Source organism: Staurois parvus, unplaced genomic scaffold (assembly GCF_062004578.1).
Source record: "Staurois parvus isolate SC_StPar_1 unplaced genomic scaffold, SC_StPar_1.0 ptg000454l, whole genome shotgun sequence".
NCBI lineage: Eukaryota > Metazoa > Chordata > Amphibia > Anura > Ranidae > Staurois > Staurois parvus.
Genome location: NW_028318250.1, coordinates 4333927 through 4445870, shown reverse-complemented (window position 1 = coordinate 4445870; position 111944 = coordinate 4333927). Strand labels below are relative to the sequence as shown.

General features: G+C 41.4%; 1 protein-coding gene across 1 annotated transcript; it reads left to right on the top strand.

Moving 5' to 3' along the window:
* The first annotated feature begins 14230 nt into the window (after positions 1–14230).
* Positions 14231–106946, top strand: LOC149452945 (uncharacterized). Its single transcript, XM_089688792.1, has 11 exons — positions 14231–14323; positions 50155–50214; positions 62233–62361; positions 67021–67085; positions 75182–75205; positions 76015–76038; positions 82693–82791; positions 91912–92056; positions 95913–96010; positions 100247–100348; positions 105663–106946. Exons 2-11 carry the CDS (start codon positions 50181–50183, stop codon positions 105933–105935), a joined length of 993 nt encoding a protein of 330 aa, XP_089544918.1. The 5' UTR covers positions 14231–14323; positions 50155–50180; the 3' UTR covers positions 105936–106946.
* The last annotated feature ends 4998 nt before the right edge of the window (positions 106947–111944 follow it).

Sequence of the window (111944 nt, the reverse complement as noted above, 5' to 3'; positions counted from 1 at the left end):
TTGTTGGCTGAGTCCTTGCCATTTTGGCTATTCTTCTATCCATTCAAATAGTAGTTCTTTTGCTTTGTTCCACGTCTTTCAGGTTTTGGTTGCTATTTTAAAGCATTTGCGATCATTTTAGCTGAGCAGCCTATCATTTTCTGCACTTCTTTATATGTTTTCCCCTCTCCAATCAACTTTTTAATCAAGGTACGCTGTTCTTCTGAACAATGTCTGGAACAACCCATTTTCCTCAGAATTTCAGAGAGAAATGCACTGTAACCAGCAAGTACAACATTTGCTGCCTTCCTTCCTTAAATAAGGGCAATAATTGCCACCTGTTTTTCAAAGAATGAATGACCTCACTAATAGAACTCCACCCTGCTATTATTTTGAACATGCCCCTTTATTAGTGTTAGAATTAGTGATTCAATTAGAATTAGTGATTCAATTACACAGAATCGGCAGCATGCATGTCATGACTGTTGGGTCTGTTGGATTTCTATTACTCTACTACACCTGCTAGTAAATTATTTGCCATGTAGAAATATCATTTCTACCAAAAACAGTGATTGCTCAGGTTAGTGATGTCTGACTGATATTATTTTGAACACAACTGTATGTATGTATATACCGGTATATGACATTTTTTTTTTTTTTTTTAAAACAGAGGGAGGGGTGGCTGCATGCCCATGTTATCGGTCCCAAAGGACTGAGCCCTCTTAATACAATCTTAGTCCAAGAAAGTAAGTCTCAGCGCACTGCACTCAACAGTGGTGGGGAATTTTATCTGTATAACGCCTCAAAGCAGTTAGTAAGGAATTCCAAGGTATTTCAGGAAGGGTTTTTCCCAGGAAAAAGCCATCTGTAAGTTGGAAGCAAGGTCTACAGGTAAAGAGATCAGTAATACTTCTGATTTTGTAGTTAAACTTGAAATTAGAAACCAAGCCAAAGACCGTAAGTTCCTTCAACAAATTGGGCAATGAGACAAGGGGGGCCGTGAGGTTGAAAAGGATATAATCCACATAGGCCGCGAACTTGTGCCCACAGTCACATCTCTAATGTCTGGATCTGCGCTAATTGTTTGGAGTAAAGACTCGGGGGGCCAGAGTGGATAATAAGGGAGATAGTGGTCACTCCTGCGCCTCGTGCCTGTCTGTATGGAGAACCTCTGTGAAAGCGTGCCATTAACCTTGACCTGGGCACTGGGTGAGGTGTATATAGATCCAACTCAGCATTTGCAGTCCCAAACCTAACGACCGATACGTGGTCAGAGATTGTGATCTGTTTGATCGTGGCCTCTTGTATCAAATCTATTGCATGATGGTCCATATCAATGCATGTGTACACATCGTGGGCTTTCGAATAATAGCTAAAGTCTCTATCTGATGCCTCAGCACCCTCCAGCTATCAACCAGAAATTGGGCTTGCAAAGCTTTATGGTAATGCTTTAGAAAAGCATATGCATGGATAGGGTGATATTGGAAAATGTCAAGGAGGGGGTCTGGGCTAACATTGAAATTGCCCCCTAAGACTAGTGTACCTTCCCTAAAAGTCACTAGGTGGTCTAGTACCGAGTCCAACAATGCGAGTTACTCAATATTTAGGGCATAAAGCGTGGCAAAGGTGAATTTCTGTTCTGCACTGGTCCCCTTCAGGAGACATATCAATCTTTTGGGTCGGCATAACGTTCCAGTGGCTGAAAAGGGCAGGATTTGTGAATAGCTTTGGCCATACTCCGTCTTCACTACTGGAGAATTACTCAAAAAACAGTGAGTATAAAGGTGAGTAGCAGTGTTAATTCATTGATGAAATGAACACTATTTTAATTGACTAAAATCCGACTAAAACAATTCAGATGACTAAAATATGACTAAAACTAAAATGGCATTTTAGTCAAAAGACTATAACTAAATCGAAATTTGACATCAAAATTAACACTTCTGAGTAGGCAATTTGGTCACTGAGGTTTCAGTAAAGAGCGTTTCCTGCAGAAAAAGCACCTGGGCCCTCAACTGTTTCTCCTCCAACCACAGCTTACTGCACTTATGAGAACAGAGACCATGAACATTATAAGAAATTACCTTAAGCAAAGCCATGTTGAGCGCAAGTAAAATAATCGGCTGGTCAAGCAATACCAACAGGCACATTTCAAGTGTTGCTGTATGGTTGTGTCCTGGGGAAGGATGAAGCAAAGAAAGTGAAACAAAACAAAACATACAGAAAAAAACTATGTTGGACTAAAACCAGAAAGTCAGCCACATTAGACAACTGCAAACCTGGCGTAGAGGTCTCCCCTACAAGAGAGGGACCCCCAGGCCTAGGCATAGCACCCCTCAAGGGACTTACTCCTAAACAGAATAGACCTATATGGGCCGGCATGTAGGTTGCATGAGAGCTTGTGCTCCGCTCACACAAACAAGTAAAGTGAAATATTATAGGGTAGCTAGTTACAAGCTTTCCTGCCCTGCCTTTAGCAGCACTGGGATGGCAGACACAGAAAGGGATGACCCCAATTAAGCACAGAGTAAACAAGGCATCAGAGTTCTGCGAGACAAATCTCGCATTGCTGAACCAGCAATGGACATGTAGAGACTTATGTAGTACAGTTAGCTATGGAAAGGTCTAGCAGACAGAAAACGGGGAATTCAAGATGGAGCCAACAACGATCAGTCTCTTGCAGATGAGGGTCGTTTACAGTCTTGGGACAGACCTTTGGACTGTGCTGGTAGCCAAGACTGCTAAGGGCAAGGGTACTTGAATGTCTTGGATGCAACGCCAGTCTGGGAAGTCAACAGGCTGCAAATCCGGAGAGGATAGGAAGTTAGGAAGATCATCTTTATTCTGCAATGTGACCATCCAGCCATCCTTAGTGACTTTCAGGCTAAAAGGGAAACCCCATTAAGTGAGGCCAACTGCCCAAAGAATAGGCAGCAGAGGGTGAAGAGTCCTAAGCTGCATAAAGGTGCGCCTGGAAAAGTACAGGTAGGAGAGATAAGCCCTGTCAAAGTCAAAATACGGCTTGTTCTGCATCTGTTGCATGATGTGTTTTTAAGTGCATATTTATGTGGCTTGCAAATGATGTCCTAGGACTATCAGGATCATGGGAAGGTGAGTGAAGAGCCCTCTGCGTCCAGTCTATTTCAGTAGGGGCAGAGGCAGGAAGATCCATAAAGATCTGCGGAGAGTTGGGATAATGTTCTTAAGAGACATTGCCTCAGGAAGATCCTGAATGCGGAAATTTGCCTGCCGGCTGCAGTTTTCATAGTCATCCAACTGACAGAGTAGAGCAACAATCCTCTGATCTTGAGCAGTACACTTGTCTTTAAGTAAAGGGATGAAATAAAGGGCCTCCTCAAATTTCTGTTCCAGTGTCTCGAGCTTGTTTCCCAGCTGTGTGGTGTTAGTTTTCAGCTTCTCTATATCTTGCTTGAAAGCCCTCTCAACCCTTCTAGGAAAGCATTCTAAATCTTCTTTAGTGTGAATAGACTATATATGTTGCCTAAAGTCTATATTCCCTATAATTTTCCCACTCCAACTATCTTTTAATATGCCTCCTCTACTCCGCCTTTTCATATTACTACCCTTTGTTCTCAAAATCTCATTTATTTATCCCTCTGCTCCACCCCATAGCCTATACATATCACCCTCACTTCTATCATCTCCCTACTACTGCTCTCATCACCTCCTGCTAATACTTAACTCACCTGCTGACCCAAACAGCAGAACAGGAAGGCATGTGCAATCCTATACATCCCGCTCCCACCTTACTTTACTCACCCTCCTTCTTCTCCTAACCTCTGGAGATATCTCCCTGAACCCTGGTCCTCCAGAATTTCACCCCCACATCAGGCACCCTACTTCCTGCAAGAATAGCCACAATCCACTCAATTTAATCTCAGTCCCCATGCTCCTAAAAACCACCCTCCCTTTTTCATGTGCACTTTGGAATGCCCACCTTGTCTGCAATAAGGTCATTTCCATCCATGACCTTTTTGTCTTCCACTCCCTTAACCTACTAGCAATTACAGAAACCTATCTTCAAGCATCAGATTCTGCTTATCCCGCAGCACTTTCCTATGGAGGCCTCCACTGGACTCACCCAGACCCAGTGGTCAGAAAGGAGGTTAAGTTGGTTTGCTTCTATCCCCACTAAGCACCTTTCGAGTCCTCCCTACCCCTCCCTCTCTATGCTTCTCTTCTTCTGAGACTCACTGCATTGCTCACTGCTGTATTTTCTCCCATTTCTCTGAGGATTGCAGTGATCTATCAGCCTCCTGGACCAGTGTCGTGCTTTCTCGATTCCCAGTTACATCCCAGCTCTTCAACCTAACCTCATCTTTTGCCTTAACACAATGGACACAGTCCACCACTCAATCTGATGGGAATACCTCACAAACACCCTCTTTCCTCTCTCTGATCACAATCTCATCACCTTTACAGTGTCCTCATCTTCAAACACCTATCCCTCCAAGTAGCAAACAATTACCCACAGAAATCTTCACAACTTTAACCCTTCTCTTTTCAACTCTGCAACTGACCGCCTTTATGACAGAATCTCTCCCCTGTCCTGCCCTGACCTGGCCACTACTGTCTACAACATTTCGCTTTCATCCACACAAGACTCACTTGCTCCTCTAACTGCACGAAGTATCAGGCCTCAACCATCACAACCATGGCAGAATGAAAATACCAGAAATCTTAGAAGACATTGTTGTGCACTGGAGCGACCGTGGCGTAAAACCAAATCCCAGCAAGCATTCACCCTATATCAAACTACTTTCCTAAAAAACAATTCCTACCTCCATGCTGCCAAACAAACCTACTTTGTCACTCTTATTAATACCTTGTCATCCAGTCTTCGTCGTCTCTTCTCTACTTTTAACTCTCTACTTTCTCCATCTCCACTTCCACCCAGTTACTCACTCACTGCTCACAAGATTGCCAATCATTTCAAAAACAAGATTGATGCAATTCGTAGGGGCACCTTATACTAAACCTCCGTCAACACTTTCCTCTTTTGACCTTGCTACTACTGAAGATGTCACTAAAGTTTTCTCAGAAGCCCATATCAATACCTGCCCCCTGGATCTTGTCCTCTCACAAGTACCAAGGTCACCCTCTTCTTCTATCCTATGCTCCTTCACTCATATCTTAAATATCTCCCTCTCTACTGGTGCCTTCCCCTCCCCTCTAAAGCATGCACACATCACTCCCATACTTAAAAATACCTCACTGGACCCCACCAACCTGAACAACTTCAGACCCATCTCCCTGCTGCCATTTGCCTCTTAGCACGCTTAGTCTACAATCGTCTGAGCTCCTACCTCACTGACAACAACCTTCTTGACCCTTTACAGTCTGGCTTTTGCTCACTACACTCCACTGAAACTGCACTACTAAAACTCACTAATGATTCACTAACTGCAAAAACCAATGGCCACTAACCAATACTCTTACTACTTGACCTCTCTGCGGCTTTTGATACTGTTGAACATGGGGATAAGGTGCTTTGGGGGGGAAGCCCCAAAGCACCCCCCCATGTTGAGGGCATGTGGGCTGGTATGAGTCAGGATGGAGGGGGGGCTCTCCCCCCCACCTTTCCTGACCTGCCAGGCTGCATGCTCGGAAAAGGGTCTGGTATGATTTTTGGGTGACCCCCATGTAATTTTTTTTTTAAATTTTGGCATGGAGGTTCCCCTCAAAATCCATACCAGACCCAAAGGGCTTGGTATGGATAGGAGGGGGGACGCCATGCCATTTTTTAAGAAAATGTTTAATTGTCGGGCAATGTCAACAATTCTTTTGACATTTCGCTGTCAGCAGGGAACCCCGCTGAGAGCTGAAACATTGAAGAATGTTTCACTATTAAAATACCCCATGACTTGAAAGTATAACTCATGAGGTATTTTAGTAGCTGAGTGGTATCTTACCGCATACTCTGATGCGGTAAGATACAGCTCAGTAAATTGTCCCTGTTCGAAGTACGTGGTCGAACTTTCGGTAGGTTCGAATGTTTGACCGAAGAAATGAACAGGGGGGTGTTCGGCCCATCACTTCTCCTGAGTATTATGCATGGCTCACTCACTTACAGGATCTACTGTAAGCAAGAAAGCTCTACGTAGTGATTTGCCAGTGATGTGACAGCAAAGCAACTGGCAGACCTATTTTAATGGTAAAAGTCGAGTGAACTGCTCCTGAAAGGATGATCTAAGAATTGAATAAGACATACATTTAATAGTTCCTTTGTAGTTTCTTCCAATGGACTTAAATGATAGTAGCATACATGCGGTTAACAATAACCAATTATACGTTTAAAAAAACATTGTAGGTCAGTCAACTGTCACATCAAAGGCTGCTGTGGGGTACTTCCTTATGTTCCATTATTGTTCCAAATTTGGCACTTAGCATTCACATAAACATCCTCTTCCTTCTTAACAAAGGGCGAGTTCATTTGTCATTTTAGGCCTGTAAAGAAAATGTGAACTCTGTAAGCACATGAACATATTCTCTTTAAACAGACTGTAGTCTCTGATGACCATTTTATAATGATTTTCAGGTGACAATCTAATTTCCACTGACCAGGGCTCAAAGTGGAAAAAAATTTAATGGCTCACAGTAATAAAGAGGCAGCTCCAGTTTTACAAAGTAAAAAACTTAATTTTTTTTTTTACCTCGAGTTTAAAGTGTTTTACACACTTGGTATACGTATTTTAAAACATGATTCAGCTTTGTTAGCATATGAAAATATTTTTTTTTATAAAGCAGGGTAAATTTATTCATTTTGAAGATGCCTCGTTCTTTTGTTCAACATTCTAAACAGGCATCTTCATCTGTTGAGGAACATGGGAACTAAGGCAAGTCATAGATGATCTGATTTTCTTTCCTGAAACCACAAGTTGCAGAAAATAGCTTGATTCCCCCTTCAGCACAGTCAATTTTGACAGAGGAATCAATCCCTCTCACAGAACTATTGAGGTGAAGGCTCCCTGCCAGCAGAACATAGTGGTTGTGGCTATAGCCGCTGGCAGTAATTGCATGCAAAAAAAAATCATACAGGCTGGTTGTACTGAAGTTGATTGATGGATCTACTTCAGTAAAACCAGCCTGCCCATAGATGGATCAAATCTTGGCTGGTCTCTGCTTAACCGGCTGAGATTCGATCCATCTATGGCAAGCTTAAGGCTCAGAGCTGCCTCCTTTTTGTACCAAGAAAAATCCCTGATTTTTCTGAACAAAGTAGGATTTACACAATATTGCCAAAAGTATTGGGACACCTGCCTTTACACGCACATGAACTTTAATGGCATCCCAGTCTTAGTCTGTAGGGTTCAATATTGAGTTGGCCTACCTTTAACAGCTTCAACTCTTCTGGGAAAGCTGCCCACAAGGTTTAGGAGTGTGTCTATGGGAATGTTTGACCATTCTTCCAGAAGCGTATTTGTGAGGTCAGGCACTGATGTCAGACGAGAAGGCCTGGCTCGCAGTCTCGGCTCTATTTCACCCCAAAGGTGTTCTGTCTGGTTGAGGTCAGGACCGGAACTCGCTCATCCATGTCTTTATGGACCTTGCTTTGTGCACTGGTGCGCAGTCATGTTGGAACAGGAAGGGGCCATCCCCAAACTGTTCCCACAATGTTGGGAGCATGAAATTGTCCAAAATTAGGTGTGCACCCAAATTTCGGTGGCTGAAATGTTTTGTCCATTGGCTGATATGAAAATAAGCACCAATACAGGTGCTGAAAATAACCCGGCCCCCTCGCAGCTGCCGCTCCGCGGTTCTCAGCCTTACTTGAGAAACCACTGAATGATCCCAGGGCTGGGCATAGAGATAAGTGGAAGAAAGATGGCCTCTACTCATCTCTATGCCCTTGGAGTACTGGAGCGATGTCACTTCCGGTTCCGGCACCAGGCCATTTTTTTTTTTAAAGCACTAGGCCAATGCTTTTTTTTTATCTAATGCTTTATATTGTAGAGGAGAGTTGTGGGTTCATGTTGACCCCATATCTCTCCATAAAGACCTGTCACTAACTATTTCTATCACAGGGGATGCATGTATTCCTTGTGATAGGAATAAAACAGATTCAATTTTTTTTTTTAAAGGGACAAAGTTTAAAGTGACCCCTGTAGCCCCGTGTTTGCATGTAGTGGTGAAAGCATATGTAGGCTATGCCCACATATGTAAACGGTGCAATAATTCTAGCACTAGACCTCCTCTGTAACTTTACACTGGTGACCTGTAGCAATTTTTAAAGCGTCACCCATGGAGATTTTTAGGTACCATAGTTTGATGCCATTCCACGAACGTGCACAATTTTAAAGCATGACATGTTGGGTATCTATTTACTCGCCGTACCATCATCTCTCATATTTTACAAAAAATATGGGGTATATATTGTTGGGTTTTTTAATCATAAAAGTGTATTTTTTTCCAAAACATTTATAGTAATTTTTAAAAACCGTTCATTTCGGTGTCGGTTTTCAGCCAAGTGCATCCTGAATTTTTCACCAGAATTTTCATTTTGGTGCACCATTATCCAAAATGTCTTGGTATGCTGATGCCTAATAAGTTCCCGTCACTGGAACGAAGGGGCCAAGCACAACCCCTGAAAAACAACCCCACACCATAATCCCCCCTCCACCAAACTTTACACTTGGTACAATGCAGTCAAGCAAGTACCATTCTCCTGGCAACCGCCAAACTCAAACATATCCATTGGATTGCCAGAGAAGCATGATTGTCACTCCAGAGAACACGTCTCCACTGCTCTAGAGTCCAGTGTGCTTTACACCACTGTATCTGATGCTTTGCATTGCACTTGCTGATGTACGGATTGGATGCAGCTACTCGGCCATGGAAACCCATTCATTGAAGCTCTCTATGCACTGTTGTTGTGCTAATCTGAAGACCACACAAAGTTTGGAGGTCTTTAACTATTGACTCTGCAGACAGTTGGTGACTTCTGCGCACTGTGGGTTTCAGCATGCGCTGACCCCGCTCTGTCATTTTACGTGGCTTGCCACTTCATGGCTGAGTTATTGTTGTTCCCAGTTGCTTCCACTTTGTTATAATACCACTAACAGTTGACTGCGGAATATTTAGTAACAAGGAAATTTCACTTATGGACTTATTGTACAGGTGGAAACCTATCATGGTACCATGCTGGAATTCAGTGAGCTCCTGAGAGCGACCCTTTCTTTCACAAATGTTTGTAGAAGCAGTCTGCATACCTAGGTGCTTGATTTTATACACCTGTGGCCATGGAGGTGATTGGAACACCCAAATCCAATGATTCTTTTGCCAATATAGTATATAAGTGAAAAAAATGGAGTGGACTTTCTTTTTGCTGCAACCCTTCAAATGGACAGATTAAAAATTCATGTCCAATTGATATGGTTCACCCTGATAACTTGCCAATGAAGGTGTCAGAATTGCAGCTCACCCACCCTTCTCCATATGCTAAACATGAACTGTTACCTTGTCTTTGGTGACCTGGCAGAAGATGGTTGGATTGTGCTTGTGCGTCCATAAGACCTCTACCGCCTATGACTGCCATTAAAATATTAATTCTGAAGCCTAATGGTACTAAAGTATAGAAAGATAACATTTTTAAAGCCTCAAGTAATATGTTTATGGATTTTATATTGACCCTGTCCTATTGTAGTTGCTGTTTTGTACTCTGCTTTTGTACAAATCTGCTGCAGCTTTAGAAGGCAGCACCCACAATGATGATATGATATGCCACAATGATGTCACAGCTTTTAGGTTACGCTCTTAATCTATTGTATTGTTATCACAACACAGGATGATGGCTAGTAAGCCTCGGGGAAATGGTAAAGGGTCTTTTTCCCATAATTCTATAAACAATGGAGTTTCCTGAAATAATGAGTGCTGAAAGCAGACTTACATTTTTTTAGTGAAGCTGTGGAAAAACAATATATACATATATATTTGTTCCCTAAGTAAAACAGCTAGCATACATGTATTTTAGCTGTTTGTCTGGAATTTCACTTTAAAGCAGTATTAAATCCAAAAGCAAAAATTAACTATATTGCAGCATAATAATTCATAGATGTGATGGTTGCATTAGTTTTGTTTTCTCTTTTAAGCTTTCTTTTTTTATATTTTTACCTGGTGACCTGGCCAGTAGGTCTGTTGTTTTTCAACAGAACAAGCTGTTCTGCATTTGTAGCAGTTAGAGGGTCGAGACAATGAAAAGGGTGCTTACAAAGTTCAGCTTTTACTCATTTATGTAAAACCTTTCTCTTAAAGGGAACTGTATTTGCTCATAAAGTGTTAGTTGGAGTTTGGCTTCAATATTTGGTGTATCTAAATCTTTTGGTGCATCTAACATTCCTCTCACCCCAGACTGACAGTGTTGCTATCCAAAGGTGTCTCTGTTGCTCCTTCATCCACAATTTAGGCACTATAATGCAGGAGGTGTGCTACTGACCAGTTCACCAGGTGAAAACAGAGGGAAACAGAATAAAAGAGAAGACTAAGCAGTCAGCGCATCTAATGTTTGTTAAAGCAGTATTAAGCCCCAAACCAAAACTAAAATATACCAATCATTAGATGTGGTGGCTGCATTAGTTTTCTTATTTAGGCTTTTTCCCTCTGTTTTCACCTGGTGATCTGGCCAGTAACACACCTCCTGTATTAGCGAGACACCACGTTGGATGAAGGAGCACAGGACACAGCAGACAGCGGCATTTTCAGTCTGGGCGAAGGGGGGAGTGATAGTGTTAAATGTATTATATTTCAGCTTACCAATCCTTAGATGTCATAGCTGCATTCGTTTTCTTTTTTAAGCTTTAAGGCCAGTAACACACCTCCTGTATTAGAGTGCCCAGAGCAGCATTGTCAGTCTGTGGGGAGAGGAGTGTTAGATGCACTAGCAAATTTAAATACACTAACAAATTGAAGCCAAGCTCCAGGTAACACTTTCTGTACAGTTACAGTCCTTTTGGAATAAAGGTTTTCTATGGATAAATAAAAGCTGATCACTCTCAGCAATCCTGCCAGTGTTAATTGGGTTGTCACTTTCCTGTAACTGATACAGTCTGCAAGAGAGCTTGTTCTTTTGTAAAAAAAAACAGACTTACTAGCTAGATCTTCAGATGAAAATAAAAGAAAATGAATTCAGCAATCACATTCAAGAATTGACAAGCTGCAATATAATGTTTGCTTTTGGGTTTAGTACTACTTTAACCACTTGCCCTGCTTTTTGCGTTACGGCGCTGAGTTGCTTTAACTGACAATTGCGCGGTGATGCAATGCTGCACCCAAATGTAATGTATGTCTATTTTTTTCTACCACAAATAGACAATTTGTATTTTTTGCACTATATAAAAAAATTTGGAGAAAAAAAACTATATTTTTTACTTTTTGCTATTAAACATGTCCAGAAAAAAAATGTAAATTTCAAATTTTGTCATAAATTTAGGCCAAAATGTATTCTGCTACATGTCTTTGCTAAAAAAAAAAAACACAATACATGTAAATCAATTGGTTTATGTGAAAGTTATATCGTTTACAAATATATATATACTGGGATTTTTATTTTTACTAGTAATGGCGGTGAACAGCTACTTATTGCGGGACTGCAGCGGCCATTCTAACACTGAGGGGAACTGACTTGGTGTCACTGACATCCCCAGTGACACCAATACAGTGATCTGTGCTAATAAAAAGCACTGACACAGTACTAATGGCACTGGGCAGGAAGGGGTTAACATGAGGGGCGATCAAAGGGTTAACTGTGTGCTGGGAGTGTTTTAGTAAGTGCTGTGTCCATGTGCTTCACTGTAAGCACACTAATTTTCATGGGTGTGCTCTACACAGCCAAAGCAGTGTGCTGGAGCTGACAAACAGTTCTCCTCCCCGTCAGAGAAGCTCGGCAATCATTGGGCGCCTGTGATTAATCACCGTTCAGGACCCGGTGATTGACAGCCACGGGCACGAATGGCGGCGCGGGACTCAGATCCTGCAGTGCCAGACGTGTCCCCCTGCTTAAGCCAGTACATGTCTGGGCCCGTCTGAAGTTTGCTAGAGAGCATTTGGATGATCCAGAAGAGGATTGGGAGAATGTCATATGGTCAGATGAAACCAAAATAGAACTGTTTGGTAGAAACACAACTCGTCGCATTTGGAGGAGAGAGAATGCTGAGTTGCATCCAAGGAACACCATACCTACTGTGAAGCATGGGGGTGGCAACATCATGCTTTGGGGCTGTTTCTCCGCAAAGGGACCAGGACGACTGATCCATGTACAGGACAGAATGAATGGGGCCATGTATCGTGTGATTTTGAGTGCAAACCTCCTTCCAACAGCAAGGGCATTGAAGATGAAACGTGGCTGGGTCTTCCAACATGACAATGATCCCAAACATACTGCCTGGGCAATGAAGGAGTGGCTTCGTAAGAAGCATTTCAAGGTCCTGGAGTGGCCTAGCCAGTCTCCAGATCTCAACCCCATAGAAAACCTTTGGAGGGAGTTGAAAGTCCGTGTTGCCCAGTGACAGCCCCAAAACATCACTGCTCTAGAGGAGATCTGCATGGAGGAATGGGCCAACATACCAGCAACAGTGTGTGCCAACCTTGTGAAGACTTACAGGAAACGTTTGACCTCTGTCATTGCCAACAAAGGATATATAACAAAGTATTGAGATGAACTTATTGACCAAATGCTTATTTTCCACCATAATTTGCAAATAAATTCTTTCCAAATCAGCCAATGTGATTGTCTGGATTTTTTTTCTCATTTTGTCTCTCATAGTTGAGGTCTACCTATGATGCCAATTACAGGCCTCTCTCATCTTTTTAAGTAGGAGAACTTGCACAATTGGTGGCTGACTAAATACTTTTTTGCCCCACTGTATATACGTGATTTTGCACACCCGTGCCACCCCGTAGCAGTATTTCTTCTATAGGGCGGTCGGGAAGTGGTTTTTAAGCTGCAATGTATTACATTAAAGGATTTGGGTTTAATACCAGTTTAAAGACTGATCAGTTAAACTCAGTTACCTTTTTAGAGCATCTGTTACTTTGAATCAGTCAGATGTGACTCATAGACTAAAGCTGGCCATACACTGTTCAAATTTTGTCCTGTTCCTGATGAACCATTCTGAAATTTGCTTAGTGAACTGTCTTGTCAGCCCTCTTCAATCTGACATCCTTTGATTGAGAAACAAGTTGGGCAGAAAATTGTCAAACAGCGGTTGCATCCAATCATATGCATGCTTGGGTTCAGGTATTCTGACAGCTTCTGGTGCTGACTGTCAGAATACAATAACTCAGCAGGGGAATTTTGTGCTGTATTGCATGGATGGAGGAATCTGATTTACTTTTAATTCAGCCAATAGGCTGGCTGAAAAAATCTAATAGTGTATGGCCAGCTTTACACTACAAGAATGGATCAGTGAAGAATCATTGTGCAGAGGTACTAGTAATCAGAAAGCAGAACCTTGAAATGTAAAAAGTGGAAGTTCTGCTTTAAGGATTGGTCCTCCACTCCCCATTAAGAATTGGCACCTTTGGGGAGAGGGTACCTGAATTTGACAGGTACCCGCTCACATTTCCGCTGCGATTGCCTAGGCGATCGGAAGTGGAAGTTGTCCTCCTGCCCTCCCTCCCCGAAGTCTTCTGGGACACTTGACACATTCAGGAAGTGCAGCGCTACTTGCGCATGCGCAGCGGGCACCCGGATGTGAAGCCACAAGCTATCACAGCCGGCTGCCCACACTGAAGATGTCAGCACCTGTAATACAGGACTGCCGGTGAAACGGGCGGGGGCAACGTGGGATCGTGGGACAGGTGAATGGCTGTTTTTTAAAAGTCAGCAGCTACAATTTTTGTAGCTGCTGACTTTTATTTTTTTAGAGTGGGTGAAACTCCGCTTTAACTTTCATCAATATGATTATTTAAATCATATTGTTCACATTTGTAAATTAAAGAAACTATTGTTAATAAAACTATGTGTTCTCATTCTATACTAGATATCCTTGAATTTAACTGGTCCAGTATACTGACTCAAAAGGTGTCTGGAACTCAAACCAGTAGTATGGCTGCACAGAAATATCACTTAAAATCTTATAAAGGTTAAAATATATAATCTCCTAGCATCCTGCAGGTAGACTATAATCAGGGACATTGTATGTTGTTATAAGAGTAGTTTTTGTCTGGTACTTATACAAGGCAGTTGCACTAGAGCATCCCTAAAGGGTGGAGCTGGGAGGAATTTTCAGAGCAGAGAGGAAAGCTTAGATCAGTTGTGTTGCTGCCTATTGCCTGGTCTCCTGAAGCTGCATTCTTTACAACTGCTACTCCAGACAGCATCGTATCGGTGAGTTTAGCACTGTCCACATACTTGTGTTTCTACAAGCTGGGGAAAGGGCAATGTATTGAAATGGAGTCATATCATATTACATAGAATATTGTCATTTGTTTAAATGCATTGTAGAATTTGGTATAAAAAAAAAATAATTTTTGCAAACAGACCAAATGACCCCTGCTCAATGAATGTTAGTGCACTTCAATGGGAAGGAAAATAGTGGCATTTTCCATAACAACACATTTTAATCTTCTAATTAGAATCTCATTGCTATGAGCAATGCCTTTTTCTGCCCTGGTCTTAAATTGGCATACATTTCTCCTCCCTGTTGATGTGTAAGGGATGTTTTACTGACGGAGAAAGTTTTTCTTTCTAATTACGTGATGGATATTTTCTTTGGAAAACTAATTGTTTTTATTCAAGTAATGTTTATTCAATGCAATGGGGTTGATTTACTAAAACTGGAGAGTGCAAAATCTGGTGCATCTGTCCATGGTAGCCAATCACCTTCTAACTTCAGCTTTGATAAAAAAAAAAAAAACCCAAAAAACTGGAAGCTGATTGGTTTCTATGCAGAGCTGCACCAGGTTTTGCACTCTCCCGTTTTAGTAAATCAACCCCAATATCTTTCTCCTTTAGCCCTGGTTCACATCTGTTCGGCCGTATGGGCCGCAATTTGCGCAGGCACAAGAACCCAATCATATGAATGGATTCTCATGCCCCAGGACAACCAGGGAAGAGTCCCTGCACTACTGTGGAAATTGCAGCCCAAGGTTCCCAGTATGGTTGCAATTTCCAGTGCGGGTGGCGTGCCATTAGAATTACGGGTTCCGTATTCCTCTGTGTGGGTGGTGCGGCTGCAGGCATTTGTGTGGCACCACCCGTACAGATGTGAAAAGGGTTAGTGTACTTTGTGACATTTTGTTATGTGATGAGAGAAGAAAACAATGTGATTTTATTGTTATAATATATTTATTTAGCTGCAGCTACATTTTCTAAACACATCTTGTACTACACTTACCTATTCCTAATTACTTTGGAAAAATGCATTTGTCCTTACTTATTTGATTGGATATCAGAAATAAACACTCATTTGCAAATTTTAAAGCAAACTGCAAATCTGGTGTGAAATTAATACTATTTTTAATTTATTCACTTGCAATATGTGCAAATAAAGGCCCAGATTACACCTGAACGGCAAGGTGCGCATTTTTGACGCCTTTGTCACTTGACAGCCTAGGGAGGCCCTAGTGAATAGGCTACCTTACGTGAAACAAATGTGGCAAAGTAGCCCACAGGGGCGGACTGACCATTTGGAAACTCAGGCACTGCCCGAGTGCACGGGGTCAGTAGGGGGCCCCATAAGATGCCCCTGGTACCTGGGGGCCCCATGAGTTGTCAGTCCGCCCCTGGTAGCCCAAGTACCTTTTTTTTTTTTTTTTTTTACACTGAGCCAAGCGCGTTTTGCGTTCCACGGTTTTCCGCATTTTGTCACACAAGACTGCAACCCATTAACAACTAATGGTACCACAAGCGCGTAGTGTGTTTTTCGTCATTTTTACCATGTTTCCAAAAATGTGGGCAGAAATGTGCAATTCTGCTTGCGTTTTTAGAATACCTAGGTATGAATGGGGCCTAAGGAAATGTTTTTAAAAAATATATGTATACAAGTCATAGCTGCAAAGGAACTCATACAGCATATTGAAGACTTCTGCACATTGTTTTCACCCATGGGAGAGTCTTTGATTAATGTAAAACTCACTGGAATGCTAGTTATTATTATTATTATTATTATTATACAAGATTTATATAGCGCCAACAGTTTGCACAGCACTTTACAAAATGAAGGTAGACATTACAGTTACAATACAATTTGGTACAAGAGGAAACAGAGGGCCCTGCTCGTTAGCGCTTACAATCTAAGAATGCTAAGATTTTACTATATGAATTGCATGCTGTCTTTGCAGGTTGGGTGTGGCTGTAAATCTGCAGTGACACTTTGCCTTGTTAAAAGAAAGTACCTGTCTCCGCAAAAAAGAAAACCTGTATTACCCTAGGTTCATACCTAAACGTTTTCCGCAGCGTTTTGCAGAAACATTTAACATCCATTTAACATGATTTCCTATGGGACACGTTCACGTCTCAGCATTTTCACCTGGTGCGTTTTTTGGAAAGGGTCAGGGACTTTGAACGCAAAAAAGTTGCGTTTTTGGTACTATAGACTTCAATGGAAATGCTGCAGAAAAGCATGAGGTGCATTTTTTATGTGTTTTTGATGCATTTGTGTGGCGTTTTGCTATTTAAATCTGCCTAGCAACAAGAAAAAAACCGCAAAACGCATCAAAAATGCAGGTGCAAAAATGCAACACAAAGCAGAAACGGGTCAAATGCAAACTGCATAGGTGTGAACCTAGAATTAGTCTAGCTTCACATACACTCACCGTTCACTTTCTTAGGTACACCTGTTCATTTGCTTGGTAACACAAATTGCTAATCAGCCAATCACATGGCAGCAACGCATTTAGGCATCTAGATGTGGTGAAGAAAACTTGCTGAAGTTCAAGCCGAGCATCAGAATGGGGAAGGAAGGTAATTTAAGTGACCTGAATGTGCCATGGTTGTTGGTGACAGACGGGCTGGTCTGGGAATGCTGGGATTTCCACGCACAACCATTTCTAGGGTTTTAAAGAGAATGGTCAGAAAAAGAGAAAATATCCAGTAAGCGGCAGTTGTGTGGACAAAAATGCCTTGTTGATGTCAGAGGTCAGAGGGGAACGGGGATGCTGGTTGCTGTGACATTCAGATGGTAGGGTCATAATTTGGTGTAAAGTACATGAAAGCATGGATCCATCCTGCCTCGTATCAATGGTTCAGGCTACTGGTGGTGTAATGGTGTGGGGGATATTTTTTTGGCATTAGCAATGTGTACCTAAGGCTGGCCATACACTATACATTTTTCTGTCCAATATCTGTCCAATTTCCTTCAGATTTACCTTCAGCTATGTAGTGCAAGAGCCTGCCTAATTGGATACAATTGAAAGTGTTGTTAGGTTTGACCTCCTATTATATGGTTTTTGGTAAATCTAAACCAAAAATCTCAAGAAAATTGTATAATGTATGGCCAGTCTAATAAAGTGGCCGGTGAGTGTATGTGCATGTGCACATCACAGCTACAACAGCCCATTCATTTGAACCCATGAGAAGCACAGGGTAAGAAGTCCCCAACCCATTTTCAAAATTGCTCAGAATGGAACCGCATGGTGTTGCGGCACTATGTTGTTTTGCACAGAAAAACACACACGTCTGCGTTTCTGTGCATCTTAACAACCCTTTATGGCAACATTTGAATATTCATCCACTTCAGCTTGCAAAGTTTAAAACAGATGGGCAATCAGTCATGATAAGAAGAAGAGTGTCCTGGTAGAAGATTTTTATTATTTTTATTATTATTATACAGAATTTATAAACTTTATAAGCTTTAAACTGCATGATTTCCTTTAAGTTTCTTACAAACTAATTTTATTGGAAAATGGCTAATATTTAGCATCTTAGGCTACTTTGGTACTGCTCCATTGCAAAAACGTGGTAGAAACACCAGGGGCGGACTGACAACTCATGGGGCCCCCAGGCAATAGGGGATCATGGGGCCCCTGTGTCCTTGCCCAAACTTAAAAAAGCCTATGAAAAAGGTACCAGGGGCATCTCATGGGGCCCCCTACTGACCCTGGGCCCTTGGGCAGTGCCCGAGTTTCCAAATGGTCAGTCCGCCACTGAGAAACACACATGCATTGACCAGCGTGAAGAGTTCCACAGGATGTAATGGTCATGCATTTTTCTTATGCTGTTTATAAACGCAAAAATGGAAGAAAAACTGATCAGTGTGAACTATAACTTTTATATAAATTTAAAATTTATATAAAAATATAAAATTAAATATCTTTTAGTCATCAAAAGTCTGCCTTTTTTTCATTCTCTTCAGGATGTAATGGTCATGCAATTTTTCTTATGCTGTTTATAAACGCAAAAATGGAAGAAAAACTATTCAGTGTGAACTATACATTTTATATAAATTTCAAACTTATATAAAAATATAAAAGTAAATATTATTTTAGTCATCAAACGTCTGCCTTTTTTTTTCATTCTTCTCCACAGGCTTTAATGGTCATGCATTTTTTTTATGCTGTTTATAAACGCAAAAAATGGAAGAAAAACTGATCAGTGTGAACTATAAATTTTTATATAAATTTAAAATTTATATAAAAGTAAATATCTTTTAGTCATCAAAAGTCTGCCTTTTTTTTCATTCTTCTCTATTTTCCCCAAAGAAAATACTTTTTATGGAATACTAAAATAGTGTATTCTTGACCTGGGAAAGCTTCCCTGAAGATTTATTGAGAAAACAACCACTGTATAGAACTTCCTAATTATCAGACTATATCACCTAATGAAGAGTCCTCTGTGGCTTTGAAATTACATGGTTAACTATGGCAAACGTCATTTGTACCCTGCAGCTAGCATTTAACCTTCCATGCTTCTGCGCCTCGGTTTGTAAATAACTTAGTCTTCAGGTTTTAAAGGCCCTTTTTAATTGTATAGAAAAGTAAATTCCTAAAATTTAAATAAATATAAATAAATAAAAGTGACACTATAATGAAAAATACGGCATAATAAATACGAGATTTATGTTTATAAAAGCCATAAATCTGATGCTTGAATAAAGCTGAACTCTGAAATAAGCTAACATCATTTAAATGCATTTGTCATTTGAATTTCTGTGTGCTTTGTGTTTTTCCTTCAGATCTGTGCAGTAATGCAGTGTGACACTTTGCCCCTGTGTAGGAGCTTCCTGTAATAAAGACCGGTCACTGCTGCTCTTTCTCCTTGTGCAGAATGACTGGTCTTGGCTCCACCCTCTCTTGTAGTTCTGCAGACCACCTGTTGTGGGTAGAGCTGCTGGGCCTCTCCTATACCTCTGCTGTCTGCACAGGCTATTTACAGGATGTTACGACTACATTTACAAAGCAATATCTGTGTTTGTAAAAGCATTCGATGTACACGAAGTAGATTTATATCCTTTGTGGCTATTGAGGAATATATTTCAATTAAAGTTTTTGCACCTGGAGTTCAACTTTAAAGTGTGTTGCCTAGCCACGACTGGGTTTATAGCCTTGTGTCCTAGTCCATAAGACCCCTTTACCGGTTCTCATATTTTTTCCCTCCTTTGCTGGCATTCAACTACTCTTGGGGAAACAGGGCCTACCTGTACATAGGGCTTAACCACTTGCTAATCCGCTATAGCCGAATGACAGCTACAGCGCGGTTGTCCAGTTCTGGGAGGACGTCCTATGTCGTCCTCCTAGAACGCGCCCCCAGCAGCACGCACCCGGCGATCTCCGTGATCGATGTGTCCTACAGGCACAGCAGATCACGTGATGAGGTAAAAGGCGAATCACAGCATCATGTGATCAGCTGTGTCCAATGACACAGCAGATCACCGAGTAAATAAAGTTGCCGGTTATCGGTTGCACTTTCCTTACACTGTCACAGAGCAGATCGGCAACTGTCACAGAGCAGATCGGCACTGGTCATCAGGACACTGATGATCGGTGCCCTGATGACCAGTGCCCAGAAGTGCCACCCAGCAGTGCCACATATCAGTGCTGCCCAGCAGTTGCACCCATCAGTGCCCAGCAGTGTTGCCAGTCAATGCCATCATTTAGTGCTGCCAGTCAGCACTGCCCATCAGTGTCGCCCATCAGTGCTGCCTATCAGTGCCCATCATTGCTGCATATCAGTACAGCATCATCAGTGCCTCCTCAGCAATGCCCACCAGTGCTGCCTCATCAGTGCCACCTCATCAGTGCTGCCTATCTGTGCCACCTCATCAGTGCCCATCAGTGCAGCCTCATCAACGCACATCAGTGAAAGAGAAAAATTACATGTTTGCACAATTTTATAATAGAAACAAAGAAAAACTTTCACATTTTTTGCTCTTTTTATGTTTATAGTGCAAAATAAAACACCCAGTGGTGATTAAATACCACCAGAAAAAAGCTCTATTTGTGTGAAAAATATGATAACAATTTCATATGGGTACAGTGTTGCATGACCGCGCAATCATCATTCAAAGTGCCAGAGCACTGAGAGCTGAAAATTGGCCTGGGCATGAAGGGGGTAAAAGAGCCCGGTAGGCAAGTGATTAAAGAAGTACAGCCAAAGCTCTTTTGGCTATACTCCTCCTGTGGATCACAGGAGAGCTGTTCGTTCTGAAACCCGCTGTCAACTGATATCACTCAGCCGGGCCAGGGTGGAGAAAGATCTCTACTTTATAGGCAGGATCCACCCCAGAGTGTGGAGCGACACCTGGCTCAGCCTCTCAGTGAGCAGCTGTGAAGCTGAGCCAGCCGCTCACACCCCCTCCACAGCCCAGAGCTCCAGTGAGTGCTGGGGGGAGGGCAGAGTGGCCATCGATGACTGACAGTCACTGCTCACTGCTCAGAGCGGCTGTGAGAACTCAACATTCATCGATCATATGATCACACTTAGAACCGGCGGGGGACCGATGCTGAATCCACCTAGGTAAATATAAATGGGGGGGGGAGTAAAAAAAAAAATCCACAATACTCTAATATTCACAAATCTAGCACACCGGAATAAGGACTTTTGCTTTATAAAATAAATTATTTTTAGGTTAACGTCTTCAGAGGTGGGCCTTATTCTGTGCTGCCACATATACAAGTTCCGGTTTCGTGCTGTACAGTACTGTGATTGTGCTGTCACTGACAGCTCCAGGTCACATAATAAATGATTGGGAGATGGTAGGTTGGTTCCCGATCATCTGATTGGGTAGCCTCGAAACCGCTTTGGAGATCCTTTTGTCTGGTTACTGTGATTTAGGCCTTTTAGGTGAACTGTGCCCTGTATCCATACAAATCTAGAGGTATCTAAAACTAGATTTCCAGGTACACTTGATTGTTGTGGTTATTATATGCCGATCTGCCTCATTTTTTGGATCTTTCACTTAAAGTGTTACTAAACCAACGACAGTTAAATCAGTCTGTATATGCAGTAAAGCATGCTTGTTATACTCACTGTGGAACCTAAGGGGTTAATCCTCTGCATTGTGTAAAAATACTGTTTGATCCTGACTTCTCTGCTCCTCCTTGTTCAAATGTCCACCTCTTATCTCCTGATAAGACAGAATGAACCATTGCCATTCTGCACAGGCTCACTTTAGTGTGTATTAGCTGTTTGATCCTGACTTTTCTGATCCTCCCCTTCTTCCAGTGCCCCCTTATCTCACGATAAGACATATCGTGTGGAGTCACTCTGCACATGCTCAGTTTGGTGTGTATGCTAGAGAGATTTGGGAGACTGCATGTTATCAGCACTGTCCAGACAGAGGTCAGGGGTTCTGCATCCTCCTAGAGCAGAATGAAAACTCATCCTACAAGCTTTAACCAGTGCTCTGCTGAATAGTCACAAGACTGCTCTAACTGCTAATCAGAAAAGGTAATTAGCAGTTTACACTTACTAAAGTAATTGCACTTCCTTGTACTGTGGGAGACCAGATATAGTGAATGCAGAGTCCTGGGTTTAGTAACACTTTAATTTATACCATTAGCATCATGGAAAATGCGATATAGTTAGCACAGGCTGAAACTGTACCCAGGAGATTGGACCACTAATGATCTATTAAGGAAATCTAAAAATTAGGTGATTCTGCCCACCAACATTCACTTACCGTATTACTTGATGAAGAGATGAAGTGATTCTTCAATAACCTCGAAATAAGAAGAACTGAGAATATAATGACCTATCCTCGTATCATAAATACCAAGTGATGGTGTTACATCTTGAATGGCCAAACATTCTGTTAGAGCCTCTCTATTCCCATTGCTGGCATGCTTCATATAATGTCTTATCTTGTTAGTGTGATACTGAGCCCAGCCAGTCAACTGGGGTAAGGAGGGGCAGAAAGTATAAATCCAGTAAATCCTGTACATTTGTGCATTCTTTATATAAATTTCTGCATGTGTTTTATTTATCTCTAGGCTATGTTAGATCTGTTCAGGAATCAAGTCCACGTAGTGTTCTTCATTAAGGTGCTGAAGCCTCCTAGGAGACTTGTTCATGGCGTGCAAAGTTGTCACTTGTGTGGTGTCCCACTTGTTTGACGTACAATTTACATGAACGTAAGTTAGTGATCCCAGTGGAAGTATTTATGTGAACATTTGAGCTGCTAATAGGTCACGTAGCTTGAGGAAAATTATGCAGAAGATAACAATGGAACATAGGCCCGATGAGGTCCTAGCTTGTTATGTATCCATCAACATCAAGCAAAGCGTTTCATGTGTTTTTTCTTGCTCCACTCCATCCTAAATGATAGGATTTACATATTGCTACTACTTTTAGTGACCTTTGTTGCAAATAAACATCTATCAAAATATATGTAGGACTGGCACATTTATTTATTGGGATACTATTGTACGGCAAGATATGGGATTTTGTCATTGGGAAAAATCATTCCCGATCATTGGTGTTATTGGGCCCCATTGTTTTTGTCAGTGGGAAGAATTGTGCTCCATCATTGGTGTCATTGGATGAAATTGTACCCGATCGTTGGTGTCTTTGGTAGGAACTTTGCCCCTTCATTGGTATCAGTGGGGGAAATTGTGCCCCGTTGTTGGTGTCAGTGGATGAAATATTGCCCCAAGGGGCAGATAAAAGCAAGGCAAGGGCCACAGTTTGGAGACCACTGGTCTTGTGCATCTAACTCTGCTAGCTAGTGCGTTTTCTAACACTACCCTCCCACCAGACTGAGAATGCAGCTGCCCAATGGTGTCTTTGCTGCTCTTCCAGGAAGAGTGGACACACCCTAAGACAGGAAATGCATTAGTGGACAGATCACCAGGTATAAATAAAGGGGGAAAAAGCCTAAACAAGAAAACAAATGCAGCTACCACAAAAAAACTATCATATTTAAGGATTAGCTAGCTGCAAAATACTACATTTTTGTTTTTAGATTTAATGCCACTTTAATCTATGAGCAGCAATAATGTCAATTTTAGGCTTACCATACATTAAGCAAATTTCTTTTCTTCAACTACAGATTGAAGGAAATACAATTTTTCGATTTATGTTGATGGTAGAATCCCTCCCACTGCGCTATTAAATTCTGAGAGGTTTTCCCACTATCAGAATAGAATAATTACTTGCTGACTTTAGTCGGCAGCATTAATCGAATGAAGAAAACCCGACAGGCTGGTTGTACTGAAGTCGATAACCTGCCCAAAGATTTTCGATCCATCTGTGGCCAGTTTTGGTGGTGCTGGGCTTTTACTTACAAATGCGCTAGCAGCACCAGCACCCTTAGTGACAGGTTCTTAAAGTGGCAGTAATAAGAACTGCTTGAGTTAGTAATGTTACCGACATTGGATTGCCTGAATTAGACATAGATAGTTCTTCATGGAACTTCCAGGAACCTCTGGCTATGTTCCTACCTTTGTAAAAACCCTGAATCATCCAAAAAATCCAGCTATTTGAATAGAAAATTGTGTTTTAATTTTTGAGCATTAATAACATGTTTCAGAAACTTTTTTCACTATACATTGTTGCACGAGGTCTTTTTCCATAAGCAAAAGAGAGAATTGTGAAACTAGGTGGCTGGCAAGTTGTAATGCATTATAATACATGATCAGTGTGAATGCCTGGCTGCCATTTCGTAATTTTGAGATGACAGCTCTGGAGCACACACCTTAAAGTGTTACTAACCCAGGAGCCTGCAGTCACTATATCTGGTCTCCCACAGTACACAGAACATGGAAATGCAATTATTTTAGTAAATATAAACTGCTAAATACCTTTTTTCATCAGCAGTATATAGCTGTCTTGTGACTTCTATCAGTGTCCAGCAGGGCACTGGTTAAAGCTTGCAGGAGGAGTTTTCATTCTTCTCTGATTGTCCTATGAGGCTGCATAACCCCTGACCCTCTGTCTGGACAGCACTGATTGGCCCTGTGCTGATCACATGCACCCTCCCAAAGAAAAAAAAAACTCTCTAGCCATACACTAAACGGAGCATGTGAGTGACTCCTAGAGCTCTGTACTATCAGCAGATGAAATGGGGACAGTAGAAGAAGGGGAGGATCAGAGAAGACAGGATCAAACAATCAAACAGCCTTTTTATACAATGTGGAGGATTAACCTTTTAGGTTCCACAGTGAGTATAACAAGCATGTTTTACTGCATATACAGACTGATTTTACTGTTGTGGGTTTAGTAACAATTTAAAAAACAAGTCTACTGTCTCAGCTGTCAAATTTCTATCTAGTTTCTTGTAGAATACTGTGAATATTCATATTCTACTAAAGTGGAACTTCTCTCTCGCAGTCAACATTGACTATTTTTATTCCTTATTATTATTATACATTATTATTTACATAGTGCCAACAGTTTGCGCAGCGCTTTACAAAATGAGGGCAGACAGTACAGTTACAATACAATCTGGTACAAGAGGAAAGATAGGGCCCTGCTTTTTATGCTGCTGGTATTAGTAAATAGATAGGAACGTATATCATATTTACTTGTTTGTGACTTTATTTTTATTTTATATTTCTTCAGTTATTTTCTGGGTTTCCATGCCTTGGCAAATGACATCATGCATCCTAAATGCCTTTGGGAAGGGAAGGAGGGATTTTCTCAGCTAAGCACACCCTCCTGCCTGCATGCATGAGCTAAGGGCAGATTGATTCCTGGTAGTAATTGCTATATAAATCATCTGACCTTACTCTAGATGACCATGGCCAGAAATGGGGTGCTTTTTTAAGTGATTTCTCAGCAAAATAAAGCATAGAGACATGGATGGATGGGTGAGTTTGCTTTGAATATTAAAAATGAATTAAATAGTGTTTTAGCTTTGTGGTGCTCAGGTGCAGTGTAGTTCTGCTTTAAAACATAAGTGTTCACATTCTAGTTAAAGAATAAAGACAGAAATAAAGAAAAAAATCAATAAAAGGCAAGAGCCACATGATAGCAGTATGACCTGTAAACATCAGAGATGTTTTCAACAGTTGTCAGCATATTAATAAGTTATAAGCCTATAAATATGTACCTGTCTACATGCATACACAACAACCTGTAATATACCTAAGGCTACAATTTAATCCTAGAGAAGGTACAAAAAATAAAAGATTATTGTCTTTGTAAAATATTAAAAAGCTTTACAATACTGCATTTATAAAAAAACGCTATACATTTCCTAAATTGCAATTCATTTCAGACAATAGTGCTAATCCACATTAAAGGTGCTTACAAAACATTAGACAGTAGCTGGCTGTGTGTGAATAGTCCACACAGGGAACACATGTACTTCAGAACAATTAGACATGTGCCGTTCGTTTCTTTCCGAAATGACACATTTTTCATTATTCAGAAATTTGGATGTATCCACATTTCTGAATTACAATAATAACAAATCCGAGATAACAAAGCAGAATTTGGATGACGTTCGAATTCAAATCGAATTAGACTCAAATTTAAATCAAGTTCAAATAGAATTCAAAAACAAAAAGAATGGAATAGAACATAAAAGAATAAATTAGAATAAAGTAGAAAATAAATGATCAGAATAGAAAATAATAGAATAAAATCAAATAGTATAATAAATAAAATAGAATATAACTGTCTCCTGAAATTCAAATTTCAAATAGAATAAATTCAAATAGAATAGAAAAGAATAGAATAGAAAAAAACAATAGAATAGAATTCAATAGATTAGAGTAGAATAAGAAGAATACAACTGTCTTCCGAAAATTCGAATTTTGAATGGATTAAAGTCGAATAGAATAGAATAGAAAGTAAGAGAATAGAAAAGAATAGAACAAAATAGATAAAATAATAGAACAGAATTAAATAGAATATTGGACAACAAAAAAGACCTGAGGTATTCCTGGTACATGCCTGCATCCCTAAAATATACATTGCGTGGAAAGAACCCCCAACTGTATGGGACTTTAATGGCATCAATCCATAAGTTAAAAGATTTACATTGATCTTTATTTTGTATCAAACATATAAAATTCCAAGCATAAAAAATTATGTCGGTTGTTTATAAAGATCAATATGCTATTATATCACCATGATATAACATTCCAACATTGCAATTGCACATTGTTGTAAATGCTGCAATGTTAGAATGTTACATGATGGTGATATAATAACACACTGATCTCTATAAACAACCACCTTTACATAATTTTTTATGTTTGTAATTTTATATGTTTGATACAAAAAAAAGATCAATGTAAATCTTTTAACTTAAGGATTGATGCCATTAAAGTCCCATACAATTGCGGTTATTTCCAGTCAAGAATCATATAGAACAAAATCGAAAGAATATAACCGTCTTCCAAAAATGTCATATACAACAATGCGCAACAATTCAAATGCCAGTTAAAATTCGAATGCTGATTCGAATTTTCCAAATACGGTAGAACTGAAATCAAATCGAATTTGAAAACGAAATGAATTCCAAAAATATATTAAATTAATTTAACTAAATTAAGTTATTTAACCACTTGCCTACTGGCTACTTTCACCCTTTTCCTGGCCAGGCCAATTTTTAGCTTTCAGCACTATCACACTTTGATTGATAATTGCACGCTCATGCAACACTGTAGCTATATGAAATTTTTACCATTTTTTGGAGACAGATAGAGCTTTCTTTTGGTGGTATTTGATCACCACTGGGTTTTTTACTTTTTGCTAAACAAATAAAAAAATACTGAAAATCTTGAAAAGAAAGTTTCTCTTAGTTTCTGTGATAATATTTTGCAAATAAGTAATTTTTCACCTTCGCTAATGTGCTCTGATGAGGCTGCACTGATGGGCACTGATGGGCACTGATTAGGCAGCAGTGGTGGACACTGATGAGGAAGCACTGATGAGGCTGCACTGATATACAGAAATGATGGGCACTGATAGGCAGCACTAATGGGCACTGATGGCCAGCACTGATGGAAACTGATAGGCAGCAGCACTAATGGGCATTTACAGGCAGCACTGACAGGCACTCATGGGGCTGCACTGATAATCAGGGCACTGATTATCAGTTCGATCTGCAATCCTGTGACCCATTTTCAGCCGACAGCGAGCTAAAGTCTGCTGTCGGCTGGCGTCACTCAGCCGGTCCACGCTGGGGAAGGATCGTGATGGTCATATGGTCAGGATCCACCCACGAGCCTGGATCGGCACCTGGCTCAGCCTCTCAGCGAGCCGCTGAGAGCCTGGGAGAGCTGCTGAGAGCCTGGGCTAGCCGCTCCCACCCCCTCCACAGCCCAGCGCGCTCTGCTTAGAGAGGCAGGGAGAACTGAGCGATAAGCAGCATCTGATCACTCAGCTCTCACCCTTAGTGAGGGATCGATGCTGCATCCATCTAGGTAAGTACGATTTAAAAAACAAAACACACTTCTCTTTTAAAACAGTCAGATATAATAGATTATATTACTAAATGCTGACAGAGTATGTGGATTTTATTTTGCTAAAGTTGAAAGGAGTAGGAGTGAGGTGGGGGATCCTATTTTACCTGTTCTTAACTATTTTATTAGAGGAAAATCATAATGTATTTTCAGTGGAGATGTACACGATGGAAAAATTTGTTTTGCTTTGGAATAGTTCATTAAGTTAATAATATTGATTATTCATATTCATTTTGTTTTTTTGCCTTAAAATGTGGAAGATTTTTGGTATGTGCGAGTTGTAGAAGGTCAGGCAGATGTCTCGCCACCCAGCATCCTGCATTTGTGGCCTTCCTAAACAGGGGGAAGCATTAAAGTTATACTATTATACTATTTTTATATATTATATTTTACTATTTTTATATATTATATTATATATATATATTATATTTTATATATTATATTATACTATTTTTTGTATATGGGCAAAGCACAGGTTCACTTTGCAAGAAAATACTGCTAAGCATTTACAAAATGGATTGCACATGTCTATTTTTCAGTGCACATTTAGTTTGTGCTACTGCTGCAGTTCTTCCCAAGTGCTTTTTTTCACATTTTTGTTCCTACTTTTTTATATGTGTGTTTTTGTATGAAATAGAGTCTTCCTGCATGTCCTATCCGGACCACCATGATACTGCCATTTAGGAGCCATCCTTCCCAGAGCTATCACTGCTGCCGCTGTCATTCTCATTCTCACAGAGCTGACAGCGGAAAGCGGGACAGCTCTGCATGGAGGGCGGGGCTCCTGGCTTAACAAGCAGGTGATTGGCTGCTTGGATGCAGGGCGGTCCTAGCAGCCAATCACCAGCTTACCCTCTGGCCAAATCTGCTGTGCCTCTCATCCTCCTCCCTGTTTGTGTAAGGTAGGACAGGAAGAGGAGGGCAATGTGAAGAGGGGCCTGAGGACATTAATGGGATCGCTGAAAACTGTAATGGAGGGTCTCAGGGCAGTTAAGGGGGGGGCTGAGGACAGTTAAGGGGGGGCAAAGGACAATTAGGAGGGGGAACTCAGGACAGTTAAGGGGCGGAGCTCAGAGCAGTAATGGAGGGCTCTGAACTGTTAAGGGGTGGAGCACAGAACAGTAATGGGGGCTTAGGACAGTTAAGGGGGAGGCTCAGAACAGTAATAGGGGAAGGCTCAGGACACTTTGGGGGGGGAGCTCAGGACAGTTAAGCAGGGAAACTCAGGACCGTTAAGGGGGACTCAAGACAGTTAATCGGGGGGTGCTTAGGACAGTAATCGGGGAGGCTCAGGACAGTAATGGAGGACTCAGAAGAGTTAAGAGGGGGAACTTAGAATATTAATGGGGGGAAGCTGAGGACAGTAATGGAGGAGACTGAGGACAGTTAAGCGGGAGCCCAGGACAGTTAAGACAGGTGCTCAGGACAGTTAAGGGGGGGACTGAGGACAGTAATGGGGGGACTGAGGACAGTAATAAAGGGCTCAGACCAGTTAAGGGGGAGAGCCTTGGTTGTGCCTTGCTGATCCTTTTATTTGACTACAACTCTCCCCTCTGGTATGAATCAGCCATTATGCTCCTGGTAGCCAGAAAGGCCATTAAATATTTGCCAAGTCTAGGTCAAAAACCAAGGACCTGTCATAGCAAAAAAATATTTTTTTTACCCAGAACAATAACATAATTTTTTTTAAGGCAATGTGCCCAATTGACTTATATGAAGAATGAATTTCAATGGTAGGTTTGCTTTGAAAACGTTAATTACTGTACCTTCAAAACCATGGGGCATCAACAGGGAGATCACATTGCTCTGTGTCACACTCGTCACACGGCTTGTTTTTTTTAAGTTGCAAACAAGGTTTGCAAGAGTCTTCCCATTCCAACTAAGCATCTTTTCATGTCCCTGGAGTATCATTATTATTGTGTGCTTTGCCAACCTGTTGTCACCATGGCAATTTCACTAGGATTGGAGGCTGCTTTTGGAAAAACAAGGGATAGGATCCTCTGGGACATGTTCCCATAGTGAGTAAATAGGCCTGGTAACGTTTTAGCAATTGGAATTAATGAAATATATGGCCTATAATTTAAAATAAATTATAGAAAGAAAATTTGTCGTAATGATTTTTCTCTTTAAAACCCCTATAATCACAACTGCATCTATGAGTGTGTGCCAGACATCAAATATATCACTATAAGCACCACCATATTGTTATTGGGAGGCAGGGGGCAGGCTGTCAGTCACAGCCAGTTACTTCCAGAAATCCACAATTTTCTTCTATTTAATATTTTATTTGGGTTTTGTGGGCAGCTATCATGTGCTAAACATGCTAAACCTTGTATACACTTTGGGCACAGTAGGGCAGATATCACAAGCAGTAATGACTAGTTGCAGACTAGAAGATATGTTTAGATCTTAATATTTTGAAAAGTTAAAAGTTGCATAGGCCCTTTCATTTGGGCACTATAAATCCATCCTAACATTTTGGATTTAATTTTGCTGAGGGATTAGAGTGTCACTGTCATGATGACAAAGTTTTCACCATGCAAGAAAATCTGCAACAGTAACACATACAGCCAGTGGCGAAGCAAGCACATCTGGCACCTAGGGTTGGTAATTTTTTTTTGCACCCTCCCCTCCCAAAAAAAAGGTATGTGGTAATATAGGTTGTGCTTTGTGTGCCACACCAAAACTGTGGGTGTTGTTGAATCTCGTTCCTAGTCCAAGATCTCCTTGCTTGCCCTCTCCTAGTGCAGGATCTTCAGAAATCCGCTGTCCTAGTCCAGGGCCTCATGACACCCCCTTTTCTAGTCTGGGACCTCCAGGCACCCCCTCACCTAATCCAGAGTCTCCTTTGACACCCCCCAATCCAGAGCCTTTGCCACATCAACCCACCTTTCCTAGTCCAAGTCTTCCACTGCACCCCTCTCCAAGTCCAGGGCCTCCTCTGTCACCCCCAAGTTCAAGGCCTCCTCTGCACCCCCCCCCCTGAGCCCAGGGCCTCCTCTGCAACCCCCTCCCCCAAGTTCAGTGCCTCCTCTGCACACCCCCCCCCTCCTAATCCAGGTCCCTTGCCATGCCAACCCCCCTTTTCAAGTCCAGGGCCTCCTCTGCTCCCCCCCAGTCCGTGGCCTGCTCTGCACTCCCCTTCTATTCCATGGCATTCTCTGCACTCTACAGTCCAGAGCCCCCTCTTTACCCCAACTCCTAATCAATGGTCTTTGCCACACCAACCCCCCCCCCCTTTTATAGTCCAGGGCCTTCTTTGACCCCCCCCAGACCAGGACCTCCTCTGCACTCCCCTCCTAGTCCAGGGCCTCCTCTGCAACCCCATCCCCTCATCCAGTTCCTTCTCTGCACCCCCCACCTTTCTAGTCCAGGGCCTTCAGCACACAAACCCCCTTTCCTAAGAAATGCCTTCCAGTTTGAGGCCCCATGAAACTTTTTACTGCGGTTTGCAGCTGGGCTGTCTCTCTCAGAAAAGGCATGGGCTGTTTGGGCACCGAGGAGGACTAGGAGGGAACCTCACAGAGCTGAATCACTTCGCTCCTACTTCTTCCGGGGGTGCCAGCCCCGCCCGCACCGATTACCGAGTTGTAAGCGCCACTGCTTCCCGAGCAAGTCTAAAGGACAAGCGATGCCAGCTGTAAATACTGGAGAAACAAGTAGGAGGGAGACCGCACAGTGCACCATCACTGAATCACTCTGCCCGCCTGCCTTATAGAAAAGCATTCCTGAGTGGCGCTTCAGCTATTGTTGCTAAGCATTATTTGTAGCAGGTGCCGCTTGACCTTTAGACTTGACCGGGCAGTACCCAGTACAGGCGAGGGTGGCACCCCTGGTAGCACCCCACTTAATGCGGTGCCTGGGGCAAGTGCCCCCGCCTCCCCCTACTTTCGGCCCTGCAGACAGCAGTAAATGGGAATTCTAGTCTTCCCCTACTTTACTATTTAAAAAAAGCCCTTTCTGTCTAGTAAAACTACTGTAACCAAGTTTATGCGACTGCTGGTATTTTGCATATTGCATATTATATACAGCCTCCACCTTTCCAGCAAACAGGCATTTGTCCCCGGCTATGTCCTATAATTTAGGTGTTTTGTATCCTGTTGTAATTCAGTGAAATACTCAGCTTTATTTAAAAAAGTAAACACTGGCCCCAGTATTTTATCTGACTGTTGGAGTGAATAGTGGGAACAGATCTCCACAGTTAATTCATGTTTCACCCAGGTTCCTCCAGGAGTTTGACAGATTTGCATTGACTGGTGCCAAAATAGATTGTATTGTGTAACATCTTTACTTATGTACAGGTGTTTTTATGCTGTAGAACTTTTGTGATGGTACTGAGGTAGAGGAGTTCCTATTTATGAGTAGTCTAGATTGTCTTTTCAGTTTGATTATTTAAAAACAGTGCAAAGAGTTAAGCTGGCCATACTGTACATACTGTAGACCCATGGTGCTGAACATGTGGCACTTTGGCACTTACCTAAGCCAGTAAAGGCAAATATTCTATAGTCTGGCCTCTATTTGTTAGTTTGTTTGGTTTATATCTTCCACACTGTCTGTCTAACTCTTCTGTCTTGTTCATGGCTTTCGTCAATTGTTTTTCTTCTAATTTTTTTATAATAGATTATATCAAATGTTCCACAGGCCATTTGTAAGGAGACTTTAGGAAGCACAGATGTAAAAGCATTGGTTTGTGATGAGCCTGTAACAGCAGTGATCCCTAGCAGTTATGATTTGTCTCTAAAGTGATATTTACTGAGAAGACACCAAAATTTACAAACAGCACCAATATTTCTTTTTACTGACAAACAAATCATGAAATTTACTGACAGAGGCACCTTTTTTTACTGACACTTCAAAAAAGTACATAAAATTGCCATTTTAAGTGCAAAACAGTGCAAATATTGATATTTAAGCTACAAACATATTGGCAGTGCTATTAGCAATATGTTTAAGTTATAAGAAAAGTAAAAAACTATATTTCCCCATTTCCTTGAACATCAGGTTAATGTAACCCAGCAGTTTTGCAACCTGCATCCAGCCGGAGAGATTTCCCTTCAAATTCCGTCCCATACACAATTAGCCACCAACACAGAAATTGAGGGGAAAACCAGTAACTTTCAGGATCAATAGAACAGAGGTGCTCTTAATTTCAGTTTGTGATTTGGTGGAATGGTAAACAGGGCAAATAGAGGCTGAATCTCCCCAGCTGGAGAACAGACATCATGAAAAACTGACATAGATGTTACGAAAGAGACATTGTTAAAATAACAATTTGCTAAAGGAGCTTGCAGCAGTTTTCAGTCAGAAAGGTGTCCCATGTGAAGGTTTCTCCTCACCACCTGTTCTAGTGAAAACTACTGCAACAGACCACCTTCTACACTAAGGTAAGGGGGAGTGGGGTTACATATGATAAGGGGAAACCTTTATATCAGTGCACCCCCCACCTTACTGTATTCACTCCCCCCTTATATCAGTGCCCCCTGCCCAGATTGGTCTGGCGCCACTGTCACTGACCTCCTCCCAGGTGCACCGTGCAGGACTGTCAGGTGGTCCTCCCTGGGCTCCAATTGGCTGCTCTGGTTTTATCCTATATTCTCTTCTCTATTGTACACACATCTGACTCCTCCCATGACCCCGACAGTGCTCTCATTCTTGACTCCTCCCCACGCTCCTCCTCAGAGACTGCAGACATGATACAAGACAAGAGATGGTCAGAGATTGTGGACATGATACAAGGGATGTTCAGATATTGCAGATATGATACATTGAGTAGTCAGAGACTGCAAACATGATACAGGAGATGGTTAGAGATTGCAGACATGAAACAAGACATGGTTAGAGACTGCAGACATGATACAGGAGATGGTTAGAGATTTTGGACCTGATACAGAAGATGGTTAAAGATTATGGACAGGATACAGGAGATGGTTAGAGGCTGCCTCCAGGATACAGATGGTTAGAAGCTGCAGACAACATACAGGAGATGGTTAGAGGCTGCAGACATGGTACAGGAGATGGTTAGAGGCTGCGGAAATACTACAGGAGATGGTTAGAGGCTGCGGACATATTACAGGAGATGGTTAGAGGCTGCGGACATACTACAGGAGATGGTTAGAGGCTGCAGACATGGTACAAGAAATGGTTTAAGAATACGGACATGGTACAGGAGATGATTAGAGGCTGCGGACATGGTACAGATGATGGTTAAGGGCTGCAGACATAGTACAGGAGATGGTTGGAAACTGTAGACATGGTACAGGCGATGGTTAGAGGTTGCAGACATGTTACAAGAAATGCTTAGAGGTTGCAGACATGTTACAGATGATATTTGGGGCTGTGGACATTGTACAGATGATGGTTAGGGGCTGCGGACATGGTACAGGAAATGGTTAGAAGCTGCAAACATGGTACAGGAGATGATTCGAGGCTGTGGACATGGTACAGGAGATGGGTAGAAGCTGTGGGCATGGTACAGATGATATTTGGGGCTGTAGACATGGTACAGGAGATGCTTAGAGGCTGCGGACATGGTACAGATGATGGTTAGGTACTGCAGACAAGGTACTGCCTTGAAAAAGTATTAATTTCCCTTTACATTTTTGTCATTTTGTCATATTACAACAAAAAACATAAATGTATTTTGTTGGGATTTTATGTGATAAACCAACACAAAGTGGCACATAATTGTGAAGTGGAAGGAAAATGATAAATGGTTTTCAAAATTTTTGAGAAGCAAATAACTAAAAAGTGTGGTGTACATTTGTATTCAGCCCATTTACTCTGATACCCCTAACTAAAATCTAGTGGAACAAATTGCCTTCAGAAGTCACCTAATTAGTAAATAGAGTTCACCTGTGTGTAATTTAATCTCAGTATAAATACTGGTCCAGGCATTATCAACCAGGATTCCATGGAACCCTAGGGTTCCTCCAGAGGTTGCTAGTGGTTCCTTGAGATGTGGCTAGTTGACCTTCAAACCAATAGTTCCTTCATAATTTCAGGTCCATTGCCACTTGTCAGAATCAGTGGAATACCAATGATCTTTTCAGCTGACTGTAATTGTGGCATTCTAACCCGCACTGTAAGGAGTCATGCCTTCTACTAACCACCAGAGTAAAGTGCATTTTCCTTATGATCCCTAACAGAGTAATCTTAGCAGGGGTTCCTGGATATCTGAAAATTATTTCAAGGGTACCTCCGGTGTAAAAAAGTTGAGAAAGCCTGCTCTAGTCTATGACTGTCTCCTGAAACATATCCCCTCATACAGTATCTTGCCCCTACTCTCTGACCATCTCTTGTAGCATGTCTGCAGTCCCAGACCATCTCTTTTTGCATACCTGTAGTCTCTGGCTATATCCTGTTGCATATCTGCAGTTTCTGACAGCTATCTATTGCATTATATTCACTAAATGTTATGTGCGGTCCTTTGGTGATTTCAGGAGCCCCACTTGTGCCCCCCTATGTCAAGTAAGATGCTATAGATACAATATCTCCCAGAAATGAGTACACCCCTCACATTTTTGTAAATATTTTATTCTATCTTTTCATGTGACAACGTTAATGAAATCACACTTTGCTACAATGTAAAGTAGTCAGTGTACAGCTTGTATAAGTGTAAATTTGCTGTCCCATTAAAATAACTCAACACCCAGCCATTAATGTCTAAACCACTGGCAACAAGAGTGAGTGAACCCCTAAGTTAAAATGTCCAAATTGGGCCCAAAGTGTCAATATTTTGTTTGGCCACCATTATTTTTCAGCACTGCCTTAAACCTCTTGGGCATGGAGTTCATCAGAGCTTCACAGGTTGCCACTGGAGTCCTCTTCCACTCCTCCATGTCGACATCACGGAGCTGGTGGATGTTAGAGACCTTGCGCTCCTCCACCTTCTGTTTGAGGATGCCCCACAGATGCTGAGTAGGGTTTAGGTCTGGAGACATGCTTGGCCAGTCCCTTACCTTTACCCTCAGCTTCTTTAGCAAGGCAGTGGTCTTCTTGGAGGTGTGTTTGGGGTCGTTATCGTGTTGGAATACTGCCCTGCGGCCCAGTCTCCGAAAGGAGGGGATAATGCTCTGCTTCAGTATGTCACAGTACATGTTGGGATTCATGGTTCCCTCAATGAACTGTAGCTCCCCAGTGCTGGCAGCACTCAGAGCCCCAGACCATGACACTCCCACCACCATGCTTGACTGTAGGCAAGACACACTTGTCTTTGTACTCCTTTCCTAGTTGCCGCCACGTACACTTGACACTATCTGAACCAAATAAGTTTATCTTGGTTTCCTCAGACCGCAGGACATGGTTCCAGTAATCCATGTCCTTAGTCTGCTTGTCTTCAGCAAAATGTTTGCAGGCTTTCTTGTGCATCATCTTTAGAAGAGGCTTCCTTCTGGGGCGACAGCCATGCAGACCAATCTGATGTTGTGTGCGGCATATGGTTTGAGCACTGACAGGCTGACCCCCCACCCACCCCTTCAACCTCTGCAGCAATGCTGGCAGCATTCATACGTCTATTTCCCAAAGACAACCTCAGGATATGATGCTGAACACGTGCACTCAGCTTCTTTGGTCAACCATGGTGAGGCCTGTTCTGAGTGGAACCTGTCCTGTTAAACTACTGTATGGTCTTGGCCAACATGCTGCAGCTCAGTTTCAGGGACTTAGCCACCTTCTTATAGCCTAGGCCATCTTTATGTAAAGCAACAATTCTTTTTTTCAGATCCTCAGAGTTCTTTGCCATTCGATGCCATGTTGAACTTTCAGTGACCAGTATGAGAGATTGAGAGCGATAACACCAAATTTAACACACCTGCTCCCCATTCACACCTGACACCTTGTGACACTAAGGAGTTACAAGACACGGGGGAGGGAAAATGGCTAATTGGGCCCAATTTGGACATTTTCACTTAGGGGTGTACCCCCTTTTGTTGTCAGCTGTTTAGACATTAATGGCTGTGTGTTGAGTTATTTTGAAGGGACAGCAAATTGACACTGTTATACAAGCTGTCCATTCACTGCTTTACATTGCAGCAAAGTGAAATTTCTTCAGTGTTGTCACAAAAGATAGAATAAAATATTTCCAAAAATTTGAGGGGTGTACTTACTTCTGGGAGATACTGTAGATGGAGATTTCCAACCTGACCTAAGCATGACTTTGAGTGGTCTTTAATAAATTTGGCCATATACATGTAGGTCTGGTCCTGATATTTAGATCTGTGGTGTCCCACATTAATATTGCCCAAGAACCACATTTGTATCTATGAATGGAGGGGCCACATGTCCAATTCAAAAATATATGGCAACAACCATAAGTACCCAGTGGTAACGTATCTAAACACATACTCTCCTATATCAATCCAGAACAACCTCATGCACATTGGGCAGAAGATCATTTTACCTGGCAGGTAGTGCTAACATCATTTAATCAGTTGCCCCATGCCCACAGTACATTTACTGCGGGTGAGCGCCACTGGCAGGCTGGATCACATACAGGTACGTCATTCAGCCAAAGATGCACAGGGAGCCCCTCCAGTGGACACAGCAGATTGCAGCTCCTGGTACCCAGCCACTTTGGAATTAATTTTATTCATAACAGCTGTGATTCCTATAGTGATGCTGTGAATGAGTTACAGCTATCACATGCTACCTGGGCAAATCACAACACCCTGTAACATGTGATAGCTGTGTGCCAATCGCAGCACACAGTAGTAATCACAGCTGTTATGAGTGTAACCATTGATGACAGTTCAATACATAGCTGTTACAGTGATCATCACTGTAGTAGCAATCAAAGTGTAAACAAAATCCCTGACCCCCCCCCACCACCACCACCACCACCACCACCACCAGAGCATTACAGTGCCACTATGAACTACTCTGATGAAAGTACGTACAAAAAAGAAAAAGATGTTCAAGTAATGGTGGCCAAACTGCCACACCAGTCATATGATGACACTACTGCACTGGTGGCAGTATGTAAAAAAATGTGTGAATTTGTTTTTTAAAACTTAATTTCTTCATTTTCCAAAACAATTGTGACAAAAAATTATAACTTCAAAAAAACTTGCCTTGCCTCTTACTAAATAAATATCTCAGACTGTCTACTTTCCAAAAAGGGGTCATTTGGGGGGTATTTGTACTGTCTTGGCATTTTAGGGCCTCAAGAAATGAGATAGGCCGTCTGTACAGTAGCACTGATCAATTTTCAAATATATATATATCCTACTTTAACCTCTTCACGCCTAAGGGTAAAACTAAATGCCTAAGCACAATTCTGCAACGTTGACATGTGATAGTAAAACCGTCCATATCACCACAACTACTTTGTACATCCTGGTGGATTATACTGCGATTTATTCAGGACAAATTGGGCTTTCATTTGGTGGTAAATGGTAATGGATATCTCCTGATTTTTTTTTTATTAACAAAGGAAAACTGGCCCAAAATAGTAAAAAAAAATCATTTTTTCTTATTTAGCTGTGTGTTTCTTGTTACGACCATAACCTACCACCAAAGAACAACCCAAAATAAATTCTCCAGCTCTTGACGTTTGCAGCGACACCATATACGTGTATGGTATTTGTTGTTTGTACCTGTAGTACAGCCCAGAAACAATAGTGCGCATTATGTTTTTGTCTTTTTTTTTTTTTTTACCTAAAACACACTGACACTGACATTAACACTAACTGACACTGATACCTTAAATCCTGACCTTTGACCTTGAACTTTGATCCTGACCTTGACCTAAACACTAACCCTGGCACTGAACTAGATCAAACCTTGATCAAGGTATTTTTCTTTATTTTTTCTTTTGTTTTTTAATATTTATTTATTTATCTTCTTTTTTTTTTTTTTACAAACTTTTTTTCTCTCTATGCCAGGAGTTAGAGAGATACAATGTATCTCTCATCTCCATTAACAGAGAGAGAGAAAAACAAGGGGGCCAGGCTGCACAGTGACTGATCACTGTGATAGCCAATCAGAGGCTATCACAGCGATCATGTGACCCGGGACCGGGAGTCTGATCGTTAGAATGGGACCCGGTGCTCTCAGTGACACCATGGTCTCAGTGCTGGGAGCGCACCGAGCGGCGCGCTTCCAGCAGAAAGACAGGTACGCAAATATGCAGCGCCACGGAAAAAAGCCCAGTTCTGTGAGGCCGCATATTTGTGTGACGGCAGGAAGGGGTTAAAGACACAATAACTTTCTCACAAGCCAATTAATATACACTTATTGGGATTTTGTTTTACCAGAGACATGTAGCAGAAAATATTTTGACCTAAATTTATGAAGAAATTTGATTTTATTGGATATGGTTTATAACAGTTTTCTACAGTATAAAGCAGAAAATATTAGTTGGGTTTTTTTTCAAAATGTTTTCATTTATATAGTAAAAAATAAAAAAACCTAGTGGTGATCAAATACTACCAAAAGAAAACTCTATTTGTCTGAAAAAATATATATTCATTTCATTGGGGTAAAGTGTCACATGACCAAGCAATTGACAGTTACAGTAGCACCGTGCTGAATAGCAAAAAACATCCTTGGTCCTTAAGGGGATAAAAGCTTCTAGAGATAAAACAGTTAGGCTTGGTTCACATCTGTGTGGGTGGTGCTGCTGCGGATCCGCACGAAAATCCGTGCAGCCGCACAGAGAAATGCAGACCCGTGGGCGGGTGCCCTTACTTCTAAAGGCACACCGCCCGAACTGGAAAATGCAACCGTACTGGGAACCAAGGTTCCCATGTGGGCTGCATTTTTGAAAGAAGCAGGGGCGGACTGACCATTTTGGAACTCGGGCACTGCCCGAGGGCCCTGGGTCAGTAGGAGGCCCTATGAGATGCCCATGGTACCTTTTGATAGGCTTTTTTGGGTGTGGTTTGATTGTGGGCGAGGACACAGGGGCCCCACGATGCCCTATTGCCCTGGGGCCCCATGAGTTGTCAGTCCGCCCCTGGAAAGAAGTGCAGGGACTTCTTCCCTGCATGTCATGGGGCGTGAGAGTCCATTCAAATGAATGGGCTCTCGTGCCTGCGCATCGGGGCTTAAAGTGTTACTAAACTGAGGAGCCTGTATTCATTATATCTGGGCTCCCACAATACACAGAACATGGAAATGCAATTATTTTAGTAAATATAAACAGCTAATTGCCTTTCCTCATTAGCAGTTTGAGCAGTCTTGTGACTTGTATCAGTGTCCAGCTGAGCATTGGTTAAAACTTGTTGGAGGAGTTTTAATTCTCTGATTGTCCTGTGAAGCTGCAGGACCCCTGATCATCTGCCTGGACAGCGCTGATTGACCTGGTGCTGATCACATGCACTCTCCCAAAAGAAAAAAAAAAAACTCTCTAGCAATACACACCAAATTGAGCATGTACAGCTTGCCCCCAAGGCTCTGTTCTACCAGCAGATGAACTGGGGACAGTAGAAGAAGTGGAGGATCAGAGAAGACAGGATCAAACAGCCTTTTTACACAATGCAGATGATTAACCCCTTAGGTTCCACAGTGAGTATAACAAGCATGCTTTACTGTATATACAGACTGATATTACTGTTGTGGGTTTAGTAATACTTTAAGTGTCAGGTGCTGAAACCCAGGGATTGCTCCAGAACTCAGCAACCACTGCCCCTGTATAAACTGTAGCAGGAACCTTGTGGGTCACAAAAGATGGTCCCATGGGCTACATGCACCCCTTAGGCTGTCAGTTGGACAGCCCTATTCTAGGCATCCAAGCAGGTAACAACCGATCAAGAAAAATGGGCATGATCTGTAGATCAGGCTAAAACAAATTTCTTTGCCATTTATCAGCCTCTGTATGGCTAGCCTAACAATGTGCTGTAATGCTGCCGAACAGCCAATTACCTTTGAACTTTTATTAAATTAGAGCAATGAAGATGGTGGTTGCTTGTTTGTTGCTATAAGTTACTGCACTTTGTGTTTTGCCTCACTAAATGAGTCCATTATTTGTGAGCAATGAGATGTTGTTCCTTGTTGGGACCATCAGGAAGGAATGCCGGCACTTTGTGAAACAGTAATGTCTCCTGCAGTGCACAGTGAGGATGTGAACAGGAAGTCAATATAATGCATATGCCGATCTGGAGCCCTATCCTCAGCTACAGGAGTACAGATGGAAATAGCTTCACAGCAGGGACAAAGAAACCTGGGGCGCCACGGCTACGGATGACTGGATATTTATTAATACGGGTTTGTTTTTATGTGATTTCCAGGCAGAACAACTAATCCGTAGTTGAACTCTACACAGATACAATTAAAAAATGAATTTTGTTACAGTTGTGTATGTTTCTATTTAGTAATTAAACACATTTTAAAGTAGATTCTGCATCAACTCAAATCTTTAACATAAAAATGTAATTTTAAAAGTCCTTTTTAATGCTTTTATTACTATTATACCCGATGACCCTGACAGGCACTTTCTCTTATGGTATGACAATTCTCTTATGGTATGACAATGCCCTGTCCCTGATTCCCAATTGCTTTCCTGCTTTGTCACACTATTACAGGGGCTTCTAATGGAGACTCAATGGGCAGGTACACTATATTGCCAAAAGTATTGGGATGCCTGCCTTTACACGCACATAAACGTTAATGGCATCCCAGTCTTAGTCTGTAGGGTTCAATATTGAGTTGGACCACCCTTTGCAGCTATAACAGCTTCAACTCTTCTGGGAAGGATGTCCACAAGGTTTAGGAGTGTGTCTATGGAAATGTTTGACCATTCTTCCAGAAGGGCATTTGTAAGGTTAGGCACTGATGTCGGACGAGAAGGCCTGGCTCGCAGTCTCCACTCTAATTCACCCCAAAGGTGTTCTGTCAGGTTGAGGTCAGGACTGAGTCAAGCTCCTCTATCCCAAACTTGCTCATCCGTATCTTTATGCACCTTGCTTTGTGCACTGGTGCGCAGTCATGTTGGAACAGGAAGGGGCCATCCCCAAACTGTTCCCACAAAGTTGGGAGCATGAAATTGTCTAAAATGTCTTGGTATGCTGATGCCTTAACAATTACGTTCACTGGAACTAAGGGGCCAAGCCCAACCCCTGAAAAACACCCTCACACCATAATCCTCCCTTCACCAAACTTTACACTTAGCACAATGCAGTCAGGCAAGTTTCTTTTCCTGGCAACTGCCAAACCCAGACACGTCCATCAGATTGCAAGACAGAGAAGAGTGATTCGTCACTCCAGAGAACATGTCTCCACTGTTCTAGAGTCTAGTGGCAGCGTGCTTTACACCACTGCATCAGGCGCTTTGCATTGCACTTGGTGATGTAAGGCTTGGATGTAGCTGCTCGGCCATGGAAACTCATTCCATGAAGCTCTCTACACACCGTTGTGCTAATCTGAAGGCCACATGAAGTTTGGAGGTCTTCTGTGCAGATGCGCTGATCTTACTCTGTCATTTTGCGTGGCCTACCACTTCGTGGCTGAGTTGCTGTTGTTCCAAGTTGCTTCAACTTTGTTATAATACCAGTAACAGCTGACTGTGGAATATTTAATAGCATGGAAATGTCACGGATGGACATACTGGACAGGTGGCAACCTATCACGGTACCACACTTGAACTCACTGAGCTCCTGAGAGTGACCCATTCATTCACATATGTTTGTAGAAGCAGTCTGCATGCCCAGGTGCTTGATGTTATACACCTGTGGCCATGGAGGTGATTGGAACACATGAATCCATGATTTGGAGCGGTTTCTCAATACTTTTGGCAATATAGTGTATGTTCCAATGTTGCAACCATCAGGAAGCATGCCGTGAGCAATGAATATTAGCCATTGCTTGAGTGCCTGCATGTAGAGAATTGGCTGCAAAATTTCTAGCAGAGATTAGCAGCTGACAGATGCAACAAAGGATAGAAAAGGTGAAAACAAGTATTTTCCCCCAAAAACATACGGATATAAAATTGTTTATGATACATAGAGGGGAATTTATCAAAACTGGGGCAGACAAAATCTGGAGCACCTGTGCATGGCAACCAATTAGCTTCTATCTTTCATTGTCAAAGCTTAAGTGATAAAGCTAAAGATAGAAGCTGATTGGTTGCCATGCCAGAGCTGCTCAAGATTCTGTCTGCCCCAGTTTTGATGAATTCCACTCACAGCTTTAGTAAACTGAATGACATTCATTTAATGTCTACTGAAACTAGTGTAAATACCTGAATTTGTTTTTATACCAGCCTCCTGCAATCCCCTGCACGCATACTTATAGGGAAAAATGTAGATCTGTAACAATGTCAATCAGCCGTTGTTGCGTGCACTTGTATTGTCATGAAACACCCTGAAGAAAAGAGAGAGCGAGTGACCCCCTTATTGGTATGTTGCTGCTCTTCATTGTGTGATCAACAGGCTGGGGGGGTGTTTTAACTCAGTGTTCTTGTATACAATGGGCTGCTGCATGTGAGAATAAAGTATAACTAAAGGCAAACCATTTTTTAGTTATAGATAGAGAGGAGATGGATTTGACCCCCTGTCAGGTTTATTGCTGTCTGTGACCCCATAAGGGAGATTCACCCTTTCTATTTGTCCTGTGTATCAATATCATTGATTGTGAAAGTAAAATAAAATCCCAAATTTTGGGTTGTCCCAAAAAAAGGAGGGGAAATCTTCCACTGGGGACACTAGTTCTGGTGACAAGGAATTCTCTAAATTTGCAGGGACTTCCTCCCACTTCCTTTTTTGCTATGGGGCAGGATGTGATGGGAAGTCTCCACAAATGGTGAAAAAAATATGATAATGACTGTACAAAATATAAATCCTTTGACAGATATGGGCCTGTAGTGATGGGGTTTGGTCTTGTATCAGTTTGACATCAGTCTGAGAAGCTTCCGAGAGCATGCCAAACTGACTGGCAGGTACATTTAACCGGCCCCTAATGGGTTTTGTATTTTTATAGACTTGTATGGTAATGCAAGACCCATCTGACATGAACAAAAGCCTCTCAGCACAGGTCCTAAAGCAGTTCCCATGTAAATATATTTCAGCTGTGCATTAAGCTGATTCCTTAACATTTTTTACAAAATGGAGTCAAAACAGATCTGGATACTGAGTCTGCATTTGCCCGAGTGGGCAATACTGTTCCTTTAAGTAGGGTGCAGTAGGACATAGCCAAAGGGCTCCCTCCAACTCCTAGGGTAGACCACAGAATGAAGTAGGTAGCGCATAAAGCAAAACACTGATAAAATGGAAATAAACAAATAGCAATGGTTAACAGATTATAAGGTCACAAATGGTATGCTGTAATGATGTAATTGCAACACCAGCAGCAGGAGGGGGAAGAAAAAGCTTGTTGACTTATCAGCTCCCTCTGGGCCACTGGCTTTACAATAGGGATTGGATATACTACAGCAGAAATAGGTATAGACACCCTAATTTGAATAACAATGGCTTAGATGAAAAGAAGTCCCTTTAACTTGAAATAACAACTTGAGTCCTAAGATGTTTAAAGTTCTTGATGTCCTAGATTGTAAGCTCAAAAGGGCAGGGCCCTTGAACCCCTCGTGTATCGCATTGTATTGTTACTGTACTGTTGCATGTTTTGTCCCCCTTTGTAATGTACAGCGCTGAGCGAACTGTTGGCGCTATATAAATACTGTATAATAATAATAATAATAATAATGTGACAGTAGCTGTTGTCTTCTGCTAGCAATAGTGGGGCCCATATACAGTAGTAAGTAATGGTAATTCAATAAAGATAACATATAGGCTGTGGTAAATGCTCAAAGTAAAGAAGCTAGGCATCCACTCATTCACCAATTCCATAGACAGCGTGGTCTCCAAGGAACAGGGTTCTTGCACAAGCTCTTGATTGTTCGCATAGAAGTGCAGAGTTGCCACCTGACAGCCTGTCAGTGCAGCAAGCAGAGATGACTGGCTGAAGACTGGATAGTGACAGTCCTGATGCAGAGAAGCATATGTGATCCCACTGTGGCGATTGGTGTCATCGCTCTGCTGAACTGGTATGCAGAGTCTCGCAGTAGCAGCCAGCGATCTGGCTCTGGAGGAGAACGACAGTCGCCCCTGTGTTCAGCTCAGAATACTGCACCCTCAAATCCAGCCAGTTCTTTGCTGTCGAATATATCTGCTCTGCCAACAACCTTCTGGCTCCCCAGCTCACTGGTAGTTGTAGTTCAATCAGCACTCAGAAATACAATATGTATTGTCTATAGGACCACAGGTCCCAAGATCTTGTGCTGTCAGAAGAACTAAATCCACTCTGCTAACAGGAATTGATGTAGCAGTCCCAGTACTGTGCAGTAGGGTTAAAAGGATTAATCATAGTCTCATCTGTAAATGTCCCTGAAAAGCGTAATGTAGCACCTGGCTACACTCTATTCAGGCCTGTACTCACAATGTCCCTGAATACCTGGATGCCTCCATTTAATATAAGACAAACAATTGCTCAGTGAATTTTCCAGACCAGATCCCCAAACTCTTCCATAGCTCGGACATCGATGAGCACAGGTAGAACTTTCAGCTTGGCTGCCCCAGAAGAGCAGCAGCCCTTCAGGCTTGGAACTTCTCCTTTTGAACAAGAACAGGGCCACCACAGGCTACAAACTTCTCATACACTCCCCCAGCCACCCTCTAGGCACCCTCCACCAGGGATTAGATGAGGCCACACAAACATTCAGGCTGCTTATCTGCCTCCTCTCACCCACTATATTCTGGAATCTTCCAGAAAACAGGGGGAATCAATCAAACCTGCAACCTGCATAGCCCAGAACAACCCAAAGCAATCACTGCTCCACTGACTACAGTGAAGCAAAAAAAAAACTAAATTTACCTAGCTTTACTAGCAACCTATCTAGCAGGGTGTTAGACAGCTGTAGCTCAGGGAGTTTTGCAGGACCATCAGGGGATGTTCTCATGGAAGTCTTTAAAAGCTCTTTGTGGAGGCAGGAAAGCTGTTGCTGCAATTCTCAGGTAAAACAGATAAAGTTTGTGAGAGTATGTCTATAAGTTGGTGGGGGTGCAGGATTAGGGTCTGTGTTGGTTTTTAAGTTAGTTTTAAAAGTTTTTAAGTTGGTCAGAAGCTGGTTAACTGAGGGTGAAAAGTAAATTCTGATGATTCATTCTCATAAGGTAAAGTGATTAACACTGATTATCTCAATACAATGGCTTCTGAATGTGGGTGGAATATATTAGGTAGCAAGTGAATATCGTGTCCCTGAAGTTGATACTGAAAAAATGAAGTTGAAAAAATGGGCATGCATAAGGATTTCAGAGACTTTGACAAGGGTTATATTGTAATGGCTAGACAACTGCTCTTCTGGGATATTCCCAATCTGCAGTGGTCAGGACCAAACAAAGTTATTTATAAATGAAACCACTTTTTTTCAGTGCGCAAATTTCAAAACAAATGCAACAAAACATTTCAATGCTAATGGATAAAAAGTAGAAATAATTTAGAAAATGCAGTGGAGCAAATTATATATATATATATATATAATTATATTGCCAAAAAATTTTGTTCCAATCACCTCCATGGCCACAGGTGTATAAAATCAAGCGCATAGGCATGCAGACTGCTTCTACAAACATTTGTAAAAGAATGGGTTACTTCCATGATGATCCCATGATAGGTTGCCACCTGTGCAATAAGTCCATCCGTGAAATTTCCTTGCCACTAAATATTCTACGGTCAACTGTTAGTGGTATTATAACAAAGTGGAAGTAACTGGGAACAACAGCAACTCAGCCATGAAGTGGTAGGCCACGTAAAATGGCAGAGCGGGGTCAGCGCATGTTGAAGCACACAGTGCGCAGAGCTCGCCAACTGTCTGCAGAATCAATAGCTAAAGACCTCCAAACTTCATGTGGCCTTCAGATTAGCACAACAACAGTGCATAGAGAGCTTCATGGAATGGGTTTCTATGGCCGAGCAGCTGCATCCAAGCCTTACATCACCAAGTGCAATGCAAAGCGCCTGATGCAGTGGTGTAAAGCACCATTGAACTCTAGAGCAGTGGAGACGTGTTCTCTGGAGTGACGAATCACGCTTCTCTGTCTGGCAATCCGATGCCAAGTGTAAAGTTTGGTGGAGGGGGATTACGGTGTGGGGTTTTTCAGGGGTTGAGTTTAGCCCCTTAGTTCCAGTGAAGGGAACTCTTAAGGCGTTAGCATACCAAGACATTTTGGACAATTCTATGCTCCCAACTTTGTGGGAACAGTTTGGGGATGGCCCCTTCCTGTTCCAACATGACTGAGCACCAGTGCACAAAGCAAAGGTTCACAAAGACATGGGTGAGCGAGTGTCGGGTGGAGGAATCTGACTGGCCTACACAGAGTCCTGACCTCAACCCGACAGAACACCTCTGGGATGAATTAGAGCAAAGACAGTGAGCGAGGCCTTCTCATCCACCATCAGTGCCTGATCTTACAAATGCGCTTCTGGAAGCATGGTCAAACATTCCCATAGACACACTCCTAAACCTTGTGGACAGCTTTCCCAGAATAGCTGAAGCTGTTATAGCTACAAAGGGTGGGCCAACTCAATATTGAACCTTATGGATTAAGACTGGGATGCCATTAAAGTTCATGTGCGTATAAAGGCAGGCGTCCCAATACTTTTGGCAATATAATGTATATTATATATTATTTTTGTTTTTTGTTTTTTGTTTTTGTTGTATTTGTAGGGTTCCTTTAAGGGTCCAGCACCTTATGACCTTTATATGCCAATCCCTTGCCTATTAGCTTTGAAAATTAAGAAAACTGAATTTTAAAATACAGCTCCCATTAACTTCAATGAGGTTCACGTTAAAGTTCACAATTTGTGTCTTTTCTTGCTGTGTTTGCCAAACTCATTACCAACAGAATTCTTTGTATTGTTCTTGCATATATTTCTATACCATACATTAGTTAACCATTTGAGCTTCAAAAGGGTTTGCCTCCTTCATGTACAGGGCAATTTTTTTTGCTATTCAGCACTGTGCTACTTTAACTGGCAATTGCTCAGTCATGCAACACTGTACCCAAATGAAATGTATAGATTTTTTTTACAAAAATAGTGCTTTCTTTTGGTGGTATTTGACCACAACTGGGTTTTTTTATTTTTTAAACGAAAAACAACCGGCATTTTTCTAGAAAATATATCCAATAAAGTCAAATTTCTTCATAAATATAGGCCAACATGTATTCTTAAAATTCCTAATAAGTTTATATTAATTGGTTTGTGTGAAAGCTATAGCGTCTACAATCAAAATATACAGTATATATTATATTGTTCAATCCTGATGTACTGATGGCCTATCTCATTTCTTGAGGCCCCTAAAATGCCAGGACAGTACAAATACCCCCCTATTTTGGAAAACAGACAGTCAGATATTTAGTAAGAGGCATGGTGAGTTTTTTTGAGTTATAATTTTTCTGTCACTTTTTTTTGAAAATAAAGAAACTAAATAATTTTTTTTTTCACCATTTCATTTTTTTTACACACTGTCACCACTGCAGTACAGCGTCATTATAAGACTGGTGTGGTGGTGACCAGGGACACTGACTGGTGACAGTATGTATAAAATAAATAAACAGATAATTAAATAATTTTTAATTACATTTTTTTTTCTTTTATAACATTTTAATCTTTTTTGGTGACACTGTACTACTCAGCGGTAAGGAGGTCAGTTGACTTTATTATACACTGCTATTGGTTATACAATTATACAGTGGCCATCCCTATATAAGCAGTAGCTTTAGTTGTCATGAATGGGTTTCCCATTCATAAACAGCTTGCCTTTGGTTGTGATCTGTGACTGGCTACAGCTAATTGCAAGGTACAGGTAGCCAGATACCATGTGATCGCTGTGGGCCAATCATAGATCACAACAGTAAGCAAGCTCTCCATGCTTGTTTACCAATCATAGTGGTCACATGATACCCGGTTACAAACAGGTATGGTATTTGGTCTAGTCTGGATAAGAGCAGTATATGATGGACAAGGACACCTTTGTTATGATGCACTAAGCAGCCTCTTGAGATTATAGCCCTGACATTCATCAAAAGAGATGACATAAGCTATTGCAGGATACCCAACCTTACCTTTTTTCTTCAATACATTTTTATTAATTTTAGGTTTAACAAGCTAAAGGATACATAGTAAAGTAACATATCAACATGTTTGTATAAACCAGTGTTACATTGGAAAATGGTACGGCCCAGACCTTTTACACTGAATATCGGTAGTTCAGTTATAACCTTCTTATAACTTGCATTAGGAAAATATACAGGAAACCATTGCTGAACTATCTTTTGGAAAACAGTAAGACCTATATTTCTCTTGGTACAGATTTCCTTTAAAGTAAAACTAAAGTCATTTTTTTTTTCATTTTGGATAGCATAAGAGAGGGTAACCACTGTCAGGTTTTTTGTTTCACCACGTCCTTCCCAGAGGCACCACCCGCACAGAAGTGAGCCAAGCCTAAGAGTTCAGCTTCATTAATACTCTCTACAGTAGCATTGTGACAAAATAAAATCTACCCTGACCACTTCTTAATTGTGCATCTGTTTGAAGTGAAAATCTGTCTCTTCTTCACTTCTATATCTGTTGCTGAATCATGAAAATTTGTCTGTTTGCTGTCCAGGGTTTAAAAAATATGTGAACCCTTGCCTATTCAGTTTAAAAATGAAATGCAAGGCAAAACATCTGTGCAAATGCAAATACAGTATATATATATAAACATTATACATGCTTTTTTAATCTTTTTTGTAAAAGTGCTCACGTGATCTCTGTTTTCAGCTGTATAGAGAGTTTAGAGTGGTGGTGGTGGTGGAGACCAGGTGTGTGTGTGTGTGGGGGGGGGGGGGGGGGTCAGCAGGAGGCAGAGAAAAAGTAATACACAGTTCTTCGCAATGAAGAGCTGGGCAAGGGGATTTGTCAGCACAAGTCTGACCATTGGAGTACAGGCAGGCTGTGCTCCTAAGCAGAGTGCAAAGAAAAAAATTAAATAGGAAACGGGACTGGCAGGATCACAAGGTATTTCACACAAAGGTAGCAAAACAGAGAGAACAGGATACTTTTTAATACAAGTACATGGTACAGCAGGCACATATGGGAATAAGAAGTGTTGGGGTGACATACACTTTAAGATGCAGATGCCAAAAATATGCAGAAAAACTATTGCATAGATGTCGCTAATTAAGTTACAGCTGCATTTCAATCTAATTGTGTTGCTAAATTGCTTGATAAATGTCCCGAATTATGTACCTAGTTTATGATTATTAAGTAAGAGATCAGACACTAGTAAAGTATGATCCCTGTTTAGTTTGAAAATGAAATCTAGATTTCCAACAATTGCTTTAAAGGGATTACAGAAACACTAGTGTCACATATATATTCTTTTTGCTTTTGTAGGTCAGTTTGTGCGTTTTGCTTAAGAAATGGGAATCAAAAACCATCGGATCACACTTCAAGGTGAGTGGAAAAATTTTCACAAATATATCCATGGGATGGTTTAATGGAGATGAAGAACTGTATATTTCAATTGTTCACCGGTAGAAGATGAATTCTAGCTGGTTACCTTGGGTTATTGTACTATAGCGGTGAGTGTAAATAAGTACATGCTAATTTTAAAACTGCATGGTGCTTATATCAACATGTTCAATGCTATAGAATTCCCTTTAATTTTAGAGATCATGCTACGTACACAGATTTGGAAAAAGATGACCTCTGGCAATTTCAGTAATATCCCCAACACTCCGGGCTGTGTGCAAACATTATTAAGTCAACGTGCACAGTTGAAATATCCCTAAGGAATTAAACATGCGTGTTGCTGATTATTCCTAGAGGAATTAAAGGTGATTTTTAGTTTCATCAGTTTTTTTTTTTTGCTGCATGATATTCTAGAGACCTCTTCTGGTAGAGAATTATGAAGTGTCCAAAGATGGAGATTCCTTGGCTATCGCTGGCAATAGCTAAATGGTTAACACTATTGTCTTTCAGGACTTTGGCAATGCAGTTTGATAAAGCACACTATCTGTATTGCTTGCGTTTCCTTCCACAATCAAGAAATATGTGCAAGGTTGAATGACCTACACCCAAAAGTGGCCTGCTGGGTGCATATGAGGACACTTTACCCTCCTTTAAGCTGAAGTAAGCCTAGATAGGATTTGCATTTTTCTTGCTGCAGCAAAGGTGAGATTCCATAATCAGACCTCAGATTAGGTGTTTCTACAACTACTGTAGAATCTCTAGAAAATATAAGTACCCACATGGTGATCCAGGCCATCAGCATCCATCTGTAACCTAAGTACCAGTTTTGTGTGGTCTTTGCTATAGAATTCAACCATGGATTCAATAATGATCCTCCTATCCCTGACATAGACTGCTTTAAGGGGCAAGGTCAGATTTAGATAAAAAAAAATCTAGCTTCCACTTACAGTATCCCCTAATATATTCTAAAATAATCCCCACACCCTACCTAAGTACCTGCTTACCTTTCTCTGATGATAGCAGCCTCTCTTAGCGCTTACATCCTCCATTCACTTCTAAACGTATGGGTAAGAACCAGGGGAGGACTGATAGATCATGGGGCCCCTGGGCAATAGGGGATCATGGGACCCCTGTGTCCTCGCCCACACCCAAAAAAGCCTATGAAAAAGCCAATGAAAGGTACCAGGGGCATCTCATGGGGCCCCCTACTGACCCTGGGCCCTCGGGCAGTGCCCGAGTTCTTGAATGGTCAGTCCGCCCTGGTAAGGACTATTCAAATGTATGGTGGTTGCCATCTTTATGGAGAAATCAGTTGGCACCTAGGTGTGTGTGTGTGTGGGGAGGGGATAGCTTAGAGTAGGCTAGAATATAGGGAGTGGGGGCTGGAAATTTTTACCTAAACATGAATTTTAAATCAGTATTAACCACTTGCCCTCTGGAAGATTTACCCCCTTCCTGACCAGGCCGTTTTTTTGCTATTCGGCTCTGTGCTATTTTAACTGGTAATTGTGCTGTCATGCAATGCTGTACCAAAATGAAATATATGTCCTTTTTTAACATAAATAGAGCTTTCTTTTGGTGGTTTTTGATCACATCTGGGTTTTTTATTTTTTGCACTATATACAAAAAAAGACCGAAAATTTTGAAAAAAAAAAAGATATTTTTTAATTTCTGTTATAAAAAAATGCAATAAACTCAACTTTCATCATAAATTTATTTTGCTACATGTCTTTGGTAAAATAAAAATCCCAATAAGTGTATAATAATTGGTTTGTGTGAAAGTTATAATGTCTACAAACTATGGCATAGATACACAGCTTTTACTTACTGACTTCCTATTACATTTGTTGAGGTGCTAAAATGCCAGGGCAGTACAAACACCCCCAAATGACCCCTTTTTGGAAATCAGACACCCCAAGGAATTTAATAAGAGGTATAGTGAGTATTTTGCAGATCTTATTTTTTCTCAAAAGGTCTTGAAATATAAAAAAAAAGAAAACATATGTTTTTGTTTTCTTTCTTTATTTTCCAAAAACCTGTGGCAACAATAAATGTGATCTGCAAAATACTCACCATGTCTCTTACTTTCCAAAAAGGGGTCAATTGGGGAGGGGGGTTGTACTATTCTGGCATTTCAGGGCCTCTGAAACTGTGATAGGTAGTCAGGAAGTGTAATCAGGAAATAAAGCCCTATACTGTAAAAGTCTGAAGGTGCTTATTGTATTTTGGGGTCCCGTAGGCAACTAGACTGCCAAAAAGTCTCTCACATGTGGTATCCTCATACTCGGGAGAAGTAGCAAAATGTATTTTGGGAAGTAATTCCACATATACCTATGGCATGTGTAAGCAATATATCATTTAGGTGACAGCTTTATGTAAAAACATTTTTTTTTTAATTTTCCAAAAACTTGTGGTAAAAAATAAGTTCTTCTTTTGACTCAACATGCCTCTCAGCAAATAGTTTGGGGTGACTACTTTCCAAAAAGGGGTCATTTGGGGGAGTGGGTGTTGTTATCTTGGAATTTTATGCCCAGCATTAGAAGCTTATGCCACACATCACTCACTTTTCTAACCACTTGAACACCAAGCCTTTTCTGACACTTTTTGTTCACATGAAAAAAATCAGTATTTTTTGTTAGAAAATTACTTTGAACCCCCAAACATTATATATTTTTTAAGCAGACACCCTTGAGAATATAATGGTAGGTGTTGAAATTATGTATGTATCACAGTACTTGCACAGCGATTTTTCAATTATTTGAAAAAAATACACTTTTGTAATTGTAATGCACAAGAACACAATATATTGGCCAATTTGTTGGTGAAATATAAAAGATGATGCTATGCTGAGTAAATAGATACAAAACATGACATGCTTTAAAACTGCACACGCCCCATGCAATGGCGACAAACTGCATATATTTTTAATATCCATAGGCGACACATTGAAAGCCTTTACAGGCTACCACTTTATATTTACACAGGAGGTCTAGTGCTAGAATTACTGCCCTCAATCTGACGCTCGCGATATGCATGATGCAACTGCTGTCTATAAACCAACACCTGACCGATGCTGGCATATGTAATTGTGCGCAAGCACGGGGGGATGAGGGTGCTTTAAGTTTTTTTTATTTTTACACTGTCCCTCTCATTTTTTTTATCACTTTTATTGTTATCACAGGGAATGTAAATATCCCCTGTGATAGCAATAGGCAGTGACAGGTACTCTTTTCTGAGAAACCTGAGGTCTATTTGACTCTAGATATCTCCTCTGTCCTTAAATCATCTTATCTCATCAAGATCGGTGTGATCAGACGCTTTGCCAATTTAAAAATGGCACTGTTTATACTGTTTATACCAAAGTGATGACATGCTCGTAGCTTCCAGTTTCTTAGACTACATAGATGATTGAAGCCATTCTGGTCTCCAATCAGCTCTATGGTCAGCTGGCAGAAACTCCGGCTGCATTCTCAGGTTCTTCCCGATGGAACGGGACAGCCTGAGAAAGCCATACATGGAAGGCAGCGGGGGGGGGGGGCATCTCCTCCCGCTGCTTGTAACAGCAATCCTGCAGTTAATTAGCCACTAGGATTGCTTTTACATGGAAGCTGCCCACCGGCTAAAAAAAATTATACCAGGACGATGCCTGCAGCTGCAAGCATCATCCAGGTATAGCCCCTCAAAGTCCAGTGATGTACCAGTATGTTGCTGGTCCTTGTTGGGCATATACGCTATGTTCTTTTTTTAATGCAGCCTGTGGGCTGAATGAAAAAAAGGGAAGAAATCTGTGCCAGAAAAGTGTGTGGTATGCCCACCATTAGAATATACCACCCTGCATCCACCCACTTCTAATGGTGGGCACACAAGAAATGTTCTTTTATTTCATTCAGCCCGTGAACGAAGTACCTAACAGATTCCTCTATTCACATTGATTTTAAATATATGCCGAAGCATAGGAGCGATCCACCCACTAATCACCCCAGGCCCCCATGATTGGGCATATATGTTCTTTTTTAACTGCGGATGAAAAATTTCAACCAGCAGCGCTGTACACAGTGACGTATATTCTGAGATAACACCCTGTTGCTGTCAGAATAAACAAATCAGTACTGCAGCTGAATGGCATTCCTGCAAAGAAAACAATAATGATTAACAATAAAACAGTAACAATAGAACAGTAACTCAATAATACGACAAATATTTTTGTGGGGTTTTTTTTTATTATTTTTATTTTACTTTTTTATTTTTTTATGTTTTTTTAAATTTTATTATCTCTTTTTACCTTTTTTTAAATAACTTAAACATTCCAGATTTTCGGGTATCTCAAAATGCAGTAGCCAGTTTCCTGGCTACCTAACATCTTTCAAGACCCTGTATAACTAGTGTGTGGTAGCAACAGAAGCAGCCCTTGAGGCAGAGACCAGGTTGGTCAGGACAGGAGGGACAAAAAAAGTGGGTGTCATGCCTAATTCCGTGTCTGCTACAGACAAGACATCTTTTTGAGGTGACTTTTGGGTTGGTGTACCAGGAATGGCATCAGAAAAATGCCTCTCTTCCAGCCAGCTCACTGCATCTGGGTTTGGGGTTTGGGCCACAGCCCTTACTGGATACAAAAGGACTGTGATGATCTCTTCCTGAAATTTTAGGAAGGATCCACTTTGTCCAGTTGCTTTGTAAAGCACAAAATCGTTGTACAGAGCCAATTGAAATAAATATACAGACACTTTTTTCTACCAGTGTCTGGCTTTACGGAAAACTAAGTACAGCTTCATCATCTGGTCCTTAAAGTCGACCCTTTCCATGTTAAGGTTTTAGTTGTGGACACAGAGGGTTTTCTCAACAACACCAGCTGCTGTGGAAATTTGGATGGTTATGCCTGCGTGAATGGAAGACAGGATGAAAACATCTCGTTTGTCCTTCCACTTCCCTGCAAGCAATTGATAATTTTTCAAGCAGGCTTTCTCTCCCTTTCTAAGGCGGGTATTTACAAGCTGTTGGGGAAGTCCCAGCGATTAGGTCGCACGGTGTCACATGCGCCAATTCTAAGATTGTACAAATGTCTAAATATTGGCACGCTTGTATAAAAATTGTCCATTGGTACCCCATATGGAAAAAGGATGACACCAAGTCCTAAACTATCTTGCCACTGCTTCCCATGTAGTCTGGGCATTTGGGGGGCTCCATGTGACAATGTTTTCCCTCGTAAATCTGAAAATGATATGTAAAGCCTGTTGCCCTCTCACACCTCTTATACATTTGATCCCATATCTGGCACGCTTGCTGGGGATGTACTGTTTGAATGCAAGGCGACCAGTAAACTGAATGAGGGACTCATCCACGCAGATGTTTTGCTGGGGCACATACACATCTGCAAATTTCTAGTTAAGGTGATTTATGAGGGGCTGAATTTTGTAGAGCCTATCATATTCAGGGTCACCCCAAGGACAACAGAGTGTAGAGTCGTTGAAATGCAAAAATTGCATTACATTCTCATATATATGCCTGGCCACGACAGCACAGAACTTGGGCATATGATAAATCAGGTCTGTGGACCAATACAACGCAATTCATTCTTTTTAGTAATGCCCATGTTGAGGATTAGGCCCCAAAAAACGTTAAATTCAGAAACCATAATGGGTTTCCCTGCAAATGGTCTGGCAAGGTTTGAATTTGGGATGGCGGTAATGAATTGTGCATATAAATTGCTTTGATCCACAATCCATCCATACAGATCTTCTGCGAAAAACAGTACCAATAAATCAAAGTTAGTAGTTAAATTTGTTGTATCCAACTGAATTCCAGGTTGAGCAGTAACTGAGGGTAGTATCGGGTGTTGTAGAATTTGTGGACTGACAATTAGGATTTGAAAGCACATCTGGAAGGACACTATAGGCTCTACGGACCTGTGTTGGAACTCTTGGTGGCTGCAGGACACTACTTGTGTTAGCCACCGCGCCAGCTTGTACTGCACTTATGGGACTCGTCATGTCACCAAGTGATACTGCAGTGCTGGTATGTAAATACCAGGATGTACTAGGCCGCTGGTGCTGACCAGTTCACCAAAAGGTTGAGTGGCACTAGTACTGGCACTCTGCAGCATATGAGAATCATCATGCAATTGTAACACCTCAGCAACATGGGAATGGGGTTGGGTATGCCTGACCTTAGCAGAGACCTCTACTCCATTGTATGAGCTATCTGTCAGGGTGCTGCTGCTCTCTACAGGTTTGTATTCTGAGCCTTACTCTGTCAGTGAGGCTTACCCTTCACTCTCTTGTGACATACTTAGATTCCTGTAGGTCTCTTCACTAGTGTACCTTCCGTTGGACATTTTGGCCGCTAAACGTATAGGTACCTAGTGCGACTCACGAGAGAAAGAGCACCTGGCTGTCTGGGACTGCTTGAACTACTACAAAAAATGTACCTGCTAGTGCTAGCATAGATCAGGCCTGATCTTACTAACCCTGCAGTTTTGTGTGCAGTGTATCAAGTGACAGTGATCTACTGACACTGCACTTGCTAGGGGAGAAGGGGAGGGGGGTTAAGCGTGGGGGCTAAACGCAGATGCTGGCAGGTGTCGGGGCTTATCCTGCTAATGCTGCATTTTTGGGAACACTATACTATTGTGAACGTTGGTATAGTTCTGATCTGATCGAAGATATTGATCTGTTCAGACACTATACTAGCAATGAAGGTTTATTGTGTATGTGAACGTGTTCCTGGCAATCAAAGGGTTAAATGTGATGAATGATGTAGTGGCAGGCAATCTTGCGCTATCTGGGAAGGACGCTGGCGCTATCTGAAGTCACCCGTGACACCAATACAGTGATCAGTAAAAAAATCTGTAGACTATAATAATGACACTGGTGACAGGATATTGAAAGGGTTAACTGGGGGCCAATCAGGGGGTTGTGACCTAGCTAGGTGCTTTAGTGTAAAGTGTACTGCTTTTTTACGTGGATTTGCTTTCTTCTCTCTTTGGAACGGGAAGTACTCCAGGGAGAGAAGATTGCATAATTTCCTGTGCATGAGCACAGGAAGACCTCTGATTTGGTCCAGGGCAAACAACACTGGCCTAAATCTGGTTAGTGTACGGTGCTGTACTGAATCACAGCAGCGCAGGGTCGGCGAGCATGTCCGTGAACATGCTGGAGTGCGGATCACATAAATATATGTGATTTTGAGCAGGGAGTTTAACTGGTTAAACCAGAAACCAAAAATTTAATATTTTGCAGTTTACCAATCATTAGGTGTAGTGGATGCATCCGTTTTCTTTTTTTCCCCCTGTTTTCACCTGGTGAACATACCTCCTGTATTAGTGTCCCCACTCTGGATGAAGGAACACAGAGGCACCTTTGGACAGCAGCATTGTTAATCTGGGGGGAGTGTTAGATGGATTAGTGGATTTAGATACACTAACAAATTGAAGACAAACGGCAGCTCGCACTGCAGTTACAGCAAACAGTTTTTCTTTTGTAATAAAAGTTATACATGAATTAATAAAAGCTGGGGTTTTGGGGGTGCAGGGGGTGACTTATCGGAATCTGGAAATATTATTACCCCTTACACATTCCTGTGGTAATGTCAATACTGTGATTCAAAGTAGTTAGTTGCAAGGTAAGAAGGTTGTAAATCCAGGTTTTGCATTCTCCTGAGCTTTCTGGGCTCTGCCCCCCGCCATCCCTCTGCTTCTAATAAAAAGGGGAAGGGCTCTGCTCAGATCTCTGACCCATGACCTGCAGAGGAAGAGAGAAAAGGCACAGCAGAAAGATGTAACCATCGGCAACATTCTGAGCACCTTTAAGGGATATTTACTTGGAACCAGGACTTTTCCAAACTATGAACTCTTTCCTTGGAAGGTATGCATTGGGCAACCTATGTTTAGTTACTTAGGGATTGGCTGTTGTTGCACTGTTGGACTGTACTGTTGAGGATACTCAGTAAAGTTCCATTAACCATTTTATGCCTGGTCTGACGTTCCTGCAAATAGGGTGCATAGGGGTATAAGGCATATCACAAAGAACAGGGCCTGTTACACACAAAGAGGATGAAGAGAAGGACATGTAGTTACTAAAAGTAACCAACACAAGGGAATGATATAGCAGCCAAACAGCAGGAGTATGGTACCAGCAAGGGAGATGGGTTCTCTGCATAGTGGGGGGAGCGGTATGTTTTCTTCCCGAGCGGTCGGCACTCCAGCTAACTGGAACTGCATCTGGGACCTCAAGGACTGCATCTGAGACCTCAGGTACTTAGCCGCAGGTACAGAAGGAGTTAACCAAGTTAAGTCGTGCACACAGGAGGCTTACACGGTGTCATGCAAGAACCTGTATTCTATCACTGGAAGGGAGGTGATAGAGGAACCGAACTGGTAGAACGGGACTTTGCTCCATGGTGTCTCCTTCATTCCAAGCACAGGTGTACAGTATGTATTGTGAGAAAATGTGGTGTGTGCAGCAAAATCCTAGGGTATGATACAGATGTACCACAGGTGTGTGACTCACTTCTAATTCAGGGTGCCCTTAATGCTGAGTTTGCAAAAACGTGGCCCTGCCTGGTCACAGGCATTAGTGAGCGTGTACATTGGAGGTAGAGGGTTAAGCAGGCCATACATTATGCAATTTTCTTTCCTGGAACCACGGGTTGCAGGAAAGAAAATTGATCGATTCCCCAATAAGCACAGTCAGTATTGATGAGGTATCCCTCCCACAGAGCTATTGTGATTACTGCTAGTGGCTATAATAGCTGCTAGCAATAATCCCATGAAAAATCTGACACCTGGTTGTATGCAAGTTGTAAAACAATTGACTACAATCAGCCTGCCCATAGATGGATAAAATCCCAGCCTGTCCCTGTTGAATCGGGATTCAAACCTTCTATGACCAGCTTAAAGACTGTGGTACAGGCAAGGTGGCCCAGCCCACACACGATTTAAAGAGGTTCTAATTATTGGCACCTTATCTGAAACACCCGATTCCAAATTTATGAATCTGTTGTGGTGATAAATGTAGGGGTATACTTTTTCTATATGACCAATCTGCATTTTTGTTAATTTAGATGATGAAAATGAATACACTATGACAATTTTATGTGTAAATTGTTTAAGTATATCACCTTTATCTATAGGCACTAGTTGAATCAAGAATTACTGTTTGCCTGTTCAGATATGCTGAAAAAAATTAAGGGCAGTTGGCTGATTTCACATTTTGTGGACTTTCACGTTGATATACAGTCATGGGCAAAAATATTGGCACCCCTGCTTTTCTATCAGGTAATGTACATTTTCACCCAGAACATTTTTGCAATTTAAAATGTTTAGGCATTTTTATGTTTATTTCTTTTGTTTATATTGGTATGACACAAACTGCCAAATCTGACACATTCCAAAACTCTAAAAGTGGACTGGACAAAATTATTGGCACCCTCAATTTAATGTTTGGTAGCACACCCCTTGGAAAAATATTACTGAAATCAAACGCTTCCTGTGACCATCGATGAGTTTCTTACACCTCTCTACTGAAAGTTTGGACCACTCATCTTTTGCCAACTGCTCCAGGTCTCTAAGATTGGAAGAGTTCCTCTTCCCAACTGCTGTTTTGAGATCTCTCCACAGGTACTCTATGGGATTGAGATCTGGACTCATTGCTGGCCAGTTCAATACTCTCCAGCTCTTTGTCTTAAACCATTTCTAGATGCTTTTTGAGGTGTGCTTTGGGTCATTGTCCTGCTGTAAAACCCACCATGACCTCTGACGGAGACCCAACTCTATGACACTGGGTCCTTCATTGCACCCCAGAATTCTTTGGTAGTCTTCAGAATTCATAATGCCATGCACACGGTCTAGACATCCAGTGCCTGAAGCAGCAGAGCAGCCCCAAACATCAGTGAACCTCCACCATGTTTGACTGTAGGGACTGTAATCTTTTCTTTAACCCCTTGACACTGACCGCACGCAAATTAGCAGCCTCATAGAACTGGATTTTTCTGTGGGGCCACTAATTTGCGTACATGTCTTTCTGCTGGGAGCGTGCCACACGGCGCATTCCCAGCACAAAGAACAGGGTGTCACTGAGACCCCGGGTCCCCGTCTAATGACCGGGACGTGGAACTCCTATTTCCAGGTCACCTGATCACTGTGATAGCCTCTGGTTGGCTGTCACAGTGATCAGTCACTGTGAAGCCCACCCCCCTGTTTTCTCTCTCTGAATGGAGGAGAGAGATACAGTGTATCTCTCTCTGTCCTTTCAGAGAGAAAAAAACAAGTGTGTGTAGAAAATAAATAAATAAATTAATAAATACAAATAATAAAAAAATAAACAAAAATACCTTTTTGTTTGATCTCGGCCTCTGCCAGGGTTTGTGTTTTGATCAGGGTCAAATGTCAGGGTCAGGTTTTTTTTTGGGGGGTCAGTTTTTGTTTTTTACATTTTTAAATTAGTATCAGTGAAAGTTAGTGGGCTGTACTATGGGTACAAACAACTAACATACACACATGTGGTATCATTGCGATCGTCAGAAGCAGAAGAAATTATTTTGGGCTGTTTTTTGGTTGTAGGTTATGGTAGTAGCAAGAATTATACAGATAACTTTAAAAAAATGTTTTTTTTTTTACTATTTTGGGCCAGTTTTCCTTTGGTAAGAAAAAAAATCAGGAGATATCCATTACCATTTACCACCAAATGAAAGCCCAATTTCACAAAGTAGTTGTGATGATATGTACGGTTGCAAAATTGTGCTTAGGCATTTAGATTTGTTTTACCTTTAGGCGTGAAGGGGTTAAAAGCCTTGTTTCTTTTTCTGAAAATGGAAGAATGATGGGCTTTACCAAAAAACTGTTTCTTTTCCTGAAAACAGAAGAATGATGGGCTTTACCAAAAAACTGTAATATTGTTTCATCCGTTCACAGCACATTCTCCCAGCTAAGTTTGGCAAACTCCAATCTGGCTTTTTTATGTTTCTATGTCAGCAGTGGGGTCCTCCTGGGTCTCCAACCATGGCATCCTTTTTCATTCAGATTGCCATGTATAGTGCGAGCTGACACAGTTGTACCCTGTGCCTGAAGCTCAGCTTGAATTTGACTAGAAGTTGACCGAGGTTCTTTAACAACCATTCAAACAATCCTTAAAGAAATAGTTATTTGTAATTGTCTTGTATATTTCTCTATTGCTCGATTCTATGCCGAGTATTTGGTATGTGAAGTGTACTTTTCTTCTTTTTCTATATATATTATCTAATTCTTTGTAATTTTTTTTTTTTTTGTCTCTGATAAAATCTGGTTAATAAAAATTACCTGATTCAGAAAAATAATCCTCCGTTGCAATCTTTAATCAAGTTTTTCTCTTTTGTCCATGTGAAATTAGCTACAGTACTGTAAACTTCTTGACAATACTGTACACAGTGGACACAGAACATTAAGATCTGTTAACTGATACAGGCGAGTTTAATTACAGGAGCATCACAAACTTGGGATGCAATTATTTCTTACAATTTTGAGAAGGTGCCAATAACTTTGTCCAGTCCATTTTGGGGGTTTTATGTGGAATGTATCAAATTTGGCTTTTTGTTTCTCTACTTTTTTGTGTCATACCAATACAAGCAAAAGAAATAAACACGAGAATGCTTAAACATTTGTAATTGCAACAATTTCTAGGCGAAGTGGTGCATTATCTGACAGAAATGCAGGGGTGCCAATAGTTTTGTCCATGACTGTACCTTTTGATGGGCTTTGCTTGTATAATTTAAATTGCACTTTTTGTTGTCTGATTGTCATATGGGTGCACTTATTTACTATTGTTGAAGGTTTGGTTATATGATTTATACTTTGTTCCAATTTTAAAGGGACAGTGCACCAATTCTTTATAAATTCATTTTTGGCCAGTATTTAGATGGTTTGAGTGCTGCTGTTCTTATCTTTAGACTCTTTGCACAAATTCTTTTTCTTAGTAAGATGTTATGGTAATCACCCAAAATTCTGAACACTCTTTCCATTTGAATCATTAGGCTGCCTCCTCGTATGGATTGGGATTTCATTAGTTCTTGTCAAAGATACCACAGAATCTGATACTACAGCAGATCCTACCATGGAGCCTTCAGTGACCCCCATGGATGCTACTACAAACACAACAATTGGTAACATTACATAGTTACAATGGTAACCTATAAGTCTGTATGACTTCACATCTTCTGAGCACTGTGTACTCCTATTTGAACAGGGGCAATTTAATATAGCACAGATAGGCCTTCTTACACACAGGATACCTGATTTTAAAAATCAAAAACAAGTTTTTTCATTTATGCTGTTTCTGTTTTCCACATACTTAAAGTGGTTCTAAAGGCTAACGTTTTTTTACTTTAATGCATTCTGTGCTTTAAAAAAAAAATTAGATAAAAAAAACTTCTGAATGCAGCTCTCTACTTTCCTTAGCCTGATCTCCATCCAACAGCACTCTCCGCTCTCTCCTTCCTCATAGGATCAGAGCCAGCAGTGGGAGCCATTGGATCCCGCTGCTATCAATCACAGCCAGTAGGGAGGGAGCAGGAGGTGTGGCCAAGCCACACTCTTGTGTGTCATGAGAAACACAGAGCTGATTCTGGAACAAGCAGGCACGAGTGTCCCCATAGCAATCAGCTTTCTATGGTGGCCACTCGGTGAGAGGGAGGAGCCAGCAGGGGACCTGAGAAGGGGAGGATTGGAGCTGCTCTGTTCAAAATCACTGCACAGAGCAGGTAAGTATAGCATGTTTGTTTCTTTGTTTTATTTATATATATATATATATATATATATATATATATTTATTTCAGGTTCTTATGTAGCACTGTCAATTTACACAGCGCTTTATATATATATATTGTACATTCACATCAGTCCCTAACCCTCAAGGGGCGTACAATCTAAGGTCCCTAACTCACATTCATACATACACATACTAGAGACAATTTAGACAGGATCCAATTAACCTACCCGCATGTCTTTGGAGTGTGGGAGGAAACCGGAGTACCCGGAGGAAACCCACGCAGGCACAGGGAGAACATGCAAACTCCAGGCAGGTGGTGCTGTGGTTGGGATTAGAACCAACGACCCTAGTACTGCCAGGCAGAAGTGCTAACCATTTAGCCACTGTGCTGCATATATACAGTGTATATATATATATATATATATATATATGCATTTATATATATCTTACATATATCAGTTTAATTTAGTCATTACAGTAAATGTTGTTTGCACAGAATGTAGAAAATCAAAGTTTTACCCACACCATCTAGAAATTCAAACACTAGAAAAAAGGAGTTGGGTAGGAGGCTGCAACAAGCAGACTCAATGTCCATATGGTTTTAATGGTACCACATACTTTCGAAAAAAAAAACCTAAACTATCAAAAAAAGCCGACCAACTAGGGACCCTACCAACTAACACTACTAAGACTTTAAACCACACCAAATTGTATGAAAAATTAGATGTTTATCGTACAAAGCTTTTAAAAGAATATCTATTAAAACTAGCATTCCAACAGCATAGGTATTATATAAAACCGCAGTAGATGTAATTAATATTTAGCAAATAGGTATAAACCCAGATGATCATAATGCAGGTGCATATGCAGGTATCTCCAACATGTTTCACAGGGGCAATGCATGCTTCTTCAGGGAGAACTACTATTGGTTTCTATGAATTATAAACAAAATACACAATCAGATAGGTACAATACCAATATCCGTTCAATACATTCATAGAGAGGCAAAAGTATCCACTTTGATGTAATCTGCTCAAAAAAATTAAAGGCACACTTTTTAATCAGATTATAACATCAAGTCAATTAAACTCCTGGGATAGTGATCTGGTCAGTTAAGTAGCAGAGAGGGTTTTTAAACAGTTTCAGCTGCTTTGGTGTTAATGAAATAAACAGGTGCACTAGATGGGCAAGAATGAGACAACCCCCAAAACATGAATGGTTTTACAGGTGGAGGCCACTGACAATTTTTTCCCTACTCCTCTTTTCTGACTGTTTTTCACTAGTTTTGCATTTGGCTAGGGTCAGTGTTACTACTGGTAGCATGAGGCGATACCTGTACCTTACAGAGGTTGCACAGGCAGTCCAACTCCTCCAGGATGGCACATCAATATGTGCCATTGCCAGAAGGTTTGCTGTGTCCCCCAGTCTCAAGAGCATGGAGGAGATTCCAGGAGACAGGCAGTTACTCTAGGAGAACTGGACAGGCCGTAGAAGGTCCTTAACCCAGCAGCAGGACCTTTGTGCAAGGAGGAACAGGATGAGCACTGCCAGAACCCTACAAAATGACCTCCAGCAGGCCACTGGTGTGAATGTCTTGGACCAAACAATCAGAAACAGACTTCATAAGGGTGGCCTGAGGGCTCAACGTCCTCTAGTGGGCCCTGTGCTCATTGCCTAGCACCATAAAGTTCGATTGGCATTTGCCATTGAACACAAGAATTGTCAGGTCTGCCACTGGCACCCTGTGCTTTTCACAGATGAGAGCAGGTTCACCCTGAGCACATGTGACGAACGTGAAAGGGTCTGGAGAAGCCATGGAGAACGTTATGTAACATCGTTCAGCATGACCGTTTTGGTGGTGGGACAGTGATGGTCTGAGAAGGCATATCCATGGAGGGATGCACAGACCTCTACAGGCTATACAATGGCACCCTGACTGCCATTAGGTATTGGGATGAAATCCTTGGACCCATTGTCAAGCCCTATGCTGGTGCAGTGGGTCCTGGGTTCCTCCTGATGCATGACAATGCCCGGCCTCATGTGGTTCGAGTATGCAGGCAGTTCCTGGAGGATGAAGGAATTGATACCATTGAATAGCCCCCATGCTCGCCTGACCTAAATCCAATAGAACACCTCTGGGATATCATGTTTCAGTCCATCCAATGCCGCCGGTTGCACCTCAGACTGTCCAAGAGCACAGTGATGCCCTGGTCCAGATCTGGGAGGAAATACCCCAAGACACCATCTGTCGTCTCATTAGGAGCATACCCCAATGTTGTCAGACATGCATACAAGCACATGGGAGACAACTATTGAGTGCCATTTTGAGTTACTGCAATGATATTCAAGCAAAATGGACTAGCCTGCTGCATCATTTTTTCACTTTGATTTTTGGGGTGTTTTTGAATTCAATCCTCTGTAGGTTGATAATTTTCATTTCCATCAAATGATGGGACATCCTTACGTTCCTAATTACCCAGTCCATATCAATATAGATATCCAGCATGATATTTTGCCCCATTGAGATCTGATGTGTTTTCAAAGTGTTCCTTTAATTTCTTTGAGCAGTGTATATGAATTAAGATAATGCCATTAAAAATATTACCTGTCATGAATGCATACCCATAAGGCTACCTGGGTCAGAGGGCCAAAGCCATATCTAGAAATTGGATTGAGTGGAGCTTTATAAATTTGCATCTAACCTCACATATACTGTAACTACCTTACAGATAAACATTGAGGTTTCTTATTCTGGTTTTTATAAATAGATCCTGTTTTGTCTGCTTGTTTGAAGCGACCTTCAAATAAGAGTAAAGTGCAGTAACCCATAGAAACAGAGGTTACAGAAGTCACAGTTGTGACTAGGCTGCTGCTTCTGGAGTTCCATTTGCTGCATCCAAATATTCAACAGCATCTACCCACACAATGTTACAGCCTATGTTTAAGGGCTTTTGTTTGTTTCAAGTGGATTTTGTAGTCCCATACAAGTCCATGGGAATGCAAAACCCATTCAAAGAAGATCAATCTAAACTATCAAGCTGATGCCATCAACACAAGCCCAATGTCACTTGACCCAAGCCCCTTTCAGTCATTTTCCCATGCAATAAATAAATCCTGAACTTTTATAGGTCATCAGAGTGTAGTTGTCTTGCTCTCTAACCGTGGTACGTTTAGAGTGAGGATGGCCTGCCTTTCAGCCTGCACCTGAGTTCTGGGAGACAGCGGGAGTGTGCGCACTTTAAGTAGATGATATCTATGTGCAGCTTCCCACGTGGTTTGCATCACATAAGTGGTCATATTAATATATGTTGCAGAGCACAGTGAACAAGTGAATCCCAGTGGGGGGACCATATTTAAATATATTCAGTACCAGTGGTACTATACGTTAGCAACTTTCCTTGTTTTGCAGGTATTGTGGAAGGGTAATAAGGGTTGGGTCCGTCACCAAGGCCCAGGTGTGTCAAGCTGAGGTGTAACTAGAACCTTCAGGGGCCCAGTGCAAGAAACCATGAAGGGCCCCCCTGACTTCCGGCTGAGGCCCTTCCTACTTTACTCACATTACAGGGCCCTTTTTTATGATCTTGCAGCAGGACCCTTGCACATATTCTGCAGTAAGTCCCCCTCCTGCAGTCTTGGGGTACCGCACAGTGACTGAATGCCAGAGCCCGGTCGCAAGTTTGACCTTTGTGCCCCTGATAGTTCACCATTGGTGTCAGTAGTTTTTTTATTTTTGTTATTTTATTAGTATTTATTTACCATTTCATCTCAGGTGAACAAGAGAGTTGGGAATTATGGCAGGAAGGCCACATTAATGATATCTAAGAAATATAAAAAGCTAGGGGCTGACTGAGCCCACCAAGCTCCTTCTATAACTAAAAATATCACCTTTGGTTAGACTAAAACTTTATTTGTATGCTCATAAAGCACCAACTTTCTTCCACTTTAGATCATTTTACACATATTCTTAAATTACATAATACCCTAATGCTTGAAACATTGTTTACAAAAATCTGCTTGATATTTTGTTTATTAACTGTATTCCTTTGTTATACAGGTCAGCCAATGGAGTATATAGAACGTTCTGTTCCTACGGACAACAGCTCAATGAATGTATCTAATGTATGTATCTAGTATATTTTGTGGTATATTTTAGATGAGGAGATTAAATTTATCATCTCCATAAACCCCTTTCACATTGGTGTTCCGTCTGTCTGTATTTGTCTATTGACGGATGAATAACAGACAGCAATTAATTTCTATGGACAAACAGATGTAAACAGAACAGCCAATGTTCAGTTCTGTTGAAACATAAAGGATCTAAACAGATGCCGACTGTTTACATCTGTTTAGTTTATGGCTGTTTTTAGGCAAAAAAACATTTCTTAGTTTATACAATTGTCATCTGTGATTGGTATCTACAACAACTGAAAAAACAAATGCAAAAATGGTTGTAGACTGATATAAACTGAACTGAACTGAATTGAAAACTGAAGTAAGCTAAACTGAAAACTGATGTAAACTGAATCAGTTTTTCTTTGAAAAAAACAACTTAACGGATGACGCCCATGTGAAAGGGGCCTAACAGCTAAACACTTCTGCATATCTCCTAGCTGGCCTTTCTTTTGCTTATTTTACATCTACTGAGGAAAGGATTAGATAGCCTGGTCATTGTCCTATTTTGAGCTATCGTAAAGGTAACCTTACTGAGAAAAATATGTAGGCTTCCATTGGTGACCTTCTTTTCATGTTGTTAACCTTAATGGGTTAGTTCACCTTTACCAAAAAACTGCTTATGCAGATAAGGGGTGTCTATAGTTAAAAACAAACTGTCCAGCTGTCAGGAATGGACTTGCCAATAGTGGTGGGACTCACCTACCTTGTGGGCTGCAGTACCAGGGCTGACCAGCGGGTGCTCTCAACAACCAGAGGTTCACTTCGGCAATTAGCCATCACCTGGGGCTGATTGGAGGTGGTGTATTTAAGGGATGGCCAGACCTGCAGTCTGTGCCTTGGTGTGTGTTTTTCCATGAGCCCCTGTATCTTGTAACCTGTATTCCTGTTTCTGCCTGACTTGTTGCCGACCCTGCCTGATCCTGACCTCTGCTGACTTCTCCTGTTCGATCCCTGGCTTGTGACCCTGACCATTCTCTGCCTGACCCCCTGTACCTACCTGTCCGTTAGTTGCTGTACCCAGCTCGTGACCTGACTACTCTCCGCCTGCTCCTCCTGTACCTATGTGCCCGATAGTTATCGACCCGGCCTGCCTGACTACGTTGTGCTCTATATGTGTATGTACCTGTGTATCTATATCAGTTTAGGTTTGGGTTTGTTTCACCTTGTTGTATGCATTTGTGTTAGCCTGGTTGCCCGGTGCCTGCCGCCCTGCCTGGTTGCCCGGTGCCTGCCGCCCTGCCTGGTTGCCCGGTGCCCGCCGCTCCGCCTGGGGGCCCGGTGCCCACCGGCCCCGCCTGGGGGCCTGGTGCCCGCCGCTCCGCCTGGGGGCCCGGTGCCCGCCGCTCCGCCTGGTGGCCCGGTGCCTGCCGCCCTGCCTGGTTGCCTGGTGCCTGCCGCCCTGCCTGGTTGCCCGGTGCCCGCCGCTCCGCCTGGGGGCCGGTGCCTGCCGCCCTGCCTGGTTGCCCGGTGCCCGCCGCTCCGCCTGGGGGCCCGGTGCCCACCGCTCCGCCTGGGGGCCCGGTGCCTGCCGCTCCGCCTGGTTGCCCGGTGCCTGCCGCCCTGCCTGGTTGCCCGGTGCCCGCTGCTCCGCCTGGTGGCCCGGTGCCCGCTGCTCCGCCCGGTGGCCCGGTGCCTGCTGCTCCGCCTGGTGGCCCGGTGCCCGCTGCTCCGCCTGGTGATCCGGCGTCCAGCCTGATGTGCCTCTGTCCAGTGCCCAGCCCGAAGTGCCTCCGTCCGGTGTCCAGCCCGAGGTGCCTCCATCCGGTGTCCAGCCCGAAGTGCCTCCGTCCGGTGTCCAGCCCGAAGTGCCTCCGTCCGGTGCCCAGCTCGAAGTGTCTCCGTCCGGTGCCCAGCTTGATGTGCCAATCTTTAATATCCCACCAGTCACCGGACCCGGGTGGTGGAACATTTTGCCCAGCTAGGACTGTTTGGAGCGTCCTGAGGCCGCTCCTTGAGGGGGGGTACTGTCAGGAATGGACTTGCCAATAGTGGTGGGACTCACCTGCCTTGTGGGCTGCAGTACCAGGGCTGGCCAGCGGGTGCTCTCAATAACCAGAGGTTCACTTCGGCAATTAGCCATCACCTGGGGCTGATTGCAGGTGGTGTATTTAAGGGATGGCCAGACTTGCAGTCTGTGCCTTGGTGTGTGTTTTTCCATGGGCCCCTGTATCTTGTAACCTGCATTCCTGTTCCTGTTTCTGCCTGACTTGTTGCCGACCCTGCCTGATCCTGACCTCTGCTGACTTCTCCTGTTTGATCCCTGGCTTGTGACCCTGACCATTCTCTGCCTGACCCCCTGTACCTACCTGTCCGTTAGTTGCTATACCCGGCTCGTGACCTGACTACTCTCCGCCTGCTCCTCCTGTACCTACCTGCCCGATAGTTATCGACCCGGCCTGCCTGACTACGTTGTGCTCTATATGTGTATGTACCTGTGTATCTATATCAGTTTAGGTTTGGGTTTGTTTCACCTTGTTGTATGCATTTGTGTTAGCTTGGGGTTTGGTGCACTGCGTTTATGTTTGTATTGTTAGTCTTAATAAATTGTCTTATTTATACCATATCTGAAGCCTGCGTTCCCTGTGTCAGTCCACACACTTCTGATCACACCTGCATCCCTGTCACCAGCTTTGGCCAAAATTTAGTAATCCCCTTGCTGTAGGTGTAGGCCATTTGCGTACCTCATGAAGCCTGACTAGAAACTCCAAGGACATAGTTAACCAATTCAATACTGGGCAATTTTACCCCTTCCTGCCCAGGCCAGTTTTCAGGTTTCAGTGCTCTCACACTTTGAATAACAATTGCACGGTCATACAACATTGTACCCAAACTAAAATTTTATAATTTTCTTCACACAACTAGAGCTTTCTTTTGGTGGTATTTAATCACCACTGAGGTTTTTATTTTTTGCTAAATTAACAAAAAAAGGCCAAAAATTTGGAAAAAAAAAAAGTTTATTTGTTTCTGTTTGCAAATAAATAATTGTTCTTCATAAATTTAGGCCGAGATGTATTCTGCTACATGTCTTTGGTGAAAATAACCCAAATTAGGATGTATTTTTTAGTTTGTAGGAAAGTTATAGAGTTCACAAACTATGGTATAGATCTGAATATTGATCAATCCTGAAGTACTGACAGCCAATCTAATTTCTTGAGGTCCAAGAATGTCAGAACAGTACAGATATCCCCCAAATGACCCCTTTTTGCAAAGCAGAGAGTCTGACGTACTTCATAAGAGGCATGGCGAGTTTTTTGAAGTTGTATTTTTTTTGTCATAATCTTTCGGAAAATGAAAAAATTAAAAAAATTACTTTCACTATTTTTTTTTTTACATATTGTCACCAGTGCAGTACAGCACCATCATATAACTGGCATGGCGGTGATCGAGATACTGACTGGTGACAGTATGAAAAAAAAATATATATATATATATATTTTTTTTTTTTTATTACATTTTTTTTCTTTTTTTTAAGATTTGTTTTTCATATTTCACTATGACCAAAGTAGTACAATGTTACCTTAGTAACATTGTACTACTTTGGGGAAGTGATCAGTATTTTTTTTTTTTTTACACAATTTGCTTATAGCAAAGAATTACTTTGCTATAAGCAAGCATTTACCTGAATGACATTGATTCATTCAGGGTTTTTTTTTTTTTTTTTTTTTTTTAGTGCTTAGCTGTGATTTGGCCACAGCTAATCACATGACATGTGCATGTGATTAGCTGTGACCATTCACAGCTAGACACTAGTATACAATGGATGGCATGAATGAAGCCATCCATTGTATACAACTGTCATGTGACTTGCTGTGATTGGTCACAGCAGGTCACATGGTAGCGGCAAAAGGGCCGATACTCAGATCTGTCATCAGCCGTGTCCGAGGTACATGGCCGGTGACAGATCGCGCTGCTGCACCGCTCTGTAGGAGCGCAATCTGCGCATGTGCGGGAGGATGCCATATGGCGTCCACCCGGAACGCTGATGACATTTGCCGCCCGCCATTCGGCCATAGGGCGGGCGGCAAATGGTTAAGAACATTGCTAAGAGAGGCCTAGCTGCTACAGTTCACCTGCTGAAAGTCAACAGTAAGAGCTGGGCCTTCCTTAGCAACATCCTTAACAACATCCTGGATGTTTCCAGTCAGGCTTTGTAAGGTACAGAAAAGGATATTATTTAATTATGGATTGTTTTTATCTACAGACCTCCCTTATCTGCATAGGTAGTTTATAGTAAAAGTAAACTAACCCATTTTTAGGGTGAAACATGTAAAATATTCCTGCTACTGCAGTTCTGCCCCGCTCCCTGTGACAGCGGGTCGGGTATCTTCTCCCCACACCCACTGTCACAATTTTAATCGAGCAAGGCCATGCGTGGCTCCGCCCACATGGCTGCATCATTCATTTACAGAATTCTGTGAATGAATAGACTGCAAGTGCTGACAGCCTTTGTGGCTGACTACTTGTAGTTCTCAATAAACTACAAGGGAGCAGGTGAGCATCCTAGTAGTTCATTAATTCTTCTTGGACTGAAGTAACTGCCTGCCCATATTGGGGGTATGGACAGACAGCTACACTGACTGACTGTCTGCAGGAGCCTGACATTGCATTTTTTTCTTAGGAACCTGTAAACATTGCACCCGCGATCAGCAGATCATGGGTGCAATGCTTACAGGCTCTTAAGAAAAAAAGTTGTAAATGCATATTTTTCTACCTGCAAAAAATGTGCATGTATTATTTTTTTTAACCCCTTGATGCCAAGTGCATGCAAATATGCGGCCTCTCAGCGTCTGGGCCTTGACACCGAGAGGCCGCATATTTGCATGCAATTAGAAAATACATATGTGCTGAGAGCGCGTGCCCTGCGCTCTCCCAGCACACATGTCCGTGTCTCACAGAAAGGTCCCAATCTCCCTTTTTGATCGGGACCTTTTCCGATCATGTGACCGCCATGACGGTGAATCACGGCAGTCACATGACCCTAAAACCCTGCCCCGCCTCCCAGCTTCTGAAACTCTTAAAGAGCCTGGAGACGCCGGCGTGAAAAGGTTAAAAGGTGAACTTATGGTTTAAATAAGCATTTGCAAGTAAAGTCGGTGAAATTTAAACTCCTAACATGCATACTTTCTAGGCCAGTATTGAAATATTAGATCAGCATGACAGCCAAATTACAAGCATGGGTGATTAATGGTGGGTTCCATATTTTCTCAGTATATGTTTGCTTTGCATCATTCTGAAATTTTGATTTAAAGCCCGAGTCTGTCTTTGGCATAAAAGTAAAAATGTATGTCCTCAGCCTCTTGTAAACACAGAAAAGCATCTTTGTCCACAATTTTCACCTCTTCTCCATTGCTGTCTCATGAAGATTCATCTGTTGACTGATTCAGCATCACTCCTGTTTTTGGTTGAATGATGCCTCGCAATCTACTTACTGTAAACCCAAACAAACATACAAGAAGAGCAAAAACTAAGTGCAGTAGAGTTAAAAGCTTTAATGCTAAAATCAAATGCAAACTGATCACTCACAAAATTAAAGCGGAAAAGCTATTTCATTCATTTTCAATATTCAAAGCAAACTCGTCTACCCATCCAGCCGTCTCTCCAGGCTTTATTTGGCTAAGAAATCACTCCCTAGCACTTCTGGCCATGGTTATGTTGAGTAGGGACATTCATGTAACATTTCCTTTCTTGGAATCTATCTGCCCTTAGCTCAGGCATGAAGGCAGTAGGCTGTACTTAGCTGAGAAAACCCCTCCTGCCATCCTGAAGACTCCTGGGATGTATGACATCATTTATCTAGGCTTGTAAACTAGGGAGTAACTGAAAACATGTAAAAAAAAAAGTCTAAAACAAGTAAATATGATATACAAGTACTTTCCTATTTACTAATACTAAAGCATAAGGATTAAAAATAGTCAATTCTGATTGAGAGAGTGAAGTTTTCTTTTAAAATAGAAAAGGCGTGTTCTGAACACCCACCAGCATGGCTGGCTCTCTGTGTTCACACTTCTAGTCCTGGACAGCAGTGCTGTCAGGTGGAGGATTACCCGCAGTTGAAGAACACACTGAAATTGATTTACTAAAGGCAAATAAACTGCGCTCTTGCACTCTGCAAAGGCAGTTGCTCTAGAGCAAGATTGTCAATCTGGCGGCCCTCCAGCTTTTGGGAAACTACAAATCCCATCATGCCTCTGCCTTTGGGAGTCATGCTTGTAACTGTCAATCTTGCAATACCTCATGGGATTTGTAGATTGGAAACAGTTGGAGGGCCGCCAGTTTGATAGCCGTGCTCTAGAGCTTAATAAATGAGCAGAAGCTATGCTGACCTTCATCATCCAATCACATGCAAGCAAAAATGCTGTTTTTTTTTCCCTGCATGCGATTGGGTATTCTTTGCAAAGTGAAGCCTTACTTCATTTATTAAGCTCTGGAGCAACTTTATTAAATTAATTCTACTGTCCTTGAGTGGCCAAATTGCTTTTGATTTGAACCTTAACCACTTGGCAGCTGCACTATAGCCGAATACCACCCGGCGATTTCCGTGAGTGCTGTGTCCTACGGACACAACTGATCATGTGATCAGCTGTGTCCAATGACACATCAGATCGCCAGCTAAATACAGTTGCCGGTTATCAGCTGCACTTTTCTCATGCTGTCACAGCATGAGGAAAGTACTGCCAATAGCTGGCAATTGTCAGAGAACAGATCGGCACTGATGATCAGTGCCGCCCAGCAGTGCCACCAACCTGTACCCAGCAGTACCACCTGTAGCAAACTAGCTCATCAGAGTTGGACGCGGAGTTCCCCCTTTTTCTTTTATTTGTATTGGAAGTATTCCTCTCATTCCCAACCCCCTCCCTTCCTGAGAGGCAAACGTTATCTCCTGACAGATGGTGTGGGTCAACCAGGTTAAGACATCCTGAGTCCAGGTGCCAGGCAGTCTGCTGAAGTGTAACCTTCGTCACCCAAAACTGTGTAGGCCCACACATCATGAAACTGACCAGCAATTAATTGAACATTCCTCAGGTCAACTGTATGTTTCATATCATGGAGTATGAAGCTGTTAGTTTTAATTTGAGTTCCATTGACTCCTCCCAAAACAGCGTAGTCAGAGCAACCCCCCTTTCAGAGGGATTTTTTTAAAAAGGACAGGCTGGCAAGCCTGTTAGAGCTTAACACACATTTCCTGAGTGTAACATTGTAACAGAGGAGATCAAAGACCCTTCCTGCTCTGCACTTGGATCTGCTTACAAACCAAGGCATATTGGCAAGTAACTTAACTCTTTAATTTCCTTCCTATTATCTCTTTGCTGTATCTTTATATGCATATATATATTTTCGTGATATCTCTTTGTAAATATTTTATTGCACCTGTTTGACTCTTTTAGTAATAAATCTTTCTTTCTGAAAGTGTTAAACTGTTTTTAAGCGCTTACTTGCAATTCGCGAATTCCTGCCTTTTGAAGAGACGCTACTGTGTTTGTTTAATCCTCTGCCCAATCGGCCTGCGGTGACTGTATTGGACAGGCGACTTTTCAATCATTATAGTGTATATTTGATACGGGAGTTTCCCAGTCTCCAACAAAAGTGATGGTGGCAGTAGAGGGTTAGTTGCGTAATTACCTGACCCAGTAACAAGCGCATTCGGGCTGCAGGCACCGATTGTAGCCCATTAGCTGGACAAACGCTGTGCAGGGTGCAGCTGGGTGGGGCCTTGTTACGCGCGTCACACCGCGGTTTTTAGATCGGTTTTGCTTACTTTCCACAAGCTCTTTATATGAGTTTCTATTGTCAACAGTATTTTGAGTGTGCTTAAAAAATGCTGGTTTTATTTTCAATACTGCAAACCCAGGGCATCGAAGGCCTGCCCCTGCCTTGGGCACACAGGAGAGTATTGCAGAGAAAGGCCCCATGTCATTATGTAGCCCTAAATATAAAAAGTACAACTATTATTCTGTGTTGTGGTTATTATGAAATGTTAACCGTCCTGTTTCTTTTTCTTTTGTCTGTTTGTCACCTAAAATCATTTATATTTGGTATTTCAGGGTTTCCCAACTATTCTACCACAGGTGAGTACACACCTCATTTCCATTCTACATGTAAATTTCTGTTGCTCAGTGTTGTTCTAGAATTTATATAAAGCTATATTTATATACAAAATTAAAAATAAAAAAAAAATACATTTTTCCACTCCTAACCAGATAGGAACATTTATTAACAGAAGCGTAAAGCCTGCAGTATTTTTGTTAGAATGTATTATTTTCTGTTATTTATTGCCACACTTTTTTTAATTCACTGAAGACATTACCACATTACTGCTTGCACACTACTTGATCAATTTTTAGTATGTGCAGTGTATTAATAAAGCTGTGCTTTTAGGGCTCATTTGGCAAAGACCGTGCTGGGACCGATTTTCAGAGGCATTTTACAGGTGTTAAGGAGTCAAAATGTTGCCTCCCTATGGCTGTTTTACCCCCTAAATGCCCCAGTACTGCTATGCAACTGCATGCACTGCAGACAGTGGTAAGGCGGTTGCAGCACTGCCCTGTTCACCTGAATAGGTTATGTTTGGCGTACAATAGTACCCACCAAACATAAGGGGGGTTTAATTTTACACTTTAGTTGGGTGGCTGAGGGGCAGTAAAACCATGGTTCAGCTGCCTGTTTTTACCGCACCCAGGGCATCGAAGGCCTGCCCCTGCCTTGGGCACACAGGAGGGTGTTGCAGAGAAAGGCCCCATATCACTATGTAGCCCTAAATATAAAGAGCACAATTATTATTCTGTGTTTTTGTGGTTATTATGAAATGTTAACCATCCTCCTGTTTCTTTTCTTTTGTCTGTTTGTCACCTAAAATCATTAATATCTGGTATTTCAGGGTTTCCCAACTATTCTACCACAGGTGAGTACACACCTCATTTCCATTCTGCACATAAGTACCTGTTGCTCAGTGTTCTAGAATTTATATAAAGCTTTAGTCTCTATTTAAATGCTCCAAGGAGCAGGGCCCTCCTAACCCTCTTGTATTGAACTGTATTGTTGCTGTATTGTCTCCTGTCATATTGTAAAGCGCTGAGCAAACTGTTGGCGCTACATAAATCCTGTATAATAATAATAACAATAATCTATTGCTACAAAATAAAAAAAACATTTTGCCACTCCTAACCAGATAGGAGAATTTATTAACAGAAGCGTAAAGCCTGCAGTATTTTTGTTAGAATGTATTATTTTCTGTTATTTATTATCACACTTTTTTTAATTCACTGAAGGCATTACCACATTACTGCTTGCACACTACTTTATCAATTTTTAGTACGTGCAGTGTATTAATACATTTTTAAAAATTATAAATCCCACTACACATACTCTACTCTATGTAAGCCGTGCTTTTAGGGCTCATTTGGCAAAGACCGTGCTGGAACTGATTTTCAGAGGCATTTTACAGGTGTTAAGGAGTCAATATGTTGCCTCCCTATGTTTTACCCCCTAAATGCCCCAGTACTGCTATGCAACTGCAGACAGTGGCAAGGTGGTTGCAGCACAGCCCTGTTCACTTGAATAGGTTACGTTTGGCATACAATAGTACCCATCAAACTTAAGGGGGGTTTAATTTTACACTTTAGTTGGGCGGTTGAGGGGCAATAAAACCATGGCTCAGCTGCCTGTTTTTACCGCACCCTGTGTGAAACAGACATAAACAAATCCTTATTCTCTAAAAAATAATCTGTACACATCCACTATTTAATGGCCCTGTAACCTCTTTCTTAATGAAATTGTTTCTTACTGTGGTTTTCTGCCTACTTTAGTTAAGAATATATATTTGAATAGATTTTTTTGCCACCTGCCCACGACTGCCTCCTGGCCATTTAAGAGATTCTAAATGCTGATAGGTGGAGCCGGGCATTCTGATCATGTGACCACTGTGATTGGCTGTCAAAGTGGGCACATGATCAGAAAGCTCCTGAACTATTCCGGTACCTGCTGGTAACTGTGCTGGGAGAGCAAAGAGCGCACGCTCTCAGCACAAAAAACTGTTTATATAGGGCTGCATATATGCAGCCTCCCTACGTTAAGGCCCACCCACCAAGAGGGTACCTCCAGCAGACGGTGGTTAATGGGAGTGCTACTGAAGCCTGCTAGCTGATTGTTTAAAGCAGCGGTTCTCAACCTGTGGGTCGCAACCCCTTTGGGGGTCGAACGACCCTTTCACAGGGGTCGCCTAAGACCATCGGAAAACACATATTTCCGATGGTCTTAGGAACCGAGACACCGCTCCTCTATCCGTCTCCAGGCGGTTCCGCCCACATGCAGATACCCCCATATATGAGTACCCGGAGTGATGACATCATCGCGCCAACCCCACCACATACACCCCGTACAAATACAGGTGTATGTGACAGGGTTGGCGCCATAATGTACTTATGTGGACCAGTCACACATGTGTAAAGAGCAGCTACTGTGTAGAAAGCAGCTACTGTGTAGAAAGCAGCTAGTGTGTTAAAAGCAGCTACTGTGTAGAAAGCAGCTACTGTGTAGAAAGCAGCTACTCTGTTAAAAGCAGCTACTGTGTAGAAAGCAGCTACTGTGTAGAAAGCAGCTACTGTGTTAAAAGCAGCAACTGTGTTGAAAGCAGCAGTATTGGAGGTAAAACGACACTTCATGAATTATAATTACTGGGTAAATGTAAAATCATGTACTGTAAAATCATCAACTACTGCAAAAAATGAAGTTTACTGTTGTTATATTAAGACTGTTACCCATGCTACACCATGATTCAAGACAAAATTTCATTTATTTGTAATTAGAAAGAAATATTTCACAATATATAATTACATATTGTTTTTGTGATTAATCACTATGCTTTAATTATTTTCAATTTGTAACAATGAAAATACATCCTGCATATCAGATATTTACATTACGATTCATAATAGTAGTAAAATTACAGTTATGAAGTAGCAATGAAAATAATGTTATGGTTGGGGGTCACCACAACATGAGGAACGGTATTAAAGTGTCGTGGCATTATGAAGGTTGAGAACCACTGGTTTAAAGCGACAGTCAACACTGTGTTTTACATTTCCAAACAGGAGCATAAGGGTGTTTCAAGAAGCTGCTTTAAGTTTATTGATTGCTTCACAAAAGCTTGTTGTTCACACTGGTCTTATACAAGCTGAAGCCTGTGTGAACTAGCTCTTATACTATATCTGTCTGCTTCTGGGCTTGTTCACACTTGCAGCTGGGAAAAGGGGGTGGTAAAAATAGGCTGTTGAGCCATGGCTTTACTGTCCCTGACCACCCCTCTAAGCTAAAACTATGGTCAGACAAACTTGTACACATGCCATGGCCACTATGCTTTGCTTTATGGCCAGGGGAAAAGTAGTACCCCATGCTGCCACTGAACGTAACCCATTCAAGTGAATGAGTCTTGTTTGCAACTGCAAGCCAAACTCTAAGCTTGTGGTGGCAGCATGGTATTCCCATTTATAATCTCTGTTCACCTACAAAAAAAAAACAGGCATTCTGGAGGCAGTAGTATCACCTCCTGAATGCTTGGTAGCTGCTCCTGTACCCATGCTATCACCCATGTGAATGAGTCCTTCTATTGGAACCTCAATCTAAGCTGTTTGTTAGGAATTATTTACATGTACACATTTCAACTTTAGCTACTGAGCTGTAAAGAACAGGCATTTTTTTTAGCAGGAGATAATCAGAAACTGAAACACATGAGATCAACCCAAAGGATAAGGATGGCAGTATCATACCAGAAAATAAGACTTTACAGAACAGAGCTGAATGAAACTGTTATACTATTTGTATCTTAATCACACAGTACAGTACACAGAACTTGTGTTCATGGACCATGTGTTATATTGTGGCTATCTTCAGGTTATTTGAGACTGGCAAAAAAAATTAATATAACTCCACTGCACTCTGTGAGATTCTATTTTTTTTTCTGCTAGTGTCCTTAAGTGATGGACTAGCTCTCATTTGGAGAAATATTTTTCTTTTTTAAACCATGCAATTTTTTCCCCTGACTGGCTATTCAACAGTTTCTGGCTTGATTACCCTCGGTGTTAGGCACTGGATCCTGTGATAGGTACTCACTGTGGCACGTAGTCCAACGTGTGTAGTTAGCCACAAGTCAAGGGCCCTGGTCCATTTTTATGGTTTCCAGATTTTGAAGACCCCTAACAGGGCTATGCCCACCTTGAGCAAAGCCAGTATGCATTGTGGATTATGTAAAGTACGTTTTTCTTTTATGTTAATACAATGATTGCCTCCCTCTTCTTCAGGGCAGACATACAAACACATAGGCTTGATCTGTATTTTTTACACTCTCACAAAACAATTATAATTCTACACCAAGAATTGCGTTATTCTGGACATTGGGCTGTCAAAAGGTGTCTCTGTTACTCCTCCATCCAGAGTGTAGGCACTCCGATACAGGAGGTGTGTTACTGGCTGGATCACCAAGTGAAGACAAAGGAAAAAAATGACTGCAGCTACTGCATCTAATCATTGGAAAGTTGCAATATATTAAATTTATGGTTTTGGGTTTAATACTGCTTTAATTTCAGCCTTGCACCAATTTCAGGCACACGTAGTGGTTATATAAGTTGTTTCAGCATAATGGTTTCAAGGTTTCTATTCAAACCTATTCACTGTCCCAAAACCAAATGGGGGTGTCCGCCCCATTCTGGACTAAACATATTTTTTTTGTTTACCAAAATCCCATATGAAGTATGCAAGATCTGTCATTGTAGTTCTCAGTGAAAGGGAATAAGTAGACATACAAGATGCCTATCCACACAATCCCCATCTTCCCTATACCTCAATGCTTTCTGAGTTTTGCTGTAGGAGACAAATGCTTTCAAATTGTAACACTGCCATCTCATTTGAGGTATCCTCTGCACAAAAGTGTTTACAAAAGTGCTTGCCCCAATTCTGGCTCTTCAGGGGACCTAGGGCTTTTGGCTAGATAATCAAGTTTACAAAGTCTGCTTTCCCACCACCATCTGGAGTACCTGGGTCTAATCTTGGACACAGCCCAAGCCAGAATCCCTTGGTGGAAAGTTGCTTCCCTAACAACACCTTTCAGTTCACTTCTGCATGAGGGTTCTTGGCTTGATATTAGCCTCCTTCGAGGCAATTCCCTATGTCCAGTTTTACTCTCTACCCCTTCAATCCAACCTACTAATTACATGGGACAAGTTAATCCAATTCTTGTAGCTCCTAGTTCTGTTTGTCCAGCCCAGTAGTTCTTAAAGTCCTTCCTTCACATGCCCTGGAAATTGGTGACATTGAATGCCAGCCTTACAGGTTGGAGCAGAGTTTACAACTCCCTGACTGCCAAGGTGACATAATCCCTACAGAGGTGATTGAAACCTCACATCTTTATTCTGGAACTGAGAGCCATCAGATTATCTCTAGAACACTGAACCTACCTTCTGCAAGGTCACCCAGTCAGGGTGCAGTCACACAATGCCACTGTAGTGGCCTACATAAACTATCAGGGAAGCACCAGACATCAAACTGCCCTTAAAGAAACAAGTCAAATAAATTCCTGGGCAGAAACCTACATTCCAGGTCTCTCAGCCATCCACATGTCTGGAGTGGACAATTGGCTGGTGGATTTCCTAAGCCATCAATGCCTAGACACCTGGGAGTGTTTTCTTCATCCCAGGATCTTTGAAAATCTGTGTCAAAGGTGGGGAAACCATATGTAGACATCTTGGCTTCCAGGTATAACAACAAGCTGAGGAAATGCATGGCCAATACCAGGGATCATCTAGCCTTCACAGTAGATGGTCTTGTGATTGCTTGTACTCCAAGGTTTATGTCTTCAGTCCGATGAAAATCTTTTCTTGACTGCCATGCACGAGAGAGAAGGAAAGGGTTCTGGTGATTTTCAGTGTCTTGGCCTTATCCATACAAATCTGATTTACTTGCCAAGGATCACTATTTCATCCTTCTGCTCATTCATAGGCTTTTACAGCATGTTCCCACTTTACTCAAAGCAAGAAAATCCAACTTCCGCAAAATTTTCCATTGCACATAGAAGGCTTACATTTTCTGGTGAGTGGATAGGAAGCTGAATCCCAGAACACTCTGTCAATATTTTAGTCTTTCTTCAATCTAGTCTTGATCAACTTCAAGTTTCTGTCCTGTTCATTTTGTTCCAGAAACCTCTTGTATCGAACCCCTTATTTAGGACTTTTTTTCAAGGAGTTGCTCATATAAATTTACCAGTTTGACCTCCTGTGTCACCTTGGGATCTTAGCCTGGTGCTCTCTGTTCTTCAAAGACTCTGCTTTAATCCAGTTTAGAGACATTCTGTTGGCAGACCTCACATGTAATGAGGTTTGAGACCGAAGCTTTAGTTTTCTCCCTAACTAAAGTAATTTTTTTCCACCTTAATGAGAACGTTTTCAAAACATGATAAGGAAATTACCCTACATTGTCTGGATGGGGTCAAGTCTGCCAGAGTCTACTTGGCAGCCACAGCCTCTGTTTGCAAGTCCAAGGCCAATTTTTGTTTTGCCTGTTGGCCCTCGTAGAGTGCATTCCGCTCCCCATTCCATTATTGCCAGGTGAATCAGGCAATGTATCTCCAGGGCCCATTCCATCAGGGCTGTTGATGTCTCTTGGGCTTTCAGCATCAAGCATCTGCTTCACATATTTCCCAAGTTGCTCTGTTCACACATTCTCCAAGTTCTACCAGGTGTATTTTCAGGCCCTCAGCTGATGCGAGCTTTGACATAAGGTGCCTTAAGCTGTTACCTGAGTGTTTTGTTTAGGTTCTTTTACACTTGTTTTCCTTTTGGGCATGTTAGCAGTTCTGTATGCTTGTTGTTGCCCACCTCTCAGTTTATTGCTTGAATATACCCTACAGTCTATGAATACAAGTCATGTGTCCTGTACGATTAAGATAATAGGAATTTTTACTTGTCTGTAAATTCATTATATTTGAGTACAGAACTGGATACAGGCCCTTCCCCTGTGTCTTGATCACACTTTATTGCTTGCTAAAAAATGGAGTCTCCTGGAGTGGGCAGGGTTATATGAAAACACTCTAGGGACAGCCTTAGCAAGTTTTTGTTTGCCCAATCATGTAAAGGGTACCTGTATATAACCCATTGTCTATAAATACGAGTTTTGTGTTCTGTACTGTACTCCAAGATAAAGAATTCATACGTAAGTCAAAATTACTATTTTTACGTACAATGGTGTACTGAGATCATCTTTTTTAAACAGGTTTACTAAAGAAGTGCTGTCTGTGATGCTACTGCTCCTTAAATGTTACTTTTCATTACTGACCCAGGTCGGGATGCATAGTTTGCTACTGAGCCATGGTCAAACACGGGTTGCAGAAAAAACTCTTCTATATGTGGTTTATGACAGAGTTTTGTCCCATACCTGAATTTTTCAAAATAAACATTAGAAGTTTTGTCTCTGATAGGATTTAAAACAAAACAGGTCAAGCAATTGATTGATTAATTCATTGTATTCATGTTGCATTAGATAACATTTTCTGTTTATCATTTTACCATAGAACTCCTGTCACTTATTTTACTGCATGGGAGACAGTTGTTACAAAAATGAAACTTCTTTTTTAAATTCTGCTAATACAACATGTTCGAGTTATTGTGAAGTAAGTAGATTTTGTATTTATTATATTAACAACTGTGTGTCTTAGTCACAATTATTTTGTTTAGGAATGGTCATGCTTTGTTGAAAACTCATAAATATTCCTTTACAACATGAAATGAAAAATATTCTTAGGTTTTTCTGAACCTATTTTTTATCTAATGCCAGGAATGCAATACCTTCAATCTTCCCTTAAGCAAAAGGAAGAAATGACAAGGTTAAAGTATAACTAAAGGCAGTGTTGGATAGAGTGGAGATGGATTAGAAGACTTGTAAGGTTTTCATTGCTGACTTTTGGGATATTTACCATCTCTATTTGTCTTGGTGACCATTAGCACTGAGAATGAAAGTGAAAGAAAATCCCAAATTTTCACCAGAAGAAAAATAGAGGAAAACTCTTCCAATGGGACACTAGTTCTGATGAGCCATGTGAAACAAGATATTCCTTTACTTTGAAGGAATTTCTTCTCACTTTCTGTTGTGGCTAGGGGACAGGAAGTAATTATAAATCTCCCCAACACAGATGGCAATAGAAAACCTGACAGGGGTTATAACCCTCCATTACAATATCCAAAATATATAAAAAAGTCCTGGATATAGTTCTACTTTAGGGCTGGATAAGAGGAGAACTAGGATATAGGGATTGTAGTTAGAGGTTGGTGTGCTGGGTTGGTGGGCCAGGGAGGGCAATGAGGTTACATAAAGAGGAAAGGTTAAGGTTGCCATGCGTGTAATTATTTTTTTTTAGTAATTTATGGAGGTAATTGACCAATTATATACTTATAGTTTTTCAACCCATTTTTATATTACAACACTAATAAATTATATAACAAAAGTGTAGCACTCTACTTCTTATAGTGATGAAATGTGAATATTTTTGCACCAACAAAATTACTAATAAACCTCTCAACCAAAAACATTTACATCAAATAAATCGCTATATAAAGCAAGGGGAGATCTCCCTAAAAGTAGAATTTTGTGTATTCGTTGGCATTCCACAAGGTGAGTGTGAAAGAGGACTTGGCTATAATATCTATATGATGGCAAGCATTTATTGGCCTTCCATTTTAGATGAATATTTATGAATGCTTTAATTTCTGTGGACGCTTTGATGAACTTTTATGATTTTAGAAACACATAATAATGAAGCATATAGGTTTGTGACACTTATGGGCAGAGAGCCATTTAACTGCTTTCCTGCTACCCTTTAGCAGAAATACTGCTACAGGGCAGCAAAGGTGGCAAAATAACACATATATATATATATACACGTGATTTTGCATTTCTGGGTAGGGGGCGCATGAGCCACAGGCATCCTACCCGTGCCGCTATTTGCGGTCTCAGCTGTCAATCACCGGGTTTCAGCCGGTGAATACTCGACAGCACCCAATGATCGCTGAATATTACTGATGGGGGAGAGGACTGTATGTAAACAATATATACATAGCATAACATAGCAGAGCCATACAAAGCAGTGTGCTTACAGTGGAAAGCACAGACACAGCCTCATAGTAAAACACACACAGCACACAGTTAACCCTTTGATTGCCCAAGATGTTAACACATTCCTACCCAGTGTCATTAGTACAGTGCCAGTGCTTTTTATTATCACTGATCACTGTATTGGTGTCACTGGGGATATCAGTGACACCAAGTCAGTTCCCCCCCAGTGTCAGAATGCCCGCCGCAGTCCTGTAGTCCTGCTATAATTCTTCAAATTAAAAAAATTCCAGTATATATACCGTCATTTGTAAACGCTGTAACTTTTACGTAAACCAATTAATTTACACATATTGGGATTTTAGCAAAGATATGTACATTTTTTATTGGACATGTTTAATAGCAAAAAGTCAAAAATATTGTTTTTTTTTTCTCAAAATTGTCAGTCTTTTTTTGTTTATAGCTGTATCTGCAGGGAAAAAAAGGATGTAAATTTTATTTGGGTACAGTGGTGCATGACCGCACAACTAAAAGTTAAAATAATGGCCAGGTCAGGAAGGGGCGTAAATCCTCTGAAGGGCAAGTGGTTAAAGTGTTTATTCACTGTTTTTGGATGTAAATGTTTTTTATTAGTCATTTTGTTGGTGCATATATATTCACATTTTGATTTCATCACTATAAGAAGTGGAATGCTACACTTAAAGTGTTACTAAACCCAGGACCCTGCATTCACTCTATCTGGTCTCCCACAGTCCACAGAACATGGAAGTGCAATTATGTTAGTAAATATAAACTGCTAAATAGCTTTTCTCATCAGCAGTTAGAGCAGTCTTGTGACTTCTATCAGTGTCCAGCAGAGCAATGGTCAAAGCTTGTCGGAGGAGTTTTCTATCTGCTCTAGGAGGATGCAAAACCCCTTACCTTTGTCTGGACAGTGCTGATTGGCCCTGTGCTGATCACATGCACTCTCCCAAGAGAACAAAAACCTCTTTAGTAATACACACTAAACTGAGCCTGTGCAGAATGGCTACGGTTCAGTCTGTCTTATCAGGAAATAAGAGGTGGACATTTAAACAAGGAGGAGCAGAAAAGTCAGGATCAAACAGTCTTTTTACACAATGCAGAGGATTAACCCCTTAGGTTCCACAGTGAGTATAACAAGCATGCTTTACTGCATATACAGACTGATTTTACTGTTCTAGGTTTAGTAACACTTTAAGATGGTTGATATATTCTGGTTAATACTCTTCCTAAGTTTTCCTTAAATCATGCTCAGTAATGTGCTTATGGTACTAGTGGTTGATTGGCTTGGTTAGCAATTTACTGTAAAGATAAACTCTAGACAGGTATAAAAAATGAAAAGTACTATTCTGTAATAATAAACATATCATTAAGTGAATGTTTTGAATGTAAGCAGTGTAAGTACCTGAATATGACCTAGTATTGGCCTCTTGCAGTCACTGTACAGCAGGTCTGGAGTGAAAGGAAGTAGCAGCTGTTCTATTAGTCGATCCTGCTCTGATGCTCACACACTGTAGTTAGTAGCAGACATTTTATTAGGTGCTCATAGCTGCCATTAAATATGTGTCTGCTTTTAGAACTACAACCAAAGAGAGGCAATAACACAGTTGTACCAGTATCTAAGTAGTGAGACCCCTAGAGGCCATACACAGCATATAACATATTGCTACATCCTTTCTCTTTTAAATAAAAGAACAATGAAATATAACAAACACAAAATGGTGAAGTAGAACATAGCTATAAGTTAGATATAATCCTTGAGGTGAGCCGGCTTTCTGATTGTTCTGCCAGCTCACGAAACATATGAGGTTTCTTCACAGAAATCTTGGTGTTCTTCTGATTCTGGCAGTCTATTTTCTGGGACTGTCTCTCTCTGCCTAGAGACCTCCCTATGCTCCTCAGCAGTCCCTGTTTCTTTGTTGCTGGTATTCATAGTCTCATCACTTTGAGTGTCCATATACTGTTCCCAGGGCCCTGTATCATCTCCTTGTGTTTTTCTCAGATGTCTCCGATTTCTCCTCCATCTTCTTTCTTCCTCTGTTATAATTTCATAGGACCGTGGTCCCAATTTCTGTACAACCTTCGCTTTTTTCCAGTGTTTGTCATATTTGCCTATTGGCTGAATCCGTACATTTTCATTGCTCTGGAGAACAGGCAGATCTTTTGCAGATTTATTATAATAGAAAGCTTGCCTATCTTGATTCTTCGTTAGTTTGGCTTTAACATTGCCCACAAGCTTTGGCTTTAGTAGTTGACCTGCAGTTGGTAAAAGAGTCCTTGTACATCTACTCATAAGCCGCTGTGCTGGACTGGTGTCTAGGCCTTGTGTGGGTGTGTTTCTGTGCTCCAGTATAGACAGGTATATCTCTGTACCTGCCTGTTTTGCCTTTTGCATGAGTCTTTTGGCTGTTTTTACTGCTGACTCGGCTTTACCATTACTCTGTGGATATCCAGGAGATGATGTCTGGTGCTCAAATTCCCACCTCTACCTGAATTTTTTGAATTCTTCCGATGTAAATTGAGCGGCGTTGTCAGAGAACACAATATCCGGAATGCCATATCTGGCAAAATGGGCCTTGAGTTTTTTAATTAGTGTTTTGGCCCTTGTGTCCTGTAAGTAGTCTATCTCCCAGAAGTTGGAAAAATAGTCCACAGTTACCAGATATGCCTTGTCGTTCCACGTGAACAGATCTGTTCCTACTTTTGACCATGGTCTGTTTGGAATTGTATGTGGTTGCAATGTCTCTTTCGGTTGCTTATCATTGCACGATGCACATATTTCACACTGTGCTATAAAGTTTTTTCTGTGGTCATTCATTCCAGGCCAATAAACATATTCTCGTGCACGACGTAGACATCCTTCTACACCTAAGTGAGTCGAGTGCAATCTTTCTATAATGTCTCTTCTAAGGGATTGTGGTATGACAGCCCTTTCTCCTTTAAAGATGATTCCATGCTGCACAGAGAGTTCATCTCTTATGTGAAAAAATGGAGAAACCTCCATTGGAGCATGCTGCTTGTGTTTTGGCCATCCCTTCAAGATGACAGTCTTTAGGATCTGTAGAGTTTTTTTATCTTCCGATGTGCAGGTCTGTATTTGTTTCAGTCTGTCTTTTGAGACAGACAGATTTTCACACATATTGATGCTTTCAATGTCTTTCTTCTTCATTTGTGATGGGTAAGTAAGCTCTGCTTAGGGCATCTGCAATCAGTAAATCCTTCCCTGGACAGTAACAAATGTTCAAATCATATTTCTGAAGCCTTAACAGCATACGCTGCAGTCTTTTTGGGGCATTCAGTAGTGGCTTCTTTGTAATACTTTCTAAAGGCTTGTGATCTGAATGCACCACCACTTGTCGACCGTAGGTGTACTGGTGAAATTTCTCTAACCCAAATACTACCGCTAGTAGTTCCTTCTCGATTTGAGCATATCCTTGCTCTGTTAGAGTTAACGCTCTGCTTGCATATGTGATTGGCTGTTTATCCTGCATTAGTGTGGCTCCAAGGCCGGTTTCTGAGGCATCACATTGTACTACCACTGCTTGATCTGGATCAAAATATTTTAGCGTTGCTGCGTCTGCAATAGCATTTTTCACTGACTGAAAAGCAGTTTCATGGCTTTCTGTCCATTCCCAGAGTACGTCTTTGTGAGTTAGCTGTCTCAGTGGCTCACACATGTCTGATAAATGCTTGCAAAATTTGGAAAGATAATTCACCATGCCCAGGAATCGTTGTACTCCACGTATATCTGTAGGTGTCGGCATGTCCTGTATTGCCCTCACCTTCTCTGGATCGACTTTAACACCATTTGAGGTAAGAAGATGTCCAATATATAGTACTTCTGTCATTTTTAGTTTGAATTTTTCCAGGTTCAGTTTGATTTGTTTTTTTCTACATCTGTCTAAGAATTGTATCATCTTTTTATCGTGATCCTTTGTTGCGGATTCTAGATCATCACCTTCCCCAACTATTAGTATATCATCTGCTATTATTTTTACTCCAGACAGTCCTTCCAAAGCTTGCATCAATTTTTGTTGGAACACTTCTGGAGCCGGGCTTAATCCCATTGGCATTCTCAGCCACTTATAGCGTCCAAATGGGGAAGAAAATGCTGTTAATAAACTTGATTCTTTATCCAGTTCCACGTGCCAGAACCCATTTTTCACATCACATACCGAAAATATTTTAACCTTTGATAGATCTGGTAGAATATCTTCTATTGTTGGCATTGGATAGTGATTTCTTTTAAGGGCCTTGTTCAGTGGCTTAGGATCAATGCATATTCTTAACTTGCCTGATGGTTTTTTCACTACCACCAAACTGCTTATCCAGTCTGTGCTTTCCTGTACTGGTGCTATCATACCTCTGCTGTGCAAATCCTGCAGTTCCTCTTTAAGTGGTTGCATTAAGGCTACAGGTACTCTTCTTGTAGGCAGTCTGGTAGGGTGTATTGTATGATCAATTTCTAGTTTGTATTTACCTTCCAGGCACCCATCACCTTCAAATAAAACAGCATACTCTGTTTTTATGTGGTGAAAATCCAAAATGTATTCTGCCTTTTTTTTTAGGATTTTGAGTATTGTCAGAAACTTCCAGAGCCATGATGTTATGGGACTGCACCTTTATTAAGTCCATAGCCTGAACTGCTTTAACTCCCAGCAAAGGAATGTGATCGTCCTCCTGCAACACAGTAAACTCCACTCTGTAGCTCTTTCTGTTACGTGGATTTCTTAATTTTAGCTTGCATGTTCCCATGGGTTTCAGAACACTTTTGTTGTACATGACCAGTACTTTATCAGTGGGCTCAATGGGAACCAGTTTGTTAAGCAGAGTAAATGGAATGACATTGCAGCTTGCTCCACAATCCAGCTGAAATCTTATGGGCTGTTCATTCACCATAAATATGGCAAAGAGCTGCTTTGCATCATTGGCTACTGGCTGTTTGACTACATTGACGTTCTCTGTTGCAGACTGCAGCTGCAACCATGTGATGCCCTCTGTGCTGTCCTCATCTGTGTCCTGGGTCACTGTGTGGACTTGTCTGTACTGTTTGCTGGTTTTGAATCTGCACACAGCTGAAAAGTGGTTCATCTTGCCACAAGTCCTGCAGGACTCCCCATACGCTGGACATTTCTCTTTGTCTCTTTCATGTCTTTTGCCACAGTATTTACACTGGACTGAGCTCACAGGGAGCCTGGACCTTGCTCTGCCTTTCACAGATACTGCATGTACTGAGGTATCACTGGTGCCCTCCATCATCTTCAGCCTGTCTTTAGTCAGCTCAGCAGCCCTGCAGATTTGTATACATTTCTCAAAAGCCAGCTCTTCCTCCCTCAGTAATCTTTCTCTGAGGTGAGAGTCTCTGATGCCACACACTATCCTGTCTCGGATAAGGGAGTCCCTGATGTCCCCAAATCCACAGGTTGCAGCCAGTCTCCTCAGTTCTGTCACATATCTGTCCACACTGTCCCCAATCTCCTGATTCCTTGAGAAGAACTTGTATCTCTCCACTGTCTCATTCTTTTTGAGGTCACAGTGCTTATCAAATGCTTGCAGTATGTCTGTCAGTGCCATGCTGTCTGTGAGCAGGGTCTCGGCTAGTTCTCTGCCTTTTTCCCCAATCAAGTAATAAAACAGCTTTACTTCCCTCTGCTCATCTCTGGGTGCCACTCTCAGGTCCACATACAGAGTAAACTCTTCCTTCCAGTGTCTCCATGTCTGTGAGAGATTGGAAGAAGTGACATCCAGTCTCTGAGGGGGTTTCAGGCCACTCTCCATAGTGCAGTCTGATAGGGACTCTGTACTTACAGTTGCTGATTCTCTGTACAGTTCTAGTGTCACACAATCTGTATTTGTAGACAGAAGACTTGCTATGCAGAGGTCCAGTGCCCAGCTGCCACCATGTTCTATTAGTCGATCCTGCTCAGATGCTCACACACTGTAGTTATTAGCAGACATTTTATTAGGTGCTCATAGCTGCCATTAAACATGTATGAACAGGAGCCAGGCGCTGTGTAGTTTTGTGATAGAAATAATACACCTTGTATGGAGGTGTGTCTTTAATAAGTCATATGGTAAAACAATAATAAATAACCAGCCTGTGGCTTTAGGAAGCCAGGTTCCAAGATGGACGGCCCGTCCGCTCAGAGGGAAGCAGTGGAGTAGAATGCCTGTCAGTGCAGGGACCACGTTTACCCGACGTCCCAGCGTCCTGGATGACGTCACCACGATGTGGAGAGACAGAGGGGGGGAACTCTTGCTGGAGCCGCAGCTTTAGAAGGAAGAGGCCGGTTGCTGGGACAACATGTTTCGCGCGCATGCGCTTTGTCAAGCTTGACAAAGGTGTATTATTTCTATCACAAAACTACACAGCGCCTGGCTCCTGTTCATACCTCCCACAAACCGATGTGTTTTTACCATGGCAGCAGTGAGTTTTTTCCCCACCAATCATAGTTGACATATACCATTCACTTATTTCCTTTGGGACACATCTGTGCGCTTTTATCCAGACCGTTCTGCCATTAAACATGTGTCTGCTTTTAGAACTACAACCAAAGAGACGCAATAACACAGTTGTACCAGTATCTAAGTAGTGAGACCCCTAGAGGCCATACACAGCATATAACATATTGCTACAGCAGCACATTGAGTCAATCAATTCATGTGCTGATAAGAAGCATGCTGATAGGAACAGAAAGCAGAGTGACAGAGATGAACTCATCACTATGCTGCTTCTCCTTTCACAGTCCAGTCACAGGCTGGGGCAGGTCCAGGATGATCTGGGCTCAGAGGAACTGGTATGAATGATGTCAACCATTAAAGTGAAAAAAATCTTGTGGCAGAAAAAGTACTGCAGGTGAAATATCAGGATTGAAGCTGAATCTTTTTTCTTTTATTGGGCTATTTCATTTTATCTTTTTATTTTTGGGTGTAGTTTTGATTTAATTTTTATTGTGAGTGGGTAAGCAAATGTAGCACATTGTTTATGTTCAGACTGTACAGTGTGCATTAAAAAGTCTCAAACATTGCAAACAAGTACAGGTAGAAAAAATCCACTGAACAATTAATTTAGGCTAATGTCATATCAGTTTGCAACTTATTTTTAATTTCCCCCTTCTAATGGTCATATTTCACACTGTGCCTGATTGGTACTAACTAAAAGCTCTATTATGCCTCGTTTAGACTTCAGTTTGGGGGGCAGCAAAAATGCATGTTTTTTTTGACACTCACCAATTAAACCCCCCCCCCCTCTCCGCAGTAAGCAGTGGATGGGGGTGTTTACATGCCGTGGCTGCAATGCTTCGCGCCTACGGCAGAGTTGACCCAACTTGTAGCGACTGGCGGACAGCAAGCCTGGTGAACGCAACACATTCAAGTCAATTGGGAAGAGTCACAATTGCCCCGTAACTGCATGCAATGCACGTGCTTGCAGCAGTTTTGTTGGCAAAAATAGGGTTAAAACAGGCAGAGAGGAAGTTGCATTGCTTCCTCACCACCTATCAAGAGCCTCTAGAGAGCAATCTGAATGCAGATCAGACTTCAGAGGCAAGGGAGATTTAGACGCATGTCTACTCTAACAGATGAGGATATTTGTACTGTAATTATCATAAAAATTCTCTAAACACAGTAGTGAGTAAGCTTGAATTTTGATGTGTCATTTTAGATGTACCGCCACAACAGCTCCTTTTATGAAAGCAGATGCAATCAGCACTGCATGCATCACATCTGCAACAGCACACAGCAAGATGGATGTGCACTAAACTGCTGCAATCAATCTATGTGCTTAACTTCAGAAGACATGATGGGAGGTAAGAAAATTAGGTTTCTCATTTTAGGGAACTTAGTGCATGCAGTAATTGTTCCGGCTCACAGAACTGAAAGAATGGGCGGTGGATGTTACAGGGTGCAGCTGATGTTTTCAAACATTAATTTTTTTTTTACTCTTGTGTGCACAAGTGCTGTACTCTTATCGCACTATCCATTGGACAGTGCAGATCACAAAACAAGGTACAGAGCCAATGAGAATGGTTCTGTACTATGCAATCACAATGACCAATCACAGCAATCATGAAGTGTAAGACATGGCTGCGATTAGCAGCTTATGCTCCCTTTTTTTTCTCATACAGCGATCAGTTATGAGAAGAAAAGTTAATCCCTGATCACAGCCAGTACAAGTCCAAGTGGCAGTGCCATCCAGTGCAAGTGCAGCCAGTACCAGTGCTAAAGGTACCAGTGCTAGCATAGCCAAGAACAGTACCATTCCTCGCCAGCACAGCCAATGCCAGTTCTAGCACAGACAGTACCAGTGGCATCCATTGCCAACACATCCAGTACCAGTACCAGCCCAGAAGCAGTGCCTGCACAGCCAGTACCATTGCCATCCAGTAGAAGTTCCATCACAGTCTGTACCAGTAGCAGCATGGTCAGTGTCAGTATCAGTCATGAACCAGTGCCTGTACAGCCAGTACCAGTGACAGCAAAGCCAGGACCAGTGCCAAAACAGCCAGCACCAATGTCAATCAAGTAGAAATTCAAAATTCTAAACATGTCCTTTACCAAATTCCTTGGTATGTCTAATTTCCAACAACTCGGGGGGGGGGGGGGGGAATTGTTCTGGCATTTTAGGGCCTCAAGAAATATAATAGTGCTCTGTGTCTTTAAGCTGTCTCCTTCTGTCTAAGCTGAGCTCTTTTTCTCACCCTACTTGTGTATACCCCTCCCCCCTGCCTCTCTGTGTAGTCATTCCACTGTATCCTGACTACCTGTATGCATCTTTCCATGAGGCTTACAACATTAACGGTTTTCTACCTATGATTATTCTCCATTAAACGGAACATTCAAATGGTTTTCCTCAGCTGACTTCTTTCAACATGTGAGTTTATTCATTGAGTTAAACTGTCTGACCCGATGCAAGAGATAGACTTCAACACCACGTCGTATAGCTGTATACATCGCTGGAGATAAAGTTTATGACACAGTCAGAACATTTGGCTTCTTAAATTTCAAATACTATATATACCATAAATTATAGACTTTATATAGTAAAAAATAAAAACCCAGTAGTCAGTAAATACCACCAAATGAAAGTGCTGTCTCAAAAAATCTATATAAAATAATTTGAGTACAGAGTTTATGACTAAGTAATTATAAGTAATTAGTAAGTATCACAGCACTGAAAACTTAAAAATGACCTGGGCAGGAAGTGGGTATAACATTCTGGTCCTCAAGTGGTTAAAAAGTATGTATCTGCTAAATGCAATGTTAAGTAAGTTTAGATAAAATGTAGTGGCTTTAGGTTTGGATGAATACCAGAGGGTTTAATCAGCCTTTGGTTTCTTCTATATCTTAGGGACTCCAGTGATGTCAGGGTTTCTGTCTCTGCATTCCTAATATGATAAAAGTGCAAGTCACTACAGCCTAAAAAATGCAATTTCTTGACAATAAAGTATATCAGAAACGGAAGGTTTTTATTTTTTTAGAGTGTTAAGAAGTAAGAACTGCCAGGTTTTTATTTCTGCCCTCACTAGGGAGACTCAACCTCTATTTGTCACCAGAACTGGAAGTGACTTGCCCTAGAACAGGAATAGTGGAAAAACCTTCCAATGAGGACACTTCTTCCTGTGACAACTGTTTGAGAAGTGATTTACCACACTTTAAAGATATTTTTCTTCTCATTTCTTGTGTTTACAGGACAGGAAGTGAGGTGAAATCTCCCCAGTGACACATTGATTTAAAAAAAAAAAAAAAAACAAGATTTTTAAACTTTCTATACTCTATCCAAAACAAAAAAAGAAAGGTTTAATTGACAATCATAGCACAGTACTGGAAACAAGCAGCTTCAGCACAGGAGTCTCAGTAGTATGAAAAAGCCTTTTTTTGGCACAATCACTGAAAGTCATGTGGTGGCTGCATGTTAACGACTTCCCGACCGCCCTATAGCAGAAGTACTGCTACAGGGTGGCAGGGATGTGCAAAATCACATATATATACAGTATCTGATTTTGTATTTCCGGGTAGGAGGTGTGTGTGTGCTCCCTACCAGCGCCACTATTGGCTCCTCGGTATGTCAGTCACCAGGTCCCTGCCGCCGATTCTCGGCCAGGACTTGTTGGTCATCCACAGAGCTGACATGGGCAGAGGTCTGTATGTAAACAAACAGATCTCTCCCCTGTCAGCATGAACAGGCTGCTTTGTATTGCTCTGCACAGCAGAGCAATACAAAGTAGCATGTCTACACAGTAAAACACACACAGCACACTATGTAAAACACACACAGCACCATAGTTACTCTTTTATCACCCCAGATGTTAACCCCTTCCTGCCCAGTGTCATTAGTAGAGTGTCAGTGCTTTCCATTAGCACTGATCACTGTATTAGTGTCACTGGGGATGTCAGTGACAGTCAGTTCCCACCCAGTGTCAGAATAACCGCCGCAGTCCCACAGTCCCGCTATAAGTCACTGATCGCCACCATTACTAGTAAAAAAATAAATAAATAAAAATTTCAGTATATACACTGCCATTTGTAGACGCTATAACTTTCACGAAACCAATTAATTTACACGTATTGAGATTTTTTTTTAGCAAAGACATGTAGCGGAATGCATTTTGGCCTAAATTTATAACGAAATTAGATTTTTTTAATTTTTTTTGTTTAATAGCAAAAAGTCAAAAATATTGTTTTTTTTCAAAATTGTTGGTAATTTTTTTTTTAAAGTGCAAAAAATTAAAAACGCACAGGTGATCAAATACCACCAAAAGAAATCTCTATTTGTAGGGAAAAAAAACATATATTTCATTTATGTGCAATGTTGCATGATCGCGCAATTGTCAGTTAAATTAACGCAGCGCCGTATGGCAAAAAAATGGCCTGGCCAGGAAGGGGGGTAAATCCTCTGGAGGGCAAGTAAAAATACAGGACTCATTCTCCTTAAAGTGTTACTAAACCCAGGACCCTGCATTCACTATATCTGGTCTTCCAGAGTACACAGAATATGGAAATGCAATTATTTTAGTAAATATAAACTGCTAAATACCTTTTCTTATCAGCAATTAGAGCAGTCTTGTGGCTTCTACCAGTGTTCAGCAGAGCACTGGTTAAAGCTTGTATGAGGAGTTTTCTTTCTGCTCTAGGAGGATGCAGAAGTCCTGAACTTTGTCTGGACAGTGCTGATTGGCCCTGTGCTGATCACATGCACTCTCCCAAGAAAAAAAAACCTCTCTAGCAATACACACCAAATTGAGCATGTACAGAGCAATTCCACACAATATATCTTATCAGGAAATAAGAAGGGGGCACTGGAAGAAGGGGAGGATCAGAAATATTAGGATCAAACGGCGTTTTTACGCAATGCAGAGGATTAACCCCTTAGGTTCCACACTGAGTATAACAAGGATGCTTTACTGCATATACAGACTGATTTTACTGTTGTGGGTTTAGTACAATTTTAACAAATCTTTAGGACTTGGTTTGATGGAGTCAAATCTTGCAAGTACAACCAGCAAACATCTTCTTACAGATCAGGCAATGTTCCTTTCCAAAAATGTAGAATAATCAGAATTATATCTGACTGGTTTTCCAATACAAAACAATTGTAATAGAAAAAAACATAATTTATGATAACCTTCCTTATGCCATATCCTTTTTTTATATGCTTCATTACAGGTAACATGACTATGTACAACCAAACTGCCAAGACTCCAGTTACAGCCACCACTACAACAACTACCACTGCCACAACTACTACAACTATTCAATACAGTGTAAGTAATAAGTGGAACATGCAGCTAAAGCCAGATATGGAAAGGTGAACAGGTTAAGATGGCACCGACCAGCTGCAGATTATGCCAGAATGTAATCTCATGCCATCTGGAATCTGGTATCGTACTGTATACCATGATAGGGAAGTAGTGCTGGGTGTGGAGGCTCAGAGGTGTTCAGAGGAGACCGGGAGTTGTCCGGGAAGCAATACAGTTGAGGGACAGGCATTCGGTCCCTGTAGCTCCTGGAGGGACAGGTGCCAGCCGGCGGTATGTAGAGGAGTGCAGAGTGTGGAGGAGGGAGGATTTCCTGGAGACGACAGACCCTGAAGTGATCTTAGCAGGTATCGCAGGTTGGAACTACATTGGGGAGAACAGGAGGCCCTGAGACACCAGCACAGGACATTCTGGACTGACTGGTTCCCCGCCCAGGTTTCCCCAGAGGAAGACAGAGTGCCAGGTTTGGATGGTAATGGTGAATTGCCATGGGCAACAGTTTTATGACTATGCTAATATTGCCTTGTCTCTGTTATAAGAAAATGGACATTTGAGAGGAGGGACTGGGCGGGTAGAAGACGAAGGTGCTTGGTGATCTCAGAGGTCAAGGAAGCGTGCAAATATACTCTCTCAAAGTTATATGGGATTGTATATATAGCAAAGAACATATAAATGGAGGGTTCTCACACAGGGGTGATAATACCATTTGTGAGCAGTGATCAGATAACCAGCAGATAAGCCCCATCAATATGAGGAGCAGATCCCCTAAAAGAGGAGGGGTAAAAACTTTGCAATCGAATATGAGTACAATTAAGAAATATATGCCGATTCAAGAAAAAATGTCCAGAGATACAGTGCTCTGAGAAACAAAAGGAAGGAAACAGAAAATATTACGGGGAGCAAAATAGACTGTTATTTGGAATGCAAGATGGAAATGTGATGAATAATTCTGTAAATACGAACACTGTAACAGAGCAGAATGGGATGGACAAACAGGGAGCTATATCTCAAATTCCTATAAAGATCGAGATGGCCAGAAATGTTTGCAAAATTGGAATGCTCCATGAAAAATGAAATGGCGGTGATTCATAAGGATCTGAGAAGAATATTGACAAGAGTAGAAGAAGTGGAAGGGAAAAAGGAAAGCCAGGCCCAGCAGATTGTTAAACTGGAAATGCAGGTGGAAGAGCTAAAAAAGGAACAGAGGAAGCGAACATACAATCTTGAGGATCAAGAGAATAGGGAGAGAAGAAATAATTTGAGGGTCCGGGGCCTGCCAGAAGATCCAAGTGAAGAGGACCTGCAGGGAAAAATAAGGAGTGTGTTTAACCCATTAATAGGAAGATCAGATACAGACCCCCTAAAAATTGAGAGAGTACATAGAATTAGATATCCACCAGGAATTACATCAGAATTTCCAAGAGATGTGGTTGTACATTTCCACTATCATGAAGACAGAGAGAGAATATGGAAAAAACTGCGTGAGACATCTGAAATCAGTTTTGGAGAAACAAAGTTGCAAGTTTTTGTGGACGTATCTGCAGAGACTCTGTCTCGAAGAAGATTGGTGAAACTGTTACTTGAGCAGATGAGAGAGAAAAGAGTCTGATATAACTGGGGGTTTCCGGCATGCCTGATCAGGTGGAAAGATGGGAAATTGGCTATGCTGAGTTTCCCATAAGAACTAAAACTTTTGTGAAAAGTTAGAACTGCAGGTTTTGGAAGTTGCGGGGGGGGTTAGAAGGGTCTAATTAATGAGAGAGTAGAGCCAAGAAACGAAAAATGGCAGCAAGTAAATAAAAGGAGAAAATAACTAGTGAAGGGGTTTTGGGGTGGCAGGGAGGAACGAGGAGGAGGAAATCAATTTATAGGGTTGACTTTTGGTGCTGTACTTGATAATTTTTACATCCCACTGCCTTCCCACCGTCGGTCCTCCCCTTTGTCGTTCATAGGGCTTCCGCGAGGAGACTGGATTTAGAGATTTTAGATAGAGCAGGACATCTGGAGGCCCAGTAGGACATGAAACTAAAAACCCCCTTGTTGGATCAGGTTAGGCGTACATGTTCAGAGCCATACTCTAAAATAGGAATCGCCAGTGGGGGAATCCAGGGAGCTCTTAAGAGTAAGCTGGCTAGGGGAGAGGGTGGGAGAAGGAGGGTGGGAGGAAGGGGGAGATATGGAGGGGGAGGGGTGGGAGGCATTGAACCCAAATTGATCCTTACTACGCTCTTGTAGGAACATACTCACAGTTTCTGGCCCTTTCTTATGAGGGATACTATTGTAGACAGCTTCCACGTCTTTTATGTTGGATGGTAAATTTGTGACATGTGGTCTTAGATGGATATCAACTAAAGTGCTGGCATTCTCTGTGAGTCCCCCACAGCCCGAAATTATTGGCCCGCCTGGAGGTTTCTGAATGTTCTTGTGTATCTTGGGTAGGGCATAAAAAGTCGGAAGTCGCGGCCATTTAACATTGAGAAATTCCCAAGTGTTCTTGAGAATAACATTATTTTCTAAGGCACTATTAATAATTTGGTAATAAGACATTTTAGCCTTCTCCAATTGATGGTAAGAGACTTTTTTATACCATTTGGTATTTTTCAGGATCTGTTGGCACGTGTCTATATTGCTCACATGACATTACTGCAGATGTTGCTACCTTTGTCAGAGGGTTTAATGACTAACTCCTTTCTGTTCTTAAGTCTGGTTAATGCCAATTGATGAGATTTAATAAAGTTCGTACCTACAAGAGTTGAAGGGGATAAAGTAGCAATTTCTTTTGTAGTTTAAAATATGTAAAAAACCTTTTGCTCCGCTACTAGAAAAGATGGGACTATTGGGACAGCAGCACACACCTGGCTATACCACTAGCAAAAAACAACAAACAGAAAATTATAGTATAAATAAAAGTAAAACTGGATGGACAAGACCCTCAAAAACAATCTGATTTATTGTCTGTTACACCTCTTGGTCCTCATTTTGGACCTTTATTATTTCACCTTGCCCTTCACTCCTATATTCCTTCCATTTACTGATTATGTTTTGGGTTATTATCTTTTGTCTTCTCATCTCATTATTTGTCTTGGAATGTCTGTGGCATTATTGTGATTAGCTCAACATCAATTTTCTGTTTGTTCTTTTGTAGTTTGCTGTACAAAGGCAAGGATATTGCCATTGAGAGAAAAGGACGGAAAGGTGTCCGACTTGTTCGTAAAACTATTTTGAAGGGGAAAGTGGGCTGCTCCTAGAGGATTGGCCGAGTCCAATAACTGGTCCAGATCCCATTTATCTTTTTATTTATGTAGTCCACATGGTCACTTTCTTCTAACAACTCAATCAATTCCTGTAAGGCTTTAAAGTCACATTTTTTGTAATTAGAAAAGACAGTTTTTTTGGGTTGTGTTTTTTATGTACCACTCTTAATAATAGATGGATGTCCTTGACTGCCTCAAAGCAGTCAAAGTTTTTATCTGGGCAAAACGGGCTACAGGCTAGACAATGGCACCCTGACTGCCATTAGGTATTGGGATGAAATCCTTGAACCCATTGTCAGAACCTACGCTGGTGCAATGGGTCCTGGGTTCCTCCTAGTGCACGACAATGCCCGGCCTCATGTGGAGTATGCAGGCAGTTCCTGGAGGATGAAGGAATTCATACCATTGAATGGCCCCTACGCTCGTTTGATCTAAATCCAATAGAACACCTCTGGGACATCATGTTTCAGTCCATACGACGCTGCCAGGTTGCACCTCAGACTGTCCAGGAGCTCAGTGATGTCCTGGTCCAGATCTGGGAGGAAATACCCCAGGACACCATCCATCGTCTCTTTAGAAGTATGCTCTGACATTGTCAGGCATACACACAAGCACATGGGGGCCATACAAACTACTGAGTACCTATTGGAATTGCTGCAATGAAATTTCAGCAAAATGGACTAGCCTGCTGCATAATTTTTTCACTTTGATTTTTGGGGTGTCTTTGAATTCAGTCCTCTGCAGGTTGATAATTTTCATTTCCATCAAACGATGGGGCATCCTTACATTCCTAACACATTACCCAGTCCATATCAGTAAAGATATCTAGCATGATATTTTTCCTCATTGAGATCTGATGTGTTTTCAAAGTGTTCCTTTATTTTTTTTGAGCAGTGTATCATTTAAGAAAGCAAACCACATAAACAACAGTATAGCATATTATTGATATGACCATTTTTAAAAAATAATATTTCTGTATTTTGTTTAGGATAAGAAATGTAGATCATTTACCTGTTCGGGGACAGACTGCTATAAAAATCAAGCTGGTGCAGCAACAAAGCAATGTCAGGTTGGAAAAGTTCACTGTGAGGTAAGTCATTAGCAACACTGTCTACTAAGTATGCAGTATAAACGCATTAAGGAGAATTTATTAACTTCTTGCCGACCAGCCACTGTAGAAATACGGAGGCAGGGTGGCATGGTTGTGCAAAACCACTTTTTAAAACGTGCTTTTGCAAAACAGGTAGGGGGCGCGTGCAAGGTGCGCCCCCGCCCTACCTGCGCCGCCGATCGCAGTCGCGGGTGTCAGTCGCCGGGTCACGGCCGGTCATTACCTGCCGTGTCCCGGCGATTAGCGGCAATCACTGACAGAGAGCACGGCTGCAGTGTTTACACTGCTCCTCTGCTTTCTGTCAGTTCCCTGTCAGCTCCTGACATGCTGATCCAGAGAGAAGAGTTTATCTCTCCGGATCAGCATGTTCCCGTGCAGTACACACCCCCACCCCCTAGTAAAACACTCCACTCACACAGTTAACCCTTTCAATTAATAAAAAAGTTAACCCCTTCCTCCCCAGTGCCATTAATACAGTGTCAGTGTTTTTTTTTTTTGCACTGATCACTGTATTGGTGTCACTGGGGATGTCAGTGACCCCAAGTCAGTCCCCCCCCAGTGTCAGAATGTCCGCCGCAGTCTCGCAGTCCTGCCATAAGTTGCTGATCGCCACCATAAGTCACTGATCGCTGCCATAAGTCGCCGATCGCCGCCATTATTAGTATAACAAAAAAATTAAAAATCCCAGTATCTTTCCCACCATTTGTAGGCGCTATAACTTTCACGTAAACCAATTAATTTACACGTATTGGGTTTTTTTTTAGCAAAGACATGTTGCAGAATATATTTTGGCCGAAATTTATGAGGAAATTTGATTTTGAAATTTTTTTACTGGACATGTTTTATAGCAAAAAGTCCAAAATATTGTTTTTTGTCTCAAAATTGTCAACCTTTCTTTTTATAGCGCAAAAAATAAAAAACGCACAGGCGATCAAATACCACCGAAAGAAAGCTCAATTTGTGGGAAAAAAAGGACGTAAATTTAATTTGGGTGCAATGTTGCATGACTGCGCAATTGTCAGTTAAAGTAACGCAGCGCCGTAACACAAACCTCTTCTGTAACCGCTTCCTGACCACCCTATAGCAGAAATACTGCTACAGGGCGGCATGGGTGTGCAAAATCACACATATATATATATATATATATATATATATATATATACATGATTTGCGCTCCCATGGTTTTCACGCCCTTCCCAGATATCGTCAGATTGCCCGTCAGTACACCAGTCATCACACTTAACCCCTTGATTTCCAGGAGCACGCTCATGGACTATAAACCTCCATTGCTAGTATAGTGTCTGAACGGGTCAATATCTTTGAACAGATCAGCACTATACCAGCGTTCACATTAGTATAGCATCCCCAAAATGCAGCGTTAGCGGGATCAGCCCTGGGACCTGCCAGCACCTGCGTTTAGCCCCTACGCTTACCCCCCCCTTCTTCCCCAGCAAATGCAGTGTCAGTAGGTCGCTGTCACTTGATACATTGCACACAAAACTGCAGTGTTCGCAGAATCAGGACTGATCTCTGTTAGCACTTGCCGGTAAATTTTGATGACTCTCATATGCAGCAGAGTGCCAGTACTAGTGCCACTCTACCTTTTGGTGAACTGGCGAGTACCAGCGGTCTAGTACATCTTGGTCTTTCACATACCTCCTTGATTTTTGGAGCTGGTTTTCACGGAATATCTGTATGTGTTGATTGTGGATCAAAGCAATTTATATGCACAACAATTTATCGCTGCCAACCCAAATTCAAACATTGCCAGACCAGTCGCATGGAAACTCATTACCGTTTTCTAATTTACATTTTTTTGGGCCTAACCCTCAACATGGGCATTACTAAAAGAAATGAATTGCGGTTGTATTGGTCTGCAGACCCGATTCATCATACGCCCGTGTTCTCTGCTGCCATGGCCAGGCATAGATATGAGAGTATAATGTGTTTTATGCATTTCAACGACAATACACTTTGACCGGCTCCACAAAATTCAGCCACTCGCAAATCACCTTAACCAAAAATTTGCAGATGTCTATACTCCACAGCAAAACATCTACGTTAATGAGTTCCCTCATTCATTTTTCTGGCCGTCTTGCATTCAAACAATTTCTCCCCTGCAAGCGTGCCAGATATGGGGTCAAGATGTAGAAGACCTGTGAGAGGACAACAGGCTATACTTATAAGTTTTGGATTTATGAGGGAAAAGATAGTCATGTGGAGCCCCCCAGATGCCCAGACTACATGGGGAGTAGTGGCAAGATAGTTTGGGACTTGGTGTCATCCTTTTTCCATATGGGGTACCACTTATACGTGGACAATTTTTATTCAAGCGTGCCACTATTTAGACATTTGTTCAATCTTGGAACTGGCGCTTGTGGCAAAGTGTGACCTAATGTGTGCCCTCCATTAGAAGTGGGTGGATGCAGGGTGGTATATTCTAATGGTGGGCATACCACACACTTTTTCTGGCAGAGATTTCTTCTCATTTTTGTCATTCAGTCCACAGGCTGCATACAAAAAAAAGAACATAGTATATATACCCAACAATGACCAGCAACGTACTGGTACATCACTGGACTTTGAATGGTTATACCAGGATGATGCCTACAGCTGCAGGCATCATCCTGGTATCGTTTTTTTCAGCCGGCGATCGGCTTTCATGTAAAAGCAATCCTAGTGGCTAATTTGCTGCAGGATTGCTTTTACAAGCAGTGGGAGATGATGCCCCCCCCCCCTCCCCCGCTGCCTTCCACGGCCTTCTGAGGCAGTCTCGGAACTGAGAATACAGCCAGTGTTTCTGCCAGCTGACCATAGAGCTGATTGGAGACCAGAGTGGTGCACACTTCCAGACTACCTATCACAGTTTCGGAGGCCCTGAAATGCCAGGATAGCACCTAACCCCCCAAATGACCCCTTTTTAAAAAGTAGACACCCCAAGGAATTTGATAAAAAGCTCGGTAAGCATTTTGCAGATCTCAATTGTTGCCACAAGTTTTTGTAAAATGAAGAAAAAAAACAAAAACATATTTTTTCTATTCTTTTTTTCTATTTCAAAATCTTGTGAGAAAAAATGAGATCTGCAAAATACTCACCATGCCTCTTTTTAAATTCCTTGGGGTGTCTACTTTCCAGAAAGGGGTCATTTGGGGGGGTTTGGTGCTATCCTGGCACGTCATGAGGAAGTTACGCACCTTCAGGCTTTCAAAGTGGTCATTGGATTTCAGGCTCCTGTATGTGGCTAGGCTCCCAAAAAGTCTCACACATGTGGTATCCCCATACTCGGTAGAAGTAGCAGAATGTATTTTGGGGTGCAATTCCACATATACCCATGGCTTGTGCGAGAAATAAATAATTTAAATGACAACTTTGTGTAAAAAAAAAAATGTTTTGTCATTTTCCAGAAACTGGTGAAAAAATCTTTTTTTTCCATGGACTTAATATGCCTCTCAGCAGATAGCTTAGGGTGTCTACTTTCCGAAAAGGGGGCATTTGAGGGTGTTTGTACTATCCTGGTATTTTAGCACCTCAAGAAATGTGATAAGCAGTCAGAAAGTAAAAACTGTGTAAATTCCATTATCTATACCATATTTTGTAGACGCTATAACTTTCACACAAAGCAATCAATATACACTTATTGGGAATTTTTTAACCAAAAACATGTAGCAGAATACATTTTGGCCTAAATTTATGACAAAATTTTAGTTTTTGGATATTTTTTATGACCGAAATGAGAAAATATTGTTTTTTTCAAAAACATTTTTTTTCTTCAAAAATAAAAAGTGCACAGGTGATCAAATACCACCAAAAGAAAGCTCTATTTGTGTGAAAAAAAGACATAAATTTCATTTATGTACCATATTGCATGACCGCGCAATTGTCCGTTAAACTAGCACAGCGCTGTATAGCAAAAAATGGTGTAAATTGCAGTATCCATACCATAGTTTGTAGACGCTATAACGTTCACACAAAGCAATCAATATACACTTATTGGGATTTTTTTAACCAAAAACATGGAGTAGAATACATTTTGGCCTAAATTTATAACTAACTTTGAGTTTACTATATATTTTTATAGCTGAAAGTAAAAAATATTGTTTTTCTTCAAAATTTTTGGTGTTTTTTTGTTTATAGCGTGAAAAATAAAAAGCGCACAGGTGATCAAATACCAAAGAAAGCTCTATTTGTGTGAAAAAAAGGACATAACTTTCGCATGACCGCGCAATTATCAGTTGAATTAGTGCAGCGCCAAGTAGCAAAAAGAGGCCTGGTCATTAAGGGGGGTAAATCCTCAGGAGGGCAAGTGGTTAAAGTGTTACCAAACCCAGGACCCTGCATTCACTCTATCTGGTGTCCCACATTACACACATCATGGAAATGCAATTATTTTAGTATTATAAACTGCTAAATACCTTTTCTCATCAGCAGTTGGAGCAGTCTTGTGACTTCTATTAGTGTTCAGCAGAGCACTGGTTAAAGCTTGTAGGAGAAGTTTTCTTTCTGCTCTAGGAGAATGCAGGACCCCTGACCTCTGTCTGGACAGCGCTGATTGGCGCTGTGCTGATCACATGCACTCTCCCAAAAAAAATAAAACCTCTCTAGCAAAACATACCAAACTGAGCATGTGCAGAGTGACTCCACATGATATGTTTTATAAGGAGATAAGAGGAGGACACTGCAAGAAGGGGAGGATCAGAGAAGTCAGGATCAAACAGCCTTTTTACATACTGCAGAGGATTAACCCCTTAGGTTCCACAGTGAGTATAACAAGCATGCTTTACTGCATTTACAGACTGATTTTACTGTTGTGGGTTTAGTAACACTTTAAATAGGCAGTAGACTCCTACGGCTCTGTGTAGTATCATGACCTCTATCCCATATGGCGCCTCAGTTGTCCCTCTTTTTTGGTCTGATGTGTACTTTTCTATACAAAATGTACTATTTTAGCTCCAAAAGTATAGGAGTCCACCTGTGGTATCCCATTATGTAAAATGTTATTTCTGCAGTGTAGCCAGGGTAATGCTGGTGCATGCTCATGTAGACAGGAAGTGGCTGAAATTAAGTACAGTATAATAAAATAATATACAATATTCAATATATGTAAAGCACAGCATAAATTGTCAGTGCTATATAAATACCAGCAATATTAATAAAATAAAAGCTTGGATGTTTGTGATGACAAGTATTGGCAAATGCTAACACTGTCTCCCCAGATGGTACTAGTTAAGCTTTCTTTGTTATTTAATATTGGCACTAAATAAACAGGTTAACATGCTCATTTTCTGCTCTGTAGTTACAGAAAAAAGTGACAAATGGCGAGGTGTCTTATGAGGGAGGTTGCAGTAACACTTGTGCTACCAGCACTAAATCCTGTGCTACCATCACCAATGCTGACTGTTTCCAGGAATGCTGTAATGCTACAAACACTGGATGCTGCATGAAATTGGATGGACTGGTGCATTTCAATACAGCCACTCAAATCCACAAGGATTCTGTCCTCAGAATGTTCATTTGTGCTTTCTTTGTTATCTTTCTCTCGCACTACTTTTCTTCTTCACATTTATAAGTCAGCATCTAAAGTCTTAAACTGATTCATCTGGAGGAAAGATCTGTATTGTAACCAATAGTCTCTATCACTCACACAAACAAAATTTTATGTTATGACATAAAGACATGATTGGGTTGAAAACTATAGTTATACATCCAGAGAAATATAACAGGTATATGCATAAAAAAAGCTGATGTATGAATCATTACTGTAAAATGAATAAGTAGTGTAAGGATTTTATTACCTACTAATGGGGTTCTTTTAGTATGATGATATTCTCAGCTGTGTGATATGTGTATCACAATCTGGAATTAAAATTGTCCTAAAAGGGCCAGTCCTTCCTGGTGGTAGGCTGAATCATCCCACTAGAATCACACCCCTGTGTGATTCCAAAGATTAGAACTCACCACAAAAGTTTTTCTAGAGTGCTAGAGCTTCCCCCCACATCAAATTACCATTTCCATCCAACATAGGGTAAAAGAAATGCTAAAAAAGGGGCATGAGGTCCTCTGTTAAAAGCTGTAGCAGATAGATGGACTTGGGAAATTCACCTACAGACATCACAGCAGTCTACTGAGTCAAGTGAATCAAAAATCTAATGATTCCTCTGACTGTAGACAGTGAAGAAAACGCACACCAGGTCCCCACAGAGCTATGGTAATGACAAAGATATTTGCTTTCATATACTATCAGTTTGTGTTACTGCCATGGCCTCATGGGCTTCAATTCTTCAATAATGAAGCGTAAGTTCATTTTGTGGGTAATTTATTTTACTGACATCGAAGCTATACTCAGCCTTTCAATTTTGGGTAGAAATTCCAAACTTTTGTAGATATGTTTTTAGTGAAATTGATGTTAGTGAATTGTTATTTCCATGTTCTCTTAGATTGTTTCAGTGGATATATATATATATACTCTATGCTGATATTGCACAAGATGTTGAAAATGATATGATGATCAAATTATATAACGATGACAGACATTTTATATATAAAAAATTTACTATAACATTAAAAAATACACTCACTGGCCACTTTATTAGGTACCCTGTGCCAGTACTGGGTTGGACCCCCTTTTGCCTTCAGAACTGCATTAATTCTTTGTGACATAGATTCAACAAGGTGTTGGAAACATTCCTCCGAGATTTTGGTCCATATTGACATGAGTTACTGTTGCTTTTCTATCATCTTGAACCCATCTGCCAATTCTCCTTTGAAGGCATTTTTGTCCACACAACTGCTCACTGGATATTTTATCTTTTCTGGACCATTCTCTGTAAACCCTAGAGATGGTTGTGCATGAAAATCCCAGTAGATCAGCAGTTTTTGAAATACTCAGGCCAGCTGGTCTGGCACCAACAACCATGCCACATTCAAAGTCACCTAAATCCCCTTGAGTGTATATAAAGTAGACCTACCACAAGTGGTAATAAAGAGTAATAATGCAATAATATTTTCCCAAAGAAAAGAAAACACATACACACATATATATATATATATATATATATATATATATATATATATATATATATATATATATAGTGTGGGGTTGATTTACTAAAACTGGAGAGTGCAAAATCTGGTGCAGCTGTGCATAGAAACCAATCAGCTTCCATTTTTTTTGTCAAAGCTTAATGCAAGCCATACATCGGTTGAATTCCAAAAGAATTTTCTTTAGAAAATTGGAAATTTTGTGCGTTTTGTAATCCGATGGTGCCACCATTGATTTCAAAATTCAAACAACCAAGCCTTTAATTTCACCTTGCGTTGCCAGAGAAATGAATTTTCATGGCCAAGAATTTTCTTTTCTTTCCAGGTCACAGCTCACGCTCATTGCTTTTTTCAATTACATTTCTCACCCGCTTCTTCTATTGTTGATTCGAAATTCATTTGTTTTTCAAAAAATTTCCATCATGCCCAATCACTCAAATTCGATGGTCACACGGAAATCGTCCGTTTCTGTGACCCACTAATGGTGTGAAATTCGAACGGAATTCGACCCGTGTATGGCCGGCTTAACTGAACAAGCTGAAATTAGAAGCTGATTGGCCACCATACACAGCTGCACCAAATTTTGCGCTCTTCAGTTTGAGTAAATCAACCCTGTGTTTATATAGGGCAACCTACTGAGCAAATACTTCTACTTCGCAATAAAATGAAAATTATGTTTATATACACTGCTCAAAAAAAATTAAAGGAACACTTTGAAAACACATCAGATCTCAATGGGGAGAAATATAATGCTGCATATATTAGGAACATAAGGATGCCCCATTGTTTGATGGAAATGAAAATTATCAACCTACAGAGGACTGAATTCAAAGACACCTCAAAAATCAAAGTGAAAAAATGATGCAGCAGGCTAGTCCATTTTGCTGAAATTTCATTGCAGCAACTCAAAATAGTACTCAGTAGTTTGTATGGCCCTCACGTGCTTGTATGCATGCCTGACAACGTTGGGGCATGCTCCTAATAAGACAACAGATGGTGTCCTGGGGTATTTCCTCCCAGATCTGGACCAGGGCATCACTGAGCTCCTGGACAGTCTGAGGTGCAACCTGGCGGCGTCAGAAGGACCAAAACATGATATCCCAGAGGTGTTCTATTGGATTTCGGTCAGGCGAGGGTGGGGGCCATTCAATGGTATCAATTCCTTCATCCTCCAGGAACTGCCTGAATACTCTCACCACATACATTGTCGTGCACCAGGAGGAACCCAGGACCGATTGCACCAGCGTAGGGTCTGACAATGGGTCCAAGGATTTCATCCCGGTATCTAAAGGCAGTCAGGGTGCCATTGTCTAGCCTGTAGAGGTCTGTGCATCCCTCCATGGATATGCCTCCCCAGAGTATCACTGACCCACCACCATAGCGGCCATGCTGAACGTTACAGGCATGTTACAGGCAGCGTAACGTTCTCCACAGCTTCTCCAGACCCTTTCACGTCTGTCACATGTGCTCAGGGTGAACCTGCTCTCATCTGTGAAAAGCACAGGGCGCCAGTGGAGGACTTGCCAATTCTGGTGTTCAATGGCAAATGCCAATCGAGCTCTATGGTGCTGGGCAGTAAGCACAGGGCCTACTAGAAGACGTTGGGCCCTCAGACCACCCTCATGAAGCCTGATTGTTTGGTCAGAGACATGCACATCAGTGGCCTGCTGTTCCACCTTGCACAAAGGAGCAGATACTGGTCCTGCTGATGGGTTAAAGACCTTCTACGGCCCAGTCTAGCTTTCTTAGAGTAACTGCCTGTCTCCTGGAATCCCCTCCATGCTCTTGAGACTGTGCTGGGAGGCACAGCAAACCTTCTGGCAATGGCACATATTGATCTGCCACCATGGAGGAGATGGATTGCCTGTGCAACCTCTGTAGGGTCCAGGTATCGCCTCATGCTACCAGTAGTGACACTGACCCTAGCCAAATGCAAAACTAGTGAAAAACAGTCAACAAAAGATAAGTAGGGAAAAAATGTCAGTGGTCTCCACCTGTAAAACCATTCCTGTCTTGGATGTCATCTCTTTGTTGACCATCTAGTGCACCTGTTGTTAATTTAATTAACACCAAAGCAGCTGAAACTGATTAACAACCCCCTATGCTACTTAACTGACCAGATCAATATCCCAGGAGTTTAATTGACTTGATGCTATACTCAGATTAAAAAGTGTTCCTTTAATTTTTTTGAGCAGTGTGTATATATATATATATATATATATATATATATATATTAGCATAACCCCAAGGGTCCATTCACAACTATGTGTGTACATTATCGTATTAACATGTTAACATGTTTGTTATGGTATTTGAACCCATTCAATCTATTCATTTCCTAGGGATTCTCTAGCATCCACACACCAAAAAAGCACCTGACCCTTTTATTTTCTCATCACAGAGCAACACAGTATGTATTTTTTCAAATGTATGTATAGTGGTGCAGTAAGTGTCTGGGGCATTGGTTACTCTATGGATGCTTATTAGGAAAGCATGGAAGCATCTCCTCCAGACATGTACACAACTAGGGTTGCCACTTCATCCCTTTAAACCCGATTACATATTAATTACACAGGATCTGTGGCTGATTAAGGTGGTAATTAAACTCACTTTGTGCTTTATCTGCATTAGGTTCGCCTCAGAACCTGTGTAATTAATGTGTGTTCGGGTTGTATAATTAATATGTGCTGTGTAATTAATATGTGTGAAACAGGCCCAAAAGTTTCCAGAAAGCAGTTTGGACCCTTTGTCAGTTATACAGAATATATAAAACCTGCCTAGCCAAAGAGCATTTATAACATTTAATTTTTTTAAATGTAATTTTGTATACATACTTTTTGGGAGTTGTGTCACTTTGTTTTATAGACTTTATAGCCTAGTAGACAATTATATCTTAAATCATATTCATAAGGCATATTATACCAATTAAGATGAATATATTTTTCTCTTACAATAAGTTTTTATTAAGATTTTTGCAAAATACAGAGTATAACCCATACAAATATATGTGAGAACAATGCGTCAATAAATTCCAGACTAATAACCATCCAAAATGAATATATTTTTCTATGTGCCACTGTGAACATAAATATAAAAAGATATATATATGAATGCCAGAAAAAGTATATGAAAGCTGCCATATTTGACCTCATCTGAAAATGCCATTATTCTGACTGACATACAGATCCTCTTGCTTTAAAAGGCTTGAGTCACCCACCTAGAAGAAGCAAGCAGATAAACAGCTCTGACATTACTCTAACTTTCCTAAGCTGCATACTTGTTTCAGGTCAGGGACTCAGGAATTATCGAAGCCTGAGGTTCAGAATAACAGCCAGTCAGGTAAAATTTTCAAGGGGTCAATAATTGTAGCCTTTATAATTCTATCATAACAGGCTTACTGAAAATGTAAAATTAGTACTTGTTGCAGGTGAAGTTATATCTGGAATGTAGTAGAAAACACTGAACTGGTAATTACTTAATAAAACAGTACAAAGGTCAATAACTCACAGTAATCAGACTGTTTCGTGGTAGGTGAATTCTGATTGGCTGCGCCATGTTTGAATAGAAATATATTTGTCCTATTTCTAGGCATAGAATAGTAGACCCCTTGGAAAGTTGCAAAGGAAAAGCTAAGACACAGGGAAAATATTGTTAAAGAAATGTTGTAATGTTACAGATGTTTCGCCATATTATTATTATTTGATTGACCACAATGAACTTTAAATTAATTTTATACAAAACACCCAGAACAGTTCATTTAGTTTTAGGTAGATACTCCCAGGTTGAATCAATGTCCAGCTTCTTGTATTTGCAGGGGATCTTTGTAAGAGACCTCTGCTTGTGATTTCCTTGAACTACCTTCTAGTCTGGAATTTACACTTAGAAGAAATTTTACACTTGCTTTTGGATTTTTCTATTATCTTACACTATTGGAAATGCAGTAGAAAGTGTAAAGCATCGTTCAGATGGGCACTGGCACATTAGGCTTTTGAGGCCACCCCTGCGCAAATGTCAAATTTTGACAAGCGACCTTGTCTGTGCAGGCTTTATAGGCTGCCTGCACGCAACTGGGGTGGATGCAGGTTCAAAAACACAGGCAGCCTGCACGCAGAATGGGTGCCAGCGTCCATCTAAATGAAGCCTAAGACTGAGAGGTAGAAAATGGCAAAATGGCAAACTGGAAATCCCTAGTAAAGAAGACCCATAACTAAAGATCTAGGATGGGTGATTCAATTCATTGACATGCACCCAACTGGAATGTCATCTTCATGGAAAATTATTATTATTATTATACAGGATTTATATACCGCCAACAGTTTGCTCAGTGCTTTACAATATAAAGGGAGACAATACAGCAACAATACAGTTCAATACAAGAGGGATAGGAGGGCCTTGCTCCTTGGAGCTTACACTCTAGGAGAATAATTCTTAGCTTCAAAAGCACATGGATATTGGACTCACTTGAGACTGCTAACATTACTGACAATTGATACACAGTGTTTCATAATACATTTTAGATTTATATAATAAAAATATG

Coding starts and splice junctions, on each gene's coding strand:
- LOC149452945 (XM_089688792.1), top strand. CDS start 50,181: ATGGGAATCAAAAACCATCGGATCACACTTCAAG. Junction 62,362..67,020: donor TACTACAAACACAACAATTG/GTAACATTACAT, acceptor TTTGTTATACAG/GTCAGCCAATGGAGTATATA. Junction 82,792..91,911: donor CATGTTCGAGTTATTGTGAA/GTAAGTAGATTT, acceptor GTGTCATTTTAG/ATGTACCGCCACAACAGCTC.